Below are 120,039 nucleotides of genomic sequence, written 5' to 3' on the forward strand. Positions count from 1 at the left end.
TTATTCCTGTGATCAAAGCTGAATTTTCAGCATCATTACTCCAGTCTTCATGATCCTTCATGATGAGAATTCATTTTAATATGCTGATTTGCTGCTCAAGAAACATTTCTTATTATTATCAATGTTGAAAACAGTTTAATGTTTTTGTGGAAACCAAATAATTTTGCATAAAATGTATCATGATGAACAAAGTTGAAAGAACAGCATTTATATGAAATAGTTGTTGTTTTTTTGATTAAAAAAACCTGTAAAAACCCGTAAAATATTAATTTCATTAAACAAATCTTACTGACGTCAACATTTTTAACCGTTATGTAAACTTTTAATTTGTTTATTGCGAAATAACTCCCGATTGTTTCTCTGTCATCTAATCAAGGATTCGTTTCCCAAACGCACCGAGACAGAAGCACCAGCATCGAACGCTCTCTGTGATTGATTGGTTTCGTCTTGTATCCAGATGACTATGAGAAATAGTTGTACCCTACACAATTATTCGCTAAAATTCGCTTATTTTTAAACTTAGAAGCTTTTTTTACGCACTGAATTGCGTTGTAAATTACTGGTAAAATTACTGGTAAAAAAACACATTTGGATCGATATTTTGATGTGAGGATCGATCCTTTTCGATACCACGTCAGTATCGATACTTCAAGATCGATCCGCCCACCCCTACTGGAGTCTGGAACATCAAGAACAATGAGGAATAATGTCAGGGATAGTTCGAGTAGCCTCACTATGAAGTTAAATTAGTAGCAAAACTCGAGAGCACGTAGATGTGAATTTGAGAACTTGTACAATAAATATTCGTACTTGTACGCGAACATTTACACTCACAGCTCCGATGTGAAAACCTGTAAAATAAAAATGTGAACTTTAACGCTGAGATTTGCACTTGCAGACAATAGTCACAAACCTGTATTCTGAATTTGAAGCTGCAGACAAGCAGTCACAAATGTGTAAAATGCCATTCACAAATATACAACGACAGACACAAACTTGTAATACAAATTTTCACTTCTTCCAACAATCAAATTCGCAGTACAGCCTCAAATTGGCATTTGCAACTTCTCAAATCTGTCACTGCAAGTTCAAATTTCGCGCCTTGACTTTTGCTAATCTTTTCGCGATATATTAGGTGAAAAACTAACTTGTGCACTTGCAACTCAGTGGCGGCGAGATATGAAGGGGGGCGGGAGTGAGGGTGTTCAAACGAGCCGTTTTATTGGTTGGCGCCTAGCCAATGAAATGGGACTTCTGTTATTTGTGAAGATGGCACTAAACCCGTTTGTGATGGACCGTTATTAAAAGTAATAAATGATATTATCAAACTCAGTTAACAACACCATACTAATTAAGCATAGCCTTGTAGGCTACAGAAAAGCCAATGAGCCCAGAATATGACGAAAGAAAGCAAATATGTGTTAAGTGCAAATAAACCTGCTGCCTGCAGTTTTATTAATAATAACAAATTGTGTGTTTTTTTTTATAACTGTTGGTCCATTAAGCCTCATGAAGCGTTTTTCTTGGTTTTCTATGGGAGGGAAATGCTTATCGTACAATTAAACGCGTGCAAATTACTTTTCTATGCTTTATTAGTAGGCATGGTGTTTCCTGAGTTTGACCTTTTCAAACCATTGTCTTTAATGCATTGTGCTCATATTCTGTGTTGATCTGCTTTTCTGTACATAGCCTGCATTATTAGTATGGTGATGTTTACTGAGTTTGATAATATCATTTATTTCTTTTAATATCAGTCTAATGCATTAAGCCATGTTAGCATTTCAGATCTTTATTTTTTTAATGCAACATTAAATATAGAAAAGATTTGTACATGCATAGCCTATACACACACAACAACACCTTTAGCGTTTCAGATCATATTCAGATCGTCTTCGAGAAGCGGGTTTCGTGATATCATCACATATAACAGAAGTCCCATTTTATTGGCTAGGCGCCAACCAATAAAACGGCTCGTTTGAACACCCCCACTCCCGCCCCCTTCCTCTCTCGCCGCCACTGAGTTGCAAGTGCACAAGTTAGTTTTGAATCTAAAAAATGGCGAAAAGATTAGCAAAAGTCAAGGCGCGAAATTTAAAATTGCAGTGACAGATTTGAGAAGTTGCAAGTGCCTACTTGAGGTTGTAGGCCTACTGCGAGTGTGAATGTAAGAATACGTGCAAATATATGTTAGGCTACAAGTTAGTGTCTGTCATTGTATTTTTGTGAATGGCATTTTACAAATTTGTGACTGCTTGTCTACAGCTTCAAATTCAGAATACAGGTTTGTGACTATTGTCTGCAAGTGCAAATCTTACCATTCAAGTTCAGATTTTATTTTACAATTTTTCACATTGAAGCTGTGAGTGTACATTTTAGCGTACATGTACGAATATTTATTGTACAAGTTGTCAAATTCACATCGTGTTATCGAGTTTTGCTACCAATTTACCTTCATACTCTCGCTGCATCCTGCGGTGGACATCCAACCGGCCACATCCAACTGTGACGTCAGAAGCCACCACGCCCATGCCCAAATTGGACACATTCTCATTAGCGTTAACATTTAAAAACAGGAAGAAGGATCGAGAAGAGAAGAGTAGAAGACGATGGTAACTGCGAAACAAAATGCACAAAACACACTTGCGGTTTTAGTATAAACACTGTTCAACATAATACGAATGAGTTGTATGAGAATGAGATGTTAGCTGTTGAAAGCAGCTCTTTTCACTTTAATAATAGTTTGTAATGAGGTCAGTGCAGTGCGGCTGATCACTTGACTAGCATGCCTGCTCGGCAATCAGCTCGAAAGCCCGCCCGCGATATGTAATAACTTGTCAAAATATCGATGTAATTCGAATCAATAAGGTTTGATGATGTTGTTTTAGAGCTATGAATTATCTTCAACTTACATATTTGGTCATTTAACTCCCCTTTGATGTCTCTTAACTGAGTTGTGTGTTACATTTGGCTGAGTGAATTTCGTATCAGTAACTTAACGTTAGATTCTCAACTGAGAATTTTGTTTTGTGTACTATTACTATTATACTATACTAACTGCATTATTAGATCACCAATTTCATGTTGTTATTTGGATTATAATAAGGGTAAATATGAAAAATATATTATTTCAGTGCTTATGTGTGACGTTACATCGTGTAAATCTTATTCTGCTTGTAAAGAATATGAGTGATATTATTGTATATTTATATTAACGTTTTTCATTGGCCATCATAAATGCCCTGGCTGTCCTCCGGGATATCTCCTTACAGGAGGCTGAGCAGGTCTTCCTTTCTGGTCCGGATTATCATTGCAGGTCAGACTAGATTATTAATTATTTTTGCACAATGCACCCTTTTGTTACTGATATTTCTGTTAACACATCAGTGACTGTTCTCTGATAACTATTTCAGTGAAGTGGAAGATTTTAACCGACAAATTGACAAACAATTGAGGAAAGAAGGGAGATCATTCAATTGGTGGGTGTTGCTCTTACATTTACACATTTGGAGTTTGGAATTAGACGTCAGTAACATGAATATTTGTGTTACTGACGAATTTGACTTTCTCTCTCTACAACTCCAACATTTCATAAGTGTTAAATCAGAAATATATATTTCAGTTGAACATGTTAAACAAATTTCTATTTCTCTCTCTCTGAGTTGAAGCCATTCTTGCAGCAACTGGTGGAAAAGAGGATCTTTTTGGTGCTTTTGTTCTAGCACAAATAATTTTGTTCTTTCGTATAATATAAATAAATACATGTGTGTATATAAATAAATTCATGCTTGAATCATTCTCAAGTTTTGCCTTCTGATATCTGGCCATATCATTTAGTGACTGCATATGCTGATTCCATCGTTATTTTACCTGATAATGAGCAAATTAGTTAAACTTAAGGAGGTTAATCAATATATAGTATAATTCAAGAAACTAAGACTCACTCCACTTTTTCAGTTTTTTAAAGATTGATATACATTTTTAATTTGTTTCGTGTAAATTTAAATTTTTCAAAATGCCTCTGATGCATTTTGAATAAAAAAACACATTTTATAAAAATGCTCCTGAGATTAAATGTCTTTCGAACAATCTATGTACAAACTAACCTGTAAACTGTAACCGGGGTCCTAAAGCTGCAGCCTCCGATTGTGCAGGAATATACTATTGATTTTAAGTAGTATAGTGAATGAGTTGCCCTGAACAACTGTGACATTGGTTATTTTAACAAAAAGTTATCACACTTGCATAGATGGGTCATTTTAGACCCATGTGTGTAAACGATGTATTAACACAAAATATTAAATTTAAAAATTAACTTGTGACCAAGATATTTTGAACTATGATGATATTTTGATATGTTAAACTCATAAAACCTGTACAGCAAGAGCGAGAAGCGAGAGATTAACTGTTTTTTATGTATTAGAATAATGTGCAAAAGTTCATTTATTTCAGTAATTCAACATAGCTGTAAGCCATAATCATCAAATTTATAACGCATAAAGGCTTGAAATATCTCACTTTGCATGTAATGAGTCTATATTATATATTAGTGTCAGCTTTTAGTTGAATTACTGAAAAAATTAACTTTTGCACGATATTCTAATTTTTCGAGTTTCACCATATTGGTTCTTTAATTTAAGGTTTACATAAATTCCATTCTGCTGTTCTATTATTTGATTTCAAAGTAATTTGCTATAACAGGCATTAACTAATAAGTGAATTCTTAATTTGGTTGTAAAAATGCAATATTTCTCTAACCACATAGAAAGAAATGTAAAAAAAAGTTTATATTTATTTTTTTTATTTAGAAGGGATAACTATAAGTGCAGTTTGGATCCCATATAATCAAGAAAGTGACAAAAACTCGTTTTAGTTTAAGTATAGATGCTCCCTTATACGTTTATTACAGCAAAACCATGATTATTGATTACCATTTGTAACATAAATACAAGAAAAATACAAAAATATCGTTTTAAGGGACATTGTTTACTTGTACTACCATGTCATTAACTTATAAAACCAGTGAGCAATGCAGAGGTAACGTATTGTCTAATACAGCTGATAAGGGAATGATTGTGATTTAGACCATTCCAAGCCTGCCAAAGCATCACAATTTAACTGCACCAATAATCTGTAGCGTCACACCTCTACACAAATAACCTCAACTTTATTATAAACCAATAACTATGATAACAACCGTAAACATATTTCCGACAGGAAGCAGCGCCATTTTGCGCATGTGTACAACAAATCGAGTCACGTGCCGTAATTGGACATGGGCGAGGCTTCCGACGTCATACTTGGATGGGTGTGTCTTCTGACGTCACACTTGGATGGGCGTGTCTTCTGACGTCACACTTGGATGGGTGTGGCTTCTGACGTCACACTTGGATGGGCGTGTCTTCTGACGTCACACTTGGATGGGCGTGTCTTCTGACGTCACACTTGGATGGGTGTGTCTTCTGACGTCACACTTGGATGGGCGTGTCTTCTGACGTCACACTTGGATGGGTGTGTCTTCTGACGTCACACTTGGATGGGTGTGTCTTCTGACGTGACACTTGGATGGGTGTGTCTTCTGACGTCACAGTTGGATGGGCGTGTCTTCTGACGTGACACTTGGATGGGTGTGTCTTCTGACGTCACAGTTGGATGGGCGTGTCTTCTGACGTGACACTTGGATGGGTGTGTCTTCTGACGTCACAGTTGGATGGGCGTGTCTTCTGACGTGACACTTGGATGGGTGTGTCTTCTGACGTCACACTTGGATGGGCGTGTCTTCTGACGTCACAGTTGGATGGGCGTGTCTTCTGACGTCACACTTGGATGGGCGTGTCTTCTGACGTCACACTTGGATGTGGGCCGGGTTGGATATCCATCGCAGGATGCAGCGAGCTGTACGGATAGTTCACCTAAAAATGAAAATTCTGTCATCATTTACTCACCCTCATATTGTTCCAAACCTCTTACTTCTGTTGAACTCAAAATAATATATTTTAGAGAATGTTGGTAACCAGAGAATTGACAGCATCCATGGAATAGCATAGTATTTCTTTTAGTGCCGGGCAACGATTAATCACATCCAAAATAAAAGTTTATGTTTACATAATATATGTGTGTGTACTGTGTATAATTATTTTGCATATATAAATATACACACGTGCATGTATATATTTTTAGAAAAAAAGTTATATATATATATATATATATATATATATATATACAGTATATAAAAATATTTATATATAATATAAATTATGTAGAAATATATACATGCAAATATTTCTTAAATATATACATGCATATGTGTATATTTATATATAGAAAATAATTATACATAGTACACACACATATATCGAGGTCTTGGAGCCAGAGGGGCGTAAGTGGCTTTTGACAAACTTTACAGGAGAGTCAAAACAAAATTTTGACCACACAATCGCCTGTATTATTAACCTTAAAACACAAACATTGCAACCACAGGCATTCTTACATGAATGAGTATTTAAGTAAACAACGTATGGCATATTAACACAATGAACATGTTCTAAAACATTTTAAAATAAAAAAAAATATAGCAAAAACGTCATATACGCCTTTTTTGCACCAAACATTTCCAAGTCTTCTATGGACATATTGGGCGTATCTACTGAACAATGCATAATTGGTCAAAAGGGGAATTGTTTGAATAATTATTTACACTTGAATAAGTAATTAATTTCCCCGTAAGACTTTTGTTCATCTTCGGAACACAAATTAAAGGAGAACTCCGGTCTATTTTAACATTGAGCTCATTTTTTTGTAAATTTGGAGTGCTGTCAGTACAGAGAATAACGACAAAAATCAGTGTTGCCTACACCGTGTTATCCTCTTTTTAAAATTTGCACCCTGTTGACTTAAATGGGGCAAGTTTTAAACCTGCTTTTAGCCTCTTAACATCCTTGATGTGTCATTACAAGTGCACAGCCATGTGAGGGATTTTATTCAGAGTGAACACGGTGAATCTGACTGCAGTAGATGTGAAAGATATGAATAAAAGTGATGTTAATTCAGCCACCTCACATACCTGTATTTACTTCCTGTTTTCGGTCGAAGTCCACAGTAGTCGATTGTCGAGTGCGTGCGCACGATCATTGGTAAATTAGTTACCAATAATCGTGCGCGCGCACTCGAGAATCGAGTTTCTCACAGTGCATTATGGGTATTCTCTAGCCGTTGAGTGAACATCGGTTGTACACTCGTTATTGCGGTGCATTATGGGATTGAATGAGTGCACTCAATAATGTCCACTATGGTTTCAGACGCCACTACAAATGGCTGTTCCCTCAAATAGTGTCCTGTTTTAGGGTATAGGGGCGATATCGGACACATGCCTATGCAAATAAATAGTCCTTAGTTATAGAGTGCTGCAGGGATGAAATATTTTTGTAGGCCAAAACCCGGAAACGTGTGTGTGCGTGTGAAAGAGAGAGAGTGTATGTGCAAGAGAGAGTGTGTGTGTGTGGGTGTGTGTGCAAGAGAGAGAGAGAGAGAGTGTGTGTGTGTGAGTGAGAGAAAAATAGAGTGTGTGTGTGTGTGTGAGAGTGTGTGCGTGCATGTGTGTGTGAGAGAGAGAGTGTGTGTGTGTGTGAGTGCGAGAGAGTGTGTGTGAGAGAGTGTGAATGTGTGTGTGCGAGAGAGTTTGTGTGTGTGTGTGTGTGTGTGCGAGAGAGAGGGAAAGTGTGCGTGTGTGTGTGTGCGAGAGAGTGTGTGTGTGTGTGTATGCAAAAGAGAGAGAGAGAGAGTGTGTGTGTGTGTGTGTGTGCAAAAGAGAGAGAGAGAGAGAGAGAGTGTGTGTGTGTGTGTGTGTGTGTGTGTGTGAGAGAGAGATAAACACTTCAGCTGCGGCAAATGATCAGTTCGAATCTTCCCAGAATTTTTTTTTTTTAAATCACAGAATAGAACTGATCAGTTATCTTGTAAATTAGTTACATGCTCTAACAATGCTAAACAGGGATAGTTCATAGAGAAATTTTAATTTTATCATCAGTTACTTTTTTTTAGTTCAGCAGAAGAAACAAAGTCCTGCAGATCTGGAATGAATAAATGATGAAAGAATTCAAATTTTTGTATGAACTCTCCCTTCCATAAATCACATGCGTTAGTGCAAACTTCGACAGCCAAATGCATGTTCCAAATCATTCGCAAAACGGCAGAACCTGATTTTACCAACATGTTCCTGGATCGACATCTTTGTATTCAAATAAACAACATTCAAATCAACCAATCAGATTTGAGGAACAAGTTTACAGTTTTTGTCAAGTTTAGGCCTACAGCCAGGGTTATGTGCTTCTACATTAGGGTTATGCACCATCATTTCCCTCAGGATTTTAGGGGTAACTTATGGGCATGGGTAAGGTTTAGGGGTAGGTATATGGATGGACAAAATTTTTGGACCAGAATGTTGTTCCAGGATCAGCAAAATATGTTGACCCAGGAACGCGTGTCCTAAAACCATTTGAATGAAAGGTTACAGTTGCAATGTACAGCTGTCACATTAGGCATCACATTTACATTACCCTACCAAGATGACATAAAATCCAACATTCCTGAAATATCTACAGCAGAGGATCCCAACAATATTCAAAGGCCCCTTGACTTTTTCAGTTATGTATGATTGACTGGATAAGGAGTTATTTTATGAAATGTTTTCCAGGTCTACAAATCACACTTTTAAAATGAAACAAATAAATGTTGAGGGGGTGAATTTAAAAAAGAAATATCTTGTTTTTTTAAGTGGTTTTAGCTTATTTGAATGCTTGTTTTGTCTTTAATCTTTTGAAGTCATCTTGAGGCCCTCTAGAAGTCTGCTGAGGTCAGCTATATTGGGCCCCAGCCCCTGCTTGAGAGAACCACTGATCTATAGTGTTCAGTGTGTACAAATATTGGCATGATGCCTCCACTAGGTTTCTGACAGTATGGTCAATATTGTAAATGGGACTGTAAATAGACTTGTATAATCTTCTTGCCCTGCAGTCACGTATACAGTAATGCCATTTTCTCTTTACTACTAAAACTTACTGCCTTTCTTGACAAGATGTTCTTAAAGGGATAGTTCACCCAAAAATGAAAAGTCTTTCATATTTACTCGCCCTCATGTCGTTCCAACCCGTAAGACTTTCGTTCATTTTCAGAACACAAATGAAGATCTTTTGATGAAATCTGAGAGATTTCTGTCCCTCCATTGACAGTAACACAACTACCACCTTGACGCTTCAAAAAGTTCATAAAGAGGTCGTAAAACTAATCCGTTTGAATTGAGCGGTTTAGTCAAAATTTGTAACACGAGATTGACGAGAATGAACCTCATTGGTTCTTGCTGAAGCTCGAACGTGACGCGTAACACGAGAATGAACCTCATTGGTTCTTACAGAAGCTCAAACGTAATGCGTAACACGAGAATGAACCTCATTGGTTCTTACAGAAGCTCAAACGTGATGCGTTACACAAGAATGAACCTCATTGGTTCTTACAGAAGCTGAAACGTGATGCGTAACACGAGAATGAACCTCATTGGTTTTTGCTGAAGCTCAAATGTGACGCGTAACACGAGAATGAATCTCATTGGTTCTTGCTGAAGCTCAAACGTGATGCGTAACACGAGAAGGAACCTCATTGGTTCTTGCTGAAGCTCAAACGTGATGCGTAACACGATAATGAACCTCATTGGTTCTTACAGAAGCTCAAACGTGATGCGTAACACAAGAATGAACCTCATTGGTTTTTGCTGAAGCTCAAATGTGACGCGTAACACGAGAATGAACCTCATTGGTTCTTGCTGAAGCTCAAACGTGATGCGTAACACGAGAATGAACCTCAGTGGTTCTTGCTGAAGCTCAAACGTGACGCGTAACATGAGAATGAACCTCATTGGTTCATGCTGAAGGTCAAACGTGATGCGTAACACGAGAATGAACCTCATTGGTTCTTACAGAAGCTCAAATGTGATGCGTAACACGAGAATGAACCTCATTGGTTCTTGCTGAAGCTCAAACATGATGCGTAACACGACAATGAACCTCATTGGTTCTTGCTGAAGTTCAAACGTGATGCGTAACACGAGAATGAACCTCATTGGTTCTTGCTGAAGCTCAAACGTGACGCGCAACACGAGAATGAACCTCATTGGTTCTTGTTGAAGCTCAAACGTGATGCGTAACACGAGAATGAACCTCATTGGTTTTTGCTGAAGCTGAAACGTGACGCGTAACACATGAATGAACCTCATTGGTTCTTGCTGAAGCTCAAATGTGATGCGTAACACGAGAATGAACCTCATTGGTTCATGCTGAAGCTGAAACGTGACGCGTAACACATGAATGAACCTCATTGGTTCTTGCTGAAGCTCAAATGTGATGCGTAACACGAGAATGAACCTCATTGGTTCATGCTGAAGCTGAAACGTGACGCGTAACACATGAATGAACCTCATTGGTTCTTGCTGAAGCTCAAACGTGATCCGTAACATGAGAATGAACCACATTGGTTCTTGCTGAAGCTCAAACGTGACGCGTAACACGAGAATGAACCTCATTGGTTCATGCTGAAGCTCAAACGTGATGCATAACACGAGAATGAACCTCATTGTTTCTTGCTGAAGCTGAAACGTGACGCGTAACATGAGAATGAACCTCATTGGTTCATGCTGAAGCTCAAACGTGATGCGTAACACGAGAATGAACCTCATTGGTTCTTGCTGAAGCTCAAACGTGATGCGTAACACGAGAATGAACCTCAGTGGTTCTTGCTGAAGCTCAAACATGATGCGTAACACGACAATGAACCTCATTGGTTCTTGCTGAAGCTCAAACGTGATGCGTAACACGAGAATGAACCTCATTGGTTCTTGCTGAACCTGAAACGTGATGCGTAACACGAGAATGAACCTCATTGGTTTTTGCTGAAGCTCAAACGTGATGCGTAACACGAGAATGAACCTCATTGGTTCTTGCTGAACCTGAAACGTGATGCGTAACACGAGAATGAACCTCATTGTTTCTTGCTGAAGCTCAAACGTGATGCGTAACACGAGAATGAACCTCATTGGTTCTTGCTGAACCTGAAACGTGATGCGTAACACGAGAATGAACCTCATTGGTTCTTGCTGAAGCTCAAACGTGACGCGCAACACGAGAATGGACCTCATTGGTTCTTGCTGAAGCTCAAACGTGATGCGTAACACGAGAATGAACCTCATTGGTTCTTGCTGAACCTGAAACGTGATGCGTAACACGAGAATGAACCTCATTGGTTCTTGCTGAAGCTCAAACGTGACGCGCAACACGAGAATGAACCTCATTGGTTCTTGCTGAAGCTCAAACGTGATGCGTAACACGAGAATGAACCTCATTGGTTCTTGCTGAACCTGAAACGTGATGCGTAACACGAGAATGAACCTCATTGGTTTTTGCTGAAGCTCAAACGTAACGCGTAACACGAGAATGAACCTCATTGGTTCTTGCTGAAGCTCAAATGTGATGCGTAACACGAGAATGAACCTCATTGGTTCATGCTGAAGCTGAAACGTGACGCGTAACACATGAATGAACCTCATTGGTTCTTGCTGAAGCTCAAACGTGATGCGTAACATGAGAATGAACCACATTGGTTCTTGCTGAAACTCAAACGTGACGCGTAACACGAGAATGAACCTCATTGGTTCATGCTGAAGCTCAAACGTGATGCATAACACGAGAATGAACCTCATTGTTTCTTGCTGAAGCTGAAGCGTGACGCGTAACATGAGAATGAACCTCATTGGTTCATGCTGAAGCTCAAACGTGATGCGTAACATGAGAATGAACCTCATTGGTTCATGCTGAAGCTCAAACGTGATGCGTAACACGAGAATGAACCTCATTGGTTCTTACAGAAGCTGAAACGTGACGCGTAACACGAGAATGAACCTCATTGTTTTTTGCTGAAGCTCAAACGTGATGCGTAACACGAGAATAAACCTCATTGGTTCTTGCTGAAGCTCAAATGTGATGCGTAACACGAGAATGAACCTCATTGGTTCTTACAGAAGCTGAAACGTGATGCGTAACACGAGAATGAACCTCATTGTTTCTTGCTGAAGCTCAAACGTGATGCGTAACACGAGAATGAACCTCATTGGTTCTTGCTGAAGCTCAAACGTGACGCGTAACATGAGAATGAACCTCATTGGTTCATGCTGAAGCTCAAACGTGATGCGTAACACGAGAATGAACCTCATTGGTTCTTACAGAAGCTCAAACGTGATGCGTAACACGAGAATGAACCTCATTGGTTCTTGCTGAAGCTCAAACGTGACGCGTAACACGAGAATGAACCTCATTGGTTCTTGCTGAAGCTCAAACGTGACGCGCAACACGAGAATTAACCTCATTGGTTCTGGCTGAAGCTCAAACGTTATGCGTAACACGAGAATTGACCTCATTGGTTCTTGCTGAAGCTCAAACGTGACGCGTAACACGAGAATGAACCTCATTGGTTCTTGCTGAAGCTCAAACGTGACACGCAACACGAGAATGAACCTCATTGGTTCTTGCTGAAGCTCAAACGTGATGCGTAACACGAGAATGAACCTCATTGGTTCTAGCTGAAGCTGAAACGTGACGCGCAACACGAGAATGAACCTCATTGGTTCTTGCTGAAGCTCAAACGTGACGCGTAACACATGAATGAACCTCATTGGTTCTTGCTGAAGCTCAAACGTGACGCGCAACACGAGAATGAACCTCATTGGTTCTTGCTGAAGCTCAAACGTGACGCGTAACACATGAATGAACCTCATTGGTTCTTGCTGAAGCTCAAACGTGACGCGTAACACGAGAATGAACCTCATTGGTTCTTGCTGAAGCTCAAACGTGACGCGTAACACATGAATGAACCTCATTGGTTCTTGCTGAAGCTCAAACGTGACGCGTAACACATGACTGAACCTCATTGGTTCTAGCTGAAGCTGAAACGTGACGCGTAACACGAGAATGAACCTCATTGCTTCTCGTGCGTCAAGCGAACATGCTTGAGCTTCTGTTTACCACAACTGATGTGTGTGTTGATGAATGTTTGTATGAATAAAAGCCTAAATTAAATCTGTTCATCATATAAAGTCTCTTCAGAAAATTTGGACTAAACCGCTCAATCTATATTTATTTTTACTATCTCTTTGTGAACTTTTTTTGCATCAAAGTAGTAGTTGTGTAGCTGTCAATGGAGGGACAGAAATCTCATTTCATCAAAAAGATCTTCATTCGTGTTCTGAAGATGAACGAAAGTCTCAGAGGTTTGGAAGGACATGAGGGTGATTATTAATGACAGTATTTTCATTTTTGGGTGAACTTATCCCTTTAATGTATAACTGACCGGTTTCAGGTTCTGCATGCCTCCCTTCTTCCGATGCACTTTCTGATGGCACTCTTCACTTATTCTTTTCCAATGCAGGTTATTCTGCTTATTTCCTCTATTCTTTTCTGCAAAAAGATATGTAGATGATGATATGTAAAAATACACAAATGAAATCTCATTTAAGATTATTACTTGTTAGTTGGTTTTTCTTTGGCTGATATACGGACAGTGATATTAGCACAAAATCCACCAGGGGCTGTTTTACAGAAACTTGTTTATACATTCTTGATTTCAGATTTCTATAATACAGCCACAGGTCCAGAAATAAAAACACAAATCATCCCATCCTTTAATGTACAGGAAAGTACTATTTTTTTTATTCCTTCATATTCAAACTTCACAAACAGAGTGAACTTACAATACCTCAGAGAGTGAAAATTACAAAAAAGGTGCTGGTAACATTTACAAAAAAATCATCCTTACTTTGCAACAATCAGTTATTCTTCCACTCTTTTTTTTTAGTCTTTTGCATTAAGGCTTAATACTTCTGTATAAAGTATATGCAAGTCTTCACAGTTTTTCGAAAAAAGTCACAATATTATGTAACATAATGAAGCTTTTACGGCTATTTTCTGTTTAATAACAAATACACATCACTGGTAAATATACGTGAAAATACAGGGCTTACTGTAAAATGGCAAGTAATGATACTGTTTGCTGAAATATTTTTTTTTCTAAACACATTTGTAAGAAAGGTTACATGAGATACCACTGAAATAACTGAAGCAGAAGGAAAAGAAAAAAAAAGGAATAATAAACATACAAACAAGGGAGATCGCCTCCAAACTTTGGCACATCCCTTTAAATATTTTCACAAAATATATAAGGTTTATTTTTTCTTTCAAATCATATGCATGGAAGTATAGCAAAACCGGCATAAAGTGAAATCATGCTGTGTAGTAAGGTGCTAAATTAGAGATATTACAAAGCCCGTCTGTTCCAGACAGGTAAGAATAAGGTGCATTTGTAAGACTGAAAAGCAAGTAGGCCTTTTTTAGGTTTCAATAAACAAAAAAATAAATTACAAATGCAACACAAACCAATAATAACATGACCAATAGTCTCGAGGCGACCTCATGAACTCATGCACTCCCACTGATTCAGAGAAATGTGTGACAGGCTTTTCCACAGACATGTTAAATATCGCACGGTATGTTTGTATGCGCGTTTGGTGCTTCTTTTAAATATGGAATATCGAGACACGATGATGTCATCCGATGACGCGATCGCAACGAAACAGAACGAAGCGGAGCTTTAATTCCAGGGATTTGCTAAGCTGCACTAGTTTAGAAGTCAAAAGACACGAGCTCTTTCCCTAGAACTGACCCTCATGCATACTGCTAAAGTGACGTGACAAGCTTGCTCAAACAACCAACATCACAAAAGCAATTTGGTTTTAGTGCAAACACAACTGGCTGGCTTCAGCTTCTTAAAAACAAGCTCACCAAGAAGATTACATGAAGGCACATACTTATGCTTCCTCTAACACGCATCATATTGAGACGAACTCAGCAACACCACAAAGCAGGAAAGCCACTATTTCCAAAAACCATCACTATATTCATGATTGCTAGACGTTATTATCGATCGAAACCAGCTTCAATCACACGTTCTTCCTTTATGGATAATATGAAGATTTAAGTCGATTTAAGTCGTGTGCCGTCAGAAATGAAACCGTTCCTATTCGTAGGTTGAAACCGGACCATGCCTTTTGATCTACGAGAAAATAAAGTCCCAGAAACATGGCAGTACGGACAAATGCTTTAGCAACAACTCATTTAAGAACAAGAAGCAATAAGTATATGTTTGAGCTCAATTCAAGGCCGCCGACTCGCAGATCTCTCCAGGCCTGTATGAATATTCCCCTGTAAATATTTCATTAGTGTTGACACACACACACACACACACACACACACACACACACACACACACACACACACACACACACACACACACACACACACACACACACACACACACACACACACACACAACATGTCTTCATGTTTCTGGGACAGCCTGCCTTCTCCACTTCTTCTTTTCCTTGTAAAAAAAAGGTGAAAATTATTGTTCAAACTATCACAAGAGGAAACAGGAAGCATTTAATTTTAAACAATGTACCTACAACTTGGACATGTTATAAGGGGTTTCTTTAACTTTACAGCCTCAGCATCATCACACATCTTCAATGTTGTATCTCTATAAACAAATAATGCAAAACACACCTTTTTCTTAAACAAAATAATTTAAGAGCACAGAAAGCTTTTGTTGTTTTACACGGTTGGTTCACGTTTATGTTCGGTGTTCTATTGCTATTTATCAAAGAAGACCAAGAAAAACTTTAGTGCAAAATTCTTTTCTGGTTTGAGAAGTGGTATTTGGGTTTAAGTCAATGCGGATTGCTACAGGGATCAACTGTGGTTTACTGTATGTTTAGTGGTTTCTCTCAGTGGTTTGCCTTTTGATATTGTCTCATGCAATTGCTTTCTTTAACATCCTTACATTTTCTTGGAATTTCGTGGGGAGGGGAAAGGAAATAGATCTCTATGGTATTACGGGGATTAAAAAAACGGCAAAAATGGGGTCAAATTCATTTGAGAGACAGTTGAGTGTAGACAACCCTGTGTAGCTGAACAAACTGAATGTGTTTGGCTGGAACTATCCCGTGTACCGTGCTGCTTTGTGTTCATGAAAGCCCTATTCAAATCAAATCAGAATTTGACTTGGCTCGACTGACGTTGCACAAATAATGTCTCACAAATTTAAAAACAAAATTATTCTAGTCCAGTGTTTGACATATAAAAATAAAATAAAATGGCCTTGTACGCACACACACACACACACACACACACACACACACACACACACAAACGCACACACACACACATGCACACACACACACGCGCACACATACACACACACGCACACACACACACAAACGCACACACACCTTATTCTATATCTCTAAACAGCAAGTATCATAAAGCAAACAAATTTGTCATACAATAATAATAGTAATTGGACAAACACAAATGAAAAGGACAACCGCAGATTTTAATTTTAAGGTTGTTTGAATACTGTGAAATGTTTAATACCTTTACTACAACAGCTCCACATTTTGCTCAGTTTGAATGTTTCAATATAAACTTGAGAAAAGAAAAAGATAATGAAGTTTGTGAAAATAAATTATGTGCTAGTGCAAGAATAAAACAAGGCTTAAGATATGGCTTCAAACAGTGAAAAATACCAAATCTTTTTGAAACGTCGATTTTTAAATCAGCTAGGTTCTAATGTAGTCACCTAAACAGCACAAAACAGCACAACTCTAAATATGTCAGTAGATATAAGCTAGTAAAGTATCCCATGTCATGATACTACATTGTCTATTTGTCAAGGGGTAAAATCCTACAATGATATGAGTGTTTCCATCCAAATATTCACATTACACCTTCTTTTACATCGATTATAAGATATCACAATATGTTACAAAGAAAAATGGGAATTTGGTCCTTAAAGATAAAACGGCGGTACTAATGTCTCATGTAAATCCATAATATATTATTCATTTGATTTAATTTAAGGTTGAAAAAAAATTCACTGCTGGAAATTTTGCTATAGAGCTGTTTTATAAAGGCCAATTTTTGGTAAATTAAACCCTTAAACAAACAGGTACGTGCAAACACAACAAATGAAACGCTTGGTCCATGCTGACAAATAACGAGTGAATCTTAACATCCATTGCACGCAGCAGAGCAGCTGAAATAAGGAAGAAAGAAAAACAGGATGAAAATCAATTTATCTCGCATCAGTGCAATTGCTTTCATGTTAGATGTTTGTTTAATGTTAGCGAAGCTAATGATATTAGGACATAATTAACTTTGACATATCAAAAATTGGGTAAAACTATTTAAAGGAGTCTCCACATAATCAAAAAAGGGTATTTTTCTGCCTATCAACAGTGTTATCAGAGCACACAATGAAAATGATCTACATATTTCACAAGCATGACCGAATTTCAGGATTTCTTTCTTTCTTTTTTTTTTTTTTACACATTGTGTATCTGTTGTTGAAATTGACATTTAATTCTTTGGTGTTAACAGAAACTTTTCAGACCTGCATGGTCTATATTGTGGATATACAATATCCTTTTCAGTCTTAATAACAAAAAATTGGTAATTTAGTGAATTACGTTCAAATTCGACTTTAGGAGCTTTGGATATTTATTTTGTCTGCTTTGTGTTGCTCAAGCAATAGCACATTTGGTACAATAAGAATGGTTAAAACAATGATTAAAACATTCAAATAAAAGAATAAAGAAAACAAACCAACAAGTGAACTATGGCAAAATTATTATATCATGCAAAGATTCCAAAAGCCTTTTTCAAATAAAATATTTTCTTATTGACATGCAGTATTTGAAAAAAGAAAAGAAAAAGAAAAAACGAGTGGCCCCAAACATCCACCTACAAAGGAGCAGTTGTATTGCAGCATTTCCATATTAATGTCCGAAAAACTTTCAAATTTCACTGATAACAGAATAACATCTCTAACCAGGGCTTTAATCGCATTTTTTGTGTTTATGTTTTATATTTCTTAAGCTAAGCAGTACATTAAATGAAGGTGAAAATCTCACTATAGACATTTTAGAGGAGTGTTTAAAGGTATGACGGTTCCTCGGTTCTACATTAAACTCAGATCAAGATTACAGAAAAGAATGGTATTAGAAGGATCAGATATAAGTGCTTATCACATGAGTAGTGTCTAAAGCCCAAGCAAGCATCCACTGTGGGTCAGTCGAAATTAATTTGGAAACAGACTAAAATCAAATAGGCCCCGAATCCAAACATCCGACTTACATGCAAGATAATAATATTTGCTTTTCTACAGGACTGAAATCCTGTGGGAAAACTGTGAAGAAGATTCCATGAAACGGGTCATTTTAAGAGATCTTATTACAGAGCTAAGTATATTATCTTATCTGTTTTCTACACTAAACTATATGCACTAGTTGTCTATCAAAAGGCATCTACCAAAGAAATACATGTAAATATGCCTACATTTGCTGTTTCTGATTATACTTGTATAGAGATTATGTGTAAATCATATTTGAAAGTGTAGCTGAAAGTAGTTTCTACCCAAAACATAAAAGCACTTATTTAGTATGACTAATAAGGTACTGTTAATGAATGTCAGGAAAGATCTGCCTAAATCTCAATAAATCAACATGTTGTGTCCTATTCTCCTCTGTTTCTGTCCACCCACAAAGCTGTATCACCTTCCACAAACAGTCAGTAGGAATTAATAGAGATGTCAAATTGTGCAGTTGTACCAATGTTTCAGAAAACGGCACTTGTTAAAGGAGTAAAGGAGTATCCCCATCCCAGGTCACCAGTAACAGCAGGGTTGTCCATCATTCACACTTTAAAGGTACACTAAGAAACTTTTTTTGTTCAAAATACATCATAATTTTTTCTTTCCAAAATGTGTTTTGTGTTACTTTGATTCAACATGGTAAGCCTATTAGAAGCGTTTATGTTTTAGACTCGTCGGGATGGTTTTCATGGGAAATTAAAGAGAGAAAAGATGCTCCGGCAACTTTGATGCGTGTCTGGTGTGAGAGGGGCTGAGGTTAGTTTCACAACGAGTGAGAAAGTTTGATCTCCGGCCTCCGGAGAATCACACGTGTTACAAAATAACACCGAACAGAGGAGAGTCTGCTTGCAAACAGAGAACGCGACAGAGCTCGCAATAAAACATGAATCAACATAAATGGCGAGAACTGAGGGATTTGAAATGTTGTAAAAGCGATGTGGAGATTGCGTTTGTATTACTCAACAGGGGAGTAAGGTAAGAAGTAAGGTATTTTTTTGAACAGATAAATTGCCGTATGTATCTCTCTAATAGAGTTGATTGTAAAGCATAATCTATTGTGAAGGATCATATCATTACGGTTGTTGTAACGCTGTGCTGGAATTTATTCTCGAGGAAGTAGCGTGTGTATTAATGGGTAAAGCCACAGTAACGTCTTCAGCTAGTCAGCTTGAGATCCATATAAACTGGTTAAATCTCTTAAGCCTATAGTGAATGTTTTAAGAGAAGCAGCATAACTATATTCAACCGCACAGTCACGCAGAGCTGACGCACAGCCAAAACAATGTTCTTCCACAAAATACATGCAGTTTTGTTTTTAACCACTAGAGGGCCATTGTACCTTTAAGGGATGTCTTCAGATTTTTAATTAAAATTCAAAATTTTAATTAAGGTGGAACACTTTTAATTTAGGGAAGTAGAATTAAAATGGAATAAAAATCAAAGAAACTCATAGTTCTCCAAATCATTATTGAGAATACATTTAATTTTTTAGTTTAAATTGTAAGCATGATCTCATTCAAAAACATATGAGAAACATTAGAAACCTTTTATTTAATACATCAACGTCAATAATCATGAAAATATCTGAAAACTTTTTTTTGTGGCGATATGAAAAATGTATTCTTGACTTTGGTCCAGCATCAGATTATATTCCACCTGTAATAATTGATATAAAAACGTAATCGTTTTAGGAAATCTTCATTGCGACTGTTATAGTCAGGCATTGTATTTGCAGAACAAAATCTGTTACATCGACCGCTTGGTTGATTAATTATTTGATTGAAAATGCTAGTATTATACAAACACCTATTGTTACTGATGAACTGAGGTCAACAATCAAGACTGTTCCTCTCCGTGTATACAGCGTTTGTGGAAGATAGAGAAAGCACAAAACACGTAGCGCACAGTTAAGGAAAGCCCAGCACAAGCACCAGCATCTGTCCGGCCCTCACTACATTCCTTGCAGGCCCTTAAATACAATCCACTCAGTGGCCTTGCTGAAAACTGTGGGTGTCGCTAAAAGCATTCAAACTATCCTGAATCCAAATCACAACTAGGCTCACAATACCAGATGAACTCCCCGGTTTCCGAGGCCAAGAAAACACTATCCTCAACATGCAAATGACATGAGCACACTTGCTTTTCCAGTAAAAATGGGAATCTTGCATGTTTTACAGTTGTGTAGTCAGCATTAATACTAAACGTACGGCTTGTGTGATTAGTTAAGAAACTGCAGTATCTGTATCTGAAATTTCATATATATATATATATATATATATACACACACACATATATATATGATTCATCTGAAGATATTTTATGTTTGCTTGCTTCTCCTGTTAAAATCTTGTAATATTGTACTTTGTCCTGTAAATATATGTATAATTTTCTATTGTTTCTGAAAAACAAACGAACGAACGAACAAACTCTGTCATCATAAATAGAGTAAATGCTTTGTCTTTGGATCTGAGCCTATGATACAAGCAGAAGAATATCATATAATCAATAGTGAATACCATTCAGAGCTGTAACGTGGAAAGAGAAGTGTTAGAAAAGTGTGTAATCACAAGCATGCTTACATATTCAACCTCTGGCAAAAAAAAAAAAGAGTAAAATTAAAAATAACATAAATTTGGTATTGAACGTATGATATGGTTGTCTACCGACTACAAAGATTAAAACGGTTTTCTCATTTACTCTGTTATATTCTTCAAAAAGCAGTTCGCTTTGACTGTGTCTCTATACTCTAGTTTCAGTTTACAGACTAGTCTGCAAAATCACAGAACATCAATGACCTCTTTTCACATAAACCATTGCAATATTGATTACGGTGTACACAATATTATGTTGATTATGTATAACAACAACTGCTCAAAAGCATATAGCATTAACATCTTCGAAAGGAATGATGTCATCTCAAGCAAATTCAGCATCTAAGAGAAGAGAGGAAGAAGAGGAAATAGAAAGGAAGAACGATCTTCTTTTTTTTTTTTACGTTGTTGTTTGTTTGTTTCGTTCACATACACAAATATCCAATAAACTGCATATTGAAAACGCAGACTTTTTCAATAGGGCATTTAAAATACGAGACGTATAATCATAAAATTATAAAGGCAGGTTTGGATAGAAAAATGAATTTAAGTTAACTTTAACAGGGGCACTTTGGACACAATATAACACTGTATATTGTAGTATAAAATAAGCTTCATTTTGGTGATTTCAGGGGTTAAAACACAATAAAACTCCCTTACTTATTAGTGGTCCTTGAATGTTACAAGTCAAAGTCTTTTTGTGACATTTCAGATCTATTTTGTGATTATTATTGCTGGTAATCCTCATACTTGCCTCATAGAGGGATCTGTCTGAAAGTTTGATAAATATGCGTGTGTGTGTGTGTGTGTGTTTCATTTTAGGCAGTGAATATTGTTTTGTTTTTACTGTATTATTATTACAGAATAAAAATAACAGTATTATTGTGAGCTTTATTAAGCTTGGAGCTGTAAAAAGAGGCACTTCATCATTTTTTTTCTTCTACAAAGGAGAGGCATTGTAAAACTCCACATGTACAGTGTTAGGTGTTGTTTTGGTTACAGTACTATCTGTTGTAGATGCTGATGAACACATGGATACTCTTGTTTTGAATTACTTTGACCATCTTTGGTCAAATCATTTTGTTTGTTTGCTCTTTGTGTGTTAGAAGAAGGAAAAAACTGCAAGATGAAAGATAGATTGAATCTGACCGTTTAAAAATGGAGATGGGAAAAAATGGTCTGAATCTGACCGACTGAAGCATTAGATCGTCAAATCCACTTAGTATTACAGGATGCACATTATATTTCGTAAGTTACGGAAAAACTCTGAGCGCACAATAAAACCAGTCGTTCGGCTGTTCCGAGTAATATTCACTCTGTCAAGCGAGCAAAACATCTTTCTGCTCCTACATAAATATTGGTGATGTTTTCCAAGGTCTTTTCTCTGCCCACAAGCCTATACTCTAGGAATAGATATTATTTATAAATTAAGATTTTTTAATTTTTTAAATGTACCTTTGTTAAAAAGCAAGGAGAAAAGAAGACTTACTGTAATAGCAAAGAGAACGCTGTATCTATACTGTACACTGAAGAAAATTCATATGTATTGTAAAATTAGCATTTTAAGCAGAAACAAAAATAAAAGCAAATTCTACATTTATGAACTGTAAATATATACTGTAAGTAATGTAAAAAGTCTATCTGAACTAGCCATAGAAGTGATCGTCATAGTGCTTTTTAGAGCCCACGAGAACGGTGTCCAGTCCAGATGCAAAGGATCGACGACTATGACGTTCAAGCATCTGAATTGTGTCGAAATATTTCCGTGCAGATTATTACACTTTCACAAATTACACAATTTTGGCTAAACAAAGTCTCAGTGAGATAAAACTCTTTTTTTTTCATTGTCGTACTTGTTGCTTTTCGCTTTTTACATATGAACAAACACGGGAGTAACAGTAATATCGAAGCCTCATAGCACTTCAACACAAGCGAGATGAGACGGCTTTAATATATGAAGCCTGATACGAGGACCGGCGACTGTTGCCTCCATGCATGGTTATGAGCCTATACCAAGATGAGAAGAGAAATCAGCGATTTGCATGTAGCTATACGCGTACGTCCTTCATAACCATCACTAGACAATCGTCCAATACTGTATTGCAAGGTTGCTTTTCTGTCCACTTCTGTTCTCTGCCCCTTCCATGTGTACAATAAGCGCAAGAAATTGCAACAGCACCTTCACAAGCAATATTGCATTTGGTTGCTTGATTCAAACATGATTAAGGCTATCCTTAAAGACACAGCTGATGGCCAATGTAAATCCCCTCCCACCCAACAAATGCTATTTGAACAATATAGCTTATCTAGCAAACCATTTGGAAGTGATATTGATTTATCTGCTCTCTAGTAGCACTCATTAGGTGTTTTAATGGTGGAAATGTTCATGTTTAGGTTGGTATGCTCTGGTGTATTCGAAATTCACATGGACTGTTACTATGGGCCATATCAACAATTGAGAACCAAGAAAACCACAAAAGGATGAGACAGGACTCTTTCGAGTATCACCGCCTTGATTATCCAAAGAAAGGCCAAATGCAACCAACAGAACATTCTTCTCGTTCGGCTACTCATCACGGCACGGCAAGCTTCTCACAAAACTCTCAACAAACACGTATGCTAGTCCAAGGCAACACCTCAGACCGATACAAAACAGCCCGCGGCCAAGCTTTGCAGCATAAAAAGCGATGTTTGGTCTCACAGCACGATACAGAATATTCAACAGGCGTGTTGTCGTTGAAGTCACCGGGACAGCACTGGGTTAGGCCAGATCATATCATTCAGAATAAAGCGAGGGCCTTAACAGCATCACGTTCCTCCTCGTGTTATTTATTGTAGGGAATACAGTAATGATTGTTCTGGAGAAAGTTACCAAATGCACTCCTAAGTGTGTAAAACTACATGTTGTCACTGTTGCCGTACCTGTACTGCATATTGCAAAGGAAGCCCTACAGTTCAGGCGTCACAAATTGTACAGCACACACATAGAGACATACCAGAGGATTATACACACACACACACACACACACACACACACACACACACACACACACACACACACAAACATGTTGCACACACATGCTCATACAAACACATACATAAATGTGCTTGATCCCTAGACAGCACTAAAAGCTTTGCACAACGACCCTCTCGTAGAAACTTACTTGTTCTAAAAGACATTTATCATATATTTAGGCACACACTACAATTTTTTTTTAAATGTGGTTTTGTGGTTTTATGGATTTTTTTTTTTTTAATGTTTGTTTTGTTTTTTTTAGTTTGGTATGAATGAGAAGAAAACCGAGCATTTGCTTCAATGAATTAACTGCATCGGGATGTGGGAAGGGATGGAAGTGGTGTAAGCAATACATCATTAGGATCTGACCAGGGATAAGCTCACAATGCTTTAAATATAAATAAAGAAGAAGAAGAAGAAGAAGAAGAAGAAGAAAAAAAACCTTGCATAAACAGCACAAAGTAAATACAATAGCAAGTGATGATAACAAAGCCATGAAAAATTTAATCATCTAATCAAAAAAAAAAGGAACACAGCTACTCAAACACAAGTGAACTATAGAACTAAATATTTGATTTAAAAAAAAAAAAGATTATCTCTAAAAACTAGAACATCTCTGGTAACAGTAGTGCACTTATTGGTTTAAGCAGTGCAACATATATGCAAGAAAACAATGCAGTCCTCTTATCAAGCTTTTAAGAAAAGATATTTCCTTTATAAACAATGAAAAAAAGAGAAAAAAAATCATAGAATTTAATTTCTTAAGTAAAACAATTCAATGTTTAAGCACAGGATTTTGAAGTAAATGTGCAAAGTAGCACTGTATTTCAAACCTACAACTTATGCGACCAAATTCCAAAATGGAAAAAAGTCGAAATAAACTGATTGATACATTTTGTCATCATTTTAACGACACTTCAAAGGTGTATCTACTCAGATAAGTGAGCAAAATTGCCTGATTGCAGTTGCACGGCAAATGAGTCTTTTATATCCATAAAATACGTGTATAACAAAGCCAAATATGAACACAGAGCTTCCGAGTGACGTAACACCAAAAATACAACCTTCTGAACTCACTTCCAAAATACACACACAATGTCTAGAAATCGGTAAAACTGGGAATGTTTCTTATTGTTTGGAGAGCTGTGGTATATTAAAGAAGAATGACCGTGTTTATTTTATTGAGGTTCAGTAGATGTTTCTTTTTTTTCTGTTGCCTATATCCTTCCCCTTCTCTCTTGTGTTTCCAATCAGGCAAACAACAAGGACGGCTGTTTGAGCCACTAGGTGGGGCTTAAGGAACAGGAGTAGTGCATTTTAGTCACCCCACCGGCTCAAACAACTGAGTCACAGTAGTCGCCATTAACAGGAAATACATCATTTTTACGCATTTAGGAGGTTATTTCTGTCCAGTTTACTTTTGATCTAATCTAGCCCATGGCTCCAAATAGCTTAACGTTTCCCATGTTCACTGAGAACTACTAATAATTAGAGAAATATCCACATAACGTTGGATTCTACAGCTGATAACAGTCTCAAAGTGAGCATGTGAGGAGCAGCGATTAACTTGGATTTTGGGCCTGTTTGCATACTAAAATCTGCCTTTTTTTTCTTCTTCAAAAATAAAAAAACAGAACCATGGAGCAAATGAAAAACTTTATATCACATTTCGTTTTGAAGCGGAAGAGGTCAACTAACAGTCGTCTTCTTAGTGGCAGTGTATGCGAAACGAATTGGAAATTATTAACGGCATTCAAAGTTTTTGCTCGAATACTGTCATCGATTAACTTTTTTTTGTTTGTTTGTTTTGTAAACTTGACCTGAACCATTAAAAAAAGTGTGGCGGGAGAAAAGAAAAATGTCATAATCGTAATAATCATTCATTCATCCATCAAGCCACTCGAAAATTCCCATTTTAGTACAGTTAGTAAAACTGGCTTGTACCTTGACAACATCAACATCATAATCCCTCAATGCCATAATAATAAATAAAAACCCAGTGTCAAATTGAACAACTCTCCTGTTCTTATCGCATGTAAAAAGGCAAACATGTGACCATCAATATTTTAGAATGAATCTAGAGCCAAATGTTTTTTTTTTTTTTAAAGTTTTTTTTTTTAATAATCTATACCACAGTAAGCTTGGACGCTTATAGTGTCCAATACGGTCTACATGGGAAAAGATCTACAAGTTTAAAAAATTCACTGCAATGTTTATTTTTGTGCACACGCACGCTCACATGCACAAATACACATACGTACAAAATACCTCTACAATATATAAGTGTGTATAAGTAGTTTGTGCGTGTAAGTGCATGCATGGGTATGTGTATTTGTGTTTGCGTACGCCAGAGTGTGTGCGAGCATGTGAATTTTTTTTTCTTGTGTGTTCTTTCGCAGGCCTTTCGGTAGTGTTCAACACATAAATCAGTATTTAAGGAAAGCATACATTTAGAGGCCAGTAGTATGGATCCAGCCAGTGGATCATTATCCAACTACACAGCCTTAAGGCCACCATCTTTTTTTATTCTTTAAGAATAGCAAGGACAAAAAAAAAAAAAAAAAAGAAAGAAAGAAAAGAAATTAAACGCTTCTTTTTTTTCTAGAAAACTTAATGTGCCAGTGTCTATACTCATTACTCTTCATGCCCCAATATAAGAAAAAAAAAAAAAAATCTAGTGCCGTTTTCTTTATCATTTCATTCTTTTTCATGTTTACGTAAGTTTGTACTTATCCGTCGGAGACATGCTTACGCATGTGGTCATTGAAGTGCTCGATTTGGTCAAACTTGACAGGGCACACGGAGCACATGTAGGTGGTCCCCTCCTGGCAGCTTGCTTCCGCAGCCACGCCCACTCCTGTGCTCACGACTCCGCCCCCGGCTCCGCCCCCTCCCACCGGCATGGCCAGGGCCACCACTCCCGCTCCCGGCTCGGGAACGGCCATCGGGACTGGGATGGACACGGGGCCTCCGGCGCTTCCTGCGGCACTGACCCCGGAGACCCCTGAGACCCCGGTCCCGGTGCTGTGCAGGGCCATATGGCGCTCCAGCAGGGTCTTGTGGGAGAACTTCTTCTTGCAGATGTAGCACTCGTAGGACTTCTCTCCGCGGTGCAAGCGCATGTGGACGTTGAGGGAGCTCTTCTGGGTGAAGCGTTTGTTGCAGATGCTGCACTGGTACGCTCGGACTCCTGTATGTGTAACCATGTGTTTGATGAGATAATCCTTCAGCGAGAACGAACGCCAGCAGATGCTGCACTGGTGCGGCTTTTCCCCTGCAAGAGCACAGAGCACAGACTCATTAGAAAGGAACCATTCACTAAAGCACTCTTGCAGAAACCGTTATCATATCCCTAGTGAAAAAGAAATATGCCAAAATGTATTTTAAATTTGCTAAGCACACTGTATACCTTTACATATTTACATACTTAATATAAATACCCCGCAATTGTACTAAATTGATACACCGGTTCTTAAAGTCTGCTAAATTGGAACGACTTTACATTTTGTACCCGGAAATAGTGCTGAGGTCCAACTAAATATATATACTTGTTATATTTGATTGTGCTAAAATGGAACTATTGCAAGTATACTTTAGGTACACTCTTGCATTTAAAGACTGATATTATACAGAGATCATACTATCCTTACTAATTTTAGGCTCAATATTAAGACATATGCATTGTGCAATAAAGAAGTACTCCAAATAAAGTTTAATTATAAGACTTATATCAGTAAGTCTCAAGCGATATGTCAGTCAGCCTAATTTGACATGAAATTCTCTGTGCATATATTCTAAATAGCAAAATAACAGTTTAATTGTTGACAAACAAGTACAAATTTAAAATATGATTGTTCCTGTCATTCTTGCTTTTTAAAACATCTGTAACTTTTGCTGATAAGTTGAACTTCTAATGTTACTAATGTTGCTAAATTTATTAATCTTAATTATGGAATTAATTAAGGCCGTGGTTGCTTAGCAACAGTAATGTAAAATTTTAAAATCTGAAAGCCCAGCACAGCCGACATGTTTAAGCTACATTAACATTTCATGCATGTTCCTCTTCTCATCGAGAACATTTTTTGCACCAGTGATGTCTAAGGAACTAATCTAAAGTTGCATAAAGCGTTTAGGTAACACTTAACTTAAAACCTTTATTAATTATCCCTTGTAATGCACCTTATAATACATTATAATGCTTATCTACAGCAATTCATTGAACACACCTTTAGAAAGTAAAATGCATTAAAACACATGACAAACCAAACAACCAATTTCAGATGTAACAAGGAATCTGCAAAATATTGCAATGCATTTTAACTTTATTTACAATTATTTATGAAAAGATTATTATTATGAAAACCTTTATAATGCATTATACATGAAGGCTTTAAGTAAAGTGTTATATGGTCTAGGTGCGGTCTTACCTTATGTAATTTGCCCCACCAAAAAAAATATTAAAATTAATATTGATTTGATGATGGTATTGATGATCATAATCTCAAAACATGTTTATCATAGAAGAGTATTTAAGTCATTGTGTATAAACTGCATTTCAATAGTATAATTTAATTAATAGACCCTGACTCTAAATGTTTTTATTTAAATTAGATGGAACTGGAAAAAGTGGAAGTTTGGACATTTTTCATTGTCATTATTACCATCAGAAATCACATTAAGTTTGTAGGGCAATCATTTCTTCATGGTATTTCAATGAAGATTGAAAATCTGAGAATACTCTTATTTTTAGCATTAATAGCCTAATTAATTAGAAATAACTGCAACTGTGTTTTGTAACTTTACTATGTATGTTGGGCTGCTGGAACAAACTGGCGTAGATCTGTGCCATAAGTTTTAAAACAAAAAAGTGGTTTTAAAAAATATGGTAGAAAAAAATAAAGAACTACGGCAGTGCGATAAGAGTAAATGTGTATTGCTGTTCCTTTCTGAAATGAAAAATCAGTTTCAGGAAATTATGGTGTCAATTACAGTAACTTAGTGTCAATTTTTATTATACTTAAAAATATTGGAAACTCTGCAGTATACAGAAGCAATATAATTTCCATTGAAAGGCCATACATTGCCATTTATTTACATATTTATGTTCTTGGCAGGCACAACCTTTTAGCTCGCAGGCAATAACATCGTGTGTTATTGTAAAATATCTTTTGTGCTATACTATTTGATAAAAGCTCATGTGATTATGGCAGCATAAAGGATCAAAGTCTGATTTTTTTTTATAAACATATAAGATTACACAGACTAAATTTTGTTCTGAAGACAGATCATTATTGCATAGCAATCTACTTCAGGAGTTCACAGTGTCAAATTTAATTATCTTACTTAATTCAACACTGCCATACTGAACGCACTTTTGAGGGCTGGGTACTTTACTGTGTGAGACCAGTTTGTTCTGCTGCTGCTTCAGAACTGATGTGGCTCAAGACAAAGGTACAGAATAATAGTTTGCAATACTATTTGCAAAACAATAGTTATTCTGGCAATCCGTGTTTTCACTGTTATACGGTAGGGGGGCGCTGTTACACATCTTCTGAAACAGCACAGACTCTCCGGATCCAAAAACAAGCGAAGAATAAGATCTGCGTAAACCAGGTCTGCATCCGAATTCCCTACTATATAGTAAGCGAAAAACAGTATGTGACAAAAGAAGTATGTCCAAAATCACTACTCATAAAAGAGTAGGCAAAAAGTACCCGGATTATCTACTACTACTGGCGAGATTCTGAAGTGTGCATATGATGGACACTTTACTATCCCATGACAACATAGCGAATGTAGAACGTCAGATTTCACCCCACCCATTCTAAAACGCTGCCGGGGAATGAGTTAAGGATGTACTTGAAAGTTGGTTTGACAAAAAAAAACACCTTCACACCTATATATATATATATATTATACAATGAGAAAACTGGAACTAGCATGCATTTGACAAATAGCTAGAGTATATTCTGTGTAAAGCTTAGACTTTGCCTAAGGGAAAACAGCTATTAAGGAGGTATCTCATGGAGTCATAGATTGAACTGGTAATTCTCTGTCAACCAATGAGCCCCGAGTTCATTAAGTAAAAACTTTAATTATTGACTATGGTAGTTATCATAATGTTTTAAGTATACACAAGAAAGGCCTTTTGGCACACATGATAAAAAAATCATTTTGGTCTCATGGCTTGTCATGCCTCAAGAGGGTACGTACAGAACAGGATAAAGTATTTGCTTAATAACTGTTAACTATTAACGTAAATTATAGTTAATAGGCTGCTGATATGTGTTAATCACAGTCCTCTTTGCTCTCAGGTTTAAGTGGCTAGTCACTCACACGACCACTTGTACTGTATGCATTTTATAACAGCAAAAATGTGAGGGGAAAGGAACTCAACACATTTGTTATGCCTTGCTACCTTAAGCTATGCACTGACTGAACAGTTACTCAATTTCTGGCATAGGCTTGAAAAATACACAGCCTCACTTCTTTTAAAAAAATTATGCATATTCTGGTTCTATTGAGCTGTGTCTGAAAGCCCAATAACTGAATAATCATATCAATATTTTTGAGATCCTAATGATTGCTAGTCAAACTGCTGAAATAAACTTATAACATAATACCTAATCCACAGAGAACAGCCAGCAAGGATGATTCACAGAGAAGTTAATAATTGCTTCCAATTATCCATTTAGAATCAAAAGCTTACCTTAATTGTTTCAGACTAGCTTTTCTGTAAAAGCAATTTAGATATAATTGGATACAACGTAACTACATACATACATGCATAATACAGAGATGAAGGCCAAGGGTACTCACCAGTGTGCACAAACATGTGCTTGACGAAGTTTTGTTTGGCAGTAAAGGTCTTACAACAAAGAGTGCATGCGTAGGGTTTCTTTTCCCCATGCTGCCCCCCCGCCGCACCACCTTGCTGTTGACCTCCACCGGGTGGCACCGTCAGTCCGCTGGGGTACGGAGGCATGCTGGGAGAGGGCACTGCCACAAACTGGGGCTGCTGATTCCCAATGGACTGGGGCAGACTGAAGAGGAAAGGCTTGTTGTCGCTGGCTGACTGGGTTGCAAAGAGTGTAGGCAAGTAAGTGTTGCCTGCCGTTCCCATTACCTGGGAGTTGCTGGTCAAGGTGAGGGGCATGCGCAGGTTGCTGGTAAGTGGCTCACCTGGCCGCAGGTATGGCCCACCTGGCACCGACTGGGAGGCTGCTAGGTTTGCTTGAGGCGGCTGATGGATTCCAAGCTCACCGCTCTCTTGAGAAGGACCGTTTCCACTACCATCTTCAACAGCTTCTTGGGTCTGCTCGGGAGATGAATCGTTGACCTCGATCTGCACAGGGGTTCCCCGCTCACCTTGCTGGACTTTATTCAGACAATTGTCTCGACCAAACCCAGACAAGAAAGGCTGTTCGACGGAATCCGTTTCCGTGCCAATGGAAGAGCTGACACCGGAGTCAAAGCTCTCGCCTTTGGGCTCACTTTCGATGCACTCCAGCTGCTCGCTGTCCTCACGACAGTCCACAAGCCCGTAGCAATTGTACTCGTCCCCTTGTTCCTGCTTGATGTGAATATCCCCAGTGTGGAGCCTCACAGGACGAGGCTGTTTACGGCAGTGCGTAGTCTCCGACGTGACCAGGAAGCGCTCCATTTGTTGCGAGCGCTCGTGGATGCGTGTGATCCAGGCAGGGTCCTGCCCTCCCTCCTTCTGCTGTAGTTGAAGGGGCGAGTCGTAGCTGGCCGTCACCGCACCACCGGCATAGTGGGAGCGATTTCCACGGGTACCATTTTGCAGGCCCAACCCAGAACAGCTGGAGTAAAGCGAGGAATAAACGCGGTCAAGGCTCTGGTGAGATGTTTGCATGTAGCCTGATTCGGCATCACTACTGGGACCGGACGTGCCAGACTCAGGAGTTCCCCGTGGTGTCTCCTGCCCCGAGTCCCCTGGGACGACGGAAAAGCTGCCAGATCCACCGATGCCAACATTCTGTGAAACAATGCGGGTGCACTCGTCGATAACGGTCTTGATCTGAAGTATGCTGGCAGCTGTGAGGATCTGCAGGGCCTCGGACTGGGAGACCCGCAGCACACCGCTGTACATGAAGTCAATCAGTTTCTGGACGGACTGTACAGAAACCACAGAGGGGATCTCGATGTCACTGTAGCCCAGGAGCAGCTTGTCCTGAAAGAAGGGGCTGCCTGCAGCCAGCACACAACGGTGAGCTCGCAGCATGCTACCATGGATCCGAACAGTCACGTCACAGAAGTGCCCGCGGTTTCGCTGCTCATTGAGGGTCTCAAGTACAGAATTGCTAAAGTTGTGGAGATTAATGTGGTGAATGCGTTCGGTCATCCCCTTGCACCTGATGTCACCTGTGTGGCAGACACAAACACAAACAGAAACCAGATCAATCACATATCCAGCAATATTATGTTGATTTGACTGCACTGACACTATAGCATGAGAACTGAACTGAGCTGGACGATGAGATCATCATCATAGATTAAATTAATGTATGTAATTGACGATCTTTACAACGGAACTGCTTTTTTTGACTTAACCAATTGGTGCTGAGGTCATTTTTGTTGATGTACAATATGTGCGTGTCACTGAATGTTCAAAATGGATTCCTACAGTATTTGTACAAAATCAAATACTTAAAACTAAAAATCACATCAAATACTAAAAACTTTTCCTGCATAATGATGTTGAATTGGGGGTGTTTGCAACCTGAAGGATATTTTTCAATAAGTTAAGATTGAGGTGGAAAATCTATTTAATATCATGATTTAAGAAAACACACAATAACAGAAATGCTAGATTTATGACGATATAACAGATAACAGTGTAAGGAGTGTCCCTGAAATTTTCCACACACACGCCATTTTAAAAAAATTATAAAGACAAAGCCTAGACTGTGAAATGCATAGATAGAGATTGCCATTGCTTTAGGGCATTTTGATTTAATAATGACCAATAAATAAACCATTGATAACCACAGACATGTGCTTCAATCTTGCATAATCTTAGGGAATGTGTATGGCCTGTAATTGCTTTTGTTCATTGACATTTTCTGTAGAATGAGTATTCATTTTCTGTCTCTAACTTATGGACAAAATGGTCATGGGATGTTGTTTGTAAGAATGTCGCAAACAGCAGAGAGTAGTGTCTCTGCTATTTTAGAACAATGTCCTGTTGATGTGATGTGAAAATTTTCAGACATTCAAAGCATTTATTTAAGAGCTGCACTACCGTACCCCTCAGTACTATACACTGCAGCAAGAGTAAGAGAAGTGTGGTAGTATATTTACATGTGATTATTAAATGTAGGCTAGCAATATATATATATATATATATATATATATATATATATATATATATATATATATATATATATACACACATACATATTAATGTTTGAAACAGGCTGGAGCTAAACACTGCCGAAAAATGGCACTCAAGGAGCAGGATTGAAACCTCTGCCATCCATCCACACGTATGGATTTATAATATAAAATGATCAAGGTTAAGTAATTGGACACCACTTGCTAATGTAATGGGGTCATCTGACAAATATAGTGAGGTCGTGTGATTATCAAGCAGCATAACATTTATTGAGCAATAATACCTGCTGTTTCACTTACTCTTTTTAGAACTCAGTAGTTAATATACAGTGTACAGTGTTCAGTATTCAATAAGTAGTAAGTTAGTATTCCATTCCAAACATTCCTGCAAACACTCCACAGAATATAATATCCCACAATGCAATGCTCTCAATTTTTCCTTTTTGAGTGAGCTATCTCTTTAAAGCTTTACTTATTTGCATGGATACAGCATGAGATTTAGCTACATGAGACTAACTATTGGGAACAATGTGTCAAAATAGCTTAATACTGTACCTGCATCCTTCAGTGTGGCATACTATACTCCGGCTATAAATTATATTAAACAGCATTTTTCTAATTGTTTGCATAAATTATGCATGCGGTTTCATAAGTAATACTAATATAGTGCATGGAATGAATGCGTGGAATATTATTCCATAGAATATTTGTACTTTTATTATTGTCACACAACAAAACTATTTAAATTTACTAATGAAGGTAAGTAAAAGCAAATATTGACTATTTACTGCATCTACATACTATCCCTCGGTTTACATAATATACATAGTAGCCTAAAATGTTAATGTTGAAATCCAAGTTCATGTTATTTTTCAAGTATTATATTTAAGTTAAAGAAAAGATCAAAAATACCATAATCCAATGCTAAAAACAAAATATCATGATATCCTAAAGACAGAAAATTAAATGCAATTTTTAACCCTTAAGTCCCGTTCACACCAAGAACAACAAAGATAACTATGACGTTTAGTGTCATAGTTCCAGCTGATGATAATATCTGTTTATTCTCAGCGCAAGCTGTTTTTCTCTTCTGCCGCTTTAAGTGTTCAAGCTCTTTAAAGCAGGATGGATTCTGATTGGCTGTCAATGTTTTTATCGTTCATCAGCTGGAATGTTTTTTTTCTAAAAGTGATTCCAATTATATAATTTCTCTGTGCTGGTATTTTTATTGTTGTGTTATGGACTCTGCCATTCTTTTATATTTAGAATGAATCTTAGATCTATATCGTTATCTTTATAATTATCGTTTCTTGTGTGAACGGGCCTTTTGCCAGTAAAACACTATAATTCTACAATACCTAGAACTAATTTCTAAATCTATAATTTATACATCTAGATCACGGCACCGCACATTAGACGTAAAGCTACACATCATGATATTAAATTATAAACATTTATCCTTTAGCCCAGGAGTTTTCAAACCTGACCCCCAGCGCTGCACATTTTGCATGAGTGCTTCTCAATATTAAAATCCCTCGCATCTCCAGCCTGTGACCCGGAAACAGATCAAAGTTAGTCATCTTGAAGGACCTCTCAATTCTCTAATTGCACCGCGAGAAGGCGAGCAACGAGTGGAATAATGAAGTCTTTTCCCTCTTAGCAAAAAATCTCTTGAAGTCAAGAAGTTCCAGATGCCAAAAGATTAGACAATATAGGACAAAACAACAAAGCAGAGATGCCAGCTGATCATCTTACTATCCTGTTACAAATATATACCATTTCTGTTATCATTTATTACCCAATAAGCATTCATCTGGGTTCTTTCCCAGGGTTTATCCCATCCCATTTGTTTAATTTTCCAACCTTCTTACTTCTGCTTAAGTTAAAAAGCAATAATAAAATGTAATAAAAGCAATAAAATGTAATCCCACTGATCAGGAAAGTGTACATACATGTACACAGAATAGAGCGGTTTGACTAATGACTGATGAATGTTTTCTCTACTGTGTACCATTCTGTGTACTATCAGTGAGATGAGAATTCATTCAGAGCGACCCTCACAGTGCATTATGGGTATTCTCTAGCCGTTGAGTGAACATCGGTTGTACTCTTGTTATTGTGTTGCATTATGGGATTGAATGAGTGCACTCCATAATGTCCACTATGGTTTCAGACGCCACTACAAATGGCTGTTCCCTCAAATAGTGTCCTGTTTAAGGGTATAGGGGGCGATTTCGGACACATGCCTATGTCTCTGACACACACACTATAGGTCTTGTAGTCTCTAATGAGCTGATGAGTTGAATCAGGCATATTAGATGAGGGAGCCACACAAAATGTGCAGTGCAGGTTTGAAACCCCTGCTTTAGCCTAATAGCAACAATCCGGAAAAACACACAGAATAATCAATGTTGCTCTTCACAACATAACAGGTGGCAATGCCAGGTCATTAGAGTAAATCCTACCAAACAGCAATAAACTATCACAAATTAGCACACTGGAGACATTATTTATGAAAAGTGGCTGGAAAACAGTGACCTAAAAAAGCTTTGTTTTCACAGACAGAGGGCAGTCTTGAGCTAGTGTGTGAACTGGCCAGCACTCGTCTGCACATGCAGCATGTGTTTCGCTTTTGCGTTACATTTGAAATCAAAAATTAAGTAAATCAAACCAATCAAGCTATGATGGGTCCATGGGATCGTTATTCATGCAATGAATTATTTTCAGTCTTCTCTGAAGCTTACATTCACGCTGGTCCGCATTTGCAAGCACATGTCTGTCTATACAAACACTTTAGGAGAGAACACAAAATGTCTACTTTCTATGAGGTGCTGCGCCCTTTTTCAACAGAAAGCTTTGAAACTCCTAAAAAGGCCCAGAAGAATTTAAACACTTTCGAATATCAATCGTATTTGCTGTGGATAGTAGTGACATTAGTTCCCTTTGCAAAACGTCACCTAACATAAACTCGCACAACGAAAGTTGAAAGCACACACTGTTTGCTCTTTTTCAGATTTCTCTCACACATTTCCACGTGCACTCCTCTCTGAGCACTTCTCACTTTTACACATTGTCATTTTGGCTCCATGAAGACTTAAATGTTATTGTTTAATGTTATTTTCAGTATTATTATTCTTTATTAGTACTCATAAACAGTTGTATTATGTATTTAGTGAAGTTTAAAGTGCATGAATCAGACTGTGTATGAACATGTGTGTGTGTGGGTTACATGTCAGAGACAGAGCGGAGTTATTTTAACCACACAGGAATGTATATGCAATGTATCATGTTTTCCACTGATGCATATGTCGACTGAAGTATTCTATATAAGGACTGAGTATTGTGTAGCATGATGTATACATCTATTTTGAACATCTACACTGCCGTTCAAAAGTTTGCTCACTCTTATGCTCACCAAGGCTGCATTTATTTGACTTGAAACATTCTATTTGATTATATTTCAAAATGTAATTTATTCCTGCGATCAAAGCTGAATTTTCAGCATCATTACTCCAGTCTTCAGTGTCACATGATCCTTCAGAAATCATTCTAATATGCCGATTTTCTGCCCAAGAAACGTTTATTATTATCATTATCAATGTCGAAAACAGTTATGTACAATTTTTCGATTCTTTTATGAATAGAAAGTTCAAAAGAACAGCATTTATCTGAAATAGATAGCTTTTATTATTTTCAGTAACATTATACATCTTCGTTCACATCGTGTGTGTGTGTGTGTGTGTGTGTGTGTGTGTGTGTGTGTTTGTTTTCTTGTGTGTGTGTGTGTGTGTGTGTGTGTGTGTGGTTAAATAAAAGAAATCAATACTTTTATTCAGCCAGGATGCATTAAATTGATCAAAAGTTACAGTAAAGATATTTATAATGTTACATAATATTCTATTTCAAATAGATAAAATAGAACTTTCTATTCATCAAAGAATCCTGAAAAAAACCAACAACACAGTTTTCAACATTGATAATAATAATGAATGTTTTTTGAGGATCAAATTGGCATTTTAGAATGATTTCTGAAGGATCATGTGACACTGAAGACTGGAGTAATGATGCTGAAAATTCAGCTTTGATCACAGGAATAAATGACATTTTAAAATATATTCAAATAGAAAAGAGTTATTTTAAATTGTCACAATATTTAACAATATACAGTTTATTATTATTTATTTTTAATCAACTAAAGGCAGCCTTGGTGAGCATAAGAGACTTCTTTTAAAAACATTAAAGATCTTACCGATCCCAAACTTTTGAACGGCAGTGTACTTTAAACATGCACAACATGTTTGCTCCCATGATTCGATAACAACGGGGATAAAAGCGTAATTCCAAGTCTACACTCCCTTAGCTCATTACAATAGCAAACTTTAAAAATAGCAGTGTTTACTATTCCCAAGGAAACACTGAAATGTCATTTCACTCATATGGTTGCAAGAGCATTTAAATGTAAGTGTGGTAAAAAAGGATGTGAAAAGGCAGGTTAGCAGAACAGACCGTTCATTTAGGATTCATAGCAAACAACATGCAACCTTTGAGACTTAAAGGATGACACGGCAAGGAATTGGCATCATCTTTGAAGGTTATCAATGCAAAGTGTTCTATTAGACAAAGCAGAAACACCATGTACTTGTGTGTCTAGACATGTTTCTGTAAAACGTTAAACCTTTTTTAAAATTCTTTGTGTGTGTGTGTGTTGTTCAGGTATTCCCAACAGTACGTTATGGGGACAAAAAGGGGATTTTTTTTTTTTTTTTGCATTGCTATGATGTTTTTGCTAGTTCATAACACAGGACATTGCTACATGATCCCTTGTGAAAAACAAGTGCACTTAACTGTGGCCCTGTTATAGCAAAAATAGTACCCTAAATACTCTCCGTCTTCTTACGAATCTGCACTGTGTAACGCCACTTTGGCTGTCAGGAAGAAGTCTGCTGCAGAGCTCGCGTCAGTGCAGGCTAGAGCATCGAGGGCGCATATCGACCGCAAAGGGAGCGCTCGCGACCCCTCTGACACCTAAAAAGACCCACGGGACGCCCTATGGACTCTAGTGGAATCCACGGTCACGCGCACATGGCGGCCATTGTAAGCCCACAGTTGTGCGATATTGTAAGTGCATATGAAATGTGCCATATGGGACAGGGCAGGACCTTTATTGAATGTGCACTTGTAGTGCACTTCATATCTTAATATTATATTTAAAAACGGTCCTTGCAGATAATCTAATATAATAAAAGGCAACTTCCTAAAGAGAGTTTCTCAAGACACTTTTAAAAAACGCACTTTGTAATAATTTCAAATTAAAGGCTTTACTTTTAAGAAGTTGAATTAAATAATTATGTTTGAATAATCTTTGCCGTGCCTTATTTTGATGTGTTGACTAACATATTAAAGCTCATATAATTTGAACTGTAGTGTTTTTTTTTAAATGATATTTAAAGTTAATATATTTTAGATAGTTAGAAACTAAATTGCATGTGTAATTACAAATGTAGTTAAAAGTTTCAATAGAAATGACATTAAACTAAAGTATATTTTGGTTTACCATAAATGCTTGTCAGTACATTAGGCGTTATCAACATATTTCAAAGATAGCAGAAGAAATTTTGAAATTTCATGAACTTAAGTCCGACTTACGTGGGCAAAAATAACTCTAAAGTTCAGGTAATCTCATTTAATATAAATTTGAATGATAATACATGTTCAGTGAAGTGCAATTAACATTCAGTTACATGTCCTAAAACATTACCTTCAGTTTGCATGTAAATATATTCATTTAAAGTATATTATTTCCATATCAAGTACTCTTTTTGAAAGTATGCTAAAGTGTTCTTATTTTTCACAAGGGTGTCCTTTTAAGAAACAGAACTGGCAGACAACTCGATGGCAGTTAGACAAGTGTGTGTGTGTGTGTGTGTGTGTGTGTATGTGTGTGTGTGTGTGTGTGTGTAGGGACCACAGCAATGCTGATAAGCAAACGTATTCAACTCTGAAATCAAAAGAATTAATATTTTGCAAAAAGAAAATGAAGCATATTTTAGGACCACAATCATTTGTTAGTATCATGCCATTATTTTCATGACAATTAAGCACGTTCCTCATCCCCCACCCCTAAATTCTCATTACTGTAATGCATCCATTTCACTTTTGAGATTTTATGTAATTCTCATTATTTTCAATGATGATTTTCATTATATTCTCATTACTGTAATAAACAAGCGGATTGTGTGTAAGGCTGGGGAAAGCTTAGCCTGACCACAGGCATGACGTGTATATACATGACTACAGATGTATAGTAGTGATAGAGAATTCAGTTTGCAGCTCTAGTGCTATAATGCTTCCTGTAACCCAAATACAGTTATGCCTATATTTGTGTGTATTCGACGACACAAAGTATATGGTGCAAACAGACGGGTTTCTCTACTGTATGCTGTGGTGTCATTTTTCAATATCAGAAAGAAGGAAGGAAGAGAGGGTGTATATTTTTGCAGGTTATCACATTGCAAAACAAGCTGGAAAAACGGTTATTATGCATTGATCAACCAGAGAGAAATGAATTGAAGCTGGGCAAACTTACAGTCTGATGGTGTTCTGTTAGGTAATTGTGTGTATGTGGGTGCGTTTGTGTATCAGGCTGGTGAAGAGGCACTGGTTAGATGCTACAGGTTGCTGGTGGTGGTGGTGGTGGTGGTGGTGCAGCGGAAGAGGTCAGTCGTTAGCCACTCATTTCATTTCGGTCCGGCCACAATCTAACCTCATGCAGAATCAATGTCGCCCTGCAAATAAAGCAGAGAGAACGTTTACATCAAGCCTTTTTTTAAAGACAAGTTGTGCAACATTTTCGGAGTAATAATGTTATATCCATTTAGATTTTTTTCCCCCATCAAATTAACAACCAATCAACAAGCACCCAAAAATCAAAGACTGTTCATTTTATTTGACAATTAATTACGGTCCTGGAAACTGATTGGACGAGAGGCCTTCCAGGAGCGCTGATATTTCACCAGTTTCAGCGCATGTATCACTCCGCGTTCAGCAGTTTTAGTGCTGGTTACGTTGTTGCACTTTGGCGGAAACGTGCTGAGCAAGAGTTAAGAGCCGTTCACACAGAACTTGTTTTTCCGTTCTAATGCACTACTTTTCAATTGTTTTTCTATGTAGACACGTGTATAACCGTTGCGCTCGCATCTTTTGCAGCGTCTCGCGCTCAAGATAAAATCAGTTCAACTTTTAAAAAACTAGACCTTGCGTTTTTCACCCATTCCACTTCCACATTTTAAAAGCTTTAACGGATGCTCCGTCGTTTTATTTTAAATAATGAAAATGCAGACTTTCTCATGCAAAATAAGTAACTATATTAGTAACTTTTCCATTGAAGTTTCAATAAGAGACACTTTTACAGCATCTCTGTATTAATACTCTCATGCTCACACAAACAAGGACAAGGAAGATATTCATATTCAATAAATCACCTGGCCCTGATTGCATTTATAATCCCAATCATGATATCTGTCAAAATTTGATTATTTTGATCAGAACTAATGCATCCCTAAAGCAAAATCAGTGGCTCAGAAAAGCACTCGTATAAACCCAAAACAAGGCAATTATAGCTCTTAAAAACATATAGATCTTTCCATCATGCCTCCTTAATAAAAACACCGATCCTCCTTTCTTTTGTGAACCTACAGTATGAAGAGATTGTAACACTGTAACTTCCTGTCTATATCTATGAAGGCAGGAAGCAGTTCCCTCTGGGTTATCACACAGACACATTTGTGACAGGCTTGTGGCAACACTTCCCGACCAATTACAGGGTCAAACTCTGCCGAAGGAGAAATCATGTGCTCACTGGGCCAGGTGTTATTATGCAAGAGAGGGATGAAAGAATGGTCAGTCAGCCTGCCACACCCATCCTTTCTACACCACACACACACACACACACACACACACACACACACACACACACACACACACACACACACACACACACACACACACACACACACACACACACACACACACATTCCTTCTCTGAGGTAAAGAAGAGTTTTAGAGTTAAAGAAGTCAGCCCTATTTTATTTCATATAAATTAAACTTCTGATCATGCAAGGCAAGTACCTAAAGCCCACTTCTCTAGGCATGTTATGAATTCACATTACCCATATTATTTTTTACATTACTATTTTTGTTTACACTGCAAATACTGAAAATTATGCACATTTTCTCTATAAGCTTCATGGAATACTCATATGCTACAGTACATATGCTTTCAAAATATGCGAGCTGTATACAAATATTGTATCCCAAAACACAATATACTCGACCTTCGGGGAGGAACATATCTCATAAGTGGTATGAACCACAATTAGTAGGGTCAGATGCCACCTTAAAACAATAATGCATTTATTTTTAAACTGTAACATATATTGATATAGGTTTAGCATGTGCAAAAAAAAAAAAATCTCTTTGGATTTGTGTTTTGACAATTTAGATGAATAATTGAATAACCAATGCCAGACAATGCAGAATGCCAGAAAAAGAGATTCATCTGAAAGGTAAATTTATTCTATGACATATACAGGCATATGAATATATACATATTTAATTGCACATATTTTAATTGAAGATATGCCATAATAGCAACACAATGGTTTCACCCGATTGGCCTATATGTTTTAAAGCATATCAAAGACTTTTTAAATGTGCATACAAGTATATCTCATGGAATTACTGAATAATAACCCAACAAATTAGGCTACAATATAAGTATTAAATTAAAAAATAGTAACACTGATAACAATACGTCACTCGGGTGCTTGTGTCCCAATTCTCGGTGACCAAAACAAAATGTGTCCACAAATCCCTCATTAACAAATAGACACAAAAACACTTTGATATTCAACATAATACACTTTCAGATCACTATCTTTCAGAGATTAGATGACTAAACTTCAAAAATGTTTCAACTGACTAAATCTTATAAATGTTGATATTCAAATGAAATGACAAAATTGAGAAGAGCACACTCATCAAATGCGTTGAGATGAGAATAAATAAATAAAAAGAAATGAAAGGGGGAGGGGCCTTCTTAACATCTTTTTCATGATGCAAAGTTGGATTGCATTTTTTACACAAAGTAGGATTAAAATGCAAAAAAGCTCTATTCATTTCTGAGAAGATAAGAAGCATCCCTCACTGAATGTAACAAAAAATTTATTTAGGTCTTGACAAAATGTAGAACACTACCGTTGAAACAATCTTATTTACAAGATGACCACACATGGATGACATGACAATGTTATCTCTGTTTTTTTTTTACAGCTCTGTATCTTTTATCCCGACTATCGAAGTTGGGGGCACATAAATAAAATAAATCATGACAGCATGAGTTTTCTATTCCAAACACAGGCTTCCTCTCTCAAAGAAACAAGTGTTGTGTCCAGCTTACATCAGGGATCTTGTTAAACCACACTCTATTTTAACGGCTTGGTTCACCCAAAAATGACAATTCTGTCAATATTTACAAAACCTCATAAAGTTACAAACCAGTTCTTCCTTGGCACAAAAATAGAGAATTTTTAAAAGTTGTACTTGTCACGTTTTTACAAGCAACTTCAATGAATGAAGCTTTAAAGATCATAAGTGGACCATAAAAGTATCACAGGTGGTACAAATGATTTGGGTGCAATATTCCAAATTTTATTTAAAAAAAATTATGCAATATTGTAGCATTTATTGTAAACAAATTATTTGTGCACATGTTTATTTTTTTTTATTAATGTGCCCTTGTAATATTTAATTGAAATGCTCCCTCTTGCAGCTGATCTCCTCTCTTCTCTGATGATGTGTTTACTGGCGTGACGGCGGGACAACCTGTCACTCACATGAGATCCACCAATAGCAAACCACCATCAATTCCCCATGAACAAAATCAAGTTCCGCACTACGTTTTTTCTTTTTCGAGAAGCTGTTTCACTTAGATATACGTCATAATAGGGAAGAAAAGACGATCGCAACTTGTGTTTCATGCCGACTTTAAGCTCTAATAATTTCTTTTGGTTGGTGACACAAAAATGGATGAGTCCAAAGTATCAAACATAGACTTTACGCACTTTACAGGCCTTGCTCTTCCACAAGAAGAGCTTAATATACATTTCTATTCATTTGGAAAGGCACATTCAAAATGAGGAAGAGGACAGGCACAGTGTGACACTGTCAGATCGCAGCATTTCATATGTACCTAAAAGCCCCAAAAAAGACACAGTCCTTTGAGATTTGATGACCCTCTCTCATTCCTCATCATGCAGTGAAGAGGTTAGCCAGAGATCCTAGACCTGTGTGTCATGCCCGTGTTCTGGCCCTGTGAATGGATCCAGCATCAGTAGGTCACAGTCACCATCCATCGTGTCAAAACAGACTCTCTCCTTTTCTGTCTAATCTTCCTGTAACAACCTCAGCATTCACCAGGATGACGAAAGACATTCATTTCATCATCGAAAGCACAAACATCTTATAGATGCTAGGGTTGAACATGTGATTAAATAGATCGAGCCACACTCGAAAGCTGTTGTAAAATTCGCACACCGATATTCGCACACCTGTGACCACAGCACACATCAATCAAATTGTATACTAATGCATTAAGTTGCTGTGTAGCGTGGCAACCATAAACAGCCTACACTCTTGCATTGCACACCTGCGCTATTTTTTACTGATGTGCAATACACATCAATTAAAGAGCACAATTTTATTAAAATAATTGGATAGTTTTACACAAAATGCTAAATCGCTAAATTAAACATACATGTCATTACCCATATAATGAGGTCATATGACAAGCAGTGTGGGATACTATTACATTTTAGTTAATATCAGTAAAACTCACTTTAAAAATTAAAGAAAAAGCAGTTCATACTGCAGCAAGCAGTACGTGAGTGTTGCTTTCTGAACACAGCTATGGTCTGTGTTAACGTACAGATGGCTTTAGTCACTGCTGTCATATCTAGCAGGTTTTTTTGCATCTCACACCATAGCATTATGCTTTATTTAAACAGTCAAAGAAGTTAATCTGTTACTGGCTATTGCTAGTCGGTTACAGGAGGTATTATGGGGAGAAAAGTGCATTTGATTGTACTAACAGTTTGTCTATAGCCCTGCGAACAAGATGAGTCCTGCACATTTAAAATGCGGAAAAGTTTATTTTGTCAACTTATTGGAGTGGCTCAAAGCTAAAAGACCTTGATTTTGATTTCATGGGGTTTTTAAATGCAAGAACACGTTTAGAAAGCGTGCATAGTGTGTGTGCATATAAACAGCATTTGTATTTTTTTATGGAACCCAAAAGGAGACATTTTTAGGAACCCTCATGCAGCTCTTTTCCATATAATGACAGTTTGAAAGTTTTGACAGCAGTTTTAGCAGAGTGGGCCTGTTCCTCACAAAAGCCGATCATATGGCTTCAGAAGATCTTTAATTTAGCACCAAGTCATATGGACAACTTTTACAACACTCATTTTGTTTTTGTCTCTGTCGTTGTATGGAGTCTCTTGCCGTATTCCACAAAATAATGATAACATATATGGGTTAGGAATGACATAACTGAGTACATAATAAAGTTCTCTATTCTTTTAATGCTTAGGAACAACACTTAACCATAGGGAACATGTGGCTTTAAATGGTTGGGTCCTATTTGTGTCCAATACACATTCAATATTCGAGTGGAAACTATACCTTATGGCTTAAGCTGGGTCAACAGTGTAATATTAGATGAAATTACATACAGCTATTTTTAAATATAAGCACAATTTAAAAAACAATATAACTATGACTGCATTGTATCAAATTATTAATTTAGATGTTATTACAGTTTAAGTGGATCTGCTTACTGCTTTAATCAAACTTTTAAAAAGCTCTTCATGTTATTCTGATGGATAGCTTAAATTAAACTTTGAAAAACAGCTCTTGAAAAAAACTATTTCCAACACGTTACAAGCTGAATTTGTTGCCAGGGAGAAATCAGAGATGACAATCTGTGTACAGTCATTTTAAGTATTTACACATCTCTGTTTTCTTCTAATATTTCACATTGTCCTTAGAAAATGTTGTTATTTGTTGAAAAGGTTGATGTTTGTTTCTTCAAATACTAGTTTTATTTACCCATGCATATTTTCCATTGTATTTGCACGCCTCAAGCAGACAGCACAGATGCATGCAATTAAAAATGTTTTTTTTTTTTCCTTCAGAGATGCAACACTGAATTTCACAGATAACCTTTCAACAAACAATGCAGTCTTTGAATTCTCAAAATCTCTTAAAATTTTCATGCGCCCGTAAGAAAAAACGTTCTCTCTTTTTGTTTGGTCAGTTTCATATATATATATATATATTTATATATATTTGTATACTGTGTTTGTGTGTGTGTATATATACTGTATATATATATATATATATATATATATATATATGAGCAAAAATGCAAAATGTCGATGTTGAAAAAAAGGTTCAATATGAAAGGCGATACATTGTCGTAAGCCTTGTTCTGTGATAACCATTCAAGCTGGAATGTACAAGTTGTTCTCTTTGCCAGACCACACCATATTTGCCTGCTAGCTGTGTGTCTGTGTGGAGAGTAACCAGTAACCGTCAACACATGCCAGGTGCCAAACCTCCCCCTTACTCGCCAAACGCGCTCGCTAATCAGCATTACAGATAAAGTACAATTTATCCTATACTTGTTTGAATGTGAGATAGAGTGAAAACATGTGATTAAGATCAATAACGCTCTACACCAAGACTGAGAAATCTCAGACAATGTTTCTTTACTAGAATTCTAAAGCATTTGAAACCTGTAAAACTAGTTTGTTTTTAATCTATTTATAAATCAATGGGACGCGCTTGTCACAAAATGCTGTACTTATTATTATGTATACCGTGTATGCACATTTTATGCAATATATGGCCTATTACATTTGTCAAAATGTGCAGTAAACAAAAGAGCACTTCACTTGACCTTCCATTTTCAGTGTGACAAATGAATCAAAAGTTATATTAGTCACTTTTTTACACATTTTTTTTGGTAGGATGTTTTTAAAATACAAAATCATTTTTCTCCCCATGATAACTGGACATCATTTGTTGAATTAAACATGCACATAGTTAAGTGACAAGCTGTGCCACATACAACAATTTCAAATGCATCGTATATTAAGGCCAATACTTAAGCACATGCACGCAAACTCTTGGATAACCAAGCTCAAATTTGTGTTTCGTTGCACTTTTGAAATGTGTCATACGGCAATTCATAATGTGACGCAGGTATGTGTTGCATTCTCTATAGCTGATATCATCACACTCATTAGACACTGAGATTTCTTAGTTTGCACTCTTGCATTGCTGTGACAGTAAGTCAAAAAAAAAAAGTAAAAAAGAATTGTTTTATTCTACTGTACTGCATTAAAGCATTTCTCTGCTCAACTTCGGTCTTCAACGGTCACTGCTGCTCGCATCACCAGAAATCAGCAGCTGTCACTGAAAATACATGATGGTCTCTGTGTCACAGGGAATCACTGCCGGTATGAACCGCTCTTAAGACAAACTAGACAAGGGGTATTCAATTAAAGTTCCACGAGATCCTTTCACTATGTTTCCTTCCCAGCGGAGGTCCGGACAATACTTTTTTGGAACGGTTATACATTTCCATCGGGGGAGCTTGTAAACTCGTCACAAACCTGGTTCAGTTAAATGGCCGGAGTCATCTGTGTGACAGATAAAAATCATTGTATTTGCTGCATTCTCGTTTAGCAGAGGTATCTATTTTGTTGCTCACCGTTTCGGCTGCTGTTGTAAAAATAACCGCGCCATCTTCTGCCGCTTTACGTCTTTAGCGAGAGAGAAGCAACGCACTGAACGGAAAGGGCTTGAATGAAGCGTGTTTGGCTCTAGATAAAAATATTAGAGGATGTAACGGCGAAAGATCATTACGGTAAATGACCCTGAGCACTTGTGGTGTGAGCCGATCCGTTGTTTTGACGCGCCATTCACTTTAAACTGTAGGAACAGTAAAATGGTGCAATTACGTCCCGTGGTCCGGATGGAACCGGAAACTCAGTCCGCCATTTTGAATACCACTGAACTACACTGTCTACATGCTAAAATTACAATGACAGAATCCCACTACAGCAAAATCACAACACAAATTGTAGTATATTAGACCTCTGGACTAAAGAAAAATAATAGCCATGATCACTAAAAAGTCTTTAACGGATCAAAGCTCCACCGACCTTGGTGTTCATGATAGTCTTATCACTTTGCATTTCCAAAACTCACAGATTTATCTCATCACTGTGCATTTTTTACTTTCTCAGAGATACAGTATCAATCACTCACTCCCTTGTGCTCTGATTAACAAGGTTATTATTTCTGATACGTTACACCTGTGAATACCAGCCTATGCTTGGCATGAGTTTGACTGGAGTTTGTGCAATTGCATTATACAACCACACAAATAATCCTCTCCATATTGCAGCAATGGCACAGGCATTGTGTAAGATTACATTACAAAATGCCCATAAACTCCAGAAGTCTATAATATAGGCCAGATATGACTTGCATTAACCATTCATGCAGTGAAACATCATCACACTCAAGCTTAATACACCACTAGAAATCAAGAGATATTAAAGGAATACTGTTGTTAGATATGTGTTACATTCAAACAGAGAGAAATAAATCCGGCTACAATGTTCTTCCGCAAAAGTTACATAGTGTACCTTTAAATAAAATATAAGGGTTTAATGGGTCATCCATTATATGGTTTGCTATGCTATGAGTGAACTGTTGTATATCAACATGGTGTATTTTCTACATTTTTGCGCAACGGATGGCTATGACCTGTTATGACTAGACAATTAATACAAGTTACAAAATGTTTTAATGCTAAACTTACAAAACGTCTTACTGCATAAAAATTTGCAGATGAGTCATTTTATTGTTTGTAGGTGCTCTGTGGCAGTGGTTGGTCATGACTCAAAAATGTGTTGACGGTTTATTTCGATAGGGTCACAGCAGCAGGAAACAAACACGATGCTATACAACAACTAGTCTATAATAATATTAAAGTCCAAGTAATCTTAGAACTGAGCAAAATAAACAGACTTTTAAAAGGAAGGCAAAATCGTTTGTTGTTGCAAGGCTGTGTATCCGTTCAGATCTGTGTCGCAAATTTTGATGCAAATTGATCAGCTACCCGACAGAAGCGAGAGATGTTAGGCAGATCCCAACACGGGGTCTCTGTGTAAAGTACCATGCAAGGTACATGAAAAAGACTACATCAAAGAGCATTGGAGGCTCAATACATGTTAAGTATTTGTGGCATAAATGTTGGTCAGCAGCACACACACAAAAACAATTCAAGATTAAGATGAGGCACTTGAGAATTAAGTGAATGGGCCATTTTTTGGAGGATTTAAACAGAAATGTGAAGGTAATAGTTTAATAAAAGCATTACATTAATTATAGTGCTGTAAAGTTGTTCTCTTCATTTTTTCCGGTCATTCCACAGTCATCAGTCAAAATTGATTTTTGTGGAAATAAACATTGGTCGATTGGACTTGTAGTAAACCCACAATATTCCTTAAATATGTGTTCACTTGGAAGCATAAATAAATATGTACAAACCATAACAACATATTGTTGGCTGCTGAGATCATGAAACCATACAAATTTAGACATTTAGAAGCCAAAATTTACTATTTTTTCTGTCAAATTAATAATTTCAATACATTGCAGTGCTTGATTTTTAACAAACATTTTTTCGCCACTTAATGTTCACTGTAAAAATCAGTTAATAAATATGAATATAAACAGGCTGCTTTAAATACATAAGATGGTCTGTCCAGCAGCTTGTTTGACAAAACATCAAGTACTAATGACAGTGACCCCAATCCATCCCCCATCATTCCAGGCAGATGCTGATTTTAAAAGACACTAATTTGATAGACACTAATTTTAATAGGCATTGTAGATCAACCTGATATTAACGTGAAGCCGGCTGGTGGTTTCCGGTTGGGACCCCTCTCTGATCAGGGCCCCTGGAATTCACGGATGAACAATCAGACATTAGAGCATGAAGTTTACAAAATTCCACACTTTTTGTAAATCTTTTTGTGTCAACACACTGTACTAATTATACAAAAAAATGGCATAGAATAGTGCATAAGTACGCCAATTGGGACGTCCCTTGAGTCTAAATATAGCTCACTTGTCAGATTATATTTGTAGATTTTCTGAATAAAAATGTACAGTAAGTGTTGTTTGCGTGTGCAAAATTTTTTAGCACGTAGCTATCGGGTTGCTACTATAGTTGCTATAGTGTGTTTTCAGGCATTTGCTTGCTGCCAAAAGAGACACCTAAAAGTCTATATGATATTCTGGATTAATAGGGCTCAAATCCCTCTTTTGTAAGTCTAGTATGGGATTCCCCAAGAACTACCCTTAGCATACTTTTAAAACGAGGACTTACAAGTTTATTACAGAAATAATATATTCTGATGTAATATATTGAATGTAATGGTTTCAGACATTGATTGTGTGTTAATTGCAATTAAATTTAAAATATTTCAGTTTGCATTTATATTAAATACAATTAGCTATACCTTTTTACACAATTTTACCCCCAGTAGGACTTAAGTACATCTTTATATTTCATTACATAATTACTTCTGTTGTCTGTTGTAATGACAAGCATTTATGGTAAACTATATACTTTGATGTCATTTCTAATGAAACTTCTGGCATGTATTTAAATATATTTATAAATATATTTGTGATACAATTGAAATTATAAAGTACGTTTTTTAAATAATTATTATCTTTAAAATAATATTGAATAACACACTACAGTTAAAATGATAATTAAGTACTTTGCATGTGCTAAGTTCTTTAAAGCATGCCACAAGATTTTAAAAACATAACTTAAAATGTTAGCTTGCCTCATCGGTGCAAATCTCACTAACAACATCAAAACTCCTCCAATAATAAAAGTAAGGCACATATCTGAAAAATGTCTTTTGAGCAGGTAACTGGCTTATATGCCGCTGTTCTTTTGACTTGTTTAAAACAATTGTTAGATTAGACATAACGATTTCTTATATCAGATAATAAATAAAACAATAAAAACTCTTATAACTTGGCTAGGCTATATTTAGGGAAATGGACTGGTTTAGAGACTCCCATTGTTACCAACAAAATTTTTTGTGATCCTGTCAATGCACAGCATATGCTATGCAAACTATGTTGATTCGTGCTTTATTACAGATATTGTCACTTTCCATTTTTGCTTGCAAACTCCAAGTTTCAGGTTCAATTTTTGTGGCTTCATGCTACTACCTAGTGCACTACACATAGTAGCAGCCTGCCACTCTTTCCTTTATTTAAGGATATGAACAGGCATGGATAAATGACAGAAGTATGCATAGTGTAGCATTACCATTAAGCGGCCTTTTATTTGATTAATATTATATTATATTATATGCAAGTCAATTTTTAAAACAAAATACTTTTAAGACCATTCAATACAATTAGACGCACTTCTTTTTCACAAGACCAATCACTTAAACAAGTAATATCATACCTCTCATCTCCCTAATAAGCTGCACAATTTTTCATGTTCATGCTATATATAATGCATGATAACATTTACACACCAAAGTTTCATACGGAGATCAGAATTATGCTTTGCCATGTGTTATTTCATAGACACTGTAGCTGTAATGTTGTTATCCATATCATATCACCATCAGAATACTCATTAGTTAACAACAGCATGGTAACAAGGCCTCAGACGGTGATGAATTAACGCTAATGTGGTCCACGATGCATACTGTACTGCATATATTGTGTGCACATCCTTTTGATCACCATCCACGCTGCCAGAATATATGCATATGAATATAAATGGCAGAGAACAGAGGCCGTGATCAAAGCCATGTTCTCGGTATAAACAAAAAGAGAAGGTGCTTTGTCTATACCATGCAGCACGACAAACAGTACAGGCAACAATGAATACTTCATGCATATTGATACGAGCAGAGGAGGTAAACGTTTCCTGATAAACACGCAAACATGTGTGCAGAGAGACTTTAATAAAAGGAGCTCATTAGAGCGCATAGTATGAAGATCTTTCAAAAGCTTTTTAGGAGTACATTAGATGTAACAGACATGAAAGCTTCACAAAACACTCCATTAGCCTCTCGAATATTTCATATATTTCGTCAAGCATAACATTACATTGTAAGTGGCCACCCACTTTTTTGGTGACCTTGAGTATTTTTTACGGATTTCAAAAAATTCTTCAGAAAAGTGTACTAAGCCTTGAACCAAACCAACCAGCTCTGAAATTAAAGACAACACGACCAACTTTGATTTGAAGCAAAACATTACATGAAAATCAGAACAAAGGACAAGACTGCATACTTAATTTAATTGGGGAATTAACTACTTATCTCATGAAGTATTGTGATGGACATAATCGATTAAAAAACAACAGTACAATATAAAATGAGTCATTTGTAGTCATCGAGTTAATGTTGTTGTAAGTTTACCCTTGTGAAAAAGAAGTGTGCTTAATTGTACTGAATGTGCACTTCTAGTATACTTCAAATCTTTAAAATATATTTAAAAAAAAACACTTGCAGGTAATATAATATAAATTAAATAAAAGGCCACTTAAGTGTAAGTAGAGAGTACACTTTCACGACTATGTTTCACACTTAAGTACACAAGTGCAGATTATATTAAGATTCAATTTTGTCCTACTTTATATAAAGTGTCTTTAACTACTATATACTAACATTTAAATTAATCATTTGATACATACAATTAACTTATTATGTACATCTTTTTACATTGTACATATATTTAAAAAAAATACCTGAATGTATTTACACATTTAACAGCTGTAATGAATTATTAAATTACATCTAAAACGAGTAGCGGCTCCTGATCATAAATGTAGGTAGGGCAGATTCTCGGTCTTAGCGCTAGTTTATGATAAACATTTTGTAGCTGATAACAGACATGTGTCAGTTTGACCCAAGTGTGCCATACATGTCATGAAAAGTGAAGCCTGAGTGTTTGGATCGTTCCCAGGTGGCTGGTCCCAGTATAGGTCTATAGGTCCATGTAATCGATTGAGACGTAAGACAAACTAAACAATCAAATTACACTCCAAATAAATGTTTTTCCCAAAAATGGATTCTGTCATTTTAGGTAGTTTTTATCACGCTGTCGCTGATATAAGTTCAAGTGCTCGTTTTTTAAAGGGACAATGTGTAGTTTTTTAGGTATTTTATTATCTAAAATGTCCTCAATGGTGTACAAATACCTCTGCCAATTATCTGACTTATCCTCGTAAACGAAGAATTTATTATCTTTATATACACGTGACGGGTAGGTCCACGGATGCTTCCATGTCGTTCCGCCATCTTGAAAAACTATAATAGCAGAGAGGGTCAAAAAGTACTAGGCCAACGCGTTTCCACAACGCGTTTTCGTTCAGAGCCAGCGTCACGTGACTGAAAGCAGCAGAAACGGAGGAGCAGAGCAGTGAGAGGCGCTTGTCACTGCCCCGTGTTTTTCACAGTCAGTAATTCATACTGTAACATTTGTTTGTTTGTTGTGTCAAGTTGCAGTTTGTTTGAAATAACAAACCTGTTCACCCGAAGGAAAACTCGACGAAGTGCTATTAGAAGACATCCTGTCACAGCTTTTTGGTACATAACAGCTACCGTAGATGCAACACGCATTTGAAAAAGCGAGGTGCTGGAGAGCACAATTCGTTTGAATTTAAAATACAATTTCACCGCTAGATGGGAGAAATTCCTACACAATGTCCCTTTAAAGAAGTTTGATTTTAGTTAGTTATTTGATGCTATAAAAACGGTGTTTGACGTCATGATTGACAGCTTCTCTGTGATGAGACACAGAGATGAGATGTTCTGCAGTGAACTGTACCAATTGATTATTGGTACAGGGCCTGGGCCTTGATACCGTGGCTCCACTTCACACTCACTATTGTGCAGACTCGGGTCCCGAGTTCGTTGCTGTGGAGACTCAGGTCCCAAATCAGTGCAAGATGTCACAGAGGCATATTGGGACATTGGCGATGTAGCGACAAATTGCGAGAAATTACGTTCAATTGGTTTTATTACGCACTAATGTGTTTTCATGTGCATCAAATAGTAAGCTATGTGTATTTTGAATGAATATCAATTGCATATTAGGATACTGACAGTTTGGGGAGACCCGATTTCGAGGGAGGACCCGATTTGTCTTGACAGCTGCTTCACTTTTCTACAATGGAAGAGAGTGCACGTGCGTCATCCCTCTTTTTTTTACATTTTATGGTCTGACCCACCTGCAGTTTGCCAAGAGGTAATCAGTCTTACTTTTCAGATTCAAATTATACCAATCTACATTTTTATGTACTGAAGCTATGACTAGTCTAAAAGAAAAAATGAGATGACTAACTTGTGGACGAGAAAATGCTGTATTACTGTTACTACAAATAAAGCTCTTTCTGACTATGCCATGTTAGCCACTTAACAAAATAGTGTTGCCTCTGAGGCATTCCTGTTACTCGCAGTAAATCAAGAAAACATGAGATTCAAACAATAAGACTAACCGTGTAGAGCTATATAACAATGATTCGTTTTCTGTTGATTAAGGTATCCAAACAGTTGCTCATCTGTCTAATAACACGTAATATATGAAACCATCTTCGGTGTTTACATGACTTTTTCAGAAGTAGAACCGGAAATCGAGGGGAACGCGGATTTGACGTCATTGACAGGCGACGCCATGACACGGCCCGTTACAATGGTTATAACTGCCGATTTCTCTGGATTTAAACATTGTAGGAAACATTTAGGATAATCTAAGCACACAATTGAACAAAATATATAACACTGTGCTGGTGGTTTTTGGATATTTGAATGCAAAAAACTTTAAAAAGCTTGTGCCTTTAAATCATTGTTCTACTTTTTGTGTTGTAAAGAATTACACTTATTTTGATGAGTACATGTACTTGATTGCAAGTTTAATTGTAATGTGTTATTCAATTTTACTTTTTTCAAATTTAAGTTTAAAATGTACTAGGCCTAAATGGCAACTTCATCATTACAAATGTGTAATTACAAATATATTTAAATACATAACATACAAGTTTCAATAGAAACTACATGCTTGTCAGTACATTTGGAAATACGCTTTAACCATATTTCAAAAACAATAGAGGGATTTTGAAATTACATGTACTTTATTCCTACTATAAGTGGGGTCAAAAAAGCTAATTGCATTTAATGCTAATTTAAACTATAATACATTTTCATTTAATTACAATTAACATGCAATTAAGAGTCTGAAAACATTGCATTCAGTTTGCACTTAAATATATTCCTTTAAAATATATCACTTCCATAATAAGTACTCTTTTTAAAAGTGTGCTGCTGAAGTGTAGTTCTTTTTTTACAATGGTATAGCAAAATATTCTGATATATATAAAACAATAAATTAGTGAGGGTGTAGCTAGACTGACTCAACTGTATCATTTGCTTTCACTGACGTTTTTTTAACACACATAACTTGCATAAAATGGAAGTAACGCTGACCATTCAACAAAGGCATATATCATTTCTTAAATGGTTAGATGATATTGTTACATTACATGTGCCACTAGCTTAGCATAACAACTTTCAAAAATAATGATAGTTTTCATACAGGTTTCCTAAACAACCCCTGGTCAGTCAAACAGCATTAAACTGTGTTTGTCTCTGTATATTAAGAGTCTATGGAAGACTAACAAATGACACTCTTTGCCTTTTTTTAAATGAATGGGACTTTTACTTGCGGAACCTACTATTGTGTTACATTAGTCACGCTGAATGGTTCTAAAAAAAAGAAAAGTTACAGGCGAAAAGAAGCAGAAGCAAGTGATATCATATGTAAGCAGATGCAGGTGTAAAAAAGCGCGATCATCAAAATTAAACAGCATATAAATCAAAACTACCTGATGTTACTGTATGAAATGTCGACCCAGGATGAGGTACAGGACTGTGCAACCTTAGACTCGATCCTCTCCATCTATGTTGATCATCGTTCTGAATCCGATCCGGACATAGATTTTGACAAAAAAGCGATTTTGTCAGCATTTTTCACAAAATGTTGCTTTTTTTAAGAAACTTACCCACGTTCAGGTGTTAATAAAAAATAATGCATTAAGCTAGAATAAAACGTTGTTTTTTGTTGCTGTTGTTTAAAAGCAGAGGGTCTGTTCTTTCTCTTGATACATTGCATGTTCAGATATTCATACAAAAAAATATTCTAAGGGCCATGAAAATTTTGTGTAAATGGTAAAAAAAAATACAGGCGGTGGCTGGCAACTTTTAAAAAAATGCTTGTGGGGAAAAACGTACATTTTTATTAATTAAACTAGGGCTGCACAATTAATCGAATTTGTAATCACGATTACAATTATGGATGCCACAATTATGTAATCGTTCAAAGGCACAATTACAAAAATTCCACTTACATTATTCTGTGTGCAAAGCAATGAAAGTTTTTCAGGAGTTTTCAGCTGGTTTATTTTGATATAACAATATGGCATGCAGTCCCTTCAAACAATGGCATAAAGCTGTTCAAAACATCATTCAATATAAATTGTGATAATCGTAATTAATAATCGCAATTATAATTTCAAGGCAATAATCGACAATTATAATTTTTGTCATAATCGTGCAGCCCTAAATTAAACAGCTCGAAAACATGTTATCGCTACAAAATTTGAAATGACCCATTAAACATGAAAGAATTATAGACATTTGTCCTTACATAGAATCTTTTTGGCAAAGTGTTCTATAAAATTGAGTCAGGGACCCTTGTGTTCTATATAGAACCTCACTGAACTATGCACTATGCAATGACATCATTTCTATAACTTCGGGACACACTTGTGATCTGAGATTAGTTTAGTAGTTTCTCTGATAAACACTGTCAGAAATATTACAAGCCTTTGGAGTGATCTGAGGTGAAATTAGGTAACAAAAGTGCAAGGAACCCTGAACGACGTCAAGAATTGCTCCCAGAGATCACCCCACACACACACACACACACACACATGGGCGGGTGGGCTCCTTCCTGCCTGGCCCACAGTGGGTGCACAGCAGCCGCCTGCTACCTGCCCAGAATCCTAATCAGTCCAGGGGTCTGTCTGTCCCCCCGCCTTCCCCTGTCTCACTTATTCTCTCGCTCAGACTCGCTCCACCCACTCGCTCACCCCTCCGTCTCCCGCCCTGCCTCTTTCTCTGCCTCGGACGAAAGGGGCCGATGATCCTTCAAAATTAATTAGATCCCTCCCCACCCCCTTCTTCCAGAAAAAAACTCCACCATAAGCACCCCCCAACCCCTTTACAGCCCTTGTTTTCCCTCTCCCAAAAAATCTCTAATCTTAGAAGGGAATCTTCCCAGAGATTTATTGGAACAACAACAAAAAAAAAACTGCTGAGAGACTACAGGAAGCGTTTTCTGCGTGTTCTGTCATTGTCACTCCGTGGCTCTCTGTCACTCAGTAACACATACTGTCAATACGTCCCTAGAGGTCAGTTTGTCTGGAAGACGCTCAGACGGCTGTGCCCTGCTGGCGCGACAAAGAGCACAGGGTGACTGAGACCAAAGAAAAGAATAATAACACAGATGACGGACAGGCAGAGAGAAAAAGTAAGAAAGGAGCCGAAATTCAGGTTAATCAGAGACGCTTTTTAATGAGGCGGCCATCTCATAAAGCATGCAGTGTGGTGACTGGAAATCATTTTTATCAGGGATGGGGGGAGAGGGGGAAAACAAAGAGAGAGGCAAGGCAAGAAAAAGGTGAGGGTGGGGTGTCGGGCAGAGAGAAGGAGGGAGGGGGGGGCTTTCTGGGAAAGGATGTCAAGCATCTGAATAATATAAATCTCAAATATGCAAATGCGACTTACAATGCTCGGCATTCACACATTGTCCTTTGCCTCTGAGCCTGGTCTTTAATGGCACACAGCAGAAACAATAAGAGTGAGAGGTGGTGCTGAGAATTTATTTATAACGGTACCGAACTATATTCGTACATAAAACCAACATAAATATATTAATGATGCTGAATGGTATACACTGACCTGCTTTCCTTTTCAAATACTAAGTGCTTTTTGATGTCTACTGTTTGTTTATAGGTGTTAATAGCCTGCATCACGAGTGTCAGAATACCATATTACTCACGGTGGAAGTATGTTTGAAAACCACAAAAAATAACTTAGAAGGAACGGAAGCAAGAAAGGAACGGGGCAAGATATTGAAACTGGCAGTGTCTATCTCGTCTTGATTTATGGGCAAGAAAAAAATCAGATCCAATGAATCACTGATACTCTGTGGACATACTTTTTCCTTGCTTGTAGGTTTTGGCCAAGTTCAAAATCCTAAAAATGTCCTTACTGCAAACATGCACACCGCAACCTACAACATCGATATTCCAAAAAAAAATGTTGTTTTCTCTATAAAGGAAATCTACTAAATGCAGCATTAAAACATGCTAATTATTAATACTAATAATTGCATCGGCCGATTACTGTTACAGTTCTTGACCTAGAGTCAATCCAATCGGTTTGCTTATTCTGAGTAAATACTATAAAAAAATAAGTGTTTATGCAATTTTAGCTATTAGTTCTGAATTGCTGTCATTGAATTGGACTACATACAGTGGGGTTCGGATCTCTGCGGGACCAAATTGAAAATCTTGATACAAAATCTTCGGTCAACCTAAAAAATAAACAGTAATAGGATTGTGGGGAAAAAACTAAGAAACATTATGACATTTAGGGCCAGATTTACTAACAGCTTGCTCCAGCGCAAACTCTCTTTTGGCGTTAAAAAATACTGTCAGTGTTTACTAAAGACACGCAGTGAGAAATTAGCGCTGAGAATGCGTGGACAGGGTTATTTTTGGCTGAACTTATTGCATATTCATTTATAGCTTCCTTTTCAGATGCAAAATTTACGGGAGGAGAGTTTTTAAATGAGTCACGCAACACAATTTACTAATGTCTGCGCTCGTCAATTTACTGGTATTTGTACCATTATTTACCCCAAAAAGCATGTCTTAAACCAGACGCTAATTTGCACTGCTCTTGGTGGATTGCGTTGGTCATTATAGAAATGATCCGGCTGTGTCTGCGTTCTTTAATTTGCGTCATTAGTAGATCACGTGACGGACTTTCCACTCCCATTGGCGCTTTTCCGTAGTTGCGCTCTCACACTAATTTTCCCTGTAAGTAAATCTGGCCCTAAATTATTTTACACGATTGCTTGAGTGCATGCTGTCATTAAAGCACAAGGAGGACATACCAAACACATACCAACTTCATGTTAATTTGACATTTTTTGACAATATAATTTGTAATGAAAATATTTGGAAAAAAGCAGAAGGTGCTGCCAGATATTGCAAACTCATTTGGTGTCTATATAAGGGCATTATACTGGCCATCATTCAATCTGATCTTTAATTATCAGTATTAAAAAAAACCTTATAGGTCTAACACTATTGTTTTACAGGGTTAATGCAAGCACCTGTAAGTGTAATCACATAGCAGATTTTCAACCAGCTTTCCAATTCATTCTCTATCCTTCCCTAAGCATCCATGCTGTTAATCTAGTCAACATTACACACAAATGTGCAAAAATGGGACCTTTAGGGGTACAGCAGCTTTTCACTGAGCCAGTGCACTTTAAGAGACATCTTTGTACTTCATTTTCCCCTAAAAGGAACATATTAGTAAAGTGCCTATTATAAGTGAATACACCCATGCTAAAATTTACTAAAGAGAAATAAAAAAACATCTTTTGGAAATTGATCTTAATGCCTTAATTAAAAAATGAGGGGAAATCCAACCTTTAAGGACACCAATTTTCTTTGTGAATGAATAATGTATCGTAAATAAATAAATGTTCTTCTTTAAAATACAGGGTACATAAGTCAGGACAACCCTATGTTAAATTCCCATAGAGACAGGCAGATTTTTATTTTTTCAGTCCAGTTATTTCATGGATCCAGGATACTATGCATCCTGATAAAATTCCCTTGGTCTTTGGAATTAAAAAAGCCCCACATCATCACACAAACACTTCACCATACCTAGAGATTGGCATGGGGCACTTTCCATAAGATCATGTCTCAATGCAAATCATACCAACTATTAGGCTAACTGAAATAACACCATGCCAATCTCTAGGTATGGTGAAGTGTGTGTGTGATGATGTGGGGCTTTTTTAATTCCAAAGACCAAGGGAATTTTATCAGGATGCATAGTATCCTGGATCCATGAGATAACTGGACTTTAAAAATAAAAAATCTGCCTGCCTCTATGGGAATTTAACATAGGGGTGTCCTGACTTATGTACCCTGTATTTTAAGGAAGAACATTTATTTATTTACGATACATTATTCATTCACAAAGAAAATTGGTGTCCTTAAAGGTTGGATTTCCCCTCATTTTTTTAAATTAAGGCATTAAGATCAATTTCCAAAAGAGGATTTTTTATTTCTTTTTTTAGTCAACTTTAGCATGGGTGTGTTCACTTATGCTAAGCACTGTACCTTAAAGGGATACATATTACAGGATAAGGTATTAATATGCACCTTTTAGGGGTAAATAAGGTACTGCCCCAGTGTCAAGATGTTGTAAAGGTAAAATCTTTGCCCTGTAAAACTCGATTTGCTTGCCACTTAAAAAGACAATAGTATGCTATGAAAACATCCTTGATAAAAGAATAGCCTAACTAAATGATCAATCAATCTCAGGATTTAATTACCATTGCTCCAGTTGTGTGAACCCTACAGGCAGGTTCGCATTAAAAACACCTACACAGCGCATCAGTTGTAAAAAGCGAAATGCTGTTGCCATTTGTGGAAAACAATAACTACATACATTAAGAAATATTGTTTTGTTCATGTATTATATTTGCATTTACGAAGAGGTGACATTTGCATTAAAAAAAAAGATTTATATCCCCAAAACAGCCAGAGAGAGGTCTCTACATTTTGAAATGGCTCCTCATGTTTCTTAGTAAATCTGAAATCAACACACAGACACACACACACACACACACACACACACACACATTCATCATGAGATAATAGTAACACTGGCTGCACACACACTCTGTTGAGGTCTGTCGAGGTGATGGTAAACTCTGCCTTAGGTTAGAGGAGTAAATTATGTTAGCATATAAATGCAGACCAGACTGCATGAGAATACACAAAGACAGACAGTCCTAATGAATAAAATATCACTTTTGTCTTTTCTTTCTTTCTTTCTTTTCTTTTTTGTTCATGATTTTGTGCAATACAAACATTCCTCAGCAAGCTAAAACAACGGACTGTTACCAGTCGCCGAATGAGATGACAAGATATGTGCCGTCCTCTTGGCGGCATTCATCATTTATTTATTTAGCTAGCGTTCATTTTGAGTTGAATAGGTTGCTTCACTAAATGTAGAGCAACTGCTTTTGGAACCCTTTTAACGCGCAAACAAATTGAGTACAGGATGCACTTTAATGGAGCAAAATTTTTTTTTTTTTAAACAGTCTGTGATTGTTTGAGGAGAAAGTATTTTGCTTTTACACCAAGCTGAAAGTATTTAAACAATTCAAATGCAAAACGTGACAAGCAGAATTCCTACATGATCAGACATTTAAAACAAGAATATCATTCGTTTCTAAAGCACAAAATAATGCTCTAACCAGACGTGGCGAAACAACAACAACAACCCATGTTAAACATCCTGACCTGTTCAGACTGATCCCCAGTGAGCGTGCTCGGCGACTCCTTGTGCATTTCAGATGCACAAGATCTGTTCGCTGATTTACATGAAAACCTACAAATCTTTTCTGACATACTCTTCAAACTTCCACCGCTTTGCCGTCTTCTCAGTGTCTGATTTCTCAAATGTGATTCCGGCACGTGAAAAACAAGGAAGTGAAATACAGAGTCGAATGCTCTACAATTCCTTTACAACAACACACCAGGCCTGACCTAAAACGACCTCACGCTCTTTAGGCAAAGTGCCAAGAAAGTCTTCCGGAGAGAAGCTTAAATTGTGTGTTTATGGCCTATTGCCATCTAATCGTAAAGTTACGCATGTTCCTGCTTCATCTGAAGCTCTTGATCTTGTTTTGCTGTCAAAGTCATACTCCTCTGTATTATAATATAGTTGTCATTATGCAGACTTTAGGATTTGGGCTGGGATGCTTTAGATTTTTACTCTTCTTTTGGTGAAACACAATATGGATGGTTTTTATTTTTGTCCAAAATATTGTGGTTTTAATTGGCTTACTAGGTACTACTGGTATTCAATCAAATGCCATAAATACTTATTAGCAGCATATGGATCCATATGATTACCACCATAGGGAGTCTCTGAAGGTCCAACCAGTGCAGGATTTAATACAGTTATTTTGCTTTATTTAAAAATCATTACTATATAAACACTAGAGTACACCATGAACATACAGTAGATCACATAACTTGCCCTGTTCATGTTTTCTCTATGTTTGCTGTGATTCAGTGCTTCTTTTCAAATAAGGCTCCCCCACTAAACTCTGCATATAGAGAATTACGTGTGCAAATATTATATTGAAAATTTACAAACGTGCAAGCTCATGTGTTTTGTTCCAATTTTTTTTTGGTGCGCTACATGAAATGTACAGTCTCAATTGTACTGATGTTCTGCATAATGTTCACATTTTTGGGTAAACAATATTGTACAATTGATTCATCTTGAGATTTGAATGACATGATTTAGTGAAATATGATGCATATAAGTTATAACACATCTAAGTACACTTAATATCCATTTGAATAAATATCTCAAGCATCATGCACTTGGGAAATAATAAATAAATAATTCCAAACCATTTGCCCGCTTCATTAAAGTGTAAATCCCTATGTTAATTTATATCACTCATTATGCTTTTTTCCAATTCAAAGGCAACTCTTCAGTCACTTCTATTAAATATTAAATAATAAAATTTGGTGTAAAATTGTAAAAGGGGGGGAAAAAGGAGAGAAAAAGAGCCCTGTGACAGGCATTTTTCTATGCCTATTTAACTGAACATATCACAAAGATATTTTCAAGATGGACCATTTGACTGTTCATGTGACGGCCTTTAAAATTATTCGAACCCTGGAGCAGATATTGGTACAATTACAGTCTTATCATGTTGGTACAGATGTCCAAGGCAACTGCCAACAAAAAAAAAAAAATCATATCATGAGCAAAAGGGGGATAGCCGATAGAAACAGGAAGTCATGAGAATCCTTAAAAAGATCAGAGTGGTGATACTCCCACTAGTGCTTCAGTTCACACTCGACTCCCGATCTGCAACGACAGACCCTCTCTGCATGGCATCAATGGGGAATGTGAAGGTTTAGATTAAAAATGAATGATGCCTTGTTTTTAGTTGTGTACGACTGTTGAGAATTGAATGCCTTTTGATAGTCAGAGCAAAGTCAGCAAATACACTTCAGCCTACAAAAATGGACTCTGAATTCAGCCTAGTTCACCAAAGCTGGTCTTCATTACTATGGGCTTTGGACATGTGACATTGTACACTTAAATCTGTCTTCTGGATGTTATAACAGACCTATTGTAACAACAGCAATCAACATTTTCTAATAATCAATACATGGTGATCCAAAATTAGTGAAGCTTGTTTCCGCCACAGAATAAAAAAATTAAAAAGATTATTTTTCAATTCTGACTTTTTTTTTTAGAATTGCGTGATATAGCTAAACTACAAAATAGCTACAAAATAGATAAATAGCCTAATTTATACCATTAAAGGGGTCATGATGAACTGTCTTTTCAAAATATATATAAATATATATCAGACCCCTCTTGAAGGAAATGCAGCCTTTAAAAAACAATGCCAATAACATAGTGATTTAATGGCAGTTAATGTTCTTGCGGTCACCCCTGTACCTGGCTAGAGATCACAAACCTCTAATCGTTCATGTGTGGGCACTAGATGATACCCTAAATATCAAGCCGTGCTCACAGTAGAGCCAAATGATGTCCAGCTCCACCTCTGTGGATCTAACGGGTGGAGGGATAGGGTTATGGGTGTGGTTGGACCTTCTAACTCCACCCATTATGCCCAAATTACAACTTAAGAGGGGGAGCTGGACTTTATATTCCACAAATGGCTCTGCAGTGAGCTATGAAAATAATGACAAAAAAATCAACCTGAATAATAAGCACTGAAAAATAAACAGTACAGGCCAGAGTTACTAACAGTTTGCAAAAGCGCAAACCCTCTTTTGGTGGTAAAAAATATATATAAATAAATAAAAACTGTTAGGAAAGACAAATTAGCATTGAAAGGGTGGACACAGTTATTTTTGCGGCTGACCTTAAAGTGCATTTGTTGGAGTTTCTCTTTCAGAAGCAAAATTTATGGGATGAGCAACATGATTTACTAAGGCTTGTGGTAGTCAATTAACTGGTATTTCTGTCAGGACCACTATCGTCAAATACGATTGGCAGTTGCATACAGTTAGGATTGACGGGATGGTTCTGTTCTGGGCAAGAAATCCCGGATAAGAGCAGTGAGAGCAGCAATAACCCCCCTTAGGGTAAACAGAACAAAACCAAAATGAATGTATTGCAGATATCATTAATTCAAGATTTTAAAATACAACGTAATTCGAGAATTTATTCTGATTCAAGGGGAATCAGAATGCCATACGAGAGGAGGAGCTGGGGATGGAGGAGGGTTATTACTGTAGCTCCTGAGAAACACGTAAGCTGCTGATAATACTGAAGGAGCATGTATAGTGATAGGTGTTGTATTTCTATAGGTAGACTTGGATCAGCTGAGAGTCAGCTGATGCGAGCTTGACTAACATGACCTGCCAGAACTGACACTATGCTTAATTTGCGCCATTATTTAAGCATGTCTTAAACCATTTTGCGCTTGACATGCTGCGATAGTTGTCAGAGAGCGCATGAGAAGGGATGGCATTTTCTCCACTTGTGTTTGTTTATTAATTTGGAATGCCAGAGGAAGATGTTATCCGAACATATTGTTGACCAAGTCACGTTATTTTTAATTTGCTGCGCCCGTGTTGTTATAGTAGATTAGCCACACCTGACTATCATCTCTCTTGGTAGATTGTGTTGGTCATAATAGAAATGAGCTGCTGCGTCTGTGTTACTTAATGTGCGCATTGTCAGTAGATCTAGCCTCAGAACTTTCCACTCCCATCAGTGCTTTTATGAGTTTGCAGTCTCACTTTAATTTGCCATTTAATAATCTGGCCATAAGAAGGTAATACAGGGTTCAAAATTAATAACCAAAGCAAAACCTTCATAATTGTAATTAAGGCTGCCCACTAAAAAATCGACTAAACTTTAGTTGACTAGAAGAGGCTTAGTTGACTAAGGTTTTATTAGTTGGTTAGTCGGAAGAAAAAAAAAACTCCACAGGAAGTGGCGCAATCACGCAGTCCGTGAGAGACCAATCGTTAACGGTGGGTCCTTGTGGTACTTACAGTTTGTCAGGCAGGAAATCCAAACATTCGCCTTTCATCCAGCGACTTCAAATATGGCTTATCATTTGAAAACATGTAAGTAGCAACTTTACATGGCCGTTCTCTCTAACGTTAACCTAGATAAAAGTGCGCTATTATTAGGTGCATATCCAAGTGTTTTAGCAGAACGTGGAAGCTGAAGTGTAGTGCACTTACTGCATGACATAGAGGCGCCAGCACAATCACTTGCATTTTTTTAACTTAAAATACTCCGTCATTTTTTGTCATACAGAAAAGAGTAAGACGTCATTCCAAACTGGGTCAGCCGACACTGACTCAGAAAACACTATTAATAAACAATTAAGTCTCATCGCTATTTTTTTTCAACACATTCATAATCTTTACTTTTGCCAGTGCGTGAGGGATATATTCCGCCCCCAAGTATTTAAGTAATTAAATTGATATAAACGTGTGATTATTCGACTAAAGGCTAAAATGAACGACTACTACTCGACTAGAAAAATCTTTAGTCGGTGGCAGCCCTAATAGTATTATATATCAACATTAACTCATGCAATTATTTTAAAATCCTTAACGCATTAAAAAAAAAATTCACGCAAATAAATTACTGAAGCACATGAAATTGCATCATTAACATACTTTACATCATGCAGATAGATGCTCTTAGAAGTTGGGAGTTTATCACACTGATGATAATGGCGCAAGTAACTTGGTGAGGGGAATTTCTATTCTAACCCTCAAACCCGATTTCCTTTCCCTGTTTGCGATCAGATCAATTTAAGCTGCTAAACTCAGTCCAAAAAGTTTTCAGTCCAATAATTCAGTTAGCGAATTCCTTCAAACAGTGCTATAACGTAAAGAAAACCAGGCTGATTATGTCAGAGAAGTCAGAGAGAATAGAAACTCATGTTGTGTTTTCAGAGAATTATTAATTCCAGTGTGTGTTTTGCTTTAAAACACGAGCTCTGTCATTTTCTTTCATTGTTTCTGAAGAGTGTGTGCCTTCAAACATCGCTCTGTGTGAAATAAAGACGGAAAGGAATGTCAATGCATCCTACCACTGTATGGCCAGATGGAACGCAAACTATGTTTCTCAGCTGGTTAAAGCAAACCAGTGTCTCGCTAGTAAAGTTTTGATGGATGAGGATTGCAATCAAGATAAAGACGATTGCGGTGACGTACAGGAGTCGTACAGTAAGCATGCGTGAGTCTGTTATATTGATGAGCAAACAAACCATGTATGTGCGCTCTTGACGCACTGATCGCATTGTATTTATGCACAGACACATTTCACTAAATTTGTTTAAGCATCTCCATGTGGTCCTGTTCGGTATTGCAACTTGACTTGTCTAAAATGTAAACAAGCTCTTTGCTTTTGCAAATCATACCCTATCATACACCCGCCACAATGCTATGCAATGTTTTTTGCAAGTTTCAGCCTGACGCAGTTATCTTTTTCACGTCCTGCGCCACATTGTTAAAATAGCAATTCTGTCAGGACCACTATTGTCAAATACGACTGAATGTATAAACCAACATGAATGTGTGCAGATATCATTAATTCAAGATTTTAAAATACAACATAATTTGAGAATTTATTCTGATTCGAGGGGAATCCGAATGCCAAATCCTGACTGCCGAGAGGAGGAGCTGGGGATGGAGGAGGGTAATTAGCTCCTGAGAAACGCGACAGCTGTTGATAATACTGAAGGAGCATGTATACAGTGATAGGCGTCGTATTCCTATAGGTAGACATGGATCAGCTGAGAGTCAGCTGATAAGAGCTTGACTATTGTGACCTGCCAGAACTAACACTATGCTTGATATGCATTTGCACATATTTGTGCGCCCATAGGCATGCTGGTCTGAAAACGAGGTGTTTGCACGCGCATTGTTGGTGCGTTGCTATTTTGAGGCAACTGAAATAGACCAGGTTTAGAGAAACCCGGTCTAAAGTCAATGGCGCAGTATTTATTATTTTTTTTTGTTATTTAAAGGGCGCATTAGTAATATCCGCCTATTCGTGGGTGCACAACTCGCGTACACTCTGCTTATTACACACGCAGAGTGTAACACAAACATGCCAAATATTAAAAATAAAAGGATTACAATGTAAAAGATTATTATTGTGTACATGAAGATATGGTGGAATCCGGCTTGTCCCGTAGATGGTCTGCTTGCGTGCTTTAACCTCGCGCATGAGCAGATCCGTTTGCGCTCTGGAGAAGCGTGCAGTCTTTCACCTATTCGCCATTGAATTAAATTGGAAGAACCCTTTTAGACCATGCGCCGGGTGCGCCAACAATTTTTCCCGTCGTTAAACTAGCAAAAGTGGATTCGGACACGTGGCGAGTGCACTTGCGCGGTGCGCTTTAGACCATGTGCTTAGATCCTTAAAATAGGGCCCCCCTAATATCATTAGGCTATTTGGTGTCTCCATGTGTCCTTATTTGGAAAGACCCCAAAATGTACCTAGAAAAAAGCTTGCAGAAAATAGTTTTGTGAGAATCGCCATTCAATCTGATGGTTTACTTTGCTGGATATAGAAAAATGAATGTGATAAACAAGTTAAATGGTGCATGCTTAATTTCACGATAAGTGTGTAATTATTGACAGCCTAAATATATACACACACATATATATATATATATATATATATACACACACACACATACATACATACACGTATATCATGGTGTCAGACAGGATGTGATTACATGATACTTATTACAGTTAGTGGGGGGGGGGGGATATGTAAAACATAAAATCTTTCCATGAAAATGACAGGTACTAATGAAATCAACCTAGAATCCTGACTGAAATGATAGCAAACATGAACACTCTTTGAAACTGTGTAAATACCTATTGCCATCATACTGTATTTACACACAAGGAAATTAATACACTCAGTATACTGACTGTAAACAGGAAACCATTCTTTCTTTTTCTTTCTTTCTTTCTGGCATTTTCTTTCTTTCTTTCTAAAACAATGTAGTAATTCCAATAAAGCAGCAAAGTCTGCCAAATCTCCAGTGTCAAAATATAAGGCCTTTAGAAACCTTACGTTGTCAGATTAATAACTATGTTGCAATTGCAACGTGCTAGGACAGCCAACCATTTCACAAGATTTACAGAGAAACTGGCAAAATCTCATTAATGTTTTCCACCTTATCAATGAAAATAAGGATGTGACTTAATTGGATGTGTAAATTAAAAAAATCTGAACAATTCTTTTGATGAGGGGTCACGCAGTATTCATTCAAGAGCTAAAAGTCGCTAAAATCTAAAAATATTACCTTCCACAAAAGGGTTGCTTATATTACACAACACATTGTTGCACATTTAGTATTTTTCCCTAGATGCTTATGAAAAATAATGCTATAGAATTTTAAGTACCAACATAAACAGCTGCATGAATGGTGTTAAAACTAACAATTATTTCGCAATCAATTAATTTGTCAAGTATTTTTTTTATTTAAACAGATTAGCAAACATGTGTATATTCCAACTGGGTTTTGCACTTGCTATAAGAAAAAAAATGATCTGCTTTTGCTACAAAAATTATGGACTAAAATATTTTTGGTATAATTGTGTCAGACTGGCTAAACAATTCACTTTCACCTCTGCCAAATTACCTTGGCAACAACTGCCTGGAAACGAGTGGGTCAGTGACATGGCACTAATTTTTTGTCAAAATCTATTAATTTATCCGAAATACGTTAGAAATATGATTCAAACATACAATGACTTGAATGGAATCACTTAAAGCCATCTTGATGATGAACAAGTTTTTCATTTCACAATAGAAATCAATTTTGATATATTTTTGGGGGCATGAACAATCATCTTGATGTCATAATGAATAAAAATTTCATAAAAAATTATGAAATAATTAATTTGGCATAGTATTTTATTATTAATTTATAGAAAAAAAGGGAAGCAGTTTTATCAAAATATTATAAATATGTATTAAAAGAATGTAAGTCCACCAAGTTAGTGTGACCAACAATGTCATGAGGTGCAGTTAACATGCAGGAAAACAAACAAACATAATGATTCATAATGTCAAGGTCAATAAGTTTAAATCATTTTTCCATCTCTTTATATTGGATACTCTTGGAAAGTTTATCATGTGTTAAGCTTTAACACATTAAACCACTTAAACTGCAGTAAAATTGTAAAATACCACACCTGCTGCTGTCCACATAAGTAACGGCTTTGCTTTTCATATTTTCTATTGTTAAGATACTATTCACACATTGGCATCAAAATACCAGTAAACTCTTTTTGACCTTAAAAAACCGCAGGTTTTTTTCCATTTTGTCCAAACTTAATTAATGCAAACTCATTTTACATCAGCGTGCCCTCACTTTTTACATGCCCATAATTTTACAGCTTTGTTCATATAAGCATCAAAACGGTCATTTTAGAACTTATTAGAGCTACAAAAATCGTTCAAAGATTGCGATTTCGATTCAAACACCTACACGATCTCATTCCTAAATGACAACAATTTGGCTATTAAAAACGTAGCGTTTGTGCTGCCACTGAGCCAGAGAAAGCAGTTAGGCTAGGAATGAAACAGCTTCACAAACAGTCTTTTCAATCACACAGTATCATTATTTCCGTGTTACAAATATTCAAATGTTCACAGAAGTACTGGAATAAAAGTTTATAGTTCGGATATAAACACTGATGTCTATGGTAGCGATCAAAATACAGTAAATCACCTTTTGAAAGTAACATGAAGCTTCAAATAAAGATAGTGTCGATTACATCGTTACGCCAGTAGGTGGCAACAAGTGACTTAAAAAATGTATTTGTCATTGAATCATTCATTCAAGAGATTCATTCAGACACACTGAATCATCCAGTAATAAAACAAGTGAAGTATTTATGAGTGAGTCATTAAATCATTCATTCAAACTGATTTTTTGAATAAGTCATTCAAATTAATTAAACATTTTAAATGGACTGCAGCAACCTCTAGTAAATTACATTACTTTGTATAGTTGTCAGTTCAGAATCGAAAACTAAAAAAAAAACGTGATTCTCGTTTTATCCAGAACCGTGCATCTCTAAAACTAATACAATTTTACAACTGCAATGTTACAGCTTCTCATTTACCAGTATTTCGCAACAGGTCCTGATCTCTAAATGGTCAAATGTATTTCCGTAAAAGTATGCGTGAAAGTGTCTTGCTACTGTACATACACCTAAAGTGAAGGAAAAAATACAATCGTTAAAATGAATTCTACAAAATAAGTAAATGCCATCCTCAAAAGAGTTGCTTGTATAACATCCACATACTGGTACACAGTACACACTATGTACCTTTTCTACTAAACTACTAAATAATATGATTCTATAGAATTACAATCACTAATATCAGCAACAATATTGACTGTGATTAAAGGTAAGGCAGCAACTATTTTTGGTGATGAATTTTTTGATTAATCTGAAAAAAAAATGTAAATGTTTTATTTTCAGTAGGCCTATTATACTTAAAGCGCATGCTATTCCACATGATAGCCCATTAACACACACACACACACACACACACACACACGCACGCGCACACACACACACACACACACACACACACACACACACACACACACACACACACACACACACACACACACACACACACACACACACACAATATGTAATGCAAAACAACCTGTCCCAAAAGTATAAAAGTATATGTGTGTTTCTGTTTATATATAAATATATATATATATATATACACACACACATATATATTATACACACACACACATATACATATATATATATATATATATATATAATATATACACACACACACTCATTTATATATATATATATGTATATATATAAACACATACAGTATGTATATATATATAAACAGAAACACACACACATATACTTTTAGAACAAAACGCAAATTCTTACATTATAAGAACAGTAAAAGTATAAACCGTACAACTGCATTGAACAATACCAGCACTCACAGTATTTGACACAGAAACCTAGCCACGTACACTACATGACCTTCTTTAAAAGGTTTATTGTGGACTGCTCGCGTACTTGTGCGGTGCACTTCTTCTGCTGTATCTTGTTCTGTGTGACATCAGCTACTATTGATTATTATCAATTAATTGTTGCAACTCTAATCAAAAGATAATTACGCTACAAAATGTTTCATAGTAGGCAACATAAGCAATTCTTTGTTCTCTGCTTTTTGTAGAATGCAGATTGTGTTCGGCTGGCTAGAAAACAATACAGAAACACTTCCAACACTCGTCCCTCTGTCCAATTGCCATATTACAACTGTATAACTACATGACCGTAAATTGTACATATAAAAAAAATCTTTTTTTTGTACTGTATAACGTAAAAAAATAGGTTGGTTAAAAAAATAAATATTGCTATAATATTATTATATCAGCACTAAAAGTACTACAGAGTGATTCATAGAATACAAATATGATTCCATATTCTCTGTTTGTGCTAATCAGTGAGGAAATTGTAGATTAAAAAATTTCAAAAATGTTACTGGCCAGAAAACAATTCACACACTTGCTCCTCTGCCAAATTGCCTTGGCAACAATAACTGTCCTGGCAACAGGTATGCACACCTATGCAGAGAGTTTTCAAGGCCATTCTTACTTCAAAACGTTTGAAATGTTTCCTCAGCTCTGCAGCTGTCCTCTTTAAGCTGGCCCAGTTCATACATACCCATAAAAACGTCAAGTGCTCTTTCCAAAATGGCCACATAATACGGAGAAGGATAAACAACACCTGGATAGAGACACTGCAATAACGTAAAGCTTGTTCCCTCCCCTCTGAACCAGACACAAGTCACAGACAAATGTCCTCAAACTATAGCAACACACACAACACAAACTGATCCTGTTTTAAGACCAGGGTCTCAGGGGAAAGAATACGCCTTTAAAATATTTACATAAAGATACACAAATCATGACCTTTAAAGAGTCTACATATTGTAGTTCCTTTTGGCAGCAGGAATCTTCCACCATTTAAATATATATAAGCAACATTTTTTTTTGTTTTATATTTCTGGACTTAAATACCTCGCTAACACTCTCTCTGTGTGTGGCCTGGTAAACCCTACATTATGGAGACAAAATATGTCCCCACAAAGATGGCAATATCCGACATGTTTTTGCAGAAAGTGTTCTGTGACGGGGGTTAGTATACGGGGATAAAATATACAGTTTGTACAGTATACGAATCATTATGTCTATGAAAAGTCCCCATAAAACATGAAAACACAACGTGTGTGTCTGAGTGTGTGTGCATTCGATGACAGTTCTCAGAAACATGATACATTATATATTTGTCCCACCAGATCCCCGACTGTTTTTTGCAGCACACCACTGATCGTCTTCAAAAACTAGTCTTGCCATTAACAATACAAACTTGTTAACAATGTGGAGTGGTAATGTGTGAAACAGCCTTTACCCGATTCCGCATTTGCGCCGCCGTTTCTGTTAACCCATGTGTCGCTATTACTTCTCCTATTGGAACAGTGAACACGTTTGGAGCTGCCCTTTTCTCCAAAATGGAGGACATTCTATCTCTGAGTGCTCTGTGCTCCAAAGCAGCTCCCTCCCTTGCGTTCGTCAGGCCCGCTTTATACAGCCCAGTTGTAAACAAATAAGAAGTAAACTTGGCCAAACTCTGAGAGAGAACTCTTTGACTACCTCTGTTTTATTTTTTCATCTGCCTTTTACAAACCATTTCCAGATATTTTCCTTTAGAAATGGCAGTGATCTCACTAAGACTTGTAGAAAACCATATGAGTGCCGGGGTTAGCTGAGGACACGAAAGCACCTTGGCAAACATACAACTTCCCTATTAGAATCCAAGATACATTTTTCACATCAGTGAAATGCCTGTGTACTCGTTTATGCATTTAAAGAGACACGCTGAAAAGATCCTCGCGATGTGCGCGTTTTGTATTATGCCTACATACTAAAATATAAGAGAAAAAAGAACAAGAAGGCTTTTATTTGCATGTACCAAAAACAAACTCCCTGACCCTTGTATATGTTTTACCTTGGGAAAGCAAAAGTGTTTGCGTTGTCGTGACAATGTCATATTGAAAATACATTCTTGCTTATTTCACAAGTGTAACTTCACATCGAACTTTAGGCAGAAAAACATTCACCAAGTCAATGCTGCAACACATGACTGACAATTATGTATGCAAAAGGGCGGGAAAGAGTTGTTGGCACACTCGCTGTGGAAAATCCCCATTGTACCAAAGCAACTCTTCTTTCTGAGGTAAATGTTACTAGTCTGCCAGGTGAGGTCTAAACCTTGCTGCCTAAAACTGGTTTTCCTGATGTGGGTGTGTGAATAAGATAGCGCGAGTAAGTGACGCTGCCTCATTCAGGTCATCTGAGGTGAACCCTGTACAGTACAAACTACAATGTGTTACAAGTAGGAAAAATGCATCACTGGGAATAATTCAAGGTGGAAAGCACAAGGACGTCTCCGTCAATAGTGAACACTGAGGCAGCTGCTGTTCAAGGAAACACAATTACACTTTTAGAGGGGCACATGTACAAAAGACAAAGGGGTTTCAACTTTGACCTGGATTTAGCATACAGTCGAGGCCTATATTAAGAATTCCCTTTTAACCACGCAAGCTGTTGCGTACAGCATTCCCGCTCACAACTGTGGATGGAAACGTGGTCCCAAAACTTAACAGGAATCTAGTCTCTGTGCGATCTGGTGAGTCCAATCAGCCCTATCTCCACATTCTTAAAAATAGCGTGAACATTAGGAAATCACTCATCAAGACGAACCTCATATGCAGGGGGAAAAAAGAATAGAATTTATTCTTCTAAGATAAAGCCTAGAGGGGTAAGCGAATGTTCAGCTCAATTAGGAAAAGTGGATAGCTCACTAATTCTGATAGATCTCTCAGATTAAATTGTCAAGTAATTACATTGCAAGCATTCACTAAAAGCAAAAACTGAAAAGAAATAAAAAACAGAACTTCACAGCCCAATTACAACCCAATTCTAGATGTTTTCTCGAGGGCTAATGCAGCCATCTAAGTTTCATAGCTTCAACAAACACAAAGATTTCACAAACTGTTCTGCGATCAGTGTGAAAAGTAAAAAGTGTAAAAATGTATCTTTTTGCATTTTCTGTCTTCGTGGGATATTTGCGTCGTCTTTAAGCCATTCTTACATATGCAAACTTACATATTGATGAATTTTACATATGTATTTTTGCAAAAGAACTGGATAGAGGGGTCATATATTTTTATTGTTATAGACCCATGAAAGAAAGCAGGCAAAATCAAAGTGTGAACAAATTGCCACTGTCTTGTGTCTGACCATTGTTACCATGGTTTCCCCTCAGGCTATGTCACGAGTTCTGATGTCAAATTGTTCTTCTGCGTAAGAGAAATCTCATCATGCATTAAATTTTGTACAATAAGATACTATTTGAATGGATCTATTCTAAATAAGCCATATTTTCATCTCAATACGGAATTTTGTTAGTTCTTTCATGGTCTGAATTTTAGTTTTTATGCCTATTGTTTTGTCTTCAGTTACATGTTAATGGCATTTTGCTATATTTCATTGTTACCAGTAATTAGTTAAATTTATCTTAGAAAATCAAGAAAAAACAGCCCTGAAGTAAAAAGACTCCTCCTACTGGTTAGGGCCTGAACATCAGAATAAATAAAGAATTCTTGTTATGCATGTTTGCATAATTAAAACCTTAGCATAGTAATTATGTTAAAATAATACAGGATATCAATTCGGGAAGGAGTGTGGTTAACCATCCTATGGTCAAGGATTTCCTCAACCCATGTGACACAGACACAGGATACCAAGCAATAAAGCTGAATATAACATGATCATTATGATATGAAATATCATAATACTTGCCAGGCTGAAATTTAGCTGTTGCAACTATATCATGAAGAAAGCAAAGCCAAAAGGTCAAATGCCTATAATAGATTAAAAATAAATGACCCTCCCCTCTTATTACTATCACCTGACAATACACAAGAATGGGTATTAGGGAATTTGTGTAAGCTTAAAATTGTATGGATGTGTGCGTGTGTGTGTGTGCGTGTACGTGTACATGTTTTTCTATCCCGATGGGGACTTCAATCTGAATGCACACAGACTCGTGGGGACTTAAACTGAGGTCCCCATGAGGAAACAAGTTTATAAATCATACAGAATTATTTTTTGATGAAAATGCAAAAATGCAGAAAGTTTTCTGTGATGGGTTTAGGGGTAGGATTAGTGTAGCGGGACAGAATATACAGTTTGTACAGTATAAAAACCATTACGTATATGGAGTCCCCAAGATTGTGTGTGTGTGTGTGTGTGTGTGTGTGTGTGTGTGTGTGTGTGTGTGTGTGTGTGTGTGTGTGTGTGTGTGTGTGTGTGTGTGTGTGTGTGTGTGTGTGTGTGTGTGTGTGTGTGTGTGTGTGTGTGCGTCGTCAGTTCTGCATCTGGGGGTTAACAAGGACATGTGTGTTTGGCTCAGTTTTATTCTCTCATTCTCCTGTCCTGACTCTCACAAGATTCCTTAAAGAGGAATTATCTGACCTTGACATTTAATAACATTAGTGAAGGTCACTGTCCAAACTGGTCAGATGGTTAGGATATCTCTATAATCTGATTTAGTAACCTCTGGTCTAATGGTACAGCAAATAGTATAACAATAGCAGTAATCACTGTTGCTATCATGTAGCATTCTAAGTATAATTAGAACGGCCCTACCCACAGTGATCAATCACCTTATATCATTGAAATTTTGTACACCTGCAATTGTTTAATTGTGATTTTGCATAGTTTTAATGCGTCATTCTGTCAAATAATCAATTGCAAGCCAACTGACAAACTCTTAGTCTGGGCTGTGGCATGTGAGCATTATGTTTGAAGCACTAAGAGGGTTTGATGTTTCCAAAATAAACAGCACACAATGCCTTCTTTTGATCTAAGAATCCCAATATTCATAAGATCATGATTTATTTGTTGTCTTTTGGTCAAATTTATCATTTCAATCTCCCCAAAAATAGACAAAAGACTTTTTAAAACTTTAGTGAATATTAAGAATGGGATTATATTAGTTGCCACTAACTCTAAGTCTACAAGTATTAATACTGCATCTATGACAATGACACACAAATAATTAAATCAATAATCACACACACAAATTAAACCACTTTGCTGTATCATTAAACATCCACAAAAACTGATCAAAGGTCAAGGAGTATGAACTAAAGGTAAAAAAAAAAAATGTTTGAAAGCACAAATCATGATCACAACCTCTTACATTGCCACAATCATGATAAAACTCATTAAGTTTATCATTACATATAAGCAACAATTAATATGGCCCTCAGATCAATAACCGCACTAATAAACACATTCATATTTAGTGCAAACAAATAAGACAGGAAAGATAAAGCCAAATAAAAATACAGGCTTGATAATTCATGTTTGGGAAAGCAGTGCTCTTAGTTAATGTAGTTATATGATACAACTTATCAACAATTCCTTATTGTTCAAATAAGAAACATAAAGCCAGATAAGAATAATCAACTCTCACATGTACATAGTACATCCAGTAAGCCTACATACCACCTTAAAAGGCACAAACATCTTTACAGAAAAAAGTGTCACATATTTCCAAGCATCCCATAACTGAGCTAGAGCCTCATTACAGAAAAGTAATAAGACAAATCTCGTTTAGTATGGTGCATTAACACATGAAAATCAATTCCAGGAGGAGCATTGCTATATCTATAGTGCGACTGCTAGGACTTCCAGTGTATTTATTTGCAACACATTCAAGTAAAAATAAAAAGTTTATTTTCGTTTTTTGTATCGTAGGCTATACTAACGTAAAACATACATCTCAAGGTATTTTTCACGCATAGCAACTTAAAACTCGGTAAAGCTGACAGACAAACAACCTGCACGCAGACAAGGCCCTCCTCCCCATTCCCACCACTGCCCAAATCATCCATGAAGCATTGGGGAAAAAAAAAATACACACACGCGATTAAAAACGGATTTAAACTGAATTAAACAGGTGCACAATAAAGAACAACGTGTAGCCTATAAGCAGAGCAGTCCTGTACACGTGGGGGAAAAGCTTGATTCATAAACTAATAGCCTATATAACTTGTATTTTCACGAAATGAGCTGACTAAAATAAAAACCTAATTTGACATGATAGGCTACAGAAAGAGTTAATTTCCTATCTGCAAAGACACGAAGAATTTTACAAAACCGTGAAAAGGAGGCCGGTAAGCAGCTAAATGAAAAAAAAAGTAGGCTATAAAATGTAATTGTGAAAGAAATATTGTTTCTGACATAGGTTTGCATTTGCAATAATATTAGAAGCAAAAAAGAGAACGCTATAATATTTTATGATGATTTAGTTCGTTTGCCTTACGTTAATGCACGTCTATAGGCTACATCAACCTCTTCTGAATCTGATGCAAAGATAGAGATGAAAGTTTTCATCGTGAAACTGCCGACATTTAACATTGATTTAAGTAGGTTAAAGGAAAAAAATGTTATTGAGACATCCACAGGTTTAGGAGACTGACGACTGGCGAACAGTTGTAAGCTAGCAACAAATATAGAGCAGCACACAGGGTTAATAGAAGAGAGGCCATGATTTACACGTGCAAACCTCTTTTTTTTAAATAATACAATCTTACTCTATTCCATACACACCAGCACTTTACTTAAAAAAAATCCTTACCGTTGAATTAAGTAGGCTATTTCAATAGTTGTGTTTTTGTATCAATAAGTAAAGGGGTGCAGTCAAACTTCCAAGGCCGCATTGACCGTCTGAGAGACTGACTGGCCAGCAAATTCAAAAATACAAAATAAAAAAGCAAACAAACATACACATTGCTAACGTTTGTAATACAAATAAGATTATTGCATTGTGTTTACACCAGGGTTTTTCTTCTTTCATCTCAGATAAAACATCCCAATAATCAAAGTAGCCAACATCGGATAGAATCTTCCGACATAACTGACAACCTTTTCATGTCATTTGCTATAAATACACAGATTATATAAGCCAGACATTTTATAATACAGCGTCGGGAATCAGAGGGCATATGATAAATTAATGAAAAATGTGTCTGGTGTGTTTTTCCACTGCATGGTTCTCATACCCGCCGTCTCGTAGCCTACTACACACAGATAACAATACAATCAGCGCTGTGATCGGACGCTGCTCGAAGGCCCCGTAACCTCCAAAAATTGAAGAAGCGCTCCTCTCTGCTTTGCCATATTAAGTTTTTTTTTGTGTTAAAATGGCCGAGTGATTTAGTGTTTGCTTAGCCTACAAACGCGTGCGTTATAGGCAACAAGCTGGCACTTCACAACACAGAGTCAAAAAGAGGTCATTCAGTAAGTACAAGCATTAGACTACAGAACAGATGGGCATTTATCTAAATTTCGGTTTCTTGGTACGAGGACTAATATTTCGGTCACTTCGTTAGGCTGCGTATCCTAATTCAATGAAGACAAATAACGGACATTGTAGAGCGCCGGATACACTCCCTACAAAACTCCATAGGCTACTTTCGTATAGAATGTGTCCGACGTCAGCGTCTACACAAAACAACAATATTGGAAACAATTATGTTTGCCTCAGAGAGCCCGAAACCAGAGGCTAGCTCGCAAATCTACCGGGGTCAATAAAATATTAGCAATAGCTCGGAGAGGACTCCAGATAAGAAATGTTTGAATAATCATGTCTATCTCGTCTGTAGTGAAACAGCTCATTTAGTCTAGTAGCGATGTAATTCTTGACACTTAACTCGCGGTTAGAGCGGGTGTTATTCTATCAAATATTTTGGTCGTATGTAGGAAGTCCCTAGCGGCTCCGTTGAGTCGTATTGAGCTTTTCGTGTCATGGTTCAGTGTTACGTTTAACGCTTCGCAAAATATCACAACACATAGCCTACTTAAATAATACTACTTATTAAAACTACAGACAAAGTCTCGAGAGCCTGACAAGTGTTCAACTATAGAAAATGAGTGATCAAGCAAGGAATTAGCCTACATGGTTGAGACGTCACTTCATAATCTTTTTGTTTAATTCTAGACAAACATTAGATTTTTAGAGAGAACTCACATAATCCAAGGTGCCTATTCTTTCACAACTAAATGTTATTTCGCGAAGTTTTCTTCGCAGCTGGGTTATGTATAAAATAATGACGAACAAGTCTTGCCTTTGAGCTATTAGTTCATGCTTCATGCTTAAGTTTTTTTTCATCACATATCTAGGGAACGACTGCTATTACTCTTATAAATAGCCTAACATAAATAGTAGGTATAAGTTCCCTCCCTCCCCCTCCCTTCCCTCTCCCTATTTCTTACCTGCTGCTTTAAGGGTCTTTCTTCTCCAGTGGCTACAGCGCTTCACAGCTTTTCCCCAGGCAAGGACTGAGTTTATTAATATTGTCCCTTACTTTGTTTCATTTCTCACTTCCATCTTCTTTCATCTCATCAATAAACACACGCTGCAGCCTACCTTCGGAGAGGACATCACGCAGCTCGCTCGTGCCCTCCCATTTTTCACTATTCGTCGAAGATTTTGGGCAGCCACGCCTTTCTACTGGCGATTGGAACAGAATGGACTTTCTTGAAGCACGTAGGTTGTGATATAAATCGTTCAACATGACTTTACCCCAATCGGTGAGCCGCACGCCCTCCCTTCCGCGCAGCGAGGAACGCTGAAACTGCCTCCATTGTGGCTCTGAAAGTGAAACTATTCTGCCTTATCCAATTGTTGTGTTTGAACCAGCATGGACACCTCGCATCCTCAGTTTCTTTAATGATCGGTCACTGTATAAGTGCGCCGTTTTTCGTTGAGTATTTCGGTGCGTCCCTTTTTGAGGAGTTTCTGCTTGATTCTTGAGCATAAAGAAATGCATACGTTACCACGAAATCACTGTTATTTGGCGCGAATGAAACTCCCTGAAATCCATGTCCCATCCTCGATCAAAAGGCCAGTCATCCGAGAATCCCTCATGTTGATCATTTATAGATAGCCTACTTCAGATTGGTTAGGGACAGTGTCAATAAATTTCTCCAAATTACATCTGGTCCCACATTGGATGATGACGCTGCCCGTCAGTTTGAAGACCAACAAGCTAGATTGTTCACCCCGTGCCTTTTACTTTCTACGCATTTCTATTTTCTCATTTATTTATTTTTTAACGTCCCTAGCTGACCTCAAGGAAACGTAAGGAGAGTTGCTGACGGTATAGCGGGCCAATCAGATCGTGAAAACTGACACCGAACTTTTTTGTTCCCCAATACGTTCACAGAGTCGTTGTGACAGACACAAAATAATGCAATAATGGTTCACGAGTCCCCCCTCCAGCCGACACCCCCCAGTCTAGACAATGACAGGTGTGTGCGTGTGCGCGCGCGCGCGCGGTCGACTGTAGAGTCTAGACGAGGAATAATCAACCTTCAAGCCTAAGTGATTTTTTTTCATGCGCTATTATATATATATATATATATATATATATATATATATATATATATATATATAGCAGAATACAATCATTCGAACGACTGATCCTGTCTTATGATAGTGTTATGATAGGAGTGATCAGTAATTAACATGAATATTATGTCGGGATATTGGCAGCGATATAGGCGAATTATTTACGACGTCCCAGGTTTTGTGATGTTAAACGTCAAAAGAGGCATATTACAAACCGATACTTGTATATCTTCTGTATATTAATTTGATAAAAGCTGCTCGACCTTGGCTCACGCAAGTATTTCGTCACATGTAACAATCCCTCTCCTCCATATTATTCCGCTTAGTAGGAGGTTTCCGTTGCTTGAAAGCTTTTCTTGATATTGAGTTCCCTCTCTCGGTTATAAACACGAACAGCAACGTTTCGCCGAGAGGTTCACCGGGGGACACGCACACCGTCTGCCCTACATAAAATGCACCCATTGTAGGCCGAAGTGTCAGCTGAGGACGACTAGCAACCTAGAAACAGCAGTTTAGCCCCTCCTTCCCTTTGTCAGTCGTATTGTAAACGTTAGCACGAGGTCTTCTGAGGTAGTTTCTTGTCCAAAAATAGATCGTAAAATTGGCATCAACTGCAAAATAAATATTTCGACCGTACGAACACATGCAGTTTTCTGCTTTTTAAACAACCCTTTTCTAGACTCCTCACGATTCAAAGGCGATGTCCCGGGGAACTGTGCCCGATGACATCATTCAAGCCTTTTGTTTACAGTTGCTAGGGGTTACATGGTGACATTTCCAACCGTCCTGTTTGAGATACGCGGTCTAATTTCTCTATTAGCATAAAACGGACTAAAGACAAAAAGTTAGATTTTTGTTTTAAACTGAGGTAATGCATCGTATATCATTTATTAATGAGCGAACGCTAACTATTTGAGTTATAATGCTACTCGGAAGTACTCTTCGCAACTTACTTTTTGTATATATCGTTTTTAGTTGACTACATTAGCATAGACTTTGTGGGATGGCAGACTCTGTTCTATCAGAAAAACTGCTTATCACCGAGAGTGCGGAGAGCATTCGTGGCTCCTCATCAGTGTTCACGGACCCTTACGAACGCTCTGTTAACTATATGGAGACTCATAATATCCTTCAGATTTTTCAGGTGAGAAAGAACAAAGCTGCAGCTACTGATATATTTTCTTACGAAGAAAATGGTAGACAGTGATGAATGGCTTAGCACAAAATGGCGAAGCACAGAGCTCTAACAGAACTAACAAGTAAAACGGTTCGCTATGTTCAAATATTTAGTTATGTTAAAATATTGCATTATTTCAATTTAATTTAATGAAACTACATATTGCATTATAAGTTCTACAGCATCAGAAGAGCTCTGACTAACTACCAATGTCATTTTAGCAGCAGAAGGCACTTTTTGATGCTTGAGACTTCCAAGACAAACATAATTGTTTTGTGTTTTTCACTCACAGTCTCATTTGTGCTATTTCAGGACATCACAGAGAAAATGGTTTTTGATAGACCAGATGATCCACTTCAGTTCATGTTAGAACAGGTATTTTTTTTAAACTTTCATTCAGTTTATATGTTTATGAATGTATATTTGTTTCAGACAATATCCAGAATCGACTGATTTGAGTCTTTCTAGAATGATTTTTGATGACAGTATATTTAAGAAGGATATAGCCTAATCTACTGGAGATACTGTGTCTGGTGTGTGTGTGTGTGTGTGTGTGTGTGTGTCATATTTTGAGGAAAATGTTGTACCCAGAAATGACCAAAATCTCCAAAAACCTCCCTTTAGGGATGTCCTCATTTGTAAATCTGGAATAAAAATAAAATAAAGTTTTTTTTGAAAATGTAAAAATGCAGAACGGTTTGTTTTTGTGATGGGTTGGTTTAGTGTAAGTGTAAGGGGTAAGAAAATACAGTTTTTACAGTATAAAAACTATTACATCTATGGAATTTTCCCATTTAGATAGCTAAGATAGTTCTCTCTCTCTCTCTCTGTGTGTGTGTGTGTGTGTGTGTGTGTGTGTGTGTGTGTGTGTGTGTGTGTGTGTGTGTGTGTGTGTGTGTGTGTGTGTGTGTGTGTGGACAGTGATCCAGGCAATTTAACCTATTTAACTTGGCGTTGTAAACATGATTTAAATGTACCTTTTTCATTTTATGGATTATATTTAATAATAAAAAGTGCCATTTTTGAATAGCTGTGAACCATATGTCACAACTGACTTTACAAAAACTTTTGCAGGTGCAGATGAAGATCAAAATCCGTGATGAGTCAAGCAATACATTTGTCAAATCATAATGAATTCAAAAGCAAAGTAACAATGGCTTTGCAAGGAATTGAATCCATTTTTATACTTTTATTTATATATTTCTTTAAGTGAGGTGTGTTGGTTGCTGCAGGTCGTTCAGTGACTCTGCATTGTTGTTGTTTCCAAGCAACTGTCTTCCAAAATTATCAAGTTTGTGAGTGTCTTTAACCTAAATATCTCAAAAAAAATATTTAACTTAAGAGGAATTACTGACAGGCGTTCTCTGGATATCGGAGCCCCAGAATGGATTGATTTGCATGCTGGCATTATCACTAATAATTCTCAGATTGTTATTGTAATCTGAAAAAACTCCATTTTATAAGATAGAACAACTTCTAAGTTTTTACATTTTGCAAGTATTCTCCATGACATTGTAAGCCAGTCACAAGCTGGCTCTTGCTCTGTACTCAAATTTCCATGATGTATTTTAGCTGCATAAATGAAGGAAGTCTTTGTTTATAGTTGGCTCTTCTTACAGTGTATTTCTATAGTTATTTACATTTACTCTGGAGCAACATCTTGCGTTTCAAGACTGGTTTATTAAATGCGTTTCATTTTTAAATGAAAATAAATTTCAAAATAAGTTGACAGTTACATTGTCTATTTGCATTTATTGTGTATTTTTTAACAACAACTCTAATAGTATTTAATAAGTAAACAAGATTAGAATAAGATGTATTTTAATCATCACATGATGTTATAGGAATTTGTTAGTGAAGTAAAAACATTGCATAATTATTAGGTTTTATGTCGATGCTTTACCAGTTCTGAAAATGAATAATTTTTCAAAAGGGTAGCTAGCTTTACATTTTACATATATATACAGTGCTTAACATAAGTGAACACACCCATGCTAAAGTTTACTAAAAAGAGGAATAAAAAAATCATCTTTTGGAAATTGATCTTAATGCCTTAATTTAAAAAATGAGAAAAGATCCAACCTTTAAGGACACCAATTTTATTTGTGAATGAATAATGTATCGTAAATAAATAAATGTTCTTTAAAATACAGGGTGTGTAAGTCAGTACACAACCCTATGTTAAATTCCCATGGAGACAGGCAGATTTTTATTTTTAAAGTCCAGTTATTTCATGATCCAGGATACTATGCATCCTGATAAAATTCCCCTGGTCTTTGGAATTAAAAAAGCCCCACATCATCACACACACCCTTCACCATGGGGCATGGGGTACTTTCCATAAGATAATCTCTCAATGTAATTAGCCTAACTGAAATAACACCATGCCAATCTGTAGGTATGGTGAAGGGTGTGTGTGATGATGTGGGGATATTTTAATTCCAAAGACAAAGGGAACTTTATCAGGATGCATATTATCCTGGATCCATGAAATAACTGGTCTTTGGTGTGTGTGTGTGTGTGTGTGTGTGTGTGTGTGTGTGTGTGTGTGTGTGTGTGTGTGTGTGTGTCTGGCTCATGAAACTGAATATTATTATGCAACATAAGACTTATGCAATGTTATTCTTGTTCTTATATACACTATGGCTATTGTTTTATTAGAAATATAAATTATTCCTATATTCCACAGTGATTCAACTTACCTTTGACATGACACAGCTTACCTATAGCATGAAGCAAATTGTGTCCCTGAACCACTTTACTGTACTATTTATGTAGGGTTCACTTTTCTTTGGCCCTATGTTATATATTTTTTTCCATTTTTGCACACATCCTGAAATATCAGATGTGATTTGCTTCTATTTATTATCATTTATATTTGCCTAAAAGACAACTGCAGGTAAGTGGCCAAACTTACCCCATTCCCTTGTGTGTGTGTATATATATATATATATATATATATAATATATTTATATATATAAATTATATATATAATTTACATTTAAGATCTGCGTTCCCTTACATTATAAATATGCAAATAGAAATTTGGCATTGAAACGCTTAAGTGTATGTCACAAGGTACACATTACATGTGAAAGACTTTTATTATTTTGTTTACAATGGAATACATACAATAAATCCAATGTGACTGAATACAAAGAGAACATATTACAAAGTTAGTGCTCTTGGGTTACAATAACTGACAACATCATCATCATGATCTTTCAAAGTCTCGTTCACCCTGCTTCAAAATAAATTTTCAAAACTTCTCTGCTCTATGGTTTATATAAAATACGGACAGTTTCTTTATATTCTTATTTTTTGAAACCTCACCATATTTGTTTCATACACTTCAGTTAACCAAGTAATCAGGAGATTTGAAAATATATATATAAAAAATGCATCTACTATATCCACTAGAGAAGAGAACACAGCTAGAAGCAATGTTTGAATTTTTCAAGAACATTGACCTTTAAAACTTTATCTTCAAATCATTGGACTTTTACCCCAAACATTTGTACAAAGTGATTTTTACTCTTTAGAATACAGTTTTGTATGACAAAACCAGACACTATTGAATAAATAAATGTTTGTTTTTTGTTTATATTTTGTCACTGTTTTAATAGTTTTGTTTTCTCATTGGCTGGCATGTTGAACACCTAATCCCATCATGCAGATTTGTAGATACTTTATAAATGCTCCAACTGTAAACATAATATGATCCAATCATGATAAAGTAACAACAGACACAAAGACCTTCAGCTCCACAGGAAGGGAATTGAGTCGATTTAAACTGAGATGTGCTTGTACAGTTTGTATTTACATATACAGTAGGAGCATGCTAAGTTTCCCAGGTTTATCCTTAGGCATGTTTCAGTTTTACTTGCAAAGGTAGAAAAAAAATCTCTGATATAAATCCTTAGCAGCAGCATCATTTTACACAAAGCTTAATACTTACCATTCTGATTATCAAGATTAACAGCACCTTGATTTCCAAGCATCATAATGTGTTCTATAGGGTATACTGACACTAGGGCACATTTGATAAGCTAGAAGTTTGCTAGTTATCACATGATGGCCAATAGCAAGTCAGTCTTATCTCACTCGATTTGCCTGTTACTTCTGTTGTCAAATATCATTGACCTCCTTTGTGGCTGGTAAAAGCAACTGGTTGAGGTCTCAAGCCTTTGTCCACTCTTTGGCAAAGTCATTTTATTACGCAAGGTTACCCCCTCAGGAGTTTTGAGGTTTTCAGCTAGTTCTTTTGCATAGACGTCAAACGGTGAGGCTTCAGCTTTAATGGGAGATAGGACTAGTTTACCATCTTCCCCTACCGGAGGGTAGTCCATGATTGGAAAAGGGGGGCTAAACAGGATGAGACTTTGAGGTCTTGGGCGATTTCTAAAGGACGATCTCTGAAGAAGCGCTGAGCGCTCAGGTCTAGGACGATCCATAAAGGTGTCTCCATTTGCAGATCGCTTCCTTCTCAACACTGGAAGATCAGGAATGGATGTTGGCTTGAAATTCTCATTGCATGTCGCATTGTTTGTGGGCTTCTGTCTTTGAACCCCTAATGGTGGTTCACTGCTTGGCAGCTCCTTCATGTTGTCTTTGACTTTCTGGAGGGCAAGTGCAGAACCTGGTTTTCCCAACTTGCACTTGGCAGGTTTCTTTTCAGGTGTACTCTTACTGACTTGATCAGAGCTCCCCTCAAGTAGGGCATGAGGTATGTGGCTGTACTGAACTTTTGGTGGAATAACAGGAACAGCTTTAGCTTGGCAGGTTTTGATCATGAATGCTGTGCGAACTGATGACACGCTGACTGGTGCAGAGTTGCGTCGCATAGGTCCCTTGGAGCCACTCAGGAATAGCTCCAACTCTAGAGATGAGCTTCCATGCTTGGCTTCATGTGCCGCCCATTCCTGTGCGATTGATTGCTTTGCACTTTTCAGATACTGACTATTTGAGATGTCTCTGAAACCCTGGTGTCCTAAATCAAGGTTTAGGGAGCATGGCCTGAGTTTAGGTTTAATGTTTTCTTGACTTCTCTCCACAATGCAGAACTCGTGGGATGTCTGTCGGTGAAATCTCTGAGAGGGAGAAGAGCGCTTCTGTTTAGCTTTGCTCAAGTCTTGCAGTTCAGTGGTCTCGTCTGAATCAGTTAATGTCTTCGATATCTTGACCTGTGGAACCTCAAGTTTGTCAACTTTGTCTCCCATCCACTTGCGGTTATCGCTGTCAAAATTTGCTGTTACTTGTGCCGAGCAAGCTACATCTGTGTCTGCATTTTTGTTTCCTGTTGGGTCTACAAAGTTTACAAGTTCACAGGTTGTTAGAGCAGCCTCTGTTTGAGATGATGTAATGTCAATAAGCACACTTGGTTCTTTAGCTTCATCCTTCTTCCTGTTGGGCAACTCGTCCACTTTTGGCTTATCAAGAATTTGGCTGTGAATTGCATGACCTGGCATAGTCTCTTTTGGCATAGGTAAGAGGTCCTCAAGTTTTGGTGAGTGCAGAGGGCTTGTCACCCACTGCTTGGCAGAACACAAGTCTTCCCATGGTTCAACCTGATCCAAACCACCCAAATTACTCCCCCATGTGTCTACGTCATCTTGGTGCAAAATTTCCAATGTGAAACGCTGTTCGTTCAGACAAGTTGAGAGTCTTTCTAAACTTCCCTTGATTCTTCCTGCTAAATCAAGTTTCCTGGGTTCATCAATAACCTCCTTATTTCCTTTTTCACAAATATCCTTTGTTACTAATGATTCTTTTGTGTCAGAGTGAAGAGCACTCTGAATATCTGATTTTACATAACTGCTTGAATGATCTCTCGAGTCACTTTTGGAAGTGTTGTCTTTCTCGACAGGATCTGTTCTTGGTTCCTCCTCACTGCATGGCTCTGCATCTTGGAGAATATCTGTTTCCTTTAGGTGGAGAAATGGGGAAAGCTGTAGACTGGTTGTTACTATGTTTTGTGACTCTAGTCTCTTGTGGTCTGTCCTGTCAACATCACTATCCAAGTAATTCCAGCCACCATCACATGACAACAATCTTTCAGGCAAATGCTTCATGACAGAATTAAACGTAGTAGCACCAGAATGATCAAACATTACGTTTTTGGTAAGGTCTATAAAGAGTCCCTTTGACGATGCAGTATTTGTGGGCAAACTACTTCTTCTCCGTGTTTGACCACTTAGCTTGTCCTCGTTTTCAGTCATTTTGGTGAAGCTGGGCTTCACTTGTTCATCTAGCATATTTGTTTTAGTCTCAGTGACTGAAACTTTCTTATGCATGCCAGACGATGACACCTCGTTGAGTACTTCCTGTCAAGCACAAAGAAACAAAAATAAGAAAAAATAGGTGACGACTGGTTAAAGGCATTTGTTCCATTCATATTTATGAAGCCACAGTTATGTCTTTCTAAGACAGTGGGCTTAAAGGGTTACTTACCTTAAAAAATGTAAATCTATTATCATTTATCATGTCATTATGTACTTCCAAACCTATAAAACTTTTGTTTATCTTTGGAACATAAATGAAGATTCCGTCACCAAAACTTTGACAGTTCAACATTTCATAAAAATTGTAATGTAATCAATATGAATTACGCAGTCTTTTGAAAAGACACGATTGCTTTATTTTAAACATTTGTTATTCACATATAAACAAACATACATAAAGCACTCAAATATGGAAAATGAAAGCTTAACCGTACTCGATTGATGCACATCAAGATCAAACTTCATTGGTTCTCACACGTAAAGCAAACATTCTTGAGCTTCCATTTACCTTATTTGAGTGATTTATGTACATTAACTGATCAATGTTTATATGTGAATAAAAGCCTAAATTAAATCTGTTCATCATATAAAACCATTGTGCTTTTTCAGAAGGCTTGGATTAAACCGCCTGATTCACACAGTACATTTAGAATGTCTTTATGAACTCTTTGAAGCATCAAAGTTTTGGTTACTTAGACTTACAATGGAAGGACAGAAATCTCTCAGGTTTCATTAAAAATATCTTCATTTAAGTTGAATGAAAGTTGACCGAAAGTCTTATGGGTTTGAAGTGACATGAGGGTGAGTAAATGGTGACAGAATTTTCATTTTGAGGTGAACTATCCCTTTAAAAAAAATTTAATAATAAATTATGACCTAAATTTAATTTGGGAGTTAAGTGAGGAAGAATAGAATAGAACAGAATACCATGGAACTGAATAAAATAGAAAATAATAGAAATATATATCACTATTATCTTTTCATCTTGGCATGTTTTACAGTTAAATTATTTGGTCTTGTTATATACTAGTAGTACTTCAATCTTATTAAAAACTACAGGGGTACAATTAATTCTGTTTAATTGATGTTTTATCAATTCAAATCATACCAGTTTGTCCAAATTTGCTATTTCTTGTTGTGTAGATGTAGTTTCCAGTTCTTCCCCTATTGCTATAGTCTCAGATGACACCTGAGGTTCAAGATTCTCCACACTGGCTATCAGCTCTCTCACTTTTGCATCCTTTCCTGAGAAAGTACAGATAATCAGTTAGGGTAGTAGAGTTAAAGGTGCAGTGTGTAATTTTTCACCTTTGAAAAATTGCACATTTCACCTTTGCTTAAAAAATGTAGATCTGAATTATTTTCTACTTTATCTAACTGCTCAATAAATCTGATAATGCACTGCCCGGCCAAAAAAAAAAAAAGAGTGAAAAAAGCCAAAATTGTATGCACCTCTTGATGGAAATAAATGTTGTGATGTTATTTCCATCAAGAGGCACATCAGTTTTTGGTCAAGAACTTGTATTGACAATGCAAGAGTCCAGCACTCTGTAAAGTCTCATCCAGCACATCCCAAAGACTTTCAATGAATTTAAGGTCTGGACTCGGAGGAGCCGATTCATGCGTGAGCTCCTCCCAATCATTATTTCACAGTTTGAGGCTGATGAATCTTGACATTGTCATCCTGGAATATAGCCATGATGTGTCTTCCTACATGAAAAGCTACACACTCCATCAATTAGGGTTAAAATAACTGTTTCCAAACATATAATGCTAGAATAATCACTTCAATAATGATCCAATCATAGACTCTTTTATGCATTTGCTATTAAAATCCAAACAGCGACCTTTTATTTTTTTGGACGGGCAGTGTATATGATAATGAAAGTGTAAAAGAGTATGTCAGTGTTTTACTGTTTTTTAAAATCTACATTAAAATGTAATTAATCAACTTACAAATGCAGATTTAAAATTATTCTCACTAAATTAAAATACACTTATATTCACACATACACACGTCATGTTTTAAGGGGACTTTCCATAGATATAATGGTTTTTATACTGTATAACTCTATATCCTCTTCCCTTACATTAACACTAGCCCTAAACCTACCCATCATAGAAAACTTTCTGCATTTTTACATTTCCACTAAAATTCATTTAGTGTGCTTTATAATCTGTTTTCCTCATGGGGACCAAAATTTTATATATATTTTGTCTGCATAATGTAGGGAATACCTGAACCACACACACACACGCACACACACACAACAATCGTCATACTCTTTGTTGTCCCCAGAGTGATCACATCCGTAATATCCCCTGTCTGATCCTCCTTCTCCATGGGGAAAGAGCTGCTGTTGCTATAGATACTGCATCCGCTGCCTCCACTGCTGTCACTAAGCGGGTGCTCTCGGTACCCAGCACTGTTGGTGTGAGCTGCTAGTCCAGTCTCCCAGTCTGTGAATGTAAAGTTCCCACTGCTGCCACTGATGTGGACAGGGAATCCAGCAGTGCCAATACTTTCATTCCGATGGGCTTCCAGAGGTCCAGCCTCCTTTGGAGGCTTAAAGAGTCCCCCTAAACCCTTGTCCCGTTCTTTGCCAGGAGCCCTGCAGGGGGTGCTGTTAGAGTTAATAACCGCAGACACACGCAAAGGTACAGACACTGCAAACGGCTCCGAGATGTTGAGGGCCTTCCGTTGGTGCCGCGGTGAAGACTCCAGCGGAAACAGGCTGCCTGGAAAAGACGGTCTAGATGATCCATTATTGGCAGATCCAGAATACAACATCCGACGGTTTTTAGGAGATGTGGGCTGGCAGCCGCTGCGGTCGTCACCTTTGAAAACTTTCAGCTGTTCTGGAAGAGTTTTCTGCAGTGGGGATAAAGATGGTGATGAAGAAGAGGCATTTGATGCTCCTTCTTTTTTCTCACTCCGACATCCTCCTGAAGCATTATGAGGATCTAAGTCTGAATTTTGATCTTTTTCGTTCTGGTTGTAGTTGATATCTGAGCCCAGGGTGCGGGATTTAAGAACTGGGACAAAGACGCCATTGCTTCCTTCTGTTGGTACTTTGTCCTCATCTGAGTGGGATTGAAAAAGAGAAAACTGGTGGTGATACCTGAAAGCCACAAATACAGCAGTCCCAAAAAGCATTCTCACACTACAGCCACACTTTAAAATGTTTGTATGACATAACACAATATCAAACCGATTTTTTTTATTAGAATTAATAAAATAGAGCATTAAACTTGCACTGTTTGTCAAAGGAAGACCTTAGTTAAAGTTATAGGCCTTCCATCAAATACATCCACTTGAAACCAGCTGGTTTTTACTTTTTATATTTCAGTCATACACAGATTAATAAACAGATAAAAGCCTTCTTTGATATATAAACCTGTCACGAGCCTATTATGTAATACAATACATTATAACTTGCTTATAGGCCAAGTGCCACACTGACACCTTAATTAATGTAGTGAATTAATTACAAACTTTTTAATATGTATTTTTATATTCATTTATATTATATGTATCTGTACAAACCTTTTGGTTTAATTTTTTAAGCAAAAATAAAAGGCACAATGACAGCACACTGAGGTAAGTATATTTATGGAGATCTAGCCCCACCTGCTGCTGGAAAAGAACAGAGAGAATCCATGCTTTTGGATGGCCGTATAGCAGTTTTTTCTGTTTAAGAGAGGAAACAAGCATTAAACAAAATATATATATACATTTCTGGGCTTTTTACAGCTTAATTTTATCATAAACAAAAGCTAAATTAGCTATGATACGAAAATATAATTTTGAGGGCGGGGTAACCTGTCACTCACATGAGATAGCCCCAATAGCAAACCACAACAATCCAATCAATTCCCGATAGACAAAATCAAGTCCCGCCCTATATAGAGTTGGGTACGACAACAGGTGTTCTGCCAAATAATGCTACCTATAATATTGTGCTACCGACACTGCATTTGCATTATTTTAAGGTAGGGGTAGGTATGTGCGAAAAATAAAGCCTCAAACCACATGAATGATGCTGGTAGCACAATCTGATAGATAGCATTTTTCCCTGTCGAATTGTGCTACCTGTTTTAATGGGAGGTTGCAAAATCTGAGCGGGTAGCACAAATTCATTCATGGATTCGATAGGACACCCACAAACCATTTTAAACCATTAATGCGCAAGAAGACACGAAAGAGAACTGAGCTCAGCACTCGTGTGCTGTTTTCTGTGAGCACACACATCCAAAGAGTACGCGCAAAAAGCAGCCTCTCATATAGTGCATAAATACTGAATCGAGTTCTCTTTCGTATCTTCTTGCACTTGTCTTGAACGGGCCAAGACACACAACTTAATGTCAAAATATCCTAATAAACACAGTTGGTTATGATTTAAGTGAATGTAGACAATTGATAACTGTATTTTGGATCCGTGCAGCTCTTAAAGTGACAGCAGCCTAATATACCTGATGTGTTATTAAGGTTAAACAAAGAAAAAAGAAAAGAAAATTAAAATTACTCACTGATCTTGACTGAATAAGTTTTGCAACTTTAACAAGGATTGATTTATATTTTATTTATGAAAAGAAATCTATACAGTGTACATTTGATTACATTTGATTTTAATTTCTGCACCTGAACTTTGAATTCATCTATAAAGTTTTCTTGAGTAAAGCTTTCTGGAGTAATGTGTTCAGGCTGCTGATTTGTGTTTATAGTATTCAGCTGCAACAGTGTTTTGGAAAACGGCACAGAATAAATATGACTGATATCTAAATGTTTGATTTAAAAAAATGTTTTACCTAATCAGAATTGCTAAAATTCAAACGATACCCAACCCTAGTCACTATAGGGAAGAAAAGACGATCACAACTTCCGTTTCATGCCGACTTTAATGTTTATTGTGCTGTCTTTTTAAAATATGCATATTTTTGTTATGTACTAATATATATATATATAAAACCCACAATAATCTCTGCAGTCAGTAAAGCAAGTATGTATTCTGCATATCAACAAGTCTGTACATCAGGCAAAAATATTATTTAAAATTTTAAAAAAATCTTTTAATTTTTTTTCTATTGACGGTGATATTTGCTTTTAGTCAAACTGAACAAAGAGCTTCCCATTTTTATCTTTGTTATTGTTTTTTGAATGTTTCTTTCTTACCTGAGGAATTTTGTCCTCTCATAAAGACACTCCCATTGCGACTCAGTTTCCCTTTGGAGTCGATGACCGATCGTCCAAGGCTGAAGATGGACTTCCACTTCTTAGATTTTCCTGAGAATTTTCTTCTGTGTTGTGAGAAGGTTTATGAATGTTTGAGAATGTAATAGAAATTGTTAAAATGTAGAAATGTTTAACAAATGCTGTTTCTAAGTTTTAAAAAGCATTACTGGATTACTGTAAACGGTGACTATACAGTTTCAACACTGTTAATGTTTAAACCTAAAGAACACATGCTAGGAGAGTGTGTAGGCGTGCATAAATGTATGGTATATATATGTATCATACCTGCTGTCAGACAGATCTATTACTGTATGATACATCGCAGCAGTGCTGGTATCTGGAAGGCTGTTCTCTCTTTGCCTCTCTCTCATTGCTGGGTGGTTGGGACTGAGAGAGCGAGCCTGTGCTTCCTCAAGACTCATGAGCTTCATGGGGCCGCACTGTGTGCTGGCAGGCAAGGTGGCGTACTTCTCCCCACAGGCCATGCTAGGGCCTACTAAACCATAAAAAACAGTGTGATGTAGCATGTAACTCTGCATCACTAAAAAGCCTGTGTAGGCACAAGCTTATTCTAGATCATCAAGTCATGGCTGCATGCATGTCATTTAAAACGTATTTTCATCCAGTGTTATTTTGCAGTTTTTATTATCCCATGGTCTGTCTGAATACTCGACTGAAGTGCACACACACACGTCACTCGCACACAGAGAGTGGAGATTGATTGCGCAGCTGCACACTCACTACATTACTCAGCGAGGAGGTTGTAAAACGTTGCTGTTTTTGAAGTAATTCAACTCACAGATTCATTCCAGAGAGACAATGAACAGAGGTAATTCTCAGCTTTTTGTTCAAAATTATGAAACTTTTTTTTTATGACACTTCAAGTGTTGATAAAAACAGAATGCATGAAGCTAGAATAAAACGTTTTGGTTTTTTTAAAGGAGCATTGCGTAGGTTCTGAAATTTCTAACCGTTACTGACACCAGTGGCCGTTAGAGAAACTGCAGACAGTCTCATGCTCGTTCTCGGTGCGCACGCTCGTATGAGCACGACCACAGCAACCAGAGAGTTGTAACTATGTCTTACCTTTGCAGTAAAAAGAAAGCCAGCTCGTGGTCTGTTTTTATTCCCAGCGCTGACCGGTGCTCCCTCCAAGAATCAAATGCCGCTCCGATGTTGACTCTTGTCTTGTCTTTGCCCGACGCCGGTCACTCTCTATTTTGGCCGCACTAGATAAGGCTTTTTTCTTTTTTTTAAACTTACGAGGAGTTTCCGTGGGTGTCTGGATTGTTCTGGAGGCTGGTCGCTTCTTTCCGTCCGCAGAGTCCATTTGAAACACTAACGTTACTTACTGCTAACGTTTGCCGGATGTAAGCCCAAGTAGACGAGAGCGCGAATGGCGTCACATTTTGTGAATTTTCGCGCGACAATTCGGACCCGACTCCTCCACACACAATTGAGCCTACAGGCTGATAGAGGCAACCAGGGTGGACATTAAGGTGTCATTCTTTCTATTACATTATGGTTGGCTCATAAATGTACAAATGAAAATTCTATCTTAAAGATTTTTTTAAGTAAAAAGCTACGCAATGCTCCTTTAAAGCAGAAGCTCTGTCCCTTCTTTTGATATATTTCAAATGTACGGATATATAGGAAATAAAATATTCTGGGGGCCATGAAAGTTTTGTGAAAGTGATCAAAAATGCTGACGGGGGCTGGTAATTTTTTTAAAAAAATGCTGGCAGGGAAAGAGTTAATATTTTGAATTAGGTTTTATTTTCATATGTTCAGTTTTCAGTAGTTTTTAGTTCAATTTATAGTAATTTAGTAATGTCCGTTGTCATTTTCATTATTATTATTTAGGTTTACTTCATTTTAAGTTCAGTTTTAGTTTTATTTATTTTAAATAAAATGAATAAAGTAAAATTTATATTTAGTAATTCAACTTACACTTATTTCAAAAAGTTACTGAGGCAACATTTCTAATTTTCTAACATTTATATTTGATTTTATTTAAGCTTTATTTCAATTAACAAACATGTTATTAGTATTTTTAGCTTTAATTAGCGGTACCCTGTTTTCATCATACAATATCTACTGAAAACACAGGTAGATAACTGTATACAGCTTCAACACGGTAAACAACTAATTAAAATACAATTGCTTGTTTGCAGCCATTCCCTGTTTGCTTTTTGTTATGTGTAACTTGCCTATTGTTTTGCTTGTCCATTTTTGGCTGCAGATCTCATGCCATTGTGTACACACCCCACTCCACATCTAAGACCCATTTCCTGACTTTATCATCACAGTTGTCACGAATAGCACAGTCAAACTTATTTAGAAGATATTATTAATGCATGCAAACACCCAGAGGAAAATTGTATTGTGCATTAGTTGCCCAATAGTTAGAGAGTCAGACTTGTAACCCTAAAGGTGATAAAGAAAATTGTATTGTGCATTACTTGCGTGTTCTCAGCTCATTTAATTGTAATCATACTAATATGACATACTTTATTTCTGGTAAGCACACTCGTAGGCAGATTTCTAAACAGAAGAATTATTAGAAAAGCAGAGCCTAATGCAAACGCTTTAGGAAAATGGGATAAAGCAAGCACAAGTCCCCTGATCAAATTATCACAAGCTGTGTGAGACCGCATGGCTTTCCACTGAGCATAGACTACAACCGTATGCTAATTACCTTAATGAGCTGTAATTTCCAATTACTGTATATTTTGTTTTGATTTGTACAGCATGGTTACAGAATATGCCCAGATGGTTTACATTAAAAAAACAAAAGATCTTCTCACTGCTTCTCTTCTCATTCAAAAATGACACATTTCATTTCTGAATGAAGGTTTTAAAATGACTATACCAACAACATCTGGCATCTTTGCTCACACAGCACAGCTATTTAGAGATACAGTGCATAGTCCGTTCATTGTGACTACATTGCTCCTGTTATCCCACAACTTGATGTGTCATACCCCTTTTTGAGCATAGATCCGAACTTAAATGGTTGTAATTCATGAATGCTTTGGAATAAGATTGAAAAAACACATAAAAAAGTTTCTGTTTTCAGTACATCGTTGTCGTGTAAACGTACCCTAAAATTGCTAGAAAATCAAAGCCATATGTCTAACCAAGTTGTGTTACAAATTTGAAGTTGATATCACAAAAAAATGTTGCCCGCCTAAAGGATTTAAAGTTCTGTTTCAATGTTAAGGCGATGTGCAATTTCAAAGCGGTTTTCACTGGATAAATATTGAGTGTTAAAGCTTTCAAATGATACCGAAAGGGAGCTAAAATATGTGATGGGGAAAAAAACCTCTACCGGCAAACTGACAGTTTACAGGCTAATGCTACAACAGTTTAAATGGATAGTTCACCCAAAAATTTAAATTCTGTCAGTAATTACTTCTAGTAATTATGTTGTTCCAACCCCGTAAGACCTTCGTTCATCTTCGGAACACAAATTAAGATATTTTTGATTAAATCTGAGAGCTGGATCATTCCTCCATATAGTCCATAGGCTTCTAAGGGATTGAAACTTGCCGGCCCCGAAAAGTTATTAAAGAAATCGTTAAAATAGTCCAAGTGATTACAGTGGCTCAATCCTAAGTTTATCAAGCGACGAGAATACTTTTTGTGCGCAACCCAAAAATAACGACTTTATTTCAACTATTCATTTCCTTCTCTGTGGGCCTCCGTGTGATGTACAACACAGAAACACTACGCTATCACACTACGTGAACTCACTCGAGGTCCACAGAGAAGGAAATGAATAGTTGAAATAAAGTCGTTATTTTTTTATTTTTTGCGCATAAAAAGTATTCTCGTCGCTTGATAAACTTAAGATTGAGCCACTGTAGTCACTTGGACTATTTTAACAATGTCTTTAATAACTTTTCGGGGAACAAGTTTCAATCCCTTAGAAGCCTATGGAGGAGTGATCCAGCTCTCAGATTTAATCAAAAATATCTTAATTTGTGTTCCGAAGATGAACGAAGGTCTTACGGGGTTGGAACAACATGAGGGAGAGTAAATACTGACAGAATTCATTTCATTTCTGGGTGAACTATCCCTTTAATGCTAGATGTACCTTCTCTGGACTTGGAGGGCTGAAGTTCCTGGCTGAAGATTTGCTGAGTGTGGTTGAGAATGAACTCCACAACTGACTGCTGGATCCGCACCTCCTGAAACGCTATATCACCATTGCAGGAGGGCACCTCCACCTCCTTGGAGCTAGACCAAAAGAAAAGAGTTCTTAGAAAAGCATGTTTATTTGGTGGATTGCACTGAAGATAATGAATAAATCATCCATCTTTGTGAGGAATAATAACATATAATAGCATGAATGCCTCTGAAGAACGTAGCCCATTCGTCATCAACAGACAAGTATAATAATACCATGAATATGATAATTATATAATTGTATATATGAGTTCCCTGTGGACATATTTGTGGTATAACCACTTATATGACTCTCATACAGAATTATGTAGAGAATGGATAATTAGTGTATGAAATGAAAGTAAAACTCACCGGAGTAGATTGGGAGCCCACACCAGGGCAAGATTGCGAGCATGCATGTTGGTTTGGTGACTGAGGGTAGCTAAATGTGCCAAATGTTTGGTGAGGTATTCCAGAGTTCTAGGAAAGCACAACAAAATACAGCCATAAAGCCATTATATTTAATTTAATGTTTATTACTCATTATTCACCATGTCTTCATTTCAAGTTACATAGTTGAAAAGTCAAATCATTTCATTTCAGGTTTACATCTACAGTACACTTTGACTTGGTATTTTTACAACAAGGGTCAGTTCACCTGGAAATTAAAATCTTGCATTTTTTCATTTTATGTAAATCTGTATAACTTACTTTTTTGCTGTGGAAAACAAAAGGAGAAAATCGGACTGATGTACTCTGTTCAAAGCAATTCCAATGAAGAGAGCTTGCAAAAAGGAAGCACCTTAAAAGTACCATAAAAGTAGTTAATATGACTTGTCTTTGTAAGTCATAACTTTTTTGTGGCTGTGAAAAGCGTTATATAAATATACGTGAATTGAATTGAATTAAATAACTTAGTCTGTTGAGCAGACTGACACTTAAATCGTTATTCACTGTAACAAACATTCGTAGACATCATCGCAAAGTTGTGTGTTAAGAACTACAGTTTGTTATGACAAATTAACTTAAAGGGAAAGTTCACCCAAAAATGAAAATTCAGTCATCATTTACTCACTCTCAAGTTGTTTCAAACCTGTATAAGTTTCTTTCTTCTGCCGAACACAAAAGAAGATATTTCGAAGTAACTGATGTAACCAAACAGTTGATGGGCCTCATTGACTTTCATAGTATGGGGTCCATCAACTGTTTGGTTACCTCAGTTACTTCAAAATATCTTCTTTTGTGTTCAGCAGAAGAAAAAAAAAATGCTTACTTTTTAAATTTTTGGGTGAACTATCACTTTAAATAGATTATGCTCGTTTTTCATTGCAATGGAATGAAATTAACAATAACAATCTGACATTAATTCAATCTTAGCAGATGTTATTACTCCACCACCCGCGAGATGTTATTAACAAGTTCTTTTTTTTTATTTTTTTACCAATGTGGTTCGAACAACTAATGTTTGGCAAAGTTACTGTGGTTTCGAGAAACATTTGTGACTAGCTAGTTTATTTGTCCAATAACGCATCATGGACGATAAGCAGCAATAATAGTCACGGGAAACGTACCTCAAATCGTACCTTAGATTTTGTGATCTTTAAGTCAAAGGAATAAATGTATCATGAATAACTTCTGTCGCAATACGAGAACTAGGGCTGATGTCAAGATTTTAGTCAATAAGAAATAAAATATTTTTATGATAGGCCTACTTTTATGATGCTTTTCTGTCGTTTGACAGTCCCAATTATTATTAACTTTCATTAAATTAAAAAGACTCGAGGATATTCTTCAAACTTTCACCTTTTGTGTTCCAAACAGAAGAGAAGTCATACAGGTGTAGAATGGCGCGGGAGTAAATAGACAGATCGAGTTTACAGAATAGAGCCAGATATTAAAATAAGCCTTAGCTGTACCTGAAGTGTGAAACGGGAAGTTGGTTTATAGCACTCCTGATGTTTCGGAGCTGCTCCTGCTCCTCTTTCACTGACATCGCAGCCTTTGCACAAAAACACAGCATTAATTCAGCATTAATTGCACAAAAACAGGAACATTAATTCCTGGATGAAGGAGAACATTGTTTTTCAATGTTTTTCATTTTTGTTCATGGACACACATCTGTCAATATGTTCATTATGGATCACCTGGACATCACTTGTATTTATATAGCTAAAAATCATTTCAAATATGGTAGTTAGTTGCAGTGGTCCAGATAAAACTAACCAAATGCTTATGCCCTATTATTTATACAACTACAGGAAACACTTACACATTCAACTTTTATTGTTTTTAACACTGTAAAGCCTGACATATTAAATAATAGTCTGAAAAATATATATATATTTAAATGGAACATGCAGTTTATTAAACCTTTAGACAAAATAAAAAAGTTTGCTTTATTTGAGTATTATATTTGATACATCTCTTTTATGGCTCATATATGATATAGTGAGAATATGGAATGCACACTCAAGAAGTTAAACTGAGCAAAAATATGTAGTTTGGAGCAGTTGATATATTTAAATGGACATAAAGTGGGATGAAATTCTGATAGCTTGTAATGTGAATCAATGAGATCTTTATAACATTATCGCAGCTACTTGCATAAAATTTAAAAAAATCTTAGTTGTCTCTGTGTCTACCTAGGCTTAAGATGATATTTAAAGGCTTTGTTTTATGATCAAAGCTCCATAGTTTTTACTGTGGGGGTAAAGCGATGCAATTCAATACATTAATAATGATTGAGAGATGAAAAAATAAACCTTCCTCAAAGGCCAGATTAACATGATTTTGCTAAAAAAGAATGGATGATCAGTGGATAATCAAGGAAACCCAAGTTGCTTCAGTCCAGTCCAGTGTTTATCTTGAAACATTAGTATAATAGTTATTCTTAAATTCATTTTTATAAGATTTCACAGCAAAAAGATTATACTAAATTTAGTTCATAAAATTATGAACTATCAATCAGAGGGTGTTAAAGTAGAAGAAGAAACTGATGAAGTAGTAGTTTTTCCAGCAACGTTTTTATCTTGTTGATAAATTAGAGGTCTTAGAAATTGATTCAGTAGTCTTTATAGGGTATTTTTTCCACTTTTTGAAGTTTTAACCTCTTTGCATCACTGAACTCTTAAGGTGTTTTCAATTTATTTGTCTCCTCCTTTCCTGTCTACATTTGGCTGCTTTCTTTCCCCCTGTCTTCTTTGTACAATATCTTTGTCAAGTTCTGTATCCGCTGTCCTTAAAATAAATGTCACTTGTACACAAACACTGAATTTTGACCTGTTTATTTAAGACACTAAGCCACTGTATCAGATGCAACTATATCATTCTTCTATTCTATTCTGCTCTAGTCTTTTGTTTTTCTTGCTCACAAACTTACTGTAAATTTCTTGTAGAGTTCATAGGTGAGGAGAGGGATGGGAAGCTCTCTGAAGTACAGCTTACATAAAGAGCCAACGCAGTGGATATCCTGAAGATACACTTCTTTAGTGAGGTCAGGACAGAGCTCAGAGCAAAACTCCTGTCTGTATGCACACACACACACACAGAGAGAGAGAGAGAGAGAGAGAGAGATAGAGAGAGAGAGAGAGAGAGAGAGAGAGAGAGAAACACGCATTTATTACAAAGAATTGATTGTTGCGAGAGTTTCCCTCCATCCAAGTTCCAACAAAATTGTATGCATGAAGTGGTGAGTCTAAAAACTGGCCAACCTGAGTCTTTGAATGTTAGATGTGATTCCTGAGAGTCTGTAGATTCCATCCACAATCCCATGTTTCTCTATGAAGTCTGCACAAGTCTTCAGGACGTGAGGAACTAGACAAAAACCGGAAAAATTCATCAATGGTCATTCAGATGTGTCAAAAAAGCTCAATTTATTGAAAGAATAATTCAAAGAATCATTTAATCACCCTCATATCATTCCAAACGTTTATGACTTTCTGTCTTTCAAGAAACACAAATTAAGATATTTTGAAGAATGTTTGTGCTTATTTTATTCATTTCACACCGTAGAAAAAAAAGAATACCATAAAAGTATCATAATTATGTCTTTTGCGCTACATTCCAAGTCTTCTGAGGCCACATGATAGCTTTTTGTGCTAAAAAAAAAAAGAAGAAAAAAAATTGCACAATAATATTTGGTGGTAATCTGTAGATGAAGAAGTGCAGGTACTGCATACAGACTCCTACTTCAAGCACTGACAGGTGTGATTTTATCATGAAAGTGCGTATCAATACAACGAATGTTATTCCTCGTGCCATTTATATGCCTAAAAGAGTTTTTGCGAGTACATGATACGCACTTTATGGCGTGTAATACGCACGCAATCCCCTAATCCTACCCAAGGGGATTTCAGTGCGTAGCATATACACGCAAAAAACATTTTTGGCGTTTAAATGGCACGAGAACTAACATTCGTGGTATAGATACGCACTGTCATGAGACTGTGTTGGCCTCAGGTGTGAGAAACTCCTTTCTCCGGGTGCAAAATTAGGTCGGTGAAACATAAGTTATTGCATGTCATAATCTATCAAGAGACACATGAGTACCAATGATGTCTTGCAACCTGACATGCAGCAAGTTTCAACACTATACTGTATGGAGCATGAATGAGATTTAAATACTATTTATCAGTGAATACCTATTTAAATGTCAGTCTCCTCCTCCTCAGACAAATGTTATTTTGGCGTCTTGGAATATAGCAGAAAAGTTGTATGGACTTTATTATGTTTTTTTGATGTTGTTTGATTGTTGTTGTTGTTGTTTTTAACCTTTTTGGAGCTTGTCATCCCCCAGTCACTGTAAGCTTTCGTTGTATAAAAAAAAAAGAACAGCATGAAAGTTCTTTAAAATATCTCAGTTTGTGTTCCACACAAGAAAGAAAGTCATATGAGTTTAGAAAGGCATTAGGCTGAGTAGATGATACACTTTTCTTTTAAACGATTGTTTAATGATTGAGTAAAACAATGAAAATATCTACACCTTTGAAACTGCAACAAACCGATTGTGAAAACGCAATATGTAATGCATTTATTATTACTGCCACATTAATATGCAGGAAAAGCTGCATTAAGTACTTATAAATAATGATGATAATAATAAGCACTTTATTTTACAGTCCTGTTTCCCATGTACATACAATGTAACATTAACTGGGTAATAACTAGGTAGGACTACTAACCCCAAATCTACCCCTAAACATAACCTAAACCTACCACGTACTGTACAATGAAGTGCAACCCATAATAATAATAATGCTTTTTTAGACAGAGTCTGGGGAAATGTGTATGGTTTGGTTGTGCGCACTTTGACGACACAACACGTTTTTACAGTAATTTTTCATCCTTTTCTATGTATAGTATTCTCCTACAGGAACATGCCATTTTGGCCGAAAGTTTAATCAGATCTTTTTTGACACCTTGCCATTAAAATTCAGACCACATATCTCAAGATGAGAACTTTCATCATGAACTATGACAGCAACTCCAACAAAGACACTGCATGCCAATTTTGAACTCAGTCGGACCAACGGTTCAGTTAAAGTCGTTTTCATGTTTTCATGTTTTGCTGTTACAGCGCCACTAAGTGGCCTAGCCCTGCCATTTTTCTATGTGTTCTTTAAATTTGGCAAAAATATCTCATTCCAATTAAGAGTTATATGCATTTACAAATAAAAATGCTCGTTTAAACCAAGAACAATAACTATAAAGATAACTATAATGATAACTGCATCCACATCAGCTGATGATAACGTTGCATTTATTCTAAGAGTGCGCTGCAGTTTTTATCGTCTGCCGCTTTAAAGGGATAGTTCACCCAAAAATGAAAATTCTGTCAGTAATTACTCACTCTCATGTTGTTCCAATCCCGTAAGATCTTCGTTCATCTTCGGAACACAAATTAAGATATTTTTGATTAAATCTGAGAGCTGGATCACTCCTCCATAAGCTTCTTGAGGGATTGAAACTTGCCGGCCCCGAAAAGTTATTAAAGACATCATTAAAATAGTCCAAGTGACTACAGTGGCTCAATCTTAAGTTTATCAAGCGACGAGAATACTTTTTTTGCGCAAAAACAAACATAAATAACGACGTACAACAACAGATCATACGCTGTTAAACTAGTAACCTGACTCGAGGCCCAGAGAGAAGGAACTGAAAAGTTGAAATAAAGTCATTACTTTTGGGGGGTTTTTGCACACAAAAAGTATTCTCGTAATTTGATAAACTTAAGATTGAGCCACTGTAGTCACTTGGACTATTTTAACGATGTCTTTAATAACTTTTCGAGGCCGGCAAGTTCAATCCCTCAAGAAGCCTATGGGCTAGTATGGAGGAGTGATCCAGCTCTCAGATTTAATCAAAAATATCTTAATTTGTGTTCCGAAGATGAACGAAGATCTTACGGGATTGGAACAACATGAGAGTGAGTAATCACTGACAGAATTTTCATTTTTGGGTGAACTATCCCTTTAAATTCTCAAGTTCTTTAAAGCAGAATGGATTCTGATTGGCTGTCAATGTTTTTATTGTTCATCAGCAGAAAAAACGCCCTGAAAGTGATTCCAACAATATGATGTGGTTATCGTTATAGTTGTGAAGTGATGTGGACTCTGCTATTCTTTTATATTCAGAACGTTTTTTAGAACTATATCTTTATTGTTATAATTATCGTCTTTGGTGTGAACGTGCATTAAAGGGATAGTTCACCCAAAAATGAAAATCCAGTCATCGTTTTCTCACCCTGAAGTTGTTCCAAACTATTTTAATTTTTGGGTGAACCATGCCTTTAAAGAGAGGGAACCTGGCTGCGATGAACCAAACATCAAATAAAGTAAAATGATGGGGAAGGAAATTAATGAAGCCTTATTTGTTACAGCAGCATTTCAGAGAAAATACTTGGAGAACGCTGCTGACTGAATGAACCACAGGTATAAGGAGTAAAGCGTATAGCCTACAATTGTTAAAGTTATTTAAAAAAAAAAAACTGAAAGACTTTCTGTTGTTTGTTCAGATGTATGATAATTTGACATTAACTGTGATCTAGAATCGACTAACTTGCAGAAGTTATTACTCCACCTGCGCATGACATCATTAATGACAGTCTTATTTTGTTGAACCAACGTGGATTAAACACTGGAAGTGCAACCACGATTTCAGGAAACAGTTATAGCTAGTTAATCACTCTAACAATCCAAAAAAGTAAGTTACATTGTAAATTGGAAACACACCCCAGGTTATTATTTCAAAAGCAATATGCTAAAGTAGTTTATGCAATGTATCAAAAAGTGAACCGGCCGTTTCTAGGCCTTACAGTTCAAAAGTTATTAGCAGCATAAATATAATTGAAATATTGAGGAGTTAGTGGTTTGAATTTAAGGGAAAGTTCACCCAAAAATGAAAATTCTGTAATAATTTATTCACCCTCAAGTTGTTCCAAACCTGTATGAGTTTCTTTCTTCTGCTGAACTCAAAAGAATATATTTTAAAGAATGTTAGTAACCAGACCGTCGACGGCATCCATTGACTTCCATGGTATTTTCCATAGTAATTCAGTGGCTACCGTCAACTGTTTGGTTACATATATTCTTCAAAATATCTTCTTTTGTGTTCAAAAGAGGAAAGAAACTCATATAGGTTTGGAACAACTTGAGGGGGAGTAAATGATAACAGAAGTTTAATTTTTTGCGTGAACTATGCCTTTTTAAAGACTGCAAAATTCCACAACCTTTTACCATACAGTTCTATGGGCTGCCATTGACTTCAATGGCAGAAGAATAAGAAGAACAAGCAATTACAGGAGTGACAATCAACGACACACAGAAATATAGAGCTATATAATTAATGTGTATAAGACAGCTCAGATTTTTGATGTTTATGGAAAATCTGAGGAACAACAGTGAAAGTTCCGAGTGAAATCTCTTTAAACTTTGTAGACTTTAAACACAGTTTGAGACATTGTTGAGAAACTCTAGAAGAGACACATTTGAGATGATTCGGGGGTATATATGTAGCTTTTTGCACATTGTGTGAGAAAGTATAGACAGTTATGGACGAAAACCCCAAAAACCTTGTACACTAAAGCTAATACTTTAAGTAATCTTCAGTTTTTATGTATCCAGGAACAAAAGAGAGGCCTACATATACTGAAAATATGTAAACCAAATGTTTATTACAATTTAGTTACATAAAGTAATATTCGAGAACAAATTACATCATTGCAAAATATATAAGAAACAGTTTTCTTTGTGTATTGACCTTTTAAATAATCTGTACAGTATGTGCATTTCTGCTCTCTCTCTCTTTGAAACTGTGGTGTTTCATGTAGACTACAGTATTACACCGTCCTTCCTTTATCCTGTCGGCCTGCTTATTGTGGAGAAGGTGGGCCAGGGCAGGAAGTTAAAAATGGTTTGTTTGTTTCAGAGGAAACCTGACACACCCAGGCCTTGCAGCTGGTATTACTTATGACACTTCCTCTTATTCTAAAGGGCCTTTGGAAAGTTCCCACCCAACTTCATCACTTCCTTACATACCTTCAGCCATGATATCTTTAAGCTTTAGGTTTGTTTAGAGGACACTAAACAGACAGTATCATGATGGGCTGGCATTTTTGAGTTATTTCACAGTAGCCTATACATGGTTAATCCTGAAGTTTATCACTGTAAGTCATTTTATAATCTTTATTTTACTGTGCTTATTTCTACCATTTAACACAAATGGAGAAATTGCGTTCCATACCAAGCCAAGATTTGAGTACATTTTACAAGAAAATACAATTTCAGACTTTCTACTTCAAAATTTCACATTTAATTCGATGTTATGCCATTTCTTTGGAATTAATCGTGAAATTTACTAGCAATTTTTGAGAGAAAATTGTTTCTACACCAGTACGATCCATCCATTTTTCAAACCACTTGTCCAAAGAAGTATCACAGGGATTTCTTCCCTTTAGCCAAAAAGACCGGGCCTAGATTCAATACGTTGACAAACAATATCATCAAACCTCTGTGGTACTTGTGTCATGATGTCACGACATACAAGAACCAATCACACTAGATGTTACTGATGTCGTTGTGTGATTTGATTTGACGGTGAATAATCAATTTGGGTCTGTTCATCATGCAAAGTGGTTGCATAGATTCAGAAACCACTATGGATTACTTTCACGCAACATTTGTGTCCTTTTTGGACATTGAAACTTTGGATCTGATTTTACTGTTTACAGAGTTTGTTTCAATTCAGTTTGTATTTCAGCCAGATTCCGAGCCACAATCAAATTCAATTTAACCTAATTTTATTATTATTTATAAAAAATGCAATTATTCATTGGCCTTTTTTTGTTGTTGGACAGAAACACTTGAGAAAACTTAGGACATTTTGAGGAAAAGTGGGAGGATATGGAACTATCATATATATATATATATATATATATATATATATATATATATATATATATATACATATATCAGAGCATGTGAACTAAACACTAGGCCACAGCTTATATAGTTTTAGCATTTTATTTAAAAACCCAATTTTTGCATATATTTCAAGTTTTTTTATTCAAATCAATTTGATTGATGGAGATTTTCAGCAAAGTTTATTTTCTTAGGCCTATAACATGGTGAGGATACTCTATTTATGTCAGACAACATTTTAGAAAGTAGAGTGCATCTGTTGTTTGGTAGATGTGGACAGGTATAGATCTTAGAGAAACAAGCGCGCATTAGAATTTTCACTTTGAACTTCCATTCTTGCAGTAGCTCTGTATATTTCTATGGCATCGCGGTCGAAGAGTAATTAGCTGGTAAAGTGGATCTACTTATTTTAGAGGTAATGAAAGACATCATGAGCGTTGTAATGTTTGAAGTGGAAATACAAACCGATGACAGAAAAGGGGCGGGGCTACATAAGGTCTATAGAGTAATAGACTTAACACTTTTTAAGCGTAATGTGAAATACTTTGTTCACAAAATAAATTACCAGGCACTGCAATGGGTCATGGTCCATTTAGAAGAGAATTGAAAGTATTATTCAAGTGCTCTGCTTTAAATAATGAAATAGCCTTCGCACGGTAGGAAACAACATTAGCAATTGCAGCCCTGAACCAATGAACCATCCAGAGTCTGAGGAAGTATACACTTCCCATGCTTAATCTACCCTTATCTACAAACTGAAGCACAAATCTTTCACCTAAATGTGTAGCAAAGCACTTAATCTAAAAACAATAAAGGGATTTCCATTATCAATAGAATATAACTACAGAGAGATAGAGTAACTGAAAAACCACAGAGAGATAGAGTAACTGAATCAACACGCACTGTACAGCACATCCCCTATGGAAGCTTGTTTCTGCCACGGAATATCAAAATAAAAGTAACAGAATCTGCAGAAAAAGTCAGAATTGCGAGTTTATATCACAAAATATTGACTTTCTCGCAATTCTGACTTTAGAACTTGCAATTCAGATTTTTTTCTTCAGATTCTGATATAAACTCAGCATTGTGAGGAAAAAAAGTCAAAATTGTGAGTTATAAACTGACAGTTAAAAAGGTAACTGCAACTTTATATCTCGCAATTCTGATTTTTTTCTTGCAATTCTGAGTTTATATCACACATTTCTAACGTTTTTGCAATTCCAACATCCTCAATTCTTTTTTTCTCAGAAATGTGAGAGCCCACAATTGCGAATTATAAACTTATTCAGACTTTATAACTCCCAAGTGGGACTTTATATCTCCCAGTTCTGATTTTATTTCTGACACTATACTGGCCTTTTCTGAGAATTGTGAAATATAAGCTCACAATTGCAAGTTATAAAGTCCCATAACTCACTATTGCACAAAAAAAAGGTCAAAATTGTGAGATTAAAAGTTATTACCTTTTTTTATTTTTTATTCTGTGGAGGAAACAAGCTTCTATACATCCCTCAGTAAAGGCAAAATCATTTTTTAAAAGAATTTTAAAGAAAGGGAAGTAAAATTGCTAATGTTGGGAAAACAATTCATTTACTATGCAGAAATTCTTCTTGGGATTCAGTGAAGACCTCCAACAGTACGGATGAATGAATGATTGTTCTGTGAGAGGAAGCTCTCATTTTGACTTGCTGGCAGAGAGAGAGACTTTTCGAGTGTTTTACAATCATTGATAAATGATTGCTTTAGTTTTAACTTTAGAACTAAACTGCTTTAGCTTTCATTTGGTGTATTTAGTAAATTCCACCTGAAGGAGATGCTGACAGTGAGAAGTAAAGCATATGTTGTCGAGAACACTAACACATGTTGTGTTTTGGAGGTTGGTTCACATATGGGATACTGGTGTTTTGGTGTCCAACACGAGGCTTCTTTACCAGCTTAACCTGCAAAACTGTCTTACAAATTCATGAAGGAGTAAGCAGGCCTTTCAGGATAGTGAATATAAGTCATCCAAAATGGATTCTGACTTTCCTGCTTAACTCCTGCCAAAACATTGTTTTGGAAACACTATTTGATATCACACAGCGGGGTTGGTGGATGTTACTTAGTTAGCACTTATATCTATCCACAAGGTATAAATCCATTTTGTGCTCATATAATGTCTAAACATAACTAGCCAAAGACGCCTGTGTGGCATGAGGGAAAAAAACTAAGATGCTTAAGTAATGAAAGAAAATCAATTAATTGCTGTTGATATGTCACAATAAAGAATGATGCAACTATTAGTAATGGTTAACAATTGTGTTTTCTTACTGTAGTTAATTTTTTAAACAATATTACTATAGAATATAATCTTACTTCAACACAGAAAAGGAATCAAATAATTTGCACAGTTTTAAAATAAAGTTTCCAATAAATATCTCGGGAGCATTTACGGTCATTCTTGCCTCAACGATCAAAACATGTGAGCCGACAGGATCTTAAACAAAAGACTGTTTCACAGTTACAGGCTTCAGATGAACTCGGTCAAGTCACATGCATCTGTCAAACTACGGGTGGCACCGCACTGTTTCCAGATCAGCATTGTGTTTTGTCTCTTATAATGTTAGAGCTTGGGAAACGGAGAGGAAAAGCTGCTTCTGGATCAGCATGAAGAGGTTATTGTTGATATCCATCAAAAATGTATAATCATAACACACCGAAACTGATGTACTGGATGGAAACAAAAACTCCACTTTGAGCTTACAAATGAAGAATGTCTAATGGCATATCGAAATATTATGGACATAAATTAAGTGATATTCTCATTAATACACAATCACTTTGAGAGGAACCGGTGCTTATAGTTTAAAAGCCTTATGAGAAATGTAGTGATATTACAAAAACTGAATGTCGGCATTTCACACGGACAGTATATCTTTAAAACTGAGTCCTCCCTTTTCTCCTCCTCTTTTCCCCCTTCCTCTTCCTCTGAACATTTCCTTTGCTCTTTATTTTCTTTTAATGCTTATGTGTATGAGCACTAAACAGGTTAAGATTACATTCAGATTTGTTTTATACCCATTAACACACTCAAAAAGTGGAGATTACTAGGCAATACCTTCCAGTTAAATGGTTTAAGGCAAGAGGAAAAGTGTCCACCGCAAGGACTCAAAAGAATAAAGTATCTTCTGTTTCAATGGCAACAAAAACATAGACACATCAGCCAACCAGCAACCGAAATGGGTGTTGGTTTATTACACGTAGCTAATGTTTACGCAGAGGCCCAGGCTTCTGCTCTGGTGTGGGCTCCTAATAAAGTCAACTTATTATGACTGCTGGGGCTTTGAAAAAAGAGGCAGCCGTTATATGAATGGCAAGAGGAGGAGTGAGTACGGAAAAGAGGAATTTACCGTCTTGTCCTGAATTCTGCAGATGTTCAGTCAAGTCACAGCCGAACGCATTTTCAGTTCCTTTCCTTTTGGACTTCAGCTTGGCAGCCTTATTCTTCATCAGGCTTCCGTAACGTATCCAGATCAGAGTGAATACACCTTAAAATCAACCATTGGTCCCACAACGCATTGGATGGGAAGGGGGGAATGCCCTCGAAAAGAAAGGAAAAGCCCCAAATCAGGAAGTCCACAGTGTCAAACAAAAGAAATCATCCGCTCACATCTTGACTGAGCCACCAAAGATCTGGTGTGGGCGAAGAACTCGAGCGGTTCACGCCCAGCGTCACTTCATCATCTCTCCTCCCTTCAGCCCTGAACAGAGAGAGGTGAGATTCTGTCGAGACTGAGGAGAAAAGTTACGACACGAGCTTCTGTCCCACCGAGAAGCTTTGCAGAGGAGACAGTTTCCTGTCCATTCCACTTCTATCTATCTATCTATCTATCTATCTATCTATCTATCTATCTATCTATCTATCTATCTATCTATCTATCTATCTATCTATCTTTTTCGTTCCACGTTGTTCAGGAGGTCATCGTGCTGATGTTGAGTGGAGGCTTGAAATGTCAGAACTTTTTTGCAAAGGGGAGGGTAGAAGAGCGAGGGGAGGAGAGAGAAATAACTGCCTGCTTATTCTTCACCAGTTTGGACATTACCGAACCCCTTTCACCCAACCCCCCCACCGGCCACCCCGCTTTCTCTCTTCCTCCCTCCTTTTTTCTTTTTTGTAGCCATGGCTCCAACAGGAAACCTGCTCTCTGCCTTCCTGAACGCTTCCAGAATACACAATTTCCTGTAAAGGGAACCTTGTTTGGAAAACAAAAACAGACCAAGAGAAGGACGTTGGGGAGAGGGACAGTAAGATGGGGGGAGAGAGGGAGAGAGAAAGGCAGAACCAGATACACAGAGAGGGTGCAGAAAAAACTGGAGAAGTTTACAGAGCAGAGAGAGGGGGGAAACACAAGGTTCCCGTTAACCACGGCTAGTTAGCCATTTTGAGTGTGTCTTCAACTACAGGCACTTCTATGTCCCACGGCCTGATTTTTATTAAAACTAACAGATACCTTTTTCCAGATTTTCTGTCTTGGAAACCTTTTAACTGTGACTTATTTTTCATAGTTTTTGCTACTTTTCAAATGCCTTTTATGTCTAGATTTGTATTGTTTTACTTTGTCCCAGAATTATGAAAATCCATCATAACAGTATTGCACTCTTAGAACAAAAAGGTTCAGTGGGGTTCATGAAAAATCCAGCATAAACCAGCAGGAATGCATGGTTGGGTTCTGCTGATAAGTGCTGGTCTAACTGGAGGACCAGACAGAGTCAGGTCATCAAAGTCATCTGACATTTTAAACAGTAAAAAAACTGGTGACACATTTCAAAATCAAAGGATTTGTCTCCTGTTTAAAGGGATCTATATATAAATGAATTAAAACGAGCTTGTGTACATTCCAAAACAAAAAGAAAAATGCCAAATAACAGCATAATCATAAGCTGTTTGTTCAATAACAGGGGTTATGAGAAGAGCTCTTACTAAGAATGAGCGATTGATAATGAATGCTCAAAATGAAAAGTTGCTGATTTTAAATACTTAAAATGGACCTTTGGAAGCTTGCATGTCAAAATCCAGCGGTCAGTCGCTGATCCCAAAAGACTGCACATAGTACAAGGTATGTCATTGCAGTCAGGAGCATGAAATATTGTAGCCAATAGTGATAGCATGCACTTTCAACAATTGCTGAAAGAGAATTAATTCAACCAAAGTCAAGGGCCAAGTGTCCAACTGAAAGCCACATAATAAAACACTATATATAAGTCAAATAGACTTAAACAACTTAGTTTTGTTGTGGTCTTGCTGGACTCATATAGCACCCAAAATACAACATATGCTGGTCCACCAGAACACCAGAATCGCAAGCTGGTCCCAGCATGCAAAACATACCATATACTGGTGAGAAGCAGTGCTGGATTTTTCAGCAGGGTAGAACCCTAACGTTCAAGGCTCAATTTTAGAGAACCATTTATGCCAAAACGGTTCTATACAAGGTGAAATGTCTAAATTATTGCATAATACTTTAATGTTTAATGGGTTATTTTTTTTTCCGACTAATAAAGTATGTTTATGAGCTGCTTAATTCATAAAATGTAATTCAAATTAAAAATGAATTCAAACAAAATAAATGTTTTAACCTGAGTCCATAAAACTGATCTGAAGCGCCTGGCAGAACTCTTTAAGGTATATGGAACTTTTTCTTCTATGAGTACATTTTTCATAAAAGTTATGATAATTTAAACAAAGAGTAAAGAAACTGATCATTTCAATATTTACTGTACAGTATGTAAACGACTTACAGTATGTCTGGTTTAGACCGTAGCATCATGCTAAGGGGGATCAACATTCTTGTAATTTACAAGGTTTTTTCAAAAGTTAGTGTAGTTGGTTACCAACAAGCCAAACAAGTCAATAAAGTGCTTGAGATGCTTAAGAGGAAATATGAGATCCACCCATCCCTTATTCAAACCGCTTTTATCCTTATATTAGGGTCACGGGGGGCTGGAGCCTATGAAATATTGAAATGTGATGTTTAAAGACAATATAGAATAGAGTATTTATTATTGTGCATCATTTTCAGCCATTCTGTAATTTTGTCGGATGATATGTATACGTAGATGCCATATTGGACCGCTCAAGATACGTCGAGGCGATCAGTGTGTCGTCATTCACAGTAAGAATCAATGATGCCCATAATAACATCGCACAACTTCTGGTCGTGAAACTGCTAATAGATTTATATTCCTGAAGAAATGGTATAACCTTTTACCCGTGAGGATGGTGTGTTGGTTTGTGTTTTTATATGTATTATTAACTATTAACTTAAAGCTCCAGTAGGTAGCTTTTGTAAACAAATATTTGTTAAAACTGTCATTATGTCCTGAAAGTAGAATATGAGACAAATAATCTGTGAAAAAAATCAAGCTCCTCTGGCTCCTCCCTGTGGTCCTACTGCCATTTGCAGAAATACACCGCTCCCGGTCAGAAACAACCAATCAGAGCCAGGAGGAATGCCTTAGCAGTGTCAATCACGCACGTGTACGCGCTGATCACCCCTCTCTTGCACAGCGCGAGCTCGTACCGTCGTTCCTGACACTCCTGTTCGAACTCGTTCATCCAAATGAACGAATCTTTTTTCGAGTCATTTCGTTCACGAAATGACTCGAAAAAAGATTCGTTCATTTGGATGAACGAGTTCGAACAGGATCACGAACGTGCATCACAGAACAAAGCAAGGCGAGCATTTGTGCTTATAAAACTTAAAGTTTTGTATTTATTTTTGAAATGACCGATCGTTTCGCTAGATAAGACCCTTATTCATCGTCTGGTATCGTTTAAAACCCTTTGAAGCTGCGCTGAAACTGTCATTTGGTCCTCGAAACTTTTGTGTCCTATTGAAGTCCATTACATGGAGAAAAAGCCTGGAATGTTTTCATCAAAAAACTTAATTTATTTTCGACTGAAGAAAGAAAGACATGGACATCTTGGATGACATGGGGGTGAGTAAATTATCAGCAAAAGTTTTTTTTAAAGTGAACTAATCCTTTAACGTTATCTTAGTAGCTATAACTTATAGAAAGAATGCAACCTTATAAAGTTACATGTATTGCAAAATACATGATGATTTGAGGACCAAGTTTGTAGTCAAAGTATGGGAAGGCCATAGTCAATGTAAAGCATATTGTTGATGTTTCGTCCCTATTAGTGAATGTTCCATAACTGTTTATAATCCGCCGTCATCGGTGGTCCTGCTTACTAGCCTGCGCGTTCACGGCAGGCTCCGCTGTGGGGGAGGAGCTGTTGAGGGAGGAGCTGTGGGGGAGGAGCTGTGGAGGGAGGAGCTGTGGGGGAGGAGCTGTGGGGGAGGAGCTGTTGAGGGAGGAGCTGTGGGGGAGGAGCTGTGGAGGGAGGAGCTGTGGGGGAGGAGCTGTGGGGGAGGAGCTGTGGGGGAGGAGCTGTGGAGGGAGGAGCTGTGGAGGGAGGAGCTGTGGGGGAAGAGCTGTGGAGGGAGGAGCTGTGGGGGAGGAGCTGTGGAGGGAGGAGCTGTGGAGGGAGGACCTATGGGGGAGGAGCTGTGGAGGGAGGAGCTGTGGAGGGAGGAGCTGTGGGGGAGGAGCTGTGGAGGGAGGAGCTGTGGGGGAGGAGCTGTGGAGGGAGGAGCTGTGGGGGAGGAGCTGTGGAGGGAGGAGCTGTAGGGGAGGAGCTGTGGAGGGAGGAGCTGTGGGGGAGGAGCTGTGGAGGGAGGAGCTGTGGGGGAGGAGCTGTGGAGGGAGGAGCTGTGGGGGAGGAGCTGTGGAGGGAGGAGCTGTGGGGGAGGAGCTGTGGGGGAGGAGCTGTGGAGGGAGGAGCTGTGGGGGAGGAGCTGTGGGGGAGGAGCTGTGGGGGAGGAGCTGTGGAGGGAGGAGCTGTGGAGGGAGGAGCTGTGGAGGGAGGAGCTGTGGAGGGAGGAGCTGTGGGGGAGGAGCTGTGGAGGGAGGAGCTGTGGGGGAGGAGCTGTGGGGGAGGAGCTGTGGGGGAGGAGCTGTGGAGTGAGGAGCTGTGGAGGGAGGAGCTGTGGAGGGAGGAGCTGTGCAGGAGGAGCTGTGGAGGGAGGAGCTGTGGGGGAGGAGCTGTGGAGGGAGGAGCTGTGGAGGGAGGAGCTGTGGAGGGAGGAGCTGTGGGGGAGGAGCTGTGGGGAAGGAGCTGTGGGGGAGGAGCTGTGGAGGGAGGAGCTGTGGGGGAGGAGCTGTGGGGGAGGAGCTGTGGGGGAGGAGCTGTGGAGGGAGGAGCTGTGGAGGGAGGAGATGTGGGGGAGGAGCTGTGGGGGAGGAGCTGTGGAGGGAGGAGCTGTGGAGGGAGGAGCTGTGGGGGAGGAGCTGTGGAGGGAGGAGCTGTGGGGGAGGAGCTGTGGAGGGAGGAGCTGTGGAGGGAGGGCTGTAGCGCAGCAGAGAGCAAGGGGGTTGGACCTGTAAGTTGTGCTCAAAACTCCCTACTGCAGCTTTAATATTACAGGTTTTTAAACTATGGTAACTTTTTGTGTTAGCTAACACCTTCGTCTTGTATTGTGTTAGTTTAGAAGAATCATCTGCCGACGTCTATTGCAGATATAGATATTCATACATGCGTCTAACTACAGTTTGAGATGCTCAGTCAACTTTCTCTTGAATGTTCACAGACTGTCTTTGACCGTTCCAATAAGTATCGCGGCCCAAAGAAACAGCAGCTGACGAGGAATCTGTGTATATACATCTATGTGTGTGACAGACAGCAAAGTATTTTGCTGTGACCTGAGAGGAAGGAAGTATAAAGGATCTGGGACAGTATACGCTGGCAAACTTTCATGCAAGCACAAGCAGTAACCTTGACATTATTATCATAAAAGATCCACCAAGTAAGGAAGCATCCATCTTCTACTATTTTAAAACTGTTTATATGTCCAAAAGGCTCATTCTGATTCCCATTTGTGTGTGTGAGAAAATGTCAGGAGGTTTATTATTATTTTAATTATTTCATTTATAAAGGTTGTTGCTAAACTTTTATGGTCGAAATACTAGGGCAGATTTTAACCCCAACCCTCAATATTCAGATACTGGTTAACCAGTATACTGTAGGATTATCATTTTTAATTATTATTATTTGTATAGCAGATGCCAAGCCTTTGATCGAGTCTCTCTTTACTGTAGACTTTACAGGTTTAGGTTTAATCAAAAAAATTTTTTAATTCTTTTTAATTTCAATTCAATTTATACGTATATGAAATAAAGTAGCTCGTAAACATACTTTATCAGTAGGAAAAATTAAAACAACTCACAATCTGTACACATTTCTGCTGCAGATGAAAATGTTATTCATAAAGAGAAGTGACGGAAGATAAGGTTGCCTTCAGAGAAGTTTTGTCGATGTACAATACATTCAAAGGTTTGAGGTTGGTAAATTTTTTATTTTGTATGAAAAAGTCTCTTCAAAAATGTGGATTTTATTACAATTTTAAATAGCTGTTTTCTAATTGAATATATTGTAAAATGTAATATATTCGTTTGATCAAAGCTGAATTTTCGGCATCATTACTCCAGTCGTCAGAGTCGCGCGATCCTTCAGAAATCATTATGATCAATATGCTGATTTGCTGCTCAAGAAAAAAAAAAACTTATTAAACCGCAACACATTTTCTTATGAATTCTTTGATGAAAAGGAAGTTTAAAAGAACAGCATTTATTTGAAAAAGATTTTTTTTGCAACAGTATAAATTCTACTGTTTTTAAAAAAAAAATCTATTTAAGGATAAAATAACTGAATAAACAGTAAAAGATGGGGAAAATATGCTTCTAATTTTACTTGATACATTACAAATGCTGCTTTATCAGTAACATATCTTCGAATGGCTTTTCCTAGCAGGCGCAGAAAGCATTATTATCAACAGAAAAAAAAGGGATGCTTTCAAATATGTCATTAAAAAAATCAGACCACAGATTAAAGCATTTAGAGCATAAGAACAGACACTTTTTTGTGTCAAGCCACCATGTGCCAAAGGTTGTTCTTCCTATAGAGCAGCCCTGAATCATGTGACAGGCGCAAACAAAGGGCGAATTCAATCGGATGCCTGTCAGACAATCCCAGTCCATGATGTAATAGAGTGAAAACTGTCTACTTTTCAATAGCCTTGGTTCCATTTGTTTTCTCTATGGGAATTTAATAACAAATGCTTAAAAACAAACTAATATATATGCAGACTGAGAAGCTATGGGAGTGGACAATTACTGCTTCTCTACACTCTTTTGCCAAAACACTTGCCATAAGTTGCATTACTCCAATAAAAGAATACTGTGCCTGTTTCCCAATGTGCATTCTTGAACAGTCTGAGTCTTGTTACATCATCCTCAACCTACAACGTTCAATTACAATCATCAAACAGAGGATGGATGAAATTACCCAGACGTGTTCTTGATACTGAGGAATGAGAGGATGCTGTGTCCGAAATCACTCTCGGTCCCCTATACAGTGTACTAGGCCATAGGGTGTTGGCCATTTTATAATGGTGTCCGAATTGTGACTGAACAACTTTGTGCCCTAAAATTGTTCATTCATACACTCGCTGAAGCACTCGGAAATATCGTATATAAGTTAAATGCACATGAACGTCACTGCAAAGTCTTAAAGGGATAGTTCACCCAAAAATGAAAATTCTGTCAGTATTTACTCACCCTCATGTTGTTCAACCCCGTAAGACCTTCGTTCATCTTCGGAACACGAATTAAGATATTTTTGATTAAATCTGAGAGCTGGATCACTCCATAGGCTAGTATAATAGCGTAAGCTTCTGTTGTTGTACGCGGTTGTACGTCACACGCATCACACACATGACCAGCGTCGGCCAATAGTTAGCCTACGTGTGACGTAGCTCTACGCAATCACACTACGTTAACTGACTCGAGGCCCACAGAGAAGGAAATGAATAGTTGAAATAAAGTCGTTATTTTTGTTTGTTTTTGTGCACAAAAAGTATTCTCGTTGCTTGATAAACTTAAGATTGAGCCACTGTAGTCATTTGGACTATTTTAACGATGTCTTTAATAACTTTTCGGGGCTGGCAAGTTTCAATCCCTGAAGAAGCCTATGGAGGAGTGATCCAGCTCTCAGATTTAATCAAAAATATCTTCATTTGTGTTCTGAAGATGAACGAAGGTCTTACGGGGTTGGAACAACATGAGGGTGAGTAAATACTGACAGAATTTTCATTTCTGGGTGAACTATCCCTTTAAGCCTCACTCTTTTCCAGCCAGCGTTTTTTTTTTTAAGTGGTAAGCCACCTCCAGCATTTTTTTTTTGAATTTTCACAAAAATGCAATGGCCCCCGGCCCCAGAATATTTTATTGTAGGCTATGAATATCTGAACATGCAATAGCCTATATCAAAAGAAAGAACATAGCCTCTGCTTTAAAAGAAAAGTTTTATTCAAGCTTTGTGGATTTTTTTATCAACACTTGTTTATTAGCACTTATGTTTATTTAAAAAAAGCAACATTTTGAACAAAAATCTGAGAAAAATCGCGCTACAATGTGATACAATGCTTTTATCGCTTGTTTCTGCCCCTTTTTTTTTGCCTGCGTTCTGATCTATAGATTCAGAAGATAACAGCGTTATAGGCCTACCATATAACATAAAAAAAAATGGAAAGCAGGAAAATTCCCTCATTGGCGGGGAAAGACTTAATTAGGACTAGGAAGCTGGATTTTCTTTGAGCTTAGGTGTGTGTCAGTGAGAAACATGGCGGAATATCACAATACTTACAGGTATTTAGTAGTGACAATGTCAGGCTGTTTAATTTCAAACAAAATAAGCTAATAGCCTGCACAAAACATGATAGCGTTATAATACAACAATTGAATGTGTAACTATTAAGTTTGCGACTTCATAAATGAATTTAAAAAAAAAAGCAAAACACACCTGATGATGTGCATTCTTTGTTCTTCTTTTCTAGAAGTTTCGGGAGGCTAGCAATGGCGAGCTAGCTTTGAAAGCATGAGATCCCATCCTCCCTTCAGAGCGTCTCTAAAGCCATTCCTCCTTCAAAGCAGGGAGCAAAAGCTTCATGAGAAACGGCGTTAAACTAGCCTAGGCCTACCATTACAATATTATGTAATGAACATAAGAACTTTAAGAGCACTGATTGTACCACCTGACAGCTGCAGATTCATTTCGGCGTTGAGTGTTGCCATTGAAAAACATAAATTTGAGCTCTTATCCCTCCCTTGCAGAACGTGTAGGCCCACTTTTCTATAAATGTTGTTCTTTCAATTATTTAAATATTATTATTATTAATATTGAATTAATTAACTAATTTTTTTTATTCCTGGCCCTTTATTATTGTATATTTGATTTGAGATTTCATCGCTTTTAATTGCTTTGTAATTAGCAACTATACGAATTGTAAATTGTTAATATTGATTGTTCAATGCCTATTTTGCTTGTAAATTTGTTTATTTTTCTATAATTATAATTTTAAAAAAAACATGCTGAAGACGTGTGATTTGGACCAAATGCAACGATTGGAAGAACATGCCTTCCCCAGACAATAAGGCCTAGACTAGACTAGTGATTGCTATCAGGATGTGAAGAAAGTTTCAACCAGCATAACAAAAACAAATCACCTACCCTTCCTGTAAAAAAAATAAAATAAAAATACACCTAAAGGGATTTGACCGTAACTAACTTGTAATTGCGACTTAACAAATTGTAAATGCGAACTTTCCTTCTCATTCATACTTTCTTATTAGTTAGCCTACAATATAAACCAATTGAAGGAGTCATGATGAATTTAAATAATTTATCACAAATAAATGTCTTATAAGAGGATATGTATATTCGATGCAATTAATTTTTTATAGAGTGCTCAGTGCACACAAATTAGCCTATTCATTTTAATTTGACATATTTTGATAATATAATCTTTAAAAGTGTATATTCTGTGATTCACAGACAGACTGTAAAAAATTCTGAAAGTTACCTCTATAATTTGATTTGTTACATGTATTTCACATGTTTCCATTTATATATATGCCACAGTATGCTATATTTTCTGTGTTAATATTCCAATAAATGACACTAGAGGGAGTAGTAAGATCCCGAGACTCTTGGATTCATCTCGTCATATGACTCTTCACAGAAACTATTTATTCCTTAATGAGTAACACTTTAACACCAAAACTACTGAATGCACCTTTAATGCACTTATAAATGCTGTGTATTTGTATTTGTACACTTCATCAAATATACACAGTAGGCCTAGTCAACATTTGAAGTGGATCAAACCTTTCATCAAAGTTATACATGAATTTTGAACAATACCCGTTCTTGTCTTAGG

The 120,039-nt window shown here is 37.0% G+C and overlaps 3 protein-coding genes across 5 annotated transcripts; 1 reads left to right on the forward strand and 2 right to left on the reverse strand.

The window, feature by feature from the left end:
* Positions 1 to 26,607: 26,607 nt before the first annotated feature.
* Positions 26,608 to 80,308, reverse strand: zbtb20 (zinc finger and BTB domain containing 20). Of its 2 annotated transcripts, none has more exons than XM_077206672.1 (4): positions 79,306 to 80,308; positions 39,848 to 40,046; positions 30,724 to 32,289; positions 26,608 to 27,178 (listed from the first exon to the last, which is right to left on the reverse strand). In XM_077206672.1, exons 3-4 carry the CDS (start codon positions 32,267 to 32,269, stop codon positions 26,634 to 26,636), a joined length of 2,091 nt encoding a protein of 696 aa, XP_077062787.1. In that variant the 5' UTR covers positions 32,270 to 32,289; positions 39,848 to 40,046; positions 79,306 to 80,308; the 3' UTR covers positions 26,608 to 26,633. The 2 variants fall into 2 exon arrangements, with proteins under 2 accessions (XP_077062787.1, XP_077062789.1); XM_077206674.1 differs by lacking the exon at positions 79,306 to 80,308 and adding an exon at positions 61,133 to 61,380.
* Positions 80,309 to 80,836: 528 nt separating this feature from the next.
* tex55 (testis expressed 55) lies at positions 80,837 to 83,355 on the forward strand. Its single transcript, XM_077206274.1, has 4 exons — positions 80,837 to 81,311; positions 81,419 to 81,587; positions 81,933 to 81,995; positions 82,695 to 83,355. The coding sequence occupies exons 2-4, from the start codon at positions 81,447 to 81,449 to the stop codon at positions 82,749 to 82,751; spliced, it is 261 nt and encodes an 86-aa protein (XP_077062389.1). The 5' UTR covers positions 80,837 to 81,311; positions 81,419 to 81,446; the 3' UTR covers positions 82,752 to 83,355.
* A 1,350-nt stretch (positions 83,356 to 84,705) lies between these two features.
* Positions 84,706 to 110,800, reverse strand: arhgap31 (Rho GTPase activating protein 31). Of its 2 annotated transcripts, none has more exons than XM_077206675.1 (12): positions 110,110 to 110,800; positions 101,015 to 101,117; positions 100,684 to 100,828; positions 99,221 to 99,303; positions 97,677 to 97,784; positions 97,234 to 97,376; positions 93,420 to 93,630; positions 93,075 to 93,199; positions 91,533 to 91,592; positions 90,185 to 90,985; positions 89,010 to 89,146; positions 84,706 to 87,943 (listed from the first exon to the last, which is right to left on the reverse strand). In XM_077206675.1, exons 1-12 carry the CDS (start codon positions 110,207 to 110,209, stop codon positions 85,721 to 85,723), a joined length of 4,239 nt encoding a protein of 1,412 aa, XP_077062790.1. In that variant the 5' UTR covers positions 110,210 to 110,800; the 3' UTR covers positions 84,706 to 85,720. The 2 variants fall into 2 exon arrangements, with proteins under 2 accessions (XP_077062790.1, XP_077062791.1); XM_077206676.1 differs by having other exon boundaries at positions 93,420 to 93,627; positions 110,110 to 110,714.
* Positions 110,801 to 120,039: the final 9,239 nt, after the last annotated feature.

Source organism: Siphateles boraxobius, unplaced genomic scaffold (assembly GCF_051911475.1).
Source record: "Siphateles boraxobius isolate OS27281-9 unplaced genomic scaffold, OSU_SipBor_1 56, whole genome shotgun sequence".
Classification (NCBI taxonomy): domain Eukaryota; kingdom Metazoa; phylum Chordata; class Actinopteri; order Cypriniformes; family Leuciscidae; genus Siphateles; species Siphateles boraxobius.

Excerpts from the sequence above, each read along its gene's own strand:
- zbtb20 (XM_077206672.1), bottom strand. The coding sequence starts at position 32,269 with ATGACCGAACGCATTCACCACATTAATCTCCACAACTTTAGCAATTCT. Across the intron at positions 27,179-30,723 it reads GCACATGTTTGTGCACACTG|GGGAAAAGCCGCACCAGTGC; the intron begins GTGAGTACCCTT and ends GTGCTCTTGCAG.
- tex55 (XM_077206274.1), top strand. The coding sequence starts at position 81,447 with ATGGCAGACTCTGTTCTATCAGAAAAACTGCTTATCACCGAGAGTGCG. Across the intron at positions 81,588-81,932 it reads ATATCCTTCAGATTTTTCAG|GACATCACAGAGAAAATGGT; the intron begins GTGAGAAAGAAC and ends GTGCTATTTCAG. Across the intron at positions 81,996-82,694 it reads TTCAGTTCATGTTAGAACAG|GTGCAGATGAAGATCAAAAT; the intron begins GTATTTTTTTTA and ends AAACTTTTGCAG.
- arhgap31 (XM_077206675.1), bottom strand. The coding sequence starts at position 110,209 with ATGAAGAATAAGGCTGCCAAGCTGAAGTCCAAAAGGAAAGGAACTGAA. Across the intron at positions 97,785-99,220 it reads CTTCCCGTTTCACACTTCAG|AACTCTGGAATACCTCACCA; the intron begins GTACAGCTAAGG and ends GTGCTTTCCTAG. Across the intron at positions 93,200-93,419 it reads ATAGATCTGTCTGACAGCAG|AAGAAAATTCTCAGGAAAAT; the intron begins GTATGATACATA and ends CTCACAACACAG.